A 109,031-nucleotide genomic window follows, 5' to 3' on the forward strand; every position below is an offset into this window, starting at 1 on the left:
GTGATGTCAGAAATTATTCTGCATGGAAAGATACCTTCCCCTGTGTTCTACTCCCTTCAAATTCACAATATGCAAAGTAAACTACTGAAGTGAAGGATGTACCAGAGGAAATAACCAAAAGAACAACATGTGTGGCTATTTTTTTGAGTCTTTCTCACTATGTTGACGGTTCCAAGAATTAAAAATGTGAAAAAACTCCCACCAACTCTTGTGAGAAAGGCTCCAAATGTTAAACATTTGTATGTATTATGTATTACAATATAGAAGTTTATGATATACAGTTTGACACATATCCTGAGAATTTTTATTAACTGGATTTTTTTAAGAACATTTATTATATTCTGAGATTTTCCCATAAAGCATAAGTGGAAGAATCAGGACTTTTTCCCCTATGTTTGCACTTTTTACTGCTGTAAACTGCATGTCTAATGCAATCACATAATGCTGGGAATTAGGTCTTTGGGGAAAAAACCTCACATGGATTAGCAAAAAGTGTAAGCATTGCCCACCATAATCCCCATAAATTGGTATCAGAATGAAATTTTTAACGTGGGTGATAAAAGGTTTTAATCTGCACATTTCTTTTAATAACAGCCAGTCCAGGTCTAGGCCTGTGAATGATGATGCCACATTTTGTTAAACTCCTGAGCATGAAAACTTAGATCAAGCTGACGTTGAAGCCAACAGCATCCCACAGGAGTTTCCATCAAAGATGTATTGTGCTTTATGAGGGCCATGCAACTGGCTCAAATCTCAAGCAAGAAATTGCCAGCAAGTTAAGAACAGATGTACCTAATTTTATTCTTATGGGCAAAAAAATCCTGGCCATTACATTAACTAATGAGGTATTGCACATGTGCAGGTTATAGCTGTTCATCCTCCAGTTCCCATGTTTTTAACAGCAGACCTTTATGTAGGTTTCTCATTATCTCTGTATGTGATATCACCCAAATTTACCATCATACCACAGTTGTTTCCAAAAAAATGGTAGCAGGGAAAGAGTACTACATAACCTTAATAGAATTTCACTTTTTATTTTATTTTATTGTCTCGGGAAAATACCTATCTATTTAGCTAGCTCCTAAAGTGCTTTGCAACCCTGTTGTCCTCAGAAGCAACCGTTTTAGGCACTGAATTTTATTATGTCCTACTTAATGGATGAGTTGCTGTCACTTCCACAACTGTCAGACTCAGTCCATGCTTGCTTTTACTACATTGACTGCTACTAACTAAAGTGAAGAAAACCCCTTCTGTTAGTATGTGCAAGCTTGTTCTGTAACCATTGAAAGCTGATGAGCTCAACTGTGAACTAAGCCACCAGAGTCTTGGGAAAAACAGCTATAAAGAACTCTCAGTAATGGTATTTCGGAAGATGTTTGATAATTATTTGTCAATATTATTTTCTCAGTGTTCCTTCTGTTGCTGTGATTTCACTCAGTTTTATAATCAAGGATTTAGCTGCCAGTTCTGCAGTTGTTCCAAAAGAGAACTATCATTTGATTGTGCATAAGAAAAACTTGTTAAAACCATTTATATTTGTCTTTAAATGTGAAGTATATCATCATTATATTTACACAGGTGAACTCTTTACAAACTGACAAACAATTCAGAAGGTAAGAGAACATTTTGGTAAGTGGAATTTCTGCTTTGCTCATACAATCCGGCTCAGAGTTGTGCTGGTCACATCATATGCAAAGGGTGTTGTAATCAGTGCCCCCTAAAATACTACCTACTAAAGGAAATATATTAAGAAAAACTTTTTTTTATTATATAGGCACAATTGGATGGAAAGTTAGTGATTATGTGTTTCAAAACATGGTCACTATAGTTTTACTTTTAACTGGAAAGAATTGTGTGTCATGATTCAGCTCACAGGGAAAGGATCTGAATACTTCTAATTTTCTAATCACTTGCCTGCTGTAGAGTTAGAGCCTCTGATCTGTTATTGCTAGCTTGGCAAAGAGCAAAATTGACCATTTCAATCCAGTTCCCAGGGCAAAGCTATTTAGTACTGTGTCTAAAACTAGCTGATTGCCTTAATGAAGTATCAAGGACTGATTTGCTGGGATTATAAATGCTATCTTCTCTACTTCTAAAGCCAGTCCTTTCACAGAGTAGTTAGACATGTGGGTATAGTGCCTTGTGAAAAAATAGGTATTAGCAAATCAGGTTCTTCCTGTGAGAAACTGAAAGGGAAATTTGCATTCTAATTGTACAGTAATTTTCTACCATAAGTTTGAAATCAATTAGGTATGTCAATTTTATTGGTTCTTTTTCAAAGGAAAAAAAAAAGTTGTTTCTGCATTTTGCTTCTATTTTACAGTGCAGTGACAAACCCCCCAGAAAACAGAACAGAAATGGTAGCTGTTGCTCAGCCCTCCATAATAAAATGTCATTTTCTGTTGCTTTAGACTTCTCCCTAAACTACAAAACTAGAGTGAAATGAATATGTTTGTTTATGGGAAAAAAAAAAAAGGTGATCATGACTCAAAGCAATTTTTTTTTTTTTCATCATAGCGAAAGTATTTTATTTTTAATGCAGTAGACTTCAAATCCTGGATATGTAGGACTTCCATTCACAGGACTGCCAGCTCAAACAAAAGAAGAAAGTAGTGAGAGAAGCCAACATATGAAGAGCAGCCTTTTAAACGCTGGGGATCTGGAAAGGCCTGCTGTGTCGCATTATATTTGTGTATTTCAAACTGCAACATGCAGATGTATGCACATGAATAATTTTGAGCAGAAGAGCTTTAATCCCCTTGTAGAAAATAGAATCAGTCAAATGTGTAAAGTTACGACATGTATTCATGATTTGGTGACTGAAGCTTAAGATCAGGTTCTGGGCCACTGACTTTGTTTTCAAATATCTTGAGTTTTTAGCATATGTGCATGAAAGAATAACTCTTCTGGGCTCATGCTCTCGCCATCATCGTCCACGGGCATCTGGGAAATCTGACTTTTTGTATGCTGGCTTGCTTTAATACTAGAGAGTGAGGTATGAATTATTATTTCTGAACTCCACGGATTTTTCTCCTCCAATTTTAAGATTGATAGTCTCTGTGATGATAGTGTGTGGGTTTGAAATGAAAGACAGAGTGAGAGGGTACACAGCTCAGAAGTAGTTGATTTCAATCTTGAATGCATTCACTAAATAATTCAGTAGCACTAATGGAAATCTCATCTGAGCGCGGGAGTCGGGATGCAGGGCACTCAGTTGCCAGGGCTTGGCAGCTCAATAGCTCAGGAACAACAATGGAGCAAAAGGTGAAAAAACCTTTAAACTGTTGTGGAGTTCTCCTCTCCGCTTTCCTGGAATCATGTTACATTTTCCTGGAGCTCCTGTTGTTGATGGCTGGGGAGGGCAGGGAAGGAAATTGATATTTATGGCGGAGCTGAAATAAACAAGGCAAGCTCAGCTCCAGCTGACCTTCTAACCTACTCAGCAGTGGGACCAAAAGCAGGGAAGCTCTTCTTGAGAGAAAATTGCATAAAGCCTCGTCCTCTGACTTGCTCCCTGAACTTTGGAGACAGAATTTTTAAGGCCATCTTTGGAAAAAAAAAGTGCAAACTGCTGTTAGAAGCTCCAACTATCTCCTCCTTCAGGTGGGTTGTGAAATGATTACCCAGGAGTAACAAAAAGCCCCAGTTTCAAAGAGAAAATCTGGTGTTTATGTTTTTTTCAAAGGGAAAAAACCACCTAATTAAAGGGAACTTATTACGGGGTGCTTTCTGTATTTTGGTAAAAACTGTATCTAAATTTGGGAGCTTCCTTCTGCAAAATTGTCATAAATTTTTACTGATTGAGGTGAGATTCTAATTAGGATCTAATACTTTCGGATTGTTTATGAGGCCATTTGCACGTGGCATCAATCAAAGGTCCTTTTCAGCTTGTTTTGGCCCTGACCTTCACTGTTCCTGCTGAAGAGATTTTTCAGACCTGTGTCACCCATTAGGCTGTGCATTTTTGCTTCAGGTAGCAAAGAGGATACATGAAAACAGAAACTGGACTTCTACAGCTGCCAGTCCATTCCTCACCACTGTTTTCTGATCAGAGCAGAACCTGCAGCTGTAAACAAATGTTAAGGATTTAGAAGACAAGTATCCCTGACAATCTGTGAGCAAATTCTCTTTTCTCAGTTACCTTTGTGTTCAGAGTAGAAAAGTAATAGTCAAAAAGGATTTTTTCAGTAGGGATTTTCCTATTTGTCACACGAAATGTTGACTAGTCTGCAGTTCCAGAGATCACGTAGCAAATTATATAATTGTCTGAGGAAAAAACCTCAGGAGAGACAAAACAGCAGAGAAGATCTGGAGATAAGCTTCTCCAACCTTAATATCCTTTTATTAAGGAAAACATCCCTGTGAAAGTAAATGGTCATAGCTTATTTTCCATCCATCTGTTTTCTCCATGAGGTATTGCTGTTTCCCACTGGGAACCAGTGCCACAGGCACCTTTCAGGCTGTGATTAACATATAGTTGGTGACCTTTTCCTTGGCAAAAGAAGTTATATTTGTCCTCTCAAGACTGCTGTATTCACTGTCGCATCGTCTTCTTGTCTTAACAGGTTCTATCTCAATAGCAAAAGTTCAGTCAAGGAATTCAAGTGTAATGCTCTATTAATATCAAATTTATCCAACACAGTGAGCAATTTGGGGCAAAGAATATTTTTCCTGTATCTGTACAGTGCTTATTCAAATGGAAAGCTCAGTTAAGCCTCAAGGTGCCATTGAAACAAATAATATGAACAGTAAAACACATCTACATTTTTGGCAATCAAAAACTGAGATACTTCCTTTATCAGTCACAGGTGCTTCGAAGAATGATCTGTCCCCTGAGAAGCTCTGCTAACCTTGTCAGCAGTTTTATTTTGGAGATTTTGAGTCAAATAACACACAAAACTAATTTCTGTGCATGTAAACTCAGTCTCAGGAAAATAATGTCTGAGCCATAAAAAACTAGGTACAGAGAAACTCTGGGAGTAAATTTGGTCAAAGATTAAGTCTTGACTTTGCTTCCACATTCAGAGGCTAAAAGAGGCTTCTAACATCGTGCACATCTTTGTGAAAAGCAGTTGCTTTCTGCAAAGTTTCCAGTGTTTTATGAAAATGCTAAACTTGCAGTGTTTTGGCTAAGACTCAGATTTCTGAGAAGAAAGTGAGAAATCTGTTGGCCCATTCTGATGCAATCTGTTTTGGTTTCGATCAAGGTGGATTTAGAGCCATTGTTCTCTTTCATACTTTGTTACTCAGAAAGGACTGATCATCTGAAATGTGCTGTGGTGGTTACATGGAGAATTTCTTGGGTCTGAAAAGTGTCAACCACAACCAGGTGTTTTTTGATGGAAGGTTTCTTTGTCTAGATGCTTGTTGTGCTTAGCACCGCGCTGCCAGATTTCACTGAGAAGACCTCAGGAAGGTGCAAGCTGGCTAGCAGGCATTCATTCAGCCTTGCATGCTCTGAAACACAAATGCTATTGAGTGCTCCTTTCCACTCATCCAGCTGCTAGAAAGGATATTCTCTCCATCTCAAGCCATCACTTCACACTGCAAATCAAATTTGTTGTTTTAAATTACATCACTGTCATTAAACCTGCTGGTGGTGCAAATCCTGAACAGCCATGCCAGGACTGAACACATAACTGTGTGATGAAAAGAAGATGCCAAGGTGTGGATGGAAGGGGTTAGTTTACTTTCCTAAGAGGGACTCCAGGTGAGTGCAATTGCCTGCGCTGGGACTGGCTGTACAGTGCTTTTCATTGTCACAGATGGTAGGTGTTAGATGATGCAATGTGTACGGTGCCAGACAAATTACTTTTTTAGCTCATTCCTCTGGAAACAGGAGGGGAATCTGAACTGGATTTCTGTGCAAACCTGGAGCAAGAGCTGCAAGCTGCAAACCCAGCTGAGACTCAAGCAGTGAATGGGCCCAGTCTTTCGAGTGAAGGCAGGGACTTGCTCTGGGGAGAGAAAATTACGCAGAAATTGCCTGGAGTTTGGAACAAGTCCACTTAGTTTTAAATTAAGCTGTGGATTGGGGAACACTCTTATTCAGTGGGTGTAATGAACCTAAAAGTTGGAAAAGCCTGCTCCTAAATGAATGCCCTGATACAACTCCAGCAACCGCTATGACCAGAAGTGTTGAAATGGCATGGCAAAAGTTGTTCTCATAGCACTTTTAGGCCAAGCTGAAATTAAAAGCTGGGGGCAGGGGGCTGGGGGGTTGGGGGAGAAGGGGGTAGGCTGTGGGTTTTTAATTATTTATTTATTTATTTTCTTGTTTCCCACTCCCTAGCAGTACTTCCAGCCTATCACTCCCGTGGTCAGAACGGCGAGCTGGAAGTTAGCGAGGCCGCAGTGAGAGCGCTCTAAACTCTGACAGCCAAGGGCAAAAGCTGCCGTGGGCGATTGTACCTGCAAGGGCAGCTGAAGTCCCGGGCTGCAGGGCGAGGTGCCTGTCCCTCCGCCTGGGTGATGAAGAGGAGGGCGAGGTCCCTGGGCTAACAAGCCCAGGAGGAACTCTGGGGCGACCCGCGCTGCAGCAACTCCGCACCGGGGAGGGGAGGGGAGGGGAGAGGAGGGGAGGGGAGGGGAGGGGAGGGGAGGGGAGGGGAGGGGAGGGGGAGGGGAGGGGAGGGGAGGGGAGGGGAGGGGAGGGGAGAGGAGGGGAGGGGAGGGGAGGGGAGGGGAGGGGAGGGGAGGGGAGGGGAGGGGAAGGGAGGGGAGGGGAGGGGAAGGGAGGGGAGGGGAAGGGAGGGGAGGGGAAGGGAGGGGAGGGGAAGGGAGGGGAGGGGAAGGGAGGGGAGGGGAGGCACGGCCCCGTCCCGCCCCCGACCGCCCAGCCCCTGCGGGGGCGAGGCTGCCCCGCGGGTGACCCGCCCGGCGGGCGCGCCCCCTCCGCATCACACGAGGGGGCAGCGCGGCCGCTCGCTCTGCCCGGCGCCCGCCTGCCTTCCTTCCCTCCTCTCGCCGCAGCCCGGGCTCCGCCGAGTCAAAGCGCGGATCAGGTTCCCTGCCTGCAGTATAAAAAGCTCGGCGAGAAGGCTCCGGCGGGAGAGGGAGTCGGGCGTGAGGCGGCGGCCGGGAGCCCGTCCGTGGGGGAGCGCAGGGACGCGCGGCCGCAGCAGCAGCAGCAGCAGAACCGGCCGCTGCTCACCGGGGACGCTCCAGGCTCGCCCCTTTCAGCTGCGGGAGAAGAGCTTTTTGCCTCCCGAAGTAAGTCCGAGGCGGCGGCGGGGACTGCCGGGCTCTGCCCGGGGAATGCCGGGCTCTGCCCGGGGAATGGTGCCTTCGGCGCTCGTCCCCCCGGGGCAGAGCGGGAAGCGCTTCCCCCCGACCCTGCTTGGCTCCGGGACGCTTGGCCCTGCAGGGCTCCGCGGGGCTGGGTGGGAGCGCACCTGAGCCCCGGAGACACCTGGCACAGGGGCAGGCGGGGCTGAGCTCTGCCAGCGGCCAGGAGCGGGACAGCGAGGGGAGCGCTGGTCCCTGCAGAGTTTAATGCCGCTGCGGGCTGGCAGGGACACGGGTGGCGGTGGGTGACGGGACCCAGCGGGGAAAGGAGGCAGGAGTGTTCGGGCAGGTCCGCTTGGAGAGGACAAAAGGGCAGCGGAGCGGCAAAACCCCTGCGGGTCCCAGTTATCCTGTGCCAGGAACGTCCCGGCTGAGACTCGCGAGTTTAAATTGTACCTTCAGACCCAGCGCTTCTTCGGCTGATATTTTTCCTGGGACTTTGCCTTCTTATCCCTAGTTTACTTCTGGTGAAACAAGTAAATCTAGCAAGTGCTGATAGGTCTATCTAAAACTGCCGTCGGTAGTTTGTGTCTTTTCTTTCCTCGGGGGTGGGATAGGATGGGGGAAAATCTGAGTTAACGATGGTAAAAACACATTTTCCTCTTCGTTGAACTTATATGTTCTGCAAATGTTTCATGGTCTCCAGCCTCGGTGCTTCTAACTCCTTACCCCCTTTCTTCTCTCCTTTTTCAAAGTACAACTTTTCGTAGGGGAGAGGCAGTGTTCATTCTGCGGGAGTTTATCTGCTCCTTTTACAATTTCCACTTGCCTGTCGCTCCTCTCTTCCACGCTGCCAGTGGAAGGCTTTGCCTTGGTGCTGAATGTCTGCTGTGCTTTGAGCTCGTGGTACCCTCGGGAGCTGGCTGCTGGGATGTGCACCCGAGAGAAGGGCTGGTTCTTGGAAGCGCTGGTGAAATGTTTGTGACAGGAGTTAAATCTTCCCCTGTGAGATTACCCTGTGGCTATGGATGGTGGTGTTTTAGCTGGATCCTGTTTGCTTGCAATGACTTGTATTATGGTAGAGGAACATTTTACCTGTGGCTCATCAGCTCTTTAGTTGATGTCTTACCTCGTTTTCCCTTTGAGCGCTGATTTTTTTTTTGGTTTTTTTTTTTTTTTTGGCAAAACTCAACTTTCTGAACAAGAAATAGACTGTGTGCGTAACTTACTGTATTAGGGAAGGGATGGAGAGAGAAAGAGGGAATGAAATTAAAAGTTGTTACAAAGAAATACTTGGGTTTTTAAGTGTTCTGAGCAGTGTTCTTGAGCTGATTACAAAACAAATTTAATTTTTCTATGTGTTTGTTTTGTTTCAGTTTTCTTCCTTGAAAAGGAATAAATATTAAAAAAAAAAAAGAAGTCTAAACTTTTGATCATGAGAAATAGTTCGAAGAGAAAAAGGAACTGGTGTATTTGTGACAAAATTTGTTAGTTTGCTGTAGGAAAGAAAATTTGGAAGTGCATGGAGAGGGTACTTCATTGGACTAAGAAAACCCAAAAAACCCAAACCCCTATTATTGACTCTAAAAAACAGCAAAAACAATTCCTGCTGCATAATTTAGTGACTTCTGCTAAAGAGAAGGAAAGTGGAGATTTAACATACACTTGTCTCCTGGCTAAGCTAAACTCTCCAGTGATTTTTTTCATGTATGAAGCTTTGGGTGAAAGACAGAGACTCACCGACTTTACTCCAGAGCCAGCTCTTGGGTGGGGGAAAAAGAGAAGCCAGCAACAAATCTTTCTGTTACAAATGGTAAATATTTGTTTATAGTGTAGAAGTGGCCTAAGAAAAACGTTTTTTTTGCAATTTTCCAGATGTCTATCCCCAGTTATTTGAGATGCAGTCTGTGGCTGATGCATCCTTGCCAGCAGAAGGGTTTGTCTTACTATAGGATTACAAAACATAGTGCTGCTATCCCAGTTCCATATGCCTGACACTGGGGACACTTGGGAAGCTTATCTTATTCCTGACACAGCTGTACTGATGGATGTTTTGTGTAGATTAATCTTTCTGCCACAAATGTGAATATTATTACTTAGTGAACTTCCAGCAGTTATGGCTTCGGCAAGGTACTTCCTTGACACGTCCTCTGTTTCTTCTTGCTCATTCTGGGAATGGTTGTTCCTGAATCCTTAGATAACTTAAAAATAATTCTTTACAGGAGCTCTGGAAATGCACTCATTGAACTTGTACAATTTTTTTTTTTTTCTGTGTGTGTGTTTGTGTGTATTGGGTTTTTTTTGTCAAGGAAAATACAATTTATCTAGTGTTATGGTATAACAAGTGTTTTAGTGTAAGACTAGGGCATTAGGGATGGAGCTGGCATGGCTCATTGCTTCTGCTCTGTTCAGGCCCCCTCATTACCTACATTCCCAACTGTGGCATTTTCTGTGGGAATTGGTCTTTAACAATGTATGCTTTGCTTGGATATTTACAACCTCGTGCTGATCAGTGTATCAAAAGCATTTTCATTTAGAGGATGCATTTCAGGACTTTAATTGAGGAAATCTCTTTGTTCCAAGGCTCCATAATAAACCATACAAAATGCTGTCTTTGAACGAACTAGGTCACTGTAACGCGTGCACACATAGAGTGATTCTCATCTGCTTAGGGCAGCCGACACTCGCTTGAGCCATATCCCTGGTGAGCTTGTCCCTGATTTATCCTTCTTGGACTGGCTTGTTCACAGGGAGCTTATGCTGAAAATTCACTGCTGGAGGTCATTCTCCATTCTTGGCATCTCTGGCAGCCTTAAGCTTAAATTGCAGCCTCGTTTTCTATCCAATCAATACCGCTCTTATGTCTCTGAGTTTCCATGGTGCCCCCAATCTTCTGTCTACATATTGATGTCTGACAGCAGGAATAGCATTCTGTGTCGCTATATATACTTACTAAACCTGTCAAAACTATTTAGGGTCTGTCGCACTAATTTATATCCATATCCTGATATTATTTGTATCTGTTGAGCTTTGACTGATGGAACTTGCTGCACTAAGGAATTGGCCCCAACAATGCACTCCAGGGATGGCTCAAGGGATGGATGTTTTGAGAAAAGGGAGAAAGACTCTTTTTCTGGAGTAGCTGGGGTAGTCTAGAATCCTTTGAGCACAATAGAGTCATTTTGAAGATATCCAAGTCTCAATGGCTCCAAGTTACTGCTTTGGAAATCATTCTTCATTGTGCTGCTCTGAATGCACAGAGGGTCCTCTCCAATGGAGCCGTGGAGAGGAAAATAGAAAAGTGGGCATTGTCGAGTGCTCAATGTGTATTTGAGGGGAGTTTGGGGAAATTTGAGGCAGTTGTCTGACATCAATTTCTTCAGCTGAGGCACTGTGGAAAAATGGAATTAGAGGAGCCAGCAGTTCCTTCTGTAATGTGGATGTTTTTGTTTTACTACAATAACCCACAGAGCAGAGTGGTTGCGTAAGAAATGGTATGGCGGCGTCTCTGTGGACCGACGCAGCAGCAGTGAAGCCAGATGAGAAAAGGCACGTCTTCTGAGTGTCACTGCATTTCAGGACACTGACTGCTTGGTACTCGTCTCAGCAGTATTGGGCACTAAATAAAGACCGTGTCGATTTTTTAGAAATTTAAATATGCTTTGCAAACTGTTGATTTTAGGTTGAACAGAAGTGGCCATCAGCTGAAGAACTCTTTAATCCCACTACCTTTAACATGAGCTTGATCCAGCCCATGAAATAAGAGCTGGCAGTCAGTATGGAATTTGCTTCTTAATATTCTTCTTGTTCTGAGTCGCCAGAAGAACTGGTCTTGTGATGCCAAGTTCATCAATACTTTTCAGACTCTCTTCAGGCTCCTACATTTTTTTTCTCTAGTGAAAAGTAAGGACCTTGAAGACTTAAAAGGACCTGTTGCAGGTGGTGGTATTAAAGTAGTTCAGTTTGTTTCAGCAGTGTTTCACCTTATGGTAGAAAGGGTCATCAGGACTTCCCCTAACTAGACAAGCTTGGCCAATAGGTCTCACCTTCTTTTATTCCAAGAAACAGGATCATTGTGCAATTTAAAATATTTGGCTCTACCTTCTGCAGTGGCACTGTGATGATTTTCTTACTTTTTGACTTTTTTATTTCCTTCCTTGTCTCTATGTGTGGGAGTGACTTTTGAAAAAGCTGTAGTCGTCTTGCAGACTGCTTTTTCATGTCTTCCAGGCTGAAGATTGAGAGAACACAGCTGTAGGCAGTTTGATGGGAGATGAGAAGGGGGAATGGGAATGTAATAAAGAGCGAGCTGTATTCCTGATAAAGCCAGGGGATTTTCACCCTCACCATATCCCTCCACTCCAAAAAGCCCTCTCTTGCCTTTCTGGAGTGGCACATTCTGGTTTCAGTCGGGGTGACCTTTGGAGGTGAGGAGTTGAGCTAACTATATCTGAGGCAAAATCCAGTTCCATTACATTAAAAAAAAAAAAAATTAATGTGTTATTTTGGGCCTTAGAGCACATTGCTTGGCAAGTGCCACTGATTGCATGGCAGCTGCAACAGAGGGGTAGAGACTTTTAGAGCAGAGGAGTGTTACAGGAGTTGGGTATTTTCTGATAAAAATAGTCTTTGAAAATAAATAGTGCTTAGGGCTCCTGCACACTGCCATTTAGTAAACTGCAAAGTTCCATTTTGAACTGGGCCTTTCTCCTTTGAGGCCTGCCAGCACTATTTTAGAGCTCATTAAATGTTTCACGAGAGCATTATAAAAATCTTCCTTCCTCATTAGTTTCTACACAGTTTCAGCATAGCTTGGACCTTGTAAACATCCCCCATTTAGTTGTGGATAAAACCAGTGTCAAATGGCTGTGGGGAGAGAAGAGAAAGAGGAAAAATTCTCTAATACCTCAGTCTAAATCCTTATTTTGACACTGGTCTACATGTAACTAACTAACCACATAAATGAAAGAGAATTTGCCATCTTCAAACGATATTTTGGGAGTTATTCCCTACCTGTACAAAAACTCTCCTCTCAAGAGTAAAACCAGACAGAGCAATTTGGAGGGACAAGACTGGATGGGCTCTGCTTTCCTTCTGAAGGCCTCATTTACACACAGGCTGATGCTCAGGTATTTTAGGGAGGCTGGTCCAGCTGAGTGGGGACAGGCACAGGACTATGAGGTAGAGGTAGACTGTTTCTTAGGCTGGAGTGCTTAGTTGGTCTTGATCTTCTGAGCTCATGAAGGCACAGAGAAAACTCTGCTGTTGTCTTCATTGTCTGACTTTGCTAACTGCATCTAACTCTTGCCTTTTCTGTCCCTAAGTATTAAAAAAGCAGAAGAACAGATAATTTGACTCCATGGGTACATGGAATTCCTTGTGCATTGACACAAACAGTAAATATATGTGTATCTGTGGAAGCCAGAGGCTCCCTGCACAGAAATAGCTGAACTAACTTCTCAGATTCAGTTCCAGTGGATATCAGGCACAAAACCTGTTTTGTTCTTTTTTGTTTCTTTCTCTCCTCAGAGCCGTGCAAATAGTGGCATTAGTTTTATAACCAGCTAAAGATGATATGGCTCTTGCATTTAAGGCTTCCTTGTTTCTACTGGATCACTAGAACAACAGATTCATTTATGTATGTATTTATTTTTTAGCTCTACTCCTCACACATCATGTATCTCGAAGTGCAAAGGAGCCTTAGTAGTGCAATGCAAATGTATGCACCCATCTGTAGCCAAGAACAGAAGGCTCACAGTCTGTAGCATCTTTTCCTCTGTGATAGGAGCATCCAAAATGTGCTCAATACATCGTGGAAGGATATTTGTTGTATCAAAAACTTTGTTTTTAAAGGTAACTAATTTAGGAGTTCCGTCTTTTTTTCCTTTTTTTTTTTTTTTTTTTTTTTAGCAGGTTTACAGCATGTGAGCAACGGTGGGAAGAGTGATATTGTCTCAAAGTGCCCATTTTAACATTTCTGTAATGTTTGTTTAGGCACTTTGTCAGATGGTAAGGGACAGATCTCTTAAGAAAAGTTCATTGTCTTTGAAAGTAAGATAGGAAGTGATTTAGAAATAGCCTTGGTAGAAAGATGGCAGTTCTGATGTCTGTGCAATGGCGCTACGAAGTCACAGCTTGCTTTCAGACAACCAAGCTTCTTCCATTTCAACATTTAGTTCATTTTCAGCTCACTAGAAATCATATTCTTGCTGTGTAGCAGAGATTAATATTTAACCAGACACAAGTCCTACAAACATTATTCAGGCAGTTGATGCTGCAGCAAGAGCTGCATCAGAATAAGGAATATATAATTCAGTCTATGATTTAGAAAGAGTACCCCCTCCCTTGTTTTGGCAACAAATTCTTCAAAATAAGACACAAATGTGCTATAATATTGCTAAATGGTTGTGACTCTTGTTGTGCTTCTTGCAGCAGAATCTCATTGCTTTCATTGAAAGTGCCTTTGAAGTGAAGCATCTTTTTAGTAAATTAGAGATAATAGATTGTTCTGATATTCTGCCTTAAATCTGGTGGGAAAACACTTTGTTCCTTTAGTTTGAGCAATGAAAATTACACGTTTAAAAGTAGCCTCCCCACTCCACTCAAATTCAATAGTTTGAAGTTTATTCTGTCTAGGATGGTTTCAGCTGGAAACCCAGTCTTTTACTGTAGGGATTTAGCTTGCTTTGTGGTGCTGAAAAGCCCCTGAGATGCCGTGGTTGCTTCCCAATACCTTGTGCCACCTGAGTGCCTGGTTGTTTGCTTGGATTGCTGCCTTCCCAGAGGCCAGCAAGATGTTTTCCTTTGTGCAAGAGTCACTTGCTTTTATTAGAAGCCTGTCTGGCTGCAGCTGATATGCATTAGGGACGGGTGGATGGAAAAAATCTACTAACCAACAGATAGGATTTTCAGCAGTCTTCCAAAAACGCTGCAAGCCTTGATTCAGGAACTTCATGTCATTTCACTTACTAAATCCTCGCTTTGCTAAGCTGTCCCTTCAGCCCGTGTTTCTTGTCCGATTTGCGCGTTGTCAGATGCTTTTGCTAATCTCTGTAGTTGATGTTTGCTGAAGTGATTCTTTGGCAGGAGCGTGTGAGCAGGCGTGTGTGTGTGATTGCTGTTGGCATGGCAGTTGGTATGATATGGCATTAGCATACTTGTTCTGTGCTCTGGGCCTCCTCCTCTTCTAGGCTTATTTATGTAGCAGAAGGACAAACCCACCCCCCCTGCCCAAAACCAAACCAAAAACCTCCAGAAACCAAATCAGAAACCCATGTGGGAGCTGGTTATGGTACGATGATCCTCTGGCCAGTTTGACCAGAGACCTGCAGAGTTCAGAGGAGCCTGAAGGTTGCTCTCATTTTCCTGCAAGAACTAATCCCAAATAGACCATCCACCAGCAGAGGATTTGTAAGGAGCTGTGGGGATTATGGGCTGCCTAAGTAGGGGTATCTGCATTGAATCTGGTCTTTGCTGTGCTTGCAAATACCATGGGAAACTGTATTTATGGGGTGGTGAAGAAGAAAAGACAAGCTCCTCTCCCTTCATGTTTGTTAGCTCAAGAGGCTGCCATTAAATGGGGCATGGGTTTTAATTTGTATTTTGTACTCATTAATATTGAGTGGTCATTGGGATTATAGGTGCATGTGTTTTAAGAGGTGCTGTTCTCTTCCTTCCATCACTTCTAATTTGAGCTGTAGTCTTTGTGTTGTTGGAACATCGTTATGGGCTCTGAGTTACCTCACTGAGAACAGTGAAATTAGACAAAGTAAGTGCAGGAGTGTGTGTGAAATCTTTGGTTGATTGTGCAAACTTCATTTATAAGTTTAACACAGTTAGTGGAAATAAAACTCTCTGATGGCACAGTATGTGTTCAGGTCCATGGGATGAAAGCTCTTGTGAAAAGTTTTATATCAATACATTTACAATGGGGCCTTTGACAGCTTCACTTGGTATTTTTCTGGACACATGTTTAAGCATAAACTGCTTTTGTATTAATTTTTTTTTTTTATTAAGTCAAACTAATGATTAGCTGGGTTTCTCCTCCACTTTCCAGTGTAAACTGCTTCTGTCAGTCCATGTTAATAACCATACCTCTCCAAAGCAGAGTCTGGGCTGTGTAACCCCTGGCCAAACCTCTCCCTGGATGAGAAGCTGGTGCCATGAAGGTTCTGAGTTTATCCTGGTCAGAGGTGGAGGCTGCCACTGTCTTCCCACTGGGATCAACTCTTGGTTTTGTCCCTGAAAGGAGAAATCTTCTGGTCTTAACATCTGAAATGATTTGTAAAGTTGACTGAAATCAGAAATATGGGGGAGAGGGGAACGCCTTCTCTCTCTGTTCGTAACTACCTGCAAAATTTGTTTTCATGATGGAAAAATGTTTTCATGATGGAAAAAAAATACAAAGTTCAAAAAGGGATGGGAATGGGAGGAAAAGTGTGTGAACTTCCTGTTCTTACTCATAATATTGATCCAGAAAAGTTCTTTTGAAGCTGCTTTAAAAAATACTTATAGGTGCTTTCAGTATTTTGTAACTGAGTTAACATTCACAATCACCTCTTCTTGCTTGGTGGGACAGTGTCCCACATGGTCCTGGCCTTTCTTTGGCTGCTCCTCTGTGCCCAAATCCAGCACCTCTGTACTGATCTTCCCAAAGGGTGAGAGCTTTTGAGTGTAGTACTAGGTAGAACACTCCCACCCAAGAAAAGGACGTAAAAAATACAGCTGGGCATCTTACTGCATCTACTGTGTTAATTTAATTGCTCTGTACTATATTTTAGTTTGAATTATTTATGGCTGTGTATGAAATTCCTTTAAATAAGAGCCCCTCTTTCCTGTGCTAAGCACAGCCATAGGATGAGTGGGTATGGCAGGTGTGTGTTTTTATAGAGGAAAAGAGAGAGGTGTGCATAGACTTTGCCCTGACATCATGCTTTACACACCCACCAAAATCAAGTCTCTGCTTGGAGAAACGTAAAAAAATGTAGGGATGCATAGCAAAAATGTGTTAGATAACTTTAGACTTACCAATTGTGCACCATGTACTGTAAATGACAAGTTCACATCTTTATGCATTGACACTTACAGCATGTGCAATAAGAGTCTGATTACAGTTGGGATTTTACCAACTGAGATTTCTCAAGTAATTGTGGGTGGGAATTTCTTGTCTTATTTAAACTGCAACAAACAAAAAACTCAAAGCAGGAGAAGTCTGTGAAGTGTAAGCTATCTGTCTGAGGTCGAGAAAAATTGAGGTTGAAATATTTCATCTTAGGTTTATCGAAATGGAAATTTTTGAGTTAATGAATCCATGATTTCTGTTCCAGGTCAGTGGAATTCTAGTTTGCATCTGAACACTTCCAGCACTTAATGGGTATTGAGAGATGGAAACAAGAACTTATATGAGAACTTATATGAGATAGACACTGACTACAGTAAGCTCTTCACGGTGCCCTGTAGTGTCCAGCTCGTGCCCTTCATTAGGACGTTTTTATGATTGTGATGTCTCAGAAATAAGTGCTATAGCATACAGCAGTGGGCAACGAGGAGCATTTTCTCAAGTTTCTCCTTTCCTGAGCCATTGAAAATTTTCTTCGAAGCATACCTTTGAGAATTAGAATCTAAGTGTAGTATTTGTAAACATTTTTAAACAATTGTGATAATTATGAGGTACTATAAAATTGTCTATTTACAAAATAATTGTAAACAGTATAAATAATTCATAATTGTTACTTACCATTATTACTACTATTATTGTAGAGTTGAAGAAAAATACAAGTTTTGTTTCATTTTTCTCCCCAAAACTTGTGCATGTCCTTTTCAATTGCTTCACAGGACACGGTGCTTTGAATTTTTTTTTCTTTTTTCTTTCTTTTTATTCTCCCCATATGATCATAACTTTGGTTGCAAAAAACATTTTAGCCTTTGATCAGTGCCCTTAGCAGAGAATAAGCTTGGTTTTCACTGCCTGATGCAAAGTGTGATTGGTATGAAATGAAGGGGATATTTTTTTAATCTCATTTATATCTGTCTTCTATTCCTTCAGGTTTAAAAAATATATTCTAGGCATAAATACTTTTTGGAGTAGCAGAACTTCTAAGCTGCAGCTGCTGATCCCAGGTGAGCTCTGGTTTCCATGCTCAGATTCCTGTATGGTCCCAGCTTTGCTGCCGTGCAGAGCTCAACCACTGAAGGCAGAAAGTGCTTCTGTAGCAGCTACAGAGTTGGAGAATTCTGTGAATTAGGCCTGGCTTTTCCCAAGGCATGGACCACTCTCTTCAGTCCAGTTGTAAAAGATGTGGAAGTGGATGGAAGAGCATGGGTTGAGTTCTGTGAAACCAGGCTAATGTGGATTTCTTAAAACTCTTTGCAAATAGTGTTCATCTTCCTTAGCTTTAAATGTGGACAGACCTGACAGGCGTTTTCCCCTTGGCAGATAAACCACAAGCAATCTGTTTTGGTTTTGAAGATGTATTTTCATTACTCTGAATAGCTGAGGTTTCCTGAATCTTATTTTTGAATTCATGTGTCTATAATGCCCTTATTTTCATAACCTCAACTTGTCTTTGCTTTAATCTCTCTTCTATTTAAGTAGTGCAGTAGGTCACCTTTCATAAATATTACACATTCTCTCATGTTTCTCATTTTCAATAGCCTTTTAGAGCCCCATGCCTAGCCCTAAATCAACAGAATATTTCAGTTTCTTTATTTCTAAGTGTGTTCACAATTCACGCCCTTATTCTAGCAGTCACATTTAGCTGAAATTTAACCCAGCATTCTGTAATTTTAATTTCACAGTAGTTTTTTCATATTGCAGTTCACAATTTTAGAAGTGCTGTTCCAAAGTGTCTACTCTGAAATGACTCTTGCTAAGCACAGAGATGTGACATCATCTGTCTACAGAATTGTTTTGATGTCTAGGAGTTAGGTCAGTAGTCACTAGTGTATAGTGGTAAGGAAGCAGATAATTTTTTTTCTTTTGTTGTTTTTTTTTTCCATTAGACTTCAATATGTCTGTGGTGAATTTTATCTGGTATTTGTGTTGTCCAGTTGCCTGTTGCTATCCAGTTGCCTGGATAGTTGAGAGAATGAGGACCCTCATACTGTTGGGTAACACCACATTCTATGGGCACCCTGTGTTGTGGCCTTGTGATGCTAGGCAGTACTTTGGGTGCTAAAAAATCTCCCTTCTGTATGAAAAAATTAGTATTGTTCTTATCCTGGGAGTCTCTGTTCCTTGGCTAATACTGAAAGAGTGACAAGACCTTTCCTCTTGTCCCAAAGATGACAAAGCTCTCCTAACAGTTTCAAAGTCTTTGAAAATATGAACAATTTGCATCTAGTGAAAAATGGTCAGGATGTGTTTTTAAAGCCTTTTTGTAGGTTAGTGAGGCATGATTTATCGTTGTGAGAAATGTGCTTTTTTAGGCTTCTCTGGTTTGTGGGGCTCCTATTTCAGCTGGTTTACACTTGCCTTTGACTGGCTTTTCTCAGCTCTGGAAATGCAGTTTAGTGCAGTCAAATTTCTCAAGTAGTTTCTTTTTTTTCATTTGCTTTATTTTATTTCCCCTAACTCTGTCTGGCCGTTCTGCCTCAAGTTCTTTACTTGTATAACCCTGGGCCTTGCATCTCCCTCCCCTGCTCTGAAGTGAAAACCGAAGCAGGGGAGCCATTTAACTTCTGTGCAATCTCTCTTTCTGCCCTCACTGACTTTGTGTCGGGAGAGTCTGCAGGAGCCACCAGCTCTTCTGGAGTTCCAGTCTCCCATCTGCTTAAGGAATGCCTTATTCCTTGTCACTATGCATTTGCTTCCCTGTTCTTCAGCCTTGCTCTTGGACCTCCTAATCTCCATTTTACATCTCACCTGCCAAAGTTGTTCTCTCCTATTAGTTTCACTTGAGCTGCATTTCCATTTTCTTTCTCTTAAAGATATTCTGTGAGTGAATATATTCTTAAACTACATTGGCAAAGTAATTTTGGTTTTCTTTTGTTTTTTTTTGTTTTTTTTTTTTTCTTGACTGACCAGAAGTATCATCAGTTACTGCATTTTGGCATCATTTCAGAATATCTGTGCTCATTCTTGGCATGGTTTTTGAAAGGATGGCTCTCAGAGAACAGAAAGGAGCAACTCCCAGATTCTGTGATTTTTTTTAAAACCTGGTTCTCTTAGCACTGATAATGACCTCCCAGTCCTACACCATAATCAGGTGGTAACTGTGGTGTGAAGATTTCAAATGAGTGTGAGAGAATTCTATGTTTGCATCCTGTGGAAATGTATCTGAGCTGCCGCAGTCCTCACTTTAGAAATAAGTCTAGAAGCAGCCCTAACTCCTTAATCAATTCTTTTTCATTGCTTGGGACTTACTCATTGTAGATTTTCCTTCTGCAGTCTTCAAACTAACTGCCACCATGTGAGTTGATTCCACTGACAAGAAAAAATTTATAAAAATTATCGTATTTTGACCTTTATAGAAAATGGTAATGTCATAATTTGTGCACCAACTATTTCAGATCGATCAGCCCTGGTCTGAATTGGAGGCATGTATATTATCACCCTCAAAATTTCTATTTGAAAACTCACCTACTGTATCTCCCTGCAAGGAAAGCTTGAAAAGTCCTATTTGTCCTTCTGACTTCTTCCTTAGCTGGTTTGTGTGCAATGTTGTATGTTTTTCCCTTTTAGAAGGATTCCCTCCAAGCAGTTTAGCAAAAAGCCTGATCGAAAGTGTCTGAAGGTCCACCAAAGTAACTAAATGTATATACAAAAGTAAATGTGTATGTGTATATAGGGTCATTGTGATTTAGATTGGTGGTAAAATGTAACAGTTTTTGTGCTCCCGCCTTGAGGGAGGTGGGGGGGAGGGTGGTGTGTGTTTGGGTTTTTGTTTTTTTTTTCTTTCTAATTACCACCTGTTAATTAACAAACTGTGCTTCAGGAAGCTGTTTGTGATATTAGAAATGTGAGCTAATTGTGCCCACATACATCTAATTTGCTGCCCTGATGCTTTTCAACCGTGGAAAATGGGTAACTATTTGGAAACAACTATGTTGTCAGAAGTGCAATATCCTGTGCAAACTACCCATTTTCCCCTAAGTCTGACTGTGTTCAGTTTATCTGATGCTGACTTAATCTCACAGAAAATTATGTTAATACTAACTTCGCATAGTAACACTTATGCTTCTAAAATGTCTTTCATTTAACTCCTGGAATTATTGATATTATTTGTAAAATTGATGTTTAATCTACCCTCTTTCTCCCCTTTCTGATTCCTGTCACGGAAAATCAAGCCTTAGTAAGTTGAGGTTGCAGGTACTTTATTACCTTTTAGGAGTGGAATCCCCAAGCAACTCTTTTTTGAAAGAGAGGAAGCTTTTGTTTCAGCCTTCATTTTGGAGCTATCCCACATGCTCAGCAGTGGTGGGAGGGCAGGGCTTGGGCATCTGCCACTGTGCTTGCTCCTCAGCAGGTGATGTGCAACGCTTTCCCCAGGTTGCGTTCCCGTGCACATATGGAATGGGAGAAATGGGACAGTGGTGTCTTATCACAAGCTGATGTCACAACAAGCAGTCTTGAAACATCTCTGTGCTTTTTTTTATTCTTTTTTTTTTCTATTTTGATGCATGCCAGCGTCTTTTTAGCAGAAGAAAATCAACTTATGCAAACATATGCCAAGAGCAGGAAGGGAAGGCTATTTGAGCAGGAAGTATGAAATGGGTTTGTCTTTAACAGTTGGTTTTCTTTCTTTGTGCTACTGGAACAAGATTTATAACAGTGATTAGTAATCACAAAGGTCATCCAAGCCATTTTAAATTCATATCTTTAGAGAAAAGCATCCCTGAAGGAATATATGAAGAGGAAAGGGGCGATTGTGAGCCTGAGCTAGGCAGCACCCACATGTTCTTCCTTTTTAGCAAAGTGGTTTGTGTGAGTTAGGTGCATTGCTGCTTGTCAGCCCTGTCTCTCAGCATTTCCATATAAGCCTGTTAACTGGATTGGGCTGGACTTAAGAAAGAGCTCATTCCTAATCTTGATGAGCCTCAAGTGGCTTTTATGGAGGGTGCTGTGCATGGGCACAAGGGCTTAGTGTTCCTTGTCATCATGTGAGTCACTAAATGCCTTACAGGTTTTGCTGTGGCACAGACAGCACCAGGAGTGACAGGAGCCAACTGGGGTTGCAGAACCTCCTGCTTCTAAAGGTGAGCTTTTAGAATATTTGCCTACCATGCCTCTGAGTGTGGCAAATGAAGGGGGGACAACAAGTAGCTTTTACTTAAAGTCAATCATTGTTTAGGTAGAACTTGAGGAAAAACATGCCCGGTTTGAAAGGTGCTCCCCTGTGCAAAGTCTTTGGAAATGAAATAACCTGACCTTTTTTAATAGCACACCTGTGCTTGACATCCAGCTGCTGATGCCACTGCACTGAGCTGCATGGATTTGTGGGGGAGGGAAGAATTTAAGTGTGCTGATCAGAGTTCAGTGGAAATGTTTTTGCCATATGACAGATAGAAACAAGGACTGCCAGCCTCCTGGGACTGGAGTGACCCTTCAGCTTGGTCTGGTGGGATTGTTCTCGAGGATTTGGTGACCCTGTTAACACAGCTGCAGTGTGTTCTCTGCTGCTCTGGTGCTCACCACGGCTCACCCAGGGTCCAGGACATTGTCTTATGGTGTGCTTTCCCATGTGTGTGGTTTGCAGGTTTCCAGCAGCTCTGTGGGGTCCCAGCAAATCCTACAAGTGATCCCATTCTCCTCCCTCCCTGTGTGCGTGGTGGAGCACACAGCAGGTGTGTATAACAGGCAAATCACAGCAACTGAAGTCAGGAAAAGTCAAAACGATCTGGACAAATCAGTTTCTCTGCAAAGTTTCTGAGAGCTTTTCACAGTGAAATGGAGCCCACTGTCCTTTGGGGTTAATAAAATGCACAGACACAAGATTTGGAAATGTATGGTAGCAGGAGGCAGTCTGAGAGCAGTTCTTATTTGCTGCCAAGAGTGCTGAGTGTTCCTCTTTTAACCCAGTCACTCCAGGACAGCTGAGCTGTAACTGTGGTCTCTATGGGCTCTTTGGTGCACAGACACTAACCAACGAGGTTAGTGTCTGCTTTCAGTTATGACACATTTTGGTGTGAGAATTTCCAAGTGAGAATTGGGTGTAGTGGCTACAATGTGCTTGACCCCATTTGGTGCCACTTCAGCATCTGCCTTTTTGGAGGCTGGCTTGCTTTGGAGCTGGGGAGGCTGCTGAAGAGGCAGAGACGTCTCAAAACATTTGACTTTGTGATTCCTGGAACATCCACCATAGCTGTAAAGGCAGGTGAGGATGGTGTCCATGAAAGGACCAAAGAGGGTTGATTGCAGGGTGCTCTAAACCCAAGGAGAGGACTTTGGTGTGGTGTGACAAACATAGACAGGACATGCTGGGAAGCTCCCAGGCCTAACACTGGTTAGAAAACAAGCTGCATTGCTGTGCTCTTAGACCAGGTTTTGGCCAGGTTTGGGACAGCTGTTGGGATGGTGGAGCTGGGAAAAAGGGCTCTTACTCTGTGGGGAGCACTGGATGCTGCAGGTAGTGATTAAGAAATGGTGTGAGTACAGGGACACCAAGGACTGCAGTAGAAATGCATTTTTTTTATTTTTTTTTTCATCCTTGTGGGTAGAAGAGGACTGTGAATACAGAGGAAGTGCTGTAGGATAGGAGATGTTTTTATGGAAGACCAGGGCAAGTGAAGTGAAATGATGCAGTGTGAAATGCTTTGGCAGGGTTGTGTGTAGGAAGGTTACATTTTGCTTGTGTGCAGCAAACTTGCTGTAGTTAATAGTATTTAATGCTATTATTTGTTTTCTGAGGTTTTCTTTTCCTCTCTTTTAAGCAACCTATTTACCACATAAAGGAAAACAAAATGTTATTCATGTATGTAGTGCCTTCCAGGGAACTGTGAGGAGTCCAGAGCAGTTTGAAACTGACACAGATTTATTTATTCCTGGCAGAAAAATCAGTTCCTGGGATGCTGTGGGACCCCAGGTGGGTGTGTGATTGGGCTTTCATGAAAGTCCAGCTTCTTGTGTCGTGCTGTCCATTCAAAAGATTTCAGGACATTTTTAAAAGCTGGCCATGATTTGGGCCCTTGTGTGATTGTTCTCTCCCATTCTCCTTGCTATCCTAACTATTAATTTGCAGTGCCTGAGCTTTGAGGAGAAATCCCATCACAAATTGTGTGGATTCTCTGGATCTTTTACTAGATACAGAGTTCAGGCTTTCTCTTGCTCTTCATCGGGAAAAAGGAGGGGAAAAAAAATCTATTGCTGAAAACATAGTGGGTGAAAAAGACAAGAGATTAAATAAATACACCTTATGGTCCCTTGGTTGTAAGGACAAGTGGGTGTAGTATCAGACTGCAAGGGAGATCAAAGGCAGAGCTCCTTCAAAGACTTCCTTCCCCAGGCATGAGCTGGCTGCTGTGATGGCAGAGAGACTCTTTGAGGAGGTTGATGTTGTGGTGCTCCTCAGAAGCCTGGGTGTTAAATAGCATCCCTTCCCCATTTTCCAGTCACACGGCTGCATGAGATAAAAGCCTCGTCGAACTCCAGGACCTTGGATCGGTCTTGCAAAATCCAGCCAGCCATTGTGAGTGTGGTTAATTCACACCGTCACCACAGAAGACAAAATGGATCTTTGAAACAAATGTGGTGGTGGGGGTAAACCCATCAATCATGTGAATGCTGCTTTACAGTAATTCACAACTGCAGCTTTTCTCTCCAGCAAGGGCTGGCCGAGGCCGATCAATCCCTTGGCTCTCAAATAGGTCTCAGCAGGCAGTAGCTTGCTCCTTGTGGGTTTGTATGTACATGAAAGCCCACTTTATATTAACTCTGTGGAATAGTATTTTTCCCCTCTCTCTAAACCCCTTAGCAGTACTTCAGTGTAATTATACTCATTGAATGCGGTACTGACAGCCCCACTCCTCCCCCTTTCCTGTCAGGATATTTGCCTAAAAATCGCTAGATGAAGAAAATCCAAAACAATGGTGGGATTCTGGCCTTCTGGATAGGTTTTTATTGATTTAATGTAACCCAATGGTCATACTTTCAAGTATTTTCTTTAAAGCTGAAGACTGAAAACACGCTTTAATTTTTTTTCTTTTAAAAATTAATGAAGAATTAGACTTTAGTCTATAAGGAAAATGTTAAATATTGCAAAAGTCATTACTAACTGAGCATTGGAGTAATTATTAACAGTCTGAGGCTGCTGAGGACCTCTTTCTACCTTTCTGGAAAGAGGGAAAGGCGTCAGGAAAAGGCAGGGAGCCTCTTTCCACCTGTTCCTTTCGGTGTCTATGTCTGTGTTTTAGGCTTCGGTGACACTTTTCCTGTCCTGTTTCAATGCTGAAAATAATGATGCAAGCAGCTCAGCACAGCATGTTTTAGCCCTTTCTACCTCCATCTGTACAAATGAAACTTACATAGTGGAAATATCTGGAAAGCAGTGATTAGAAAGGATTCTAGGGGGTCATAGGAGGCAGGAATTGGCAGATGAACTCTGAATGGAGTGCTGTGGAGAAAAGTCTAAAACCAAATCTCTGACATATGTCTGAGAGGGCCAGACCAGGGCGATGACAGAGGTACCAGGATAAGACATCCTCTGTTGGTGTTGACACTTTCAAAAGATGAAAAAAAAGAAAGTAAAAAAAAAAAAGAAAGGAAAGCAAAAACTCTCCATCAAAACTTTGTCTGGAGAAAGTTTGCTCTGCAGCTTAAAGAGCTTAGTCTGCCTGACAAACTCAAGAGGAACAGATAACCACATTCTAAATATCTTCTAGGGAAGAAAAATTACTAGTACTAAAGGCCTCTCTAACTTGCTGAGGAGAGCTATGATAAGAAAAATTCAATTACAAACTAATTTACTATATTACAGTGTTGATGGTGGGAGGCGGGGTGATAATTTCACAAAAGCTTTCCTTAGAAGGCAGTGGATCCCTCATCTTTCAAAGTGTAAATGGCAAATGTGGAGTTGTGGATACCAGAAGATTGGTACAAGGAGCTAACTCTGGGTTTTTGCATAAGGACATCCATTTTGTCTTGACAGAAGAGTTTTTCTCAGCTTCTCAGAGGTGAAATGTGGGTAGGTCAGGGAAGCAGAAGCTTGTGTTTTAAAAGACAGCAAATGTGTCCTTCTTTAGCAAGTAATTGAGTTCCCTTTTTAACTATAATATGCAAATACTGTAATTTAGGTGCCAATTTGCTTCCTACAAAGGCTGTGACATGTTGCAAGTCACACCTCTTGTGTTGCCCTTTATCATATCAATTTGTAACTTGGCTCCTGTAAACCTAGAGAAATAGAGTCAAACATCATGTGAAAAGCAGAGGGAACAGGGAAACGTGCATCATAGAAAATAAAAGGGCCATGTTGGGAGGTCATTTACCAGCAAAGCAGAAAGTTGCTTACTCTTTCCTTTCAAAGCATATTTTGGTTATTGGTAGTTTTTCTTGTTTTCTTTCTGTTTTTTTCTCCTGCTTACCTTGTCTTTTTGGAATGCTAGCTAAGTGCATGCTTGCCTTTCCAGTCAAGAGATATTTTCTTGACAGCAGACAGGCAGGCTGCAGCCTTTATTCCTGAAAGCCAGGTCCTTGGGCACAAAAGGTCTCCTCCAACCATGATCTTCCTCTCTTCAAGTCTCACCTGTATGAAGCTTCTTAAAAAGGGGAGTCTGTATGAAGAAAAACACACATTTTTTGAGATAGGTGGATTGTGTTTAGGTGGGGTGGAGGAGATGTCAGCTTTATAGGCTTCTTTTGCTTATGGGGGCCCCACATGATTTTCTGGTCATGTGGATAAGCCAGTTCTGTTTCCAGAATCAAAGGAAATGCTGATTTTCCTCTCATTGAGAAGAATGAAGAAGCTTAGCAGCTTTGAACTCTAGCTCAGTTTGAGCACTGGCTATAGCTATAATAAATTGCTGGCTTTATTTAAGAAGATTCTGAAACATCAGATACAAAGCAGGATTTTCACAAATGGGAAAATTTGTTTGTTCCTCTCTCTGAGAATATGGAACTGTGCCAGTCCTTAAATTGTGTAATACAACTTGAGTGGGGAGGACAGGGGGAAAGAAAGCAGAAGTTGTAAGTCTATGATGTGGAAGGTGGTTATAGACTACATCAGGTCCACCGACCTTAGAGCAGCCTCTGTTCTCTGTCCTGCTCTGTTTTACATAAGGATCATTCCCCCAGTGAGCATTAAGGCTCATTACCTTTTGTTTTGTCTCTGTGATGAATTTTGCCTGTTTTGATGATTGTGTTGATCTAGTGGAACCATCTGGTGGTTCAGTTCAAAAGGCTGAAACTTTAGGCTGGAAACTTTGGATAGCAGTGCCAGGATTGGGCCATCCTGGGTTCTGTGAAGTGGCAGGAAAGTAATTCTAGATTTCTAGAGCTGATGAGATTCTCAAGCTTTATGCAGGTGTCTCCTCCCGTTGCTACAAAAAGTGTTTTCGACAAGTTGTGTTGTTTAGGCCAAGGGATCTTAATTTTGAATCTTTAATTTTGAACTTTCTTCTGTGAGCAGTTGCTCAGGTAGCAAACTTTGTAGCACAAGAGAGGACTTTTGTTAAAACAACACACACAATAATTGTTACCAGAGCCAGATAACTACAGATGAGCAGGCAGATTGATGAGATTAGAAGGGCAGCAGTAGATACCACAAACAGAGGCATATACCTTATGAGCTCTTCTGATTAGCTCCTGTAATCCTTAAACAGACTTTACTGAGCTGTGCCTGGTTGAATTGTTCTCTCGTGAGACACTGTGTTTTGATTTGTGTTGCTGACACAGAAGAACCATCCATGCTACCTTTTGAGTAATTGTGAGCTGCCAAGGCTGGGAGTTCAAAGCCTGGAGCAGGCTGAATTGGGGAAAGGCAGCCAGGAGCTGGTGCTCTTGGTGAACAGATGGTGACCCAGAAAGCTGTCTGCTCAGCAGTAAGTACTTAATGACATGCAGGTGTCCTTCACGTTTGGAGCACTGAAGTTTTTAAATTGACTGTAGGAAGTTTCTTTGAAGACCAAATGAGGCTTCCCCACCTCTGTGGAGCCATTTGTGGCACAATTTGCTGCTTCCAGGATCTGTCTGTTTAACATAAACAGATGTGCAGCACAGAGCTGACCTGAACTGCCCTACAGCAGGAATTAAGCATGGATCAACCAGAGACATCTTCATTCAAGACAATTCAAAGCCTTAGCCTGAGGCCACCAGAGGGAAGAAGCATTTAGAGGGTAACTCCTCACTAAAATATTAGTGATATCTGTTCTTAACAGTACCACAAGTTTGTTATGCCAGAGCTGTGTGTTTGCTCTGCCTGGGTGGAATAGCATATCATATGAACTTTTGCCGTGCCATGAATAAACAGCGATTTTGTTAAGAACTAGCAAAACTTTTCCTAAGTGGTATTTCTGTTTGCAAGGCAGCTTTGAATAGGCAAAGCTACATGGAGGTGAGGAGAAGGGAAGAGGTCTGTGGGTCTGAGACCTGGTGAGGATGAGGCAAGGTGTGGATCATCACTGCTGGGTTTCTTGGTCTCCTTCCTTTGCCTTTCCTCAGCTGTGCTGAACAGTGCTCTCCCTTCTGTCCTCAGCCTATGAGTCTGTGGCATTACTTCAATGCTTCTCATGAAGGACAGGGCACGGAGGGCTAGCGGCAATTCTGCATTGTGCCTTCAGTGCTGGCATCCCTCTCTAGTGAGATTTAAAGCCTTACTAGCTTTAAAAGGTAATACCTGTGGTCTTAGCAAACCTCTGTGTGTTTGGAGGGATTGACTCCCCAATATCAGGGGATGAATGTAAAACCACCACCTCAATAGCAGGCAGTTCTGCAGGTAAAAATAGTGGGAACTGTGCCTACTTCTGTTTTTGATAGAGGTGTTTCTCCTAGCTGTGGACGAGACATTTGGAAGCAATGGAGAATGCCAGCCTTTGTTTCAGGTAATTTTTATACAGGTTGCCAATTTTGTTTTTGTTTATTCAAAAAGCTTTGTTAATATACTGGCTCCCTCTTACTGTGTTTCCCAGGCCATATATTGTATATATACTGAAGTGAGTGTTTCTGCTTGTGTGCCCGAATTTCCCTCCCTGAGGATTCCTCGGGGTATCTCGGGCTAGGGCAGGGTATGAGCCACCGTGGAGGGTAATACAGATTAACCAAAAGCTGAAGTTTAAGTATGAGCTCTGTGTCTGAGCTCACTGGCCAGCAGAGGTGCTAACGTCATTCCCAGGAAGCTTGGCTTGGCATCCAGCTCACTGAATTAACACTGAATAAAGTTTAATGATTCCTGCCTCTCGGGTGATACCTTTTCACTCCAGTGCTAAAAAAAGAGGAATTAAATTGGCAAAAGGATTGGAGGAATGAAAGAGAATCATGCCTGATTAGCTTTCGGAAGGAGGAAAAAGAATCTCACGGTTCAGAATGGTAACGGCTCTGCAAGGGGCAGCTATCTCATGGAGTTATCACTTAATCTCTAGGTAGGCTCTCTTCTGAGTCCTACTTAATGGGTAAGCTTTGGACTGGTGTTCACTGAAAAGGAGAACTGCATTCATTATTATTTCTCTGTTGGGATAAGGCTGCAAGGCAGTCTTAGGTAAGAATTTGCCTTTTACTGAGATCTGCCCTTTACAACTTTTCTCCCATAACCATCCCCAAGGGCCCTGCTGGCTTCTGCCTAATTTTTTGTATGCTTGAGGTGAATTTTGACTGGTTATTCTGGGAAGTCATCAATTATATAAATTCATATAATTTATGACACCCTTATCTAATACCTTTGCAAAAGATTCTGGGTGTAGGGAATCACTTGTTACAGCTTGTTGCCTTCCTTCTGTCCTGCTTATCTCTTTTTCAAGTGGTGCAGGAAAATTAAGCTCTTTGGAACCGCTGCATTTCAGACTTTCCTCTCTGTCCTTGTCCCTTTCTTTCTGTCACTGGCATCAGCAAGCTCCCCCAGCTCTATAAGACAGCATGCAGCAGCACATTTTCCTTTGTCTGGCATTGGGATATGTGGTGTCATTTGACTGTTTTTAATTATTATTGTTTTACTGTGCATCTGATTCAGATGCTCTGAAAAGAAAGAGCTCTTTGCAGTTGTAGCGAGGTTGCAAGAAATGGAAAAATTGGAGGAATGCACCAGAATGCTGGTGCTATGTCTGAGTGAATTAAGCTATCGCCTCTAGAGTGCTTTACTCCCTGGTGCTAAAAATTGCTTTGGTGTTTGATTGATATCACATATGAAGACAAATCAAGCTGTGTGTTGTGGAGGTGATGGGGAGGAAAGGCAGGTGTATGTTTTGGGAGAAAAATACTCTCTAAAGTAGATTTGCTGAATGGAATTTAAACACTAAAAACACAGATTTGTTTCTAATTATGGAATTTAAAGACTAAAAACACAGCTTTGTTTCTAATTATATATTTTCCTTTCCATGAGTGGTCCATTCTTCAGACTTTCACTGAGATTTCTTTTCAGGCATTTCTCCCCTTTCCCCTCAAATTTCTAGCCTTTTCCTGGTAATCCTTTCCCAAGAAATTCTGTCTTCGGAAGGGGCTGAGGAAACCACCCCTGCTCCCAAAACCAGCATCTTTCTTGGTGGAATCTGTAGTTTTTGCAAGTGAACTATGTTCCCTCACACCTCCTGTGCTTTTCTTTTTCAAATCACATAACTTCCTGCATGAGGTAACCTTTTCTGTCTCAGGCTGTCTCTCTCTCTTGCTTGCTCTGCCTCTGGCTTGCTCGCTGGGTCCCTTGCTCAGTGATGAATGAGTTTCATTCATCTTTCTTTTGGGGGCTCTGTGAAAAGCTTTAGACTTTGCCTGCTCCCATTTTTTCGCTCAGCTATTCATTTCCATGGCGATGGAGAAAGGAGGGGGGTGGCAGAGTGGGTGGCAGTAGGGCCAGAGGTCAAGAGTGGCCACTTTCTGAATTAAAGCTTTGAATTCCATTAAAGGTGACACGTTGTAACCTGGAGTAACTCTCCAAGAACTTGGCTGTCAAAGTCATCAAAGCAAAGAGAGAGGGAGGCAGGAGAAAGAGAGAGATCAGAGGAGGAGGAGGAAACCAAGAGCTTGGAGCTGCTGTCAGGATTACATCTGGTGACTTAATATAGGGTAGTTCATTTGTGTTGCCATACACTGTGCTTCAGTGAGGCCGTGCTCCAAAATCTGCATGTGGATGGGGTGTGTGAGCTAGGGAGGATTCCCCTCATCCTGTGATCAACAAATGTAATCTTCTGATTAAGTAAACAGCCCTTCTCCTCTGAGAAATGGGAGGGGGAAATTGAGTACAGATAAGAATCCTAGCTACTTTGGCATTTCACTAGGTTATTTTTTCATTTCTTTTGAAGAGGTGCCAGGAGGACTTGGCCCATAAAGATGAGGAATCATACAAACAGTCATCATACAAAAAGTTTCTGAGTGAAAATATGTGTCCCAGAAGATAGCATGTGAAGTAAGAAAGTGTATCAAGCTGTTTCCAAACACTCAAAATGTAGGTGTTTCAAAACTAATCTAGGAAATTTGCCAATCCCTATAATAAAAAAAAACAAAACAACATGAAACAAGAAAAAAACCAAACCAAAACCTGCTGAATTTTGACATTTGCAGATGTTTTTTCTCTGAAGGTTGATGATACAGGGGAGGAATTGGAAGGAGGCACCAGGACCTTACGTTGTGTGTGTTATATTCTGATTTCACATCGCTTCTTTGAATGGTCTCATCAATTGGTGATCAAGTCTGTGCTAAGATTCCCCTTTTTTCACTTCTGTGACCTGATGAGGCAGTGGTCCAAAGCAGAATTTTCTGTTAGGGATCTTGCTCCTGATACCACTGAGTTTCAGAACTTGTTATCCCTCCATCTCCAAGGTTTCCATTTCTTCTTGTACGATGACCTGTCCCTAATATGAGCCAGCATGAAAGCCTGCTAACTGGGGAGTGGAAAAAATTTGTCATGCTCAATTTCTTAAGTTTTCTGTAATAAATGAAAATGTGAATGTTTGGTGCTCAACTCCTTGAGGAACCTGCCTGGAAACCTTGCCCCATCATTATGTTTCTCAGCTTGCTAAATCTGTGTAGATCCCAGACTGAGCAATACTGTTCTTGCCAGTCCTGAGTGTGCTGCTGTCAAAAACTGTGCTGTGTGATCAGGAACCAAAGTTCATAAAAGTCTCTCTGTACTCTGAGTCATACTTGATATGAAGCCTTCAGCATCCAGGTCAAGTTGGGATATCTGGAAGGACTCAGTTCCTTCTCCTTCAGGATACTTGACACTTCTTAGAAAGGTTTTTCTTGTAATTATGGTTTCTCTGCTTATTTTGCCACTCACTAGCATCCCTGAGCTTCCCTGCAGCCCTGTAATGAAGAGCTTAACCTGCTAAAGGTAGAGGAGGATTCTGAGGTTTTTATTTTGCTAGGAAAGTGTGGTTTTTGTTGCTGGAGGCTATTAGGTTTCTTTGCTAAAAGTTGACTGTGACAGACTCTTGCTGTTGTATATTTTTATTATTATGCATACCTTCAAATACCAAAATGAATTTTGGAATCTTGTAAAATAATAATTTTAATGATACTTATTTTCCAAGTCTATATTTTCATGGAGTTTTTTTACTGACATGTGGTATATAAGGCAGTAGTAGCCAGTAATTGGCCTAGTGATGTAACACATTATTTTTTAATCTTAGGCATTTCTTCACTTGTTTAAAAAGCAATAATGAAGGACTTGTGGCAAAAGGAACACTGGGTTTTTCAGACTAATTTGCACAAACCCTGCATCTTTGCAATGGAGTAAGAATTGAGGCTGTATATAGTAACTACAGGAGGTAAAAAATGAGGCACTAGGAAAGTTATTAGAAAAGTGTGATATTCATGTGCAACTTTTGTTTGTTTGCTTTGGGTTTGGGGGCTAGGGAAGGCATAGCTTTATTTGCCAGAAATCATCTGAACTGACAAGCAAAGGCAGAATGGAGGCTTACATTACTGAATGAGTCCTATCAGTCAAAGGTAACTCTAAAGATGTTAAAATTCCTCTAATGAGGAGAGAATCAGCTGTAATATTCATTATTCTGTGCTATAGCAGAGACTGCTGAGAGGAAGAGCTCTAACTTTGGAGAAATGCTGCAGCTAATAAAGGCAGCTAAAAAAGGCAGGGAAAGAAAGGATCAAAACTGCAACAGCAACTGCTGGTTCAGAGATATGCAAACTCAGGCAGAGGGGACCCCAGAAATAGGCCAGAGTGAATGGAGAATAAAGGCATAGGAGGTATTTTTACATGAGAGGTAGAAGGAGGCAGTGCAAAGACTGAGAGTGTAGAGTTTCTTTGTTAATAAGGAAGATATTGGCCTACTTTAGCGCACTCAGACTCTGTTTGGCAGCACATGAATAGGAGGGGAGCCGCTATCGTGCTTGTAATCGTGGCACTTGATGGGAGGTTTCCCTGTATCTGCAGGATGGTGAGGTTGATGCAGCAGTATCTCAGAGAAAGATGCTGTGAGCTGCCTCAGGAGCAGCACCTGGACCAAGTGTACTGGCCAGTGAACTAGGGCTATTCTCTTTTTCCTCTTAAGAGATCTGTCTACTGTGTTAATCTGCTTTTGTTGGTGAGATGCTTGTTTGGAACAAATCTGCTCCAGCAGGATTTTTGGTTCTGTTGTTCCTCTATTCTGCTCACCTGAAACAAATAAAAAACTGAGACAATCAACAGAAAGCTTAGAAATTTGATTTGCTGCAGAGACTGGATTTATCTCTTCTGCTATCTTTGATCCTCCTTTTCCAGGTACACTTTCCTTCGTGTGACAGTCTCATAGTTTCACCCTCGAGGGTGTTGCCTTGCTCAGTTTTATTTCTTTGTATTTTCATATCTGCTTGGAATTCATTCTTCCCCTCTCTGTAGCAAACCCACTTGTTAATGTTGGCTCTGCCTTGAAAAGCTAGTGCTAGGAGAAGGCTGACTTAATTGTGTGTTATCTGAGAAATGAGAGTACACTGCCTTGCAGAAGCTGCAGTAGGACTGATTGAGTAAAGCACTAGCAGTTTTCTTTCCTGTCAAGACATTTTGAGAATCAAAATGCAGGAATACAGCATTTTGCAAGCTGTAATAATCGTGCCTTCCATTTAGAGGTGTGTCTTGCTGAAGAGTAGACATAGCAAAACATTAAATCATAGGACTTCTGCCTCCCTAGCTGGCTGGATGTTGACTGTAGAACTTATTAGCATGGATGAGGTGAAGAGCATGCACTGTGTGTTATCTTAAAAGAGAAGGAGGAAAGTGGTACTAAACTAGCTTTTTGTTTGTAGGAGCTAAGAGTAGCAACATTGCCATTTCAGCTGCTGTCTCAGTCACATGCAGACACTGACATCCTGATAAAGTTTTGTGTCTGAAGGGACAATGTTGTTGCTCCCTCAAAGAGAACTAATTGTTCTGGAAGGCAGCCTGGAGCTGCAGGGAAATTGGTGCTCTGCTGTGGTTTATACCAAATGAACACTTTAGACTGCAACACTTTCTAAGCACCCCATGTGCCTTTTTTGGTTATGGAGTCAGGAAGCCAAAGTAGCCAGGGGCTAAATTTGGTAGGAAGTGATCTGAATCAGAGTTGTCTTTGCTTTGGAGGAAAGTCCAAACCTCCAGTATATGCAGAGGAACAGTTCAGTGGTTTGTGAACAGGTCCTGATCACATGAACTGTTTAAATACAGCTTTCCTGAAACCTGTAAGGATGAATTGCTGCTAGGAAAACTGGTAGGAGTGCCTTGGAATGGTCTGCTGCCAATTGGCCCCTGAAATGGCTTGAACTCCTGGGATGGTTTTGTTCCTTCCTGCCCCCAGTCTCCAGGCTTTTTCACTAAGAGCCCTGCTTTTTATTTCTAAGGTTATTTCTGGGTCAGTGAAGATGAAGATATAATCCTTGAGCCTTGTGAGGTAGTTACCTTAATCATCCAACCTTCTTGTGGCAGAAAGCTGCTTACAACAAGCCTATGCTGTGGCAGGGAGAGAGGTGGAGTGAGAGGAAATAGGGTGGCCTGGATCACAGATCTGGAAATAGATGCTGGAAATCCCACTCTTCTGACACAGAACTCCCATCGTTAAATCCCCTGACAGCCTCTGGCTTATGTAAATGTTTGTATGAGGGGGAATTAAATTACTCCAATCTTCTAGCAGTTGAAAGTCTGACATCTCCGGGTAATTGTTCTCCACTTAAATTCTATAAGGTTTACTAGTAACAGTTATTAAATTCTGTGTTTCCATCCTTTGAAATCTTACAGGGTGCTTTTTTTAAAGTCTAACCCTTAGTAAGTTCCAGTATAATTAAGCTGTCATCATCTTGTGATTGGCTTGAGAACACAATTCCGTCTTCAGAAGGATTTATTCTTCTCCATTTTCTTCGCTGAGTTTCGGGGCACACAAACTAGTTGCCTGCTCTCAGGTGAGTTGCTGCCTCAGTTCAGTGTCCTCATCCCAGCTGGCTGGGCTGAGCTTCATATTCAGAGACTTTCTGTATCAGCCTTCCTCCTCGATTCACAGCCTGCTTGTCCCTGTGTCTCCTGGCCCATCCCATTCCTGACTGTCATTTTCTTCCAAGTCCTTTCTTGTACCATCTGTTTTAGGCCTTTGCCATCTGTGACTCAGTCCTCTACCCTGAAAGGGTTCAGAGTCTTTTCCTCAAGTGACAGAGTTGGGCCTGATTGTTTCTGTGCTCAGTGTATCTACCATACAGCTTTTGTGCCGTCCCTGTCAACTTTTGGAAACTTTCTCATAAGGTGTATATGCAATATCTGTGTGTAAGGACTTTACTCTCTGACTTCAGGAATGAATAAGACTTCGGGTGACAGGTCATGTGAAAATGCAGTGATGTACTATATTTGCTTTTTAAATATATATTCACAAGAATTAGTGACAAGGGACACAGACAAATGTAAATCCAAGCCCTTGTCCACTTCTCACTGTGTTTGTTGTGACTGAATCACAACTTTTCTCTTTTTCTGGAAAACTGAAAACCGGGAAAATGTTGACTGTGAAAAGATCAAGCAAGTCACTTCTGCTCTTCTTTGGTTTGTGCTGTTGTAGTAGGAGGGCAGATCAATGGGGTGAATCAGAAGCTGGCTCTCTGTCCTGACCCATAAGGAAATGGAGTAGAGCAGGGCAGTGATAGGAGAGGCACTGTCTTTATTCCATCCGTTCCAAGGGCAGACTGTGGTTACGGCCAGTCCTGGTCAGTCTGGTAGTGAGAGGAAGTACTGCGGGTTGCTGTGTATAAAAGCATCACAGTAACCAGCAATGCTGCTCTGGGAATCTAGGAAGAGCATCAGACTAATTTTCTCATCACTTTTGGCTGATGTGATTAGCAGTCAAGGCTAATTACCTGCAGGAATGCTCCCTGTTGCTGCCCTGAATCCATACATGAGAAAGCTGGTGTTATGATCCTTGGCAGTATAAGCTGTTCTTCCTCCTTTCTGTCATAGATGAAGATATAAATATTAATGATTTAGGACAGGGTAATACTTCATCTTTTTTCCTGAACTTTTCTTCTTTCTGTGTCGTATTGTTTCTGCTATTGCTAGAAGGAGGAATGACTGGAATGTTCTCAGAAGTAATCTCATATCCATACATCCATTATGCAAACAGATACAGGTGCTCTTCTTGGAGCAAAAGGTAAAAGTAGAAAAGAGCCAGCAGTATACCCTCTGTATCACATCACAAACTATCCAGAGGGGAAAAGCTAACATGGCAAAAGCTGGATTTTGGTGTTTCAGCCCTTGCCTCCTGTGCTGGCACACATCACTGAAGGTGCATTCAGCCTTATTGAGCTAATTGTTCAGGAGTGGGATTGAGAATCGTTAAGATTGATGATGTGCAGGGGGAATGAGGAGTGTATGGCTGAGATCCATAAAGGTCTGCTGACTGAGTGGTAGCTTGGCTGCTGAAGATCATGTGGCTACAGTAATTCAAAAAGGTAATGAGCTAAGTTAGCTTCTAATGAGCCCTACGAAGCCAGAGATTTCCAATATTCTAGCTACTCAGGCTGGAGCTGAGCTGCGGGGATATTTAGCTGTATTTAAACTTCACTGCCATCTGAGAAATTATCAGCACTTGCTGAGCACTGAGCAGAGGTATAAAAGAGATGCATTTTGTGAATCTAGGTATCTCACACACCAGTAAAGTCCCAAGTCCCTTAGGATTGAATATTGATTATTAGGATTGCCTAATTAACCCTATCAGCACAGTAAGTTGCCAGAAAAAACTAACGGAGTTTGTGAGATCCACACCTTCATTAAAAGCAGAAAGTTCACTTAATGTGGGTTTTTACTTTCTAAAGCATGCAGCCTTACAGGCATGAACACGTGATCTTGCAGTTTTAGATCTGAGAAAAGATCCAATGCTGGTCCATTGAATGTTTTGGGCTTTGTTTTGTTTTGGCTTGATTATTTTTTTTTTTAATTAAGATTATTACTATTATTATTTTTTTTCCTGAGGTGGTAAGGGACAATGAATGCATGAAATTTTCCAGTACTTTAGGCTTTGTTTGTAAATGAAACAGTTTTGGCTCTGCTTTCTCTTGGCACGTGATGAACAATAACAAATAGCATAATTTTCAGAATGCTTTGACAGTGGAAGGTTGTTCCTTGCTCCTCTGTCAGCATTACTCTTTCATTTTCCAAATTTCATCAGGAATCATGGTGCCACGAGGTCCAAGTGGAATGTAAGTCTTTCTGTTTCAGCTTGGACGGTGCTACCTTACTCATGCCTTGCTGCAGTTGTAACTTGAACTCAATCCTCGTAGGTATTTTCTCTGATAGGGACTGAAAGTCAGTCTCAGGAAAGCTTAATTAGACTGTTTCTTTCAGGCAAGATATTTTGAAAACTACACTGGACATTTTCTACCTTCTTGTTGGCAATAATTTATAAATGCAATTATATGGTATAATTATAAAGAAAAACAAACTATTTCCCCCCCTCCTTTCCCTATTGGCAGCGTTTAACTCAGAAGGAGGCTGCATGTTGCCAGAGTCCTCCCACTCCAGTCCTGTCCTCCAGGGACTCTGCATATTACTTTGGAGTGCACCAAGACCTTTTGGGACACCCACACCCTGGGAGAGAAAAGATCAGCCATTTGATAGATTTCCTGCATTAATTTTCTGGCATTGCTATGGAAAGTATCAGGGATATACTGTCACTATTTATATCTGTGGCCATCTAAAACCTTGCAAAATCTCGTTTTTTCCAACCTGAAATGGTTGTTCAGTACAGGGAAATGGAGTCACATGGAGATTTTTTGCATTCTGTTGTATCATCGTCACCAAGCATTTTTCAATATACAACATGAATAGCTACTGTTGTGGAAAAAAAGTTCAGTTTAATCAATTAATCAAAAATACAATCAGTCATGAAGTACAAAGCCCAAAGATCAGGAACGGTCTTAAGTCAAGTTTGTCTTTATAACTTATATTTTAAGAACAATGTGATTTGGGTTGATTTGTTTGGTTTTTTGGTTTTTCTTCTTTTTTTTTTTTTTTTTCCCATTTGAATGGTTGTGCTTTAGAATTTAAAGTAGGGAATGAACCTGAGTGTGACACACAGAGAATTTTACATACATTACCTTGCACGTTGGATCACCTTGCTGAAATATTTACATTGTGATTTATTCCCTCAAACTGGAGCAAGCATCTGCATCACAACTGCAGCACTGGCATAGAGACCACTGATGGTTCCAAAACAATTGATAACTGGCACTGTTTTGGAATTGTTCCATGTTTAGGTGTCTCCCATCATTACAAGAATGATTTTATGGTTTGGCATGTTGTCCAGTCATTGGTTCAAGGTGAGTATAAAACATTAATGGATCATTTTGCCTACTTATTTGAACAAGGATAGATAATTAAAAAAAAAACCAACAAAACAAACATAAAGGAGTGAAAAATTGGGCTGATGCTGTGAATTGTATTCTTTAATAACTTCCTGGTCCATAAAAGTCTGTTTTGGCATCTAGGTAGACTTTGTATTTAAGAATTGGTTTCTAGATAATGTGAACCTTATCACCTTTCTATTTTGCCATGTATGTAATTCTTATCTTCCATCTGTCACTCTTTCAGTACATTCTTAGCAATTTCACATCTGAATGCTTTCATATGTAATAATGCAGACCCTTAATTAGTGTTAAGTTTTCTACTTTGCACAGTTTGTAAGCTGAAATCACTAGATTATCAAACCTTGACCCGTGGTGCTAACTTCTTTCTAGAGATCAAACACTGTAGGCTTTGTTCTTTTGTTTTCATTTCATGTGGCTGGGGTTGAAAATTTTTAAGTTAAACCCCAGCCATTGCTCCTGGCTTCCAGTACAAGGAGAAAAAAAGAGGCAGGAAAAGGGCAAAGTGCAGTCTGATACTTTGGAAATGCAGCACAATGAAAAGGTGAAATGTTATGGGGGCAAAATTTAATTAGCTGTAAGATAACAGAAAACAAATCATGGCATTTATTTTTAGGAAGAAGCCTCCCACAGAGAACTCTGAATACCTTGCAGGGAGAAGCAGGCTAAAGGGGGCTGTTTAGAGGACAGATATTCTCATTGAGCAACGAAGCAAGAAAGTATCTTTAGAAACTGAATTTTTTATTGTTGTTGTTGTTATCATTATTAACAATACCACCCATGAAGAAAAGTGGGTTTCTCCCACAGCCACTTGTGACATAACAGAGCTGGAATCCTCAGCAAACTGGGGATATAAGCAGCTGCTTTTGCAGACTAGGTATTCCAAAGAGAATACACTGCATGTATTTTTGGTGGAAGAGGGAAAATAAGTAAAATGGTAAACTGAGATTGAAATGAGAGAATGAGGTAGAATGAAAAGGGGAAAGAATGGTGGGAAAAGCAAAGTTAGAAGAAACCAAATAAAGGACCACTCAAAAAGTGCACGGGTAGACTCTGGAAATTAGTATAAATGGAAAAGGCCTTTCTTTTTGCACTTCCTTTTTATCTGAAACAGTATTTTGCTAACTCTCAGCTTCCAGTATATTAGTCTGAATTAGCAGATGTCCTGATTCTCTGGATGGGGTCCCATTTTGTACAGCATCAAGCTACAGGATGCAAAAAGCCCTGCTGTGTCTTTTTACATGATCAGCAAGAATAATAGCTGAAGAAATACAGAAATGGGATTTGTTGTCTTTATCTAGGTCATGTGAGTATAATTAACCCATTGCAGGCAGCTCTGTACAAATAAGTATTTACATATATAGATGTGCCTATATACCTGTATATGTGTGTGCATTTGGTTGGTTATACCAAAAAATCAGTAAGACAGGGAATAATCAGCAAATGATAGATGATGGAAAGCAGGAATGGACAAAAAGATTTGCTTTATATCATAGTGCTGCATCCAGTTTGCTCTTTGTCATGGTTTAACCCCAGCTGGCAATTAAGTACCATGCAGCCAGTAGCTCACCTTTTCCTCTAGGTGGAAGGGGAGGATAATTGGAAAGAAGGTAAATCCGTGGGTTGAGATAAAAATAGCTTAACAACTGAAACAGAATAAAATACTTGTGAAAATAATAATAATAATTGTAACAAAAAGGGAGACAGTCCGAAAGAGAGAAATAAAACCTCAAGTGATGCACAAAGCAATAGTTCACCACCCACTGACTGATGCCTAGACCATCCCTGAGCAGGGATAGGCTCCTCCTGGCCAATTATTCCCAATTTGATATACTCAGCATGATATTCTGTGGTATGGGATAGCTCTTCAGTCAGCTGGAGTCAGCTGTCCTGTTTGTGTCCCCTCACAACTTCTGGTGCACCTCCAGCCTGCTGGCTGGCAGGGAATGAGAAGCTGAGAAGTCCTTGACTTTGTATAAACACTGCTTAGCAACAAGTAAAACATCAGTGTGTTATCAACGTTATTTGCTTACTAAACCCAAAACTCAGCTCTGTACCAGCTACTATGAAGAAAATTATCCTAGTTGAAAGCAGGAGATCCTTCCTTATTTTTGTCACACTCATCAGTCCACAGACTCTGTATTCATAGCTGTGAAGAGACTGGAAATAGTCCTTGAGTTTTCATCAGGAGATGCCCAGAAAGAAGTTGGTAGAAGTTGTACATAGCAGGAGTGCTGTGTGGTGGGTAACACCCAGTTGGATGTGGCAGTCATGCGTGACTGATCGCTCTTGTAGGTACCAGGACTCAGCCAGAGTTCACCTACAATTCAGTTTTGGCTTGTTTAGATGTTGTGGATCTGTGTGCAAGTATCTGGGCTCTGGGGGATGCATAATGGTCTGTGACTGTTGCTGCACTGGGGAAGGGCTGAATAAGTCAGCACTGCCCCTGTGGAAAAAAAAAAAAAGGTGTAGGAATAAGTATTCATTCACTATTTCATTCCTTATTTGGTAGCAGGATATTCCCTTATGGTAATTGGTACAGTGCTTATTTAACAATCCTCCTCTCTAGCTCAGCCAGAGGCAACTTTTGCTTGAGTAGACAGCTTAAAATCCAGCAGAGGGCAATGCTGTATTGCACCTATACAGACACTGCAAACGAGTCTACCTTGAGGACCCTTGAGTTATCTTCCCTAATGAGAAATCATGCATTTAATTCATGACAGATTATACCAGCCTTGTGGTTGGGATTTTGCAATAAAGTCCTGAGGCGTTTCTGGAACAATCCCTGCCATTGGAGGTAGGTGTGTTGCCAGTATAAGAATTGACTGATTGCGTTGCAGGTTTGAGCTGTGCAGAAATAAACCAGAAAATACTTGTCACAATGTTTCACAAAAACTATCAGGAATTAGCATCCCTCACTTTTTCTTCTTTCCTTCCCCCACCCCTCCTCAGTACCTGCCCATTAATTTCAGCTATTGCAGTTTTATTAAGGCCTTTTGCATCCATCGGTGTTTCTTGCAAATGAAAAATGAAAGATGACAAAACTCAGTAGTTAAAATAGACTGTGTTCTTGGGAGACTCATTGAAACTGAATTCCTTTTTTACAGAAATTGTAAAAACCATGCATACCATGACACTTTTCTGCTTATTAAACCTCTGGGAAGAAATTAGAAACAAAGGATCAATGAGAAGTATCATTTGGAGTTACAAATATATTCAGCTCTCTAATCCCTCATGAAGAGTATAAAGAGCAGTGGAAAGCTTACAAAGTCTGGTGCATTTCTTGACGGCTTCAGTTTCAGAGCTTCATATGATTTCATTTGAGGTGGATGGCACTCCTGTTGTTTCAGGATTCTTGTGTGGGTAATTCTGCTCTAACTGAAGAATCCAGAGCCTTCGGGAGCTCTTTGCTTTTACGAGGGTTCCTGGGCCAAGTGAGGAGCCCATGAAATTGGTCTTTCAGTCACACACTAACTCGTCTTTATTACCACTATGGCAGCTCACAGTAGTAGTACAGTGCCTGGAAAGCTGCTTTTGCAATGCTAGTCTCCAAATTCCTCCGTCAGCAGTAGCAGTAAAGAGTTTCAGTTAAGTTTATGGGAACAGAAACAAAAAGTGTTCACCAGGGATTCTGTCTTGAGTAAAGCATCTCTTTGAGAAACCTTGTGTACTCTTATTATCCTCCCAGGTTAGACAGTTCTCTGGAGTAATGTGCAGAGAGGCTCAAAGCACCAAATGGAGAAGGATTTCACTTTAGATGTCCAAAGTGTATTTGTGTTTTTTGCACACTTTGAATTTTTTTCCTGTTCCTAACTCCAAAACAAGTCATCAGTGACTTCCACATCTTGTAAACCAGTTTGTTCTAGGGGACTAGCCATGCTTATTAGGATGCAGGGCAGAGAATCCATTTTCTGCGGTTTGCATATTTGATTATAATTGCAGAGAGCAAAGGAGAGGAGAGGGTGGAGGGGATGAGGATTTGTTTCGCTGGTGCTTACCTCTAGGGTGGTAAGGATGGTATGATACTGAGGGAGGATATATTGGGAGGGAAGGAACACACAGTCTAAAGCCTTACTAGTTTGAACCATGGGCGATACACCTCTTTGCATTTAAATATTGTGTCTTGGAGGGTCTAACTTGTACAACAAGAACTTGCTGGAGAGGAGCAGACAGATGCCACCCTTGCTTGGTCTGAGGGATTCATGCTGCTACTCCTGTCCTGGACAGGCACCACACAGAGACATCCAGCCTGGGACCAGCATGTGATTGATGGTTTATACACCATTATTGTAAAGAATAGAAGATCAAGAACAAATTAAATTTTGCGGGGTTTAGGATGGTGGATTATGTGGTAGTTGTGAGTTTTGCAGTGATAAACCCTAGTTTATATAGTCTGGGAGTTATAACTAATCTCCAGGCAAACTCTTTTTCTTAATTGATCTGTGCAGTAATGATGAGCTGAAATTCAAAGTCTGGAGCCAGTCCCCTCACAAATTCGGTGTGTGTGTGTGGTGCCCTGAGTGCTGCAGACTGCCTGCTGCTTTCTAGGAGAACTGGGGTTCCTGCATCAGAGCTGTAAATCCCATGCTGTACACATCAGTGCCTTGAGCTCAGCAGCTTCAGGTGTCTATAGCAGCTATAAGTGTCTTCCTCCTCAGTAGGCACCAAACCAGCAGCCAGCTTGAGCCCCAGGAGGAGGAGCTGTCTCAGGTGCTGTCCCCAGTCTGTTCCTACCCCAGTGAGAGCTTCAAGGTGTTTTTGGGTTTTGGGTCCTGTCTGTCCCCACCAAATCTAGCCCCAAGAATAGGTGTTAAAAACTGATGAGGAAAAGATATTTATTTGTAGTAGACAACAGGCTATAGATGCAAAGAAGGGTGAAGGCAAAAAGACTGCCATGCCATTTCTCTTCAGCAAGAACTAAAGCCTCCAAGTGTTGTTTATAAAACAAGTCTCAATATCCAGCTTTTCCCAAGACTTTAAGAGTGCAAATATAGCTTGCAGCCAACGAAATTTCATTGTCTCTGCTCTGTGGCCAAGTAAAGGTTTTAATTATATATTTTTTTAAAGGACATTCGGACTGGGTCTCTGAATACCAAGTCCCAGCTGAGCATGAATTCAAATGACCGAGGCCTAAGCCCCTGATAATAAGGGTTTATTAAGGAAGCACTAACAGAGCTGAACTGGAGTGGACTGAATGGCTAAACCGAAATAATGGGATGCTTGTGGCAACCAGAAAATGATTGTTTATTGGCAAAATCCCAGGATAAACTTCTGCCAAGAGCACACGGTCTTTCCTTGCCAAGTTCTTCATATGGGGAAATACAGTACTGAATTTCTGCACGTATTAGCAGTGTGGAAGACTGGGAAGAGGAGAAGTGGGGAAGGGAAAAAAAATGTACACCCCAAAAAAATGCTGTCAACAGTGTGATCCCTGGAGCTCCACTCAGCAGCAGGCTCTAAAGAGACCACCTGGGTTTCAACTTTAGGAAAATGATCTGAAAAACATGGATTTGGCTATGGAGTTTTATCACTTGAATTTCTTCAAGTATCCCTGCATACATCATGCAGAGAGCAGAAAAATTTGGAACTTTTTTCCTAAAAATCCTGCCTCTATGATTGTTGAAGTGCTTGCAAGCAGTTCCTTTCACTCATGACAAACAGGACTGTTTTGCAACTCTGCTGGGAGGTGCATTCTCAAGAAAATTCTGTTAAATAACACTTGGGAAATATTTTATTCACTGAGAAATGCAGTTACACAGTGTAACTACACATGACTGCAGGTTAAGTTTAAGTTTATGGAATAACTGCTGTTCATACAAGGAAGAAGAGAGGCTGCTCCATATCGTAGTGCCTTGCCCTTTTCTAGCAGTCTTTTGAATATGATATTTAGTGAGGGAGTCCCGATTCACATTACCTCTCTGTGCTGGGAGAGATTTTTATTTTCAGCACAAAACTGGCATATCTGAATGCCATAAATATTGTCCTCTGAGGGACTTTATAGTGGTAGTTTCCCATATCTCCTGTGCAAGCTAAACATGTGGTATAAAATACTACAGTATTCCCTAGGGCATAATAATCCCACCTTCCAGGAAAATGCCTTGGAGGCCATCATAAAGATCAGTAATATGAAAGTTATATGTACTGCAAATATGCAGCTCTGTATTGGCTTCCAAAATGGAAAGGTTTTTAAGGGAAGTAACAAGTAACAGAAAAGTTAAACTGTTCAAAAGCCAAAAAGGCTGCACTGGAGTCTCACCTCAGGTGTGTTGCATGCTGTACAACTTCATCCTCTATCATCTGAAATTATATATGTACAGTATAGTTTGACATTTTTTACCTTGAACAGAAAAATGAAACTTATTCCAATTAGGTAAGAGACTGGACAGGGACTCTGTCTTCCTGGGCATATTTGAAAGTGGGATTTTCTGTCTAGGATGTTTTTTCTTGTTAAGGTGAAAGACTATTTTCTCTGGAAAAAAAGTTTTCTCTGTCACACACATTTTGTGGATAATTACAAGCAAGCTGATTTATGCCGATAAATCTCAGTTTCTGTTCTGCCTAGTGATGTTGATTGTACTTTCCTTTCTTCCACTGGCTTGCTTCTTTCTAGGACACAAAAAATCTCCCATGGATGGAGGCACTGCCTTGTGGTGCTGACACCATCAGTGAACAGCCTAAAGCTGCTTCACTGCAGCTGTTAAAAGGTTGTTCCTTTCTAGCACTGAAAAGGTCGTGGTGAGCATTAGCCTATCTCCAATAACTGAAAAGGAAATGGGAGTGCATCCCAACTTGTATTTGTTACTATTAAATTGTATGATGAATGTTCTTGCACAAATTCAAGGGAGGGTCCAACTCAGTTGCTAAAGTTGCAGTGGAACAAGTGAGGCAGTTCCTAAAGTTCTAGCTAAGTGGGAAGGGCTGTGAAGTACCTGACAGGAGGTTGTGCCAGGGTCAGGGTCACTCTCTTTTCCCAAGTAACAAATGATAGCATGAGTGGAAATGGCCTCAAGTTGCAGCAGGGGAGGTTTAGATTGAATATTATGAAGTATTTCTTCACTGAAGGGACTGTCAAGCACTGGAACAAGCTGCCCAGGGAAGTGGTTGAGTCATGGTCTCTGTAATGTGAAGGTGTGACACTGAGAGATGGGGATTAGTGGTGGTCTTGGCAGTCTAGATTGATGGTTGGACTTGATGATCTTAAAGGCATTTTCCAACCTAAAACATTCTATGTTTCTATGAATCAATTGGAGAACATCAGGTCTGGGCTTTTTGGCTTTATATGCTGACTGGTGTCACACTGGAGGGCATATGTGCCTTGCAGATGCTATTGCTGACTGGCAAAGATGAGATAACATTCCACACAGCTGCTGCCCTCTGCTCACTGTCTTTGAAAGGGAAGGATTTAAAAACACATTCTAGCCCTGTGTCACAAGAAGGCTGAAGCAGAGATTTCATTTCACATAGCCTTTGTTTCAGTTTATTTAATTTTTTCCTAATTCATTTTTGCACAGCTGTCCCAGTGTCCTGACGTTTGTCACTTGAAGCAAAGAGACAATTGCTCTGAAAAAAAAAAAAAGTATAAATAGAGTCCCTTGGAAAGATTAATAGAGGGCATTGGTGAGAGGCTCTGTGCTTTCAGGTTAGATAGTTTTCTGACTGTAGTGCATATTTTGGAATGTCATCTGAAGGGACAAACAGCAAAGGAGACAGTCGTAATGAATTAAAGATATAAAATGGGTTATTTTCTTTATGTGTATGGACTATTTCCCAGAGCCTGATTTGAAGTTAAAAAAAACAACAAAAAACAAACCCAGTAAAAAATCTCCAACATGACAGTCATCTCAGGCAATTCAAAACTCACATATTTGCCAAAATTTGTTTACTTTTGAGGAAAGGTAGTTATCAAAGATAAGGGGGTTCTGCTGAGCCTGGCAGCTTTCCTTTAGCAGCATGCTGAGCCACTGGGAGTTTGTGTTCCTGCTGCTCTCCTCTGCTTGAGGGAGTTTGGCTACCCTGCTCAAAACCTGGAACCATGGAGGCATGGGATGCAGGAAAGTAGAGCAAGCTGCAGCTGATACTGGCTAATAAAATTATCCCCTCTTCACATAATCATTTTTTATTATGGGTTTCTCAGTGTTCTTTTAAGGGAGGCGAGTGCTATTATCCCTGTTCCATGGATGCAGAAGTGAGGATAGTGACAGATGCTGTGATTTGCCTACTGCCATTGAGCTGAAAATGTCTTCATTGGGGCAGAGGGAGAAAATGAAAATGAAAATACAGTGGAGGCATCTGTTTGGCTTGTACAGTACAGCTGTTCATTATGCAAATTGTGTCACAGCTTAAACAGCTCTCAAACCATGATTCATTCACAATGATGGTGTGACCACTGGGACTGTGGTGACACTTTATCTGCACACGGTTTGTGTCCTCACAGTATTAATAATAATCTTTAGCTCTGGACCCAGATGCAAAAATTACTCCTTGATTGCTCCTTTTTTTTTGTTTTTCCTTCCTGACCGTTACCCATAGAACATTGTTACAACTGCAATGGACAAGAAAATGGGGCTTCATAACCTTGCTCTGTTTCAATAAATGAATTTATATGGGTAAAGAAAACTTTTCCTTGAATAGACAGGAACTGTGAGAGACTTTTCTGCTTCCTGCTCAGCAAGTGGATGGGAATATGCCACTCCTTACTCTAACATTTTTCATAAGGTGCGCAAATTAATCTCTGGTAGATCGAAACACATTAGATAGCCAAGGAGGTGTCAGCAATATTCTTCATAGCACAAGGATCTCTGTAATAGTATTTATTTGCCCTTTTCTGGTCTTGTAGTGTCATGGTAGTGGAGTAGTTGAGATCTGGCCACATATCAGAAACTCTGAAAAACCATGAAAAAATTGTGTTCTAACAGTCTCAGGCAACCAGAAAACCATTAGGTAAAGAAAACCACTGGTAGTTGGAGGTGTGAGAAGAGGCAGGCAGGAAGAGTAACTATTTTCCCTCTGCTATCATCAAGTAATTATGTATTTTGCACCTTCGGGGAGCAGAGTAGAAAGGGAATAGAGAGGACTTACCAGTCGTTGTGGTACTCTTGACCACAACACAAGGAGAGAAACAGGGATGCAGAGAGTTCAGTCAGAAATTTGGTCTCTGTCACTGAAACAAAAACCTTTGGAGGAAATGGAGGTCAGTCTCCCTGGTGATCAGATCCTGGGGTGTCTAATCTTTAGTCCTGGGGAAATGAAAGTCTAAGAAACCCACTGTGATTTTGTCGATACTGAGAGAGCAGCTGTGATTGTTGTGGGAAGAGCAAGGAGGGGAAAAAATTGCAGTAACAAGTGGCTTAAAATGTCTTTTTTAGATCTGGAAATATAGAAGAATGAACTGAAATATGAGTTGGTTTGGTTTGGGTTTTTCTTTTGTTTCTCCAGCCTCTCAGCTGGAGCAGTAGGAGTGGAAGGTCAATAGAAGAGGCAGTTGCAGAACTGTATTAGTTACCAGCTCAGAGCCCAGACTTGCTCAAACCCACAAAGAGCAAAAGAGAGGAAGAAAATGTGTGTATTGTGGATGAGAACAAAATAAGAGTCTGGGGAATGAGAGGAAACTGATTTCAACAGCAATGTTCACTTCAAAAATCTTATTTCTAAGACAATTTTTGAAGTCCACGGCTAAGAAAATGATCTCTGTGTACTCACTGGGGACCAACAGACAAAATAGCAACCACCCCTTTTACATTAAAGAAATGTAATGCTTTTTTTGAAAGCACAGCATGTTTTTTCATCCCTTTACAGACATAGCTGGTTTCTTAACATCCTTTTATGATACTAAATGGGGTTTTTTTTGTTGCTAGGTTGTTGGATATTTTTCCTTTCTTAATTATTATTGTTTAGAAATACTAGATGTGTTCCCTAGGCTTTCTGAAAAATAAAATCACTTTTTAAATGTTCATGTTGGAGGTCTGGAAGGAATGAAGCATCTTATTTTTAATCTCCTTGAAAGTTTTGACTGTTTCCACTTCAGTTTTTTAATTCTTTGTCCTTTTAACCATCAGTGCTGCCTGTTGTGTTTGTTTAGCACTATGCTTCCACTTTCTACACTTTACCTTTGAGAAAGAAACTATTTGCTACCATTATGTCATGTTCACAACTTGTATGAATGCTAATTTTGACCTCTGAAAATGACACCTTTTATAATTGATACATCCTTCTTTGATCAGATAAAAAATTATAGTGACCTGGTTTGGCAAAATTTTGCCTGAAACTTGCAATAAAGGAATTGCACAGTTCTTGGTGCTCCCTGAGAGAGAGAGCTGGCTAATGTGAAGGCCCAAGTAGAGGTTCAGATTTCTAGTTTGGATATTATGTTATATTATTATACAGAAGTGTCTGTAGAGTCTGCCTGTGAGAAGCAGTAGGATCCTCTGTATGGCTTGAGTAAAATTATTCTTTTAATGGAAGGGAATGCAGTTGTATACTAGTGAGCTTATAAAAACACATGTAAATTTATTTTAATTCATAAGAATGTTTTCAAAGTCTTGCTATCCTATGGAATTCTATTTTCTATTCTATAGAAAATTCTATATTCTATGGAATTTCTATTTATATCCTATTTTCTTAAGTCTTAGACCAATCTAAAGTATGCTCAGCATTTAAAGGCAAAATTCAAGTGGCTAGGGGTATCTATTATCAACTTGAACTATTCATTTTTGTCTGGGGAACTAGAAATATAAAATATCCACAGTATGTGTATTTTGCTTAGCCTGATGTGAGAGACAAATATGCAATCAGCTAAGCAAATATCAAAGACTAGGGGAGCTGTTATCCACAACTGAACTAATTACTTGAGTTTATTTACTTGAACAGCACTAAATGGGACATGTTAATAGGTCCTTGTTTTTTGCTGTGGTTTTTTGTATTTTTTTTTTTTTTTATTATGGGTCAATCTTTTTCTTCAGGCATGTAACTCTTGGTTCCCTACTTCTTAGGGCATTGGCATAATTCACTGACCTCACTGCTCATTTTTCTGGCCCTTACTAATGTCCATGTTGAAAGGAGAACATAGAATTGGTTCCATGTTGAAAAATGTTGTCCCCAAGCTGCACACTGCAATTTCTGAAATGAAGTGTTTGACTTGGGCTTATCAGAAGGGTCATGCTATGATTGTTTTCCTTTTTAGTTAACTGTTTAATTCTTGCTTGTTCTTGTGGTACCCTGTGCTGTAGCTGAGCATAAATGCTAAATTTAAAAATACAGGAAGTTTGCCAAAAATAATTTCAGCCTTCTAGAGTTTTCTCACTTCTCCCTGGCTGATCTGTAGCCACAAATAGATAGTTACACTCAATTTTATGTTTGCCCCTATACTGCAGAAAAAATTGCTGCTAACCTAACTCCTTCCAGCACTGGCTCACCTTGAAGCCATTGCCTCTTCCCTGCCAGCTGCTGCTTGCCAGCTTTTCCCCTTCTGCATGGAGGGAGAGCATTTCTGGAGCTGCTTCCATGTGTGGTGGCCCTTCTTTCTACCCCCAAATGGAAGCAAGGTAGGGGAAGGAAAAAAGAAAAGCTGAAGAGTGGCTGCTAGTTGAAACTCCCTGATTCTTTTATCATTTTGCCAGACAGGACAGGACCAGTCAGCTGCACTGGGTTATGTGTTTCAAAATGGGAACCTGAGGGTTTTTGCTGGGATGCTCTGCTCCTAAGCTGAAGTGCAGGGAGCTTATTTTGTTTCCTACATGTCTTTGAACTGTCTTGGTAGCACACAGATACACAGAGTACTGGTATCCAGTTATTGATGGAGCTGCCAAAATTTTATTAACTATGGGCCAAGAGGAAACAAAGCCCTCTCAGGAAAGTCACAGAAGTATGAATATGAGCACACAGGTTTTGCTTTGGGCAGAAATGCAGTGGCTGCAGGTCTCTGAATTAACATGGGAGAGTTTTTGATACACTGACCACTCAGCCCTACCCACCCAAGCATAAAATATAATTTCATTAGTTAGTTTGTCCAGAGAAGAAAACTTGGTGTTTCATCATTATTCTAGTAAGTTTTCTTTAACAAAATCATTCTGAATGATCACTATTACTATAAATGAGATTAAGACATGATTTCTCAGCCAGAGAGAGACCATTTGGTTGAACAGTTATTAAAGGTTCTTTCTTTAAATCTTGGCTCAGTCTTGGGCTTAGACCACTAAGGCTATAGTAATAGTTTTAAATGAGCACATAATTTCTTTGGTCCATGAAGGTGTGATAGAATTATGGAGACTCAAGATTTTGTGCTCTGAGAAGAATTTGGTGAGCTTTGCCCTTGAGAAAGTATTCAGAGAAGTGTATGTGATGTCTGTGTCTACTTTGCGTACTCAGGAAAGGAAAAGTAAGGTGAATAAAGATTTTGCATTGGATAAGGGAATGACACTACAGTGGCAGGGTAGACAAGACAAAGAACTAAATTAGATTGTAAACCACAGTAGTCAGGATGGAAAACAGTTAAGGAGAAACATATTTGGGTGAGAAAAGAGAGAAATATCAGGTGTGGGTGGCCTGGGAAGTTAATCAGAGTAGCTGGAAAGAAGTGTAGGACTTGCAAAAGAAAATTATTGGGTTAGCCCCCACACGCTCTGTAGTGGCAGTCATGACTGGCAGACAGAACTTGAAGGTCCAGAAAAGGTCCAGAAGATAGAGAAACCACAGCAAAGGAAATATAGCTGGAAGTGAATGATATGCTGTAAATAAATAAAGGAATAAATAAATAGAAGCTGTTGGTTGGTGTACTTGTTTTGTTCAGCCCAGAGAAGAAACTGAGGGGGTCCTCACTGTGGCCTTCAATGAGGGGAAGTGGAGGGGCAGGTACCGCTTTTCTTCTCTCTTGTGAGCAGGGACAGGACTCAGCAAAACAGCCTGGAGTTGGTTGGAAGAGGTTTAGGTTGGATAATCAGGAAGTTTTTCCCACAGAGGGTGGTTGGGCACTGGAACAGGCTCCCCAGGGAAATGGTGTCAGCCAGCACCAAGCCTGGCAGAGCTCAAGAAGTGTTCAGACAAGGTTCTCAGCCACATGGTGCCATTCTTGGGGTGTCCTGTTCAGGGCCAGGAGGTGGACTTGATGATCCTGATGAGTCTTTTCCAATTCAGCTTATTCTACGAGTCTACAATGCATAAGACAATTTTGGGTCATATGAATCTTACCTTGGAAGAGTCTGGAAAAACATCTACTAGCTTTGTGTCATCCCAAAGCTGGATGTGGATAACTTCAGTTAGAAGCCCCTGTGTAATTATGCAAGGGTAAAACAGAAGGAGATCTTTCATAACAGAAGGGTTTATCTTTCACAACTTAAATTAGAAGGTAAAAGGTGCTACTAGTAATGAGGGTTAAATATTTGCTGATGCGATTTCTTCACTACCTAATATAGAACTACAAAATATTAATCTATTTTAGAATTTGATTCAGTATGACCTTATATCTCATCTTAAAGTTTATCCCTAAAAATAACCATTTATATCAAGTGTTAGCAAGCTCATTTGCTTTATGTTACATAAACATAGATCTGATTAAAGTTTCAAATTTTAAAAGTTGACTTCTGTGAAATTAAGCAAAAGGGTGGTGTGTATTGGACTGGACTGGTGCAAGATTTTTAATGAAGGACTGATTCAAATTTATTCGTATTCAAGTAGAAAAAAATTGAAAATTGTTTCCACAAGAAAAAGTGGGGGGAAAAAAGCTAGAAAGTAGAGAAAAACTCCATATCTAACTGGGGATCAAGACACTGAAGTGCTATTATGAGCTTGCAGAAATTTAAAGAAATGGTAGTGATCATCCTATAAAGTAGTGTCTAGAAAGTCCAGACATGGAAGATTGCTGAGACTCACCAGAAACTTAAGCTGGCTTAAATATTGCAAAGGAAACGAAGAGGAAATCTAGCTTTTTATTTCCCTAGTAGTGCAAATAAAGACAACAAAGGAAATGTGTATGAGTGAAGGAAGAAGGAACATGCTACAGCTGGAAGATGATGGTTCATAAAGGTCATGCTCCAGAAGCATGTTAGCATTTGCCTCAGTTTTCTATATGGGAGATCAGGTGGGATGTAGGGGCATGCACTGGGTGGTGAATGAGATAAAGACCTGGAGAAGCAAAACATTCTTCGAGTGTTTCTGAGGGTAAAACTTCCAAGAGTCAGCTGCTCTTAATTTCTCTCTTACAGAGGAAACTTGTGTTTCCATCTCTGACTACTGTAAAAATGGCATGTGACATTTCAGATTCACCAAGACCATTAAACCATGGATCAAATTTTATTTCCTGCTGTTGTAAAACTGGAGTTTAGCAAATAAAATATTTACATTTAAGAAGAGGGAAAGAAGCAAATCCAGGTAGCTGCAGACATATTCATCTGCTCTCAATGGACTGCAAAGTAGAGCACATTTTGAATAATTTAAGAACTGGAGTTAAATATTAAGTTTCATTAAACACAGCATGTGTTTACTGAAAGGAGACTGATATCCCAAACTAGCTCATTTAAAAACTGATTTTGTAGATGTAACTAATCTGGCACTAATCAAACTGTAATTTATTAAAGTATTTGTTGTGGGACTTGATGAGAAATTATTCATTCAAGCAAGAAAATAGAAGGATTAATGCAAAAATTAGTTCTAATGTGGACAAAGAGTTTAAAGAGGACTCAAAATGAGCAGTGCTTTGAAGAAAAATAATGGGTTGCAGGAACTTTTTAAGTCTGCACCTGGGATGCATTTTTATTCATGGTCATGGGATGAAAATAATAGTGTGTGAAGCTGGGAGTCATAGCTCAAAATATTGTTTACTGCAAAAAAGGAACTGTACCTTTTTTAAAATATAGTTATGTTAAGCCAAAGATTTATTGTTAGTATAACTTAAATCTTAATGATCTAATCCAAGGATTGTTATTAGTGTGGATGTAATTATTGCAGAAAAAGATTATATCTATGCAGGTGTTATAATAATGTTAACAACAATGCCACTACCACCACCCCCACAGTTAAAGTTTTTATTCATACACTTAGATTCCACTGATTTGTCTTGCTGTTATACTGACCCTTCCCCAGCTGCTCTTAGTTCTCAGGTTGATTTCATTGTGTGGGTGGTGGAGATGGTTATGGTGACCTTAAATCATCTGGGCTTCTTGTCCGGGAGGATGTTCATGTTGCTGGTTTCTTTTTCCTTGCTCTAGGATCAACCTGGATTTGTTTTTTGTTTTTGGTTTGTTTTTTTTTAATGTTTGCCTTTCTTTTTCTTCATTGTTCTGCAATCTTGTTATATCCAAACTTCCTAAAGAGGACACCTTTTAGATATTTTGCAAACTGCTTTCTTTTTCTTGCCCCTATATCCAGTTTTGTCCAGGTCCATGTCTGAATTTCTTTATCTGACTTTGGGACAGTTGTTTATAGCAAGTGTTTGTGTCTCTGTTGCCCCATCTCATGTTCTCTCTGTCTGTGTACTCTGCATTGTATCTCAAGGCCTTTGCTAACATACCAGCCCTGTGTTTCTTTGTAAGATAATTATTATAATAGAGTCATAAAACCTGTGTGACTCCATACAATGACAAAGGAAAGTAAATCAAATCAGCCACAGCTGGTTGGTCAATTAGAAAAAATGCTGTTGCAGCTAAAGCAAATATGACAAAGCTGTGGACAGGCCCAAGGAATGCTCAGAAAGGGCAAACCTCGACAAGTCTCAGTCCAGAGCCCTGGCACACTCACTGCAAAGCCCGTGGCCCATCATTAGCAGTGGCAATACCTTTAATATTGCTTGACATGCAGCTTAACAGTATCATCAACACAGCTGGTGTTTGGCACATTATACTGGAAGAGTTGGAGGATATGGGCAGGTTGTTATAATAATGTGAGAAGAGCTGATTGTTCAGAGTGGCAGGATGCACTCATATGGACTAATAATGAAATACTTGCTTTGATAGTTTGGGGCCTTGCCAGTTGCTTTGGAAAGAACAGATGAAAGGAAGGGCTTGTGCATAAAAGTTATTAACAGCAAGAGAAAAGCCACCTGTAAAAGGCATATGTGATCCTGGGATGTGTTGCATATGCCAGCTTCAATCAGGCTAGGAAAAATAAACACTTGCTCACCGATAGAGCTTCGTCCAAAATTGTCTGCTTTGTTCTGAATGATTGTGTTTGGGAAAGACTTGTTCAGATTTGGGAGTACCTGGGTGTGAGTTATTTGTGTGAGTGTAGATAGAGTCACTCGGGCAAACTTGACTTGCACTAACAGAGATCCAGAGGTCTAAGAAGAACAGCATGGAAATGCCTGTGCTGCCTTGGGCTTCCCACTTGAGTGGGATTGTAAAATCAGGTTTTATGGGTAGTGTGGGATTTAGAGGCTCAAGCTCTGCTCAAGAGGTCCCTTAAACTGCAGCCATGGAGTGATTTCTGCCTGATTCTCTTTCTGAGGCTCAGCATGTAATTGAAACCATGGATAGATGGTTGATGAAATCATTAATCCTCTGTTTGCCTGCTATCTTTTAATTTTCCTTTCATTTTTTATTCCCAACCAGAGATTGACTGTGAAATCAACTGTAAGACTGAAATAATTCCTATGCCTTATTTTTGCTGCGAGAAGCTGCTTGCTATGGTGCATCTCAACTGGTCTTTGATTCTCCCTTCATTATTCACTTCATGCTTTCTTAACACTCTCTGGTTTAGTGTTTAACTAACATTAAACACTTCTCTTTTCTCTCCTGTTTTGGTGCTCTTTATGTGATTACTTGCCTTCTTTTCCTCATGTTGTTCCAACTTCCCATTTAAACTATTCTAAACTCTCTCACTCTTTACCTTTTCTCTCTTCTGAAGTTTCCTGTAGCAGCCCACACCTCAAAAATCTCTTTTCTTTCTTTCACTTTTATCGTTGTCTTTCTGTGGTTGTAAACACCACTGCCATTTGTTTAAATGCTGCCACCTTGCTCTGTTTAGAGGCTGTCACACAGAATTTTAGAGATGCTTTCCTCTCAGGGCACATGAGTTACTTGTCACGGTTGCTGTAGCCAGGAGGCTCATTACAGAAAATCAAAATATCAGGAGGAGTCCATTTTGTATACAGTGTAACACTTTGTATTTGCTATCAGCAGTTCTGGCAGTTCTTTGAATCAGAGGTTGAGCAGACAATGTTATCAAAGAATTTAATATAAAGGAAGAGCTGTCACCTTGGAATTTTGAAAAAGTAAATAAAAAAGACAGTTATTTTCAGTAGAATATATTGTTTGCAGAAACAAGTCTGGTCTGGCGAGTTTTTATCTTAATCTATCTTTTAACTTCCAACTAAAATATTTGCAAGAAAAACTGAAGATTGGACTCATATATGTGCTGGTAGATGACATTTTCTGGCCTTTTGAAAAAAAGTCCTTACTATTTTGTGGGTACTACATATGGGCTGTTGGTAATTTTGTGAGCTCTCCCACCTTTGCTGTTTATCATGTGCCAAAGAGTTAAATGGTTTTCTGTGGTCGTACTGGTTACATCACACTGGAGGTGTTGGTGTGGTGTGAGGCAAGGTCCCCATTTCTGCAGCATGGCTTTTCACTTGTAGGTGTAGGAAAGGCACTCGAGGAAGCAGCCTGGGTCTCTGCAGGGAGACAAGATATCTATATCTCTGCAGGTTTTGTGTTTGCATGAGACATTTGGCAAGTGTTTTGGCTGTAGGGGAGTCTTGAGTCTTAGGAAAACATGCTATATTAAGGCTCTGTGGGGTTTTGTTTATAGGGCTTCTGGAATGTTTCAGACTCCGAAACCTAACTCTTTTCCCCATCTGTTTTGCTGAAAAGAACGTCAATCAGATTTAAATATGAGTCCCTTTCAACTTAATATTAGGCAGCTTCCCTAGTAACAGTTACCCATGACTCTCAGTGACTGGGGAGCCTTTGGGATATGTGTGACCGCATCCCAAGTCCCTGGGGTGGGTAGAGAGGATGTAGGAGGCAGCCCCAAAACTGTGACCGTCTCTTGTGTTTGGTGGCGACCTGCAGAGTAAAACCACTAGTACTGCCTTTGCTTCAGCTGCTGACACCCTACAGACAGTGCCTTGGGACATGAAAGTGTTTGTATCTCCTGCTACTTGTGCTTCCATGAGATCAGTTAACTCCTTCAGCAAAGCATTCTGGAAAGTTGATTGGAAGAGATGAAGTGAGAAGACAAATTATAGTGAAAATGGGGTGTTGGGGCTGTGCAGTGTTATTGGTAGGGAAACTCCCCCAAAGGAAAGGGACAAGGGACTGAATATGGAGTTTGATTTTTAAATAGTATGGCAACTGTGTTTGAATCTTAGAATGGTTTGTATTGGAAGGGCCCTTGAGGATCATTTAATTCCAACCCCCTGCCATGGGCAGGGTCATCTTTTTGCTAGACCCGTTGCTCAGCACTCCATCCAACCTAGTCTTGATGAACACTTCCAGAGATGAGGCTTCCACAACTGTTTTGGGTTACCTGTTCCAGTGCCTCACCAGGGTCACAGTATTTTTTGCTCATATCTAATCTCAATATCCTACTCTCAATTTGAATTCATTCCTTTTTGTTCTATGACTACATGCTCTTGTAAAAAGTCTCTCTTTGTCTTTCTTGGGAGCTCCCTTCAGGTACTGGAAGGCTGCAGTTAGATCACTCCAAGCCATCTCTTGCTCAGGCTGCACAAACATGATTCTCTCAGCCTTTCCTCATAAAAGAGGTGCTCATTTGATTATGGAAAAGCAATTTGAAGTATGGTGAGCTAAAAGGCAGGTTTAGTTTTTAATTGCATATTTAATGTATTTATTTATTTATCTATTTTGTTTATTTTATTAATTTTCTGTGAAACATGAGAATTTCTGAGTGGAAACGTAGCAGAAGAAATGGAAAAAGGAACCCAAGCTCTTTGGCAACTCACATGCTCTACTCTGGGCTCTGTTTGAGTTCACTGGAAACAATGGTGGTCCTTTCTTTTTTGCGGGAAATACTTTCTTTTGAAGTCGATGAGACTGGTGCTAATGACAGCTCTTTTGGACATTTGAATGCCAGGCCTCTTGCAGTCTTCAAATGAACTTTATTTCAACACACCTATTAAGTTGTCTCATCTGACTTCTAGAATGATATTAAAGCCAGATACTTTAAAGTTTCCATCTTTGGGATTCCTCTCCTGTTTTCCATGTCAGTTACAATTATGTTGCATTTGAGCAAGAGGTTGCCAGCAGAGAATACTGAGGAGTGCCAAATTAAATTTCAAATACATTTTGTTCTTTGTTCATGTTGAGAAATATTTCTCCTCCACGCTTGCTGTGCTCAGCAAATGAGATCAGGCTGCCATAAAACTCTCTGTAAATATCAGTCTAGCTGAATTTTAGGGACCATCTTAGTGGCACCTCCTCTGAAGGCTGGTGTAACATCAGCGACATGGGTCCTGGTTTGAAGAAATAGAAACACAAAACAGAAGAAAAAGTTAGAGAAACCTTCCTTTGATCCAAGCAATCTCTAGTCCACTATCTTGGTACCTGGTTTCCTACTGGAGAGATGTCTCTAGGAAAGGGGGATGTTGCTTATTTTTAACATATATTTTGAAGGCCCTGTGTTCTGATAAACAGTGTGAAAATGAGACAATGCAAACTATAGAAATGGGGAAGGGAAAGCTCAGAATGAGTTTTGGTGGCTGGTTAGCAACTTCAATCCCAAGCAAATGGGATTTAATATCTTTTTGTATTGGAATATTTGCTTTCCAAATCCCGATTTTGGGTTCATTAGCATGCTGTGGATAGCCTCTAGCAGTGTGTGCAAGCCCTATCTCTGTGCCTACTTTGCATTTCAAACAATTAGCTTAATTCATATTATGAAGAGACACTAATCGGAGGGGAAGAAGTGCATAGCAACATGCCAGTGACAATTAAGATAATCCATCACATATTACCTATATAAGTTTTTGTGAAAGAAGCTCTTTTCAGATGTCAGTTAAGCCTAATAAGAACTTCAACCCTTGCAAGGTGGACAGTAGAGTATTCCCTACTTCATATGAATTGGTAAACTGAAGTATTAAGTGTAAGTTATGCTTATTTTTACACAGCCAGTGGTCAGAAAAGAAGAGGGGAGTTCCAGACCTGTCAGGATCCTTGATTCTCTAGCAGGTTTCAACAAGCAGTAGTTACAGAACTTCCAATGGCAAAACTCCTCCAATAACATCAATGATGTAGACCGGGGATTTGGTACACAGGCTGGAAAATAGTTAAAAATCTCTGTATTTTCTCCAGAGTAGAGATAATTGCCCATTCTGGCAATAGCTAATTATGTTTGACCTACTTGTGTCTTGTGGTCTTGAAGCAGAGCTTCCCAAAACTGCTGTAGTTGGAGTCCCACTTTTTACTGTCTCACTAACCATTTTTTTTCCTCTCTGTCACCGATCTGCAGAATGCAGCAGCAACAACAGCAACGTCGAATGCTCACAGCTGCCCTCCTGGCACTCGTTTTCCTTCTGGCAGCCGTGAGTACCACTGAGGCTGGCAAGAAAGAGAAACCAGGTAAGGTCCAGTCTAATTCAGAGTTAATCCCCAGGATAGATAGCATGTGTGTGTGACAATGTCAAATGCTTCTGGTTTTGTTACGAAATCAGGTCATTTGTTAACCTTTTGACATCATGGGTGGGAGTTTTGGCTGTGACATGTTGTTCTGTGTTAAACAGGGAAACAGAAAGGGGTTTCTGTGTCAAGAGGGAGCTTGACAGCCCCAGAGACTGGAGTCCTTGGTTTATCACACAGTGGATATTGCAAAGCAGCTTAAAATGTGCTCTGTGAATAGTTTCATGCTTGACTTAGGGGGGAACCAAACATGAGTGATGAAAGCAGTTATGTCACTTGTTCAGTGTTATATATGACAGTGCCACACTGATGCTGTGCGCTGTGGAAATCCTCTGACAGAGAATTGTGCTAACTCGCTGTTGCACAGGCAGCCAGACATCCAGCAGTACTTGCTGTTTGTCAGTGATGAACCCAGACCTCATTATAGGGGAAACCGGCCTGGGGTGGAAAATTCAAATCTGTCAAACTCAGTTTTGACATTTTTTAAAGAATGTATTTTTTGGTGTTTTCCTTAAGGTCTTATTCTTTTCAGGCAACTTATACACCAGAGAAAATGAACCGTGAGTGTGTCAGAATTAGTGTTCCCAGTAAAAATAAAGGAACTTTTTAACCATTTTGGCTCTGTGGAAATACGAAAAAATACTTGCATAAACACTCAAGACCTAGAAGAAAAATAACTTTATATAAGTATTTTTACAGTTACTTGTGATGTTGTAGGGGCCTAAGTAATTAATTTTGTGAATCCTTGGGTTTGATAACATTGCTGTCTTTTCTCTTGACTTGGGTTTAAGGATCTAAATGAAATAATGATCCGTCCTTACTTTTTTCCTGAGCAACAAACCCACCTGAGTTAACAGCACTTTGAATACACTTCTCCATGTGGCTCCTTTGCCTTTGAAGTTTTATTCATATTCTGATATAAAGCGTGACATGGTATAGCAAATCAAAAGCTTGCATCCCACAGTGCATCCCACAGCTGTTTCCTGGAGGTGCTCAAATCCTCTGGTACACAATGTCACCATACACATTTCTCATTGTTTAGTGTAGGGTGCTTCAGCTGGAACTGAGGATATTTGCATGCCACCAGCCGCTGGAGACAGAGTGTCCTTTTTGAGTGAGAGCCCTCCTGCATGTTTTGGTCAATGATCCCTGTGGGTTTTTAGATTTTTGAAGATGAGAGTCCACTTGAGAATATCCAAATGAACCAGTAAACATCACAGTGGGACTTAGTTTGAATGATCATCCTGTTTTGGACTCAAAGGGGCTGACCTGTCACTGCAGAATTGTGAAGAGGATGTCAGACTTTTTGCTTTTAAGGCAATTGCATTACAAATATCTTCCTTACCCTTCCAGGTGCTGTGACTTTGGTTAAGTTTAGGCAACTTCTCTGTAGGCTCTGGGTCCTGACCACTTCTCTTGCTTGGCTCTTTGTCTTCATCCAGAGAAAAAGGCGAAGAAGTCTGACTGTGGGGAATGGCAGTGGAGTGTCTGCGTGCCCACCAGCGGTGACTGCGGCCTGGGGACACGTGAGGGCACTCGCACTGGGGCTGAGTGCAAACAAACCACCAAGACTCAGAAGTGTAAGATTCCCTGCAACTGGAAGAAGCAATTTGGAGGTCAGCATCGCTCTCTTAAGGGATTTACTTTGGTTTCTGTTTTGAGTGTGGAGCAGGAAGCCTGTATTTTCTGCTTGGTTCTGCAGATGTCTTGGTGAGGGCGTTAGTTCTGTATTTCAGGTTCATCAGAGCCAGAACATGGAAGGCATCAGACGGCAGCTTCCTCAGAGCTCCTCTGCAGAGAGTCCCTACAACCTACTTATTATAAACTCTGCCTTCCTGAACGCTGAAATCTGCTCTCTGTGGTGTTCAGCCCTCTTTAGGGCAGTAGTGCAAGTTCACAGCTGTGAACCTGTGCGATGATTTCACAGGCTTCACAATGTGTGATGTGGAGTGTGGGGGGCTGGCTACCTGTGTGTGCACTGAAAGAGTGAGTGAACACCAGTGTATTTCATTTTTAGTGCTCAGTTCAGAACGTTTGTATGTAACAGTTCGGGAAGATATGTCAAATCTCTCCTGGACATCATGTCTGTCTAAAACTCAAATTTGATTAGTCTTGCAAACTTGGCATTTTTCTATTAAACAGCTTGCATGCTTTTGAAATTATTGTGACCTTACCAACACGATCAGTACTGCAGTTTCAGACTTGAGAAATTTATGGGTGCACATACATTCTAGAAACTGTTCAAGCTTTATTTGATAACCTCTGGCATCACACAAACGGAGAAACAACCATACAGAATGTAAATGACATTTCAAACTGCTGTTTCTTTCTTTCTTTCTTTCTTTTTTTTTTTTTTTGTTGTTGCTGTTTATATTCATAGCTGAATGTATTTCTCTTTATATGCCAGAAAATGCAATATCCATGCAAAAGCAAGAAGATTATATTTTAGAGCACTGGGGAGGGGGGAAGAGACTGCAATTACCACTGCAAATAATCAGTTGCACATCTTTTTGTCTGTAAGCACCAACTGCCTGTGGTACCCTATTAGACTCACAACATTTTTGTTTTCTCATGCAGTCATTGTGTTTTAAATTCTGCCTTTTTTTCCTTGCTGCAGCGGAGTGCAAATACCAGTTCCAGGCCTGGGGAGAATGTGACTTGAACACGGCCTTGAAGACTCGGACCGGGAACCTAAAGAGAGCCCTTCATAATGCTGACTGCCAGAAGACTGTCACAATCTCAAAGCCCTGTGGGAAGCTTACCAAACCCAAACCTCAAGGTAAATTCCCTTTGCTGAAAGCTGCATGATAGTTCATTTAAATCACTGGGTTTGTGGTGATGTTCTGCGTGCTTCAGTGGGAGCTCAGTTGTACAGGATATTGCACTTTCATGGCCTTTCCTCAGCTCTGCACTGCTCCTGTCTGTCAGTGCTCAGGCAGGGAATATTCCTGAGCTGCATAGTCAAGGCTGTCTCACACTTGAAAAGTAAACTGAAGATTAGAGCTCCAATTTTAACTTTAGACCTCCTACACTGTTACCAGTTTGCTTACTAAGACTTCCAGAGTATTCGTAAGTCACTTCTTGATGGGAACGGAATAATAATAATAGCATGAAAAAATATCCGTTGATAAAGACATCTTTTGTATAGGTTTTGGTATGGTATTGAATAATGACTAGTTGAAAAAAGGACTATGTTTCTTCTGGACAAATAGCATTGAAAGGATATTCTTCTCACTGAACGCTGAAGTATGAAAATATTGCGCACCCTTGGGGCTGTTTATTCTTTATTCAAACATATCAGGAAGAATAGTAAAGAATGTATGTCTTACTTGTGTGACTGATAGTATAATTCCTGGTACACAGAAAGACAAATGCCCTGCATTTTTGTTTCCAGGTGGCCCTTAGAAAAACTTATTTTCTTTCTAACCATTCAAGCCTTTTAATGTACTCTTTTATCAGAGTAGCAGGTGTTAGGTGTATAGGATGATTTATAGTGGGAGCTAAAACTGTGAGATCCTGTTTGAGATATGAAAGTAATGCGTTTTAAGTAGATTATAAAAGCTATGCTACCTGACATTTGTTTACTTAAAACCAGCAGGGTTTGACACATTCCAGGCTCTGCATACTTGGATAACAATACAAATAAACGTGATTAGGTGTGACAGGTGCACCTGGGACAAGCAATTTTCATATTGTAGTCTGTGGTGCTGCACCACTGATTGGAGGAGTACCTACAAGTGGCCTGCTCTGCTTGAGCGACCAGAGAAGTTGCAAGCACTGTGTGTGTGCATGCATCCACCCATCCATGTGACTGGTTTTCCTTGCACACTATCCATGGAGTTATCAGACCAGTCTAGAACCTGTGCAGACAGAGACAGGCTGTGGAGCAGCCAAGTTACAACTAGATTGTCAGAGAGCACCTGAGTTGGTTGAGCTGGCGACAGTAAACACCATTTAGGGATCGGAGTGATTGGATGGGAATGCAGGAAGGGCTTTGAGATGTGTGATTTTATTGTTTAGCAGTTTGGGGGGTGGGACCTTTTTCATGTTTTCGGGGTTTGGGTTGTTTCAATGAGTTTTGTTGTTTTGTTTTGTTTTTTCTGTGGGGGTTTTTGTTGTTTTCTTTTTTTCACTAAGTTTCCATGCCTAAGTAGCCTTTGGGAATTTACAGAATGAGACTTCCTATTGTGCTGCCAGAAGGCCTCTGCCCCTCGAGCCTCTGCCTTGTCCTGCTTCCACTGAGTCATAGATCTATATTCTATCAGTGGCTGTCAGAGCAGGGGGAGAGGGGGACAAGGCAGAGCATTGGTGCAGCATTGTTTTGTGAGAGCAGCGCTCTTGGGTGGTACAGGCTCATTTTCAAGTTGTAGTTTCAAAGGCAGAGCTTGAGAAATTGCTGGATTGGAGTCAACTGATTCTAGAGGCTAGGAGTGAGTTATAGCTGAGACTGAAAATTGGATTGGGACTGACTGCAGCAACCAGTTACAGGGTTTGACTTAATTACGAAACCTGACTTTATTCGATTTGAAGGAACGCAAAAAGAGAAATAGGTACCGAAGTAGGTTTTTAATCATCATAACTGTGGGCAGTTCTGCTCCCCTGATCTGCGTAGGAAATCTCACGGCATCTTCCTGCATGCCACCTGCTCACTCATCTGCTGTTGGCATTAGTGGGAGCAGCAGGCATGGGAGGCACACACACACAGCCTGCCTGGGCTCACAGCTAGGTCCATATTGCAGATCTGTGGGTATAGCTACACGGGAGCTGCACTGGGCAGTGTGTTGGCACCAGGAGGAGCAACTAGAGGAGGGAATTAGGTCAAGCAGACTTAGTACTGTGTGAAAAGTTTTTCCCCACTGATCTTTATTTCTGAGTTAAAAGTAGGAGTGCTGGCATGTTGGCTGGAATGAGAGTATTTGTTTTCTTCCTGAGGTGAAGGAAATTACAGGCTGGAGGTAAGTCCAAACCCACAACTAAGATAAAGGAAAAGATTTCAACGTCATTCAACCTGTAGCTGGAATCTTAATGAATTTCCTTCTTTGGAAATGAGAACTGGTTTATGGCCTGAGCACTTCAAATGGTCTACAGTTACATGTTAGGCTCCTTTTTCACCCCTAACTTTGCATCAGTGCCTCAGGACTGTAACAAAAAAAGCCCATGGTGCATTATTTGGAAGCAGGAGGTTATTTTCTGAAGTGTGAGTGGTCTGTACTGATATTCAGCTACATCTGTGAATGCTGATCTAGGGCTGTCCATTCCTACTGGGGCTGCCTGGCTGAGCAGGGCAGGAGCTTTCTGGCATTTCTGGCAGCAGAGCAGTCAGTCAGGGCTTAGCAGCTCAGGAATCTGTTTTACTGTCAGTAGTTGCCTTTCTGGCTGGTCTTTGCTTCAAGAGGTGCACCAGTGAACACATCTCTGACAACAGAGCTGAGAGTACCAAAAGCAGATGTGAACTGACTGAGAATATGATTTTATTTACTGAAAAAAATACCAGTATATTCAGAAAAAAAGTGTTGTTTTCGTGATTTTCCTGACTAACCCCCTTTCCAGTGAGGTGAAATTTTTATTCTGTTAGGTTGTGTTTGTAACCTCACCATTATATCAGTTTTCCTTTTGATTTCATACTGTAAATGAGGTCAGTGAAAGCCCCTATTTAGCTTCTCCAATCAATGATACTTTTATATATCTTCTTTTACTTTTTTTGTCACTTGCCACCTTTTAAAGCTTCCCACTCAAGTATTTCTTTGTATAAGAATTTATCCACAATAAGAATACTCATTTCTGGACTTACCTGAATTCCTTCTTTTGCAAAAGAGTTTTTATTATGGAGAGGCTGGATTGTAAACAGTATTCAAAGCATGCCCTCGACAGATCTGCATTGAAAGAAGAAAATATCATTGTAATACTACCTTTATTGTTCATTAGACCCACTAAATTAGCTAAATATAATTTTAATTTTGATCATTGCTTACATGGGGAGTATCTGAGACCTTCAAAATTCTCCCTAATTTAAAAAAAAAAAAATTAATGGTGATTATTTAGGAACCCCAGAAATTGTGTGGGTAAGACAGGCTATCTTGTCTAGGCCTGACCAATGAAGTGTTGTGCATCAAATTTCACCTGACACATTTCCTTCATGAGTCATGGTGTCTGAAGTTCCTCCTCAGCTTCTCTATTCTTTGAGAAGAATGCCAATTGACTGATTGTAAATGTAGATCCTGCTCTGCTGTTGCTTATCCACCTTTCCAGCCCATCAACATATTTGCTGATGAATTTGTTTTGCTGATAGGATGAGTCTCCCTCCTCTCACTCAATGATTTCAAAAATGATTGAGGTTCATTCTTGGATCTAGTCTTACCAGAAAGGAAAATCATACCTGAAAAGAAAAAAAGTCACAGGGTTTATAATTTTACAGATTTGTTGATAAAATATAGTTTGGTTTTCCAAGACTCCTATTATCTCTGACAAAACTTGTGCTAAGTTAAAGCAGGAGATGCTCATAAACCATGGGAATCAATGCCTTCTTCATAAACTGGTAACCTAAGTGTTCTTACAGATTTCTTTTATTGTTAGTAAACATTCATAGAAAAGCCTAAAACCTTTTTTAAGCACTCTCCATTATTTTGGAAACTAAAAAAATTAATATTTTCTTCTTAGCAACTGGTCTGTGTCAGTACTTTTTACTTCTGAGCAGCTGTCTTATGGATTACAACTATGTGTAAGGATGAACCAGGAATTTTAATTTTACCTGGCTTCCTGACAAGTTCATTTCTCCATAGCTTTGCTCACATGTTCTCAGACTGGAAGACAGTAGCTTGGTCCTGGGCTGCTGGGTTAAAGTGTAGGATGAAAACCACCTTTCCTTCTGGAATACTGTGCATTTGGACAGACAGATTGTCAGCAATGTAACAGTGTTTGTTGTGTATTTAGTCCACAAATGAGGTCGTGAGAAAGCCTGTCACAAAGTCTGGCAAGGATGAAAGGATAATTTTTATCACAAAATCCCAGTGGAGACAGGCACCTCTTCTCTAGCACACACAGCTGCATATTCTAATCAGTGTCTGCAAGGCTGGTGATGTTGAAGCTCTCCCTAAACTGTCCTGACAGATGTGACAGAGCCGGGCACTTGTGGCGAGTGGCTGCTCTAATGGCCAGCCTGTGCTGAGGAGCACAAAATGCTTCTGACATCCTCCATCTGGCCTACTCCACACCCACCCAAACTTGATTGATGCTTGTTCAGGTTCCAGCCAGCCAGAAAGCAGAAGAATTGGAGTATTGTCAGGATTCAGGAAACATTGTTCTTTAACTGCTAAGAGAAGAGGAATTTATTTTTGTTGAGCTGGGTTGCCGCACGGGTTTTATTTCTTCTTGCGCTCTTTCCGTCACTCTCATTCTTCCTCTCTCTCTCCCTCCATAACTGTTGTACTTTCAGATATCTATTCTTCTGATTAAGATTAAATTAAATAGAATAAGCAGTTTGCCAGCCCTTTCTGCAATGTACCCTTCATTTTTTTGATTTATGCTTCTTTCTGATAACTTTTTCACCTGCCTGTATTTAGTTCTTTTTAATAAATCACCCTTCCCAACTCTATCAATTTACAGTATATCACATCCATGAGTTACTTTGTCATGGCTCAGCTCAGTCCTTTCCACACAGGAAAAATATGTGCTAATGTTGGCAAACATTAACACTGCTCACACCACTGTTGTATTTTGTAATTGGGGTGCAAACCAAAGATCACATCCTCCAACATGCAGTGTTTGGAAAGATTTCCCACATGAAGGCTGAGTTGTTAATGGTTGTAATCTCTTCTGTGTAATTCAGATCAGGTTTAGCATTTGAGGGCATAGCAAGGTGTCAGTACAGTTCCCTGTGTTTGGCACGGTGTGCATGCTACTGCATGGAGGAAAGGACTGCATTCTGCATCATTAATAATTTCATATATTTTGAAGAGTTTTACCTCAGAGCTGAGTGACCTATAACTAACCTGCACTACCCTGTTCCTTTTATCTATATATCTTTACAGGCAGCAATTAGCTAATCCTGCTAATCACACCTTGGTGCTCAGGAAGTCTAATTAAAAGAAAAGTAGTAACTGAAAGTCAGAAAAGCTGAAGGATTTCCCAGATTGACAAAGTATTAGTGGCAGGTCCAGGCATGTAGCTGGTAGCTGCTGCTCCCTTTTATCATGCAAATAAAATTATCAGGATGTGACAATTGACTTCAAGGTGAGTGTCTGAACTGCAGTTTTTAATCAGGGTCTTTGGTTTTAGTTGGTAATCTCAGTGAACTCCCATCAGTGTTAAACACCATTTTATCTTTGGTCTTCTTAGGAAGCTTCTTGTCAAATCATAGAGATGGACTTGTGTTAATGAGCAGGTGTATCCCTGTCTTTGCTTTGGTGGCAGGAGCAGAAAACAACCAGTGGTTTTTAAGCACTCCACTGGCAGATTCCTACCTGTAGGGAGAAGATCTTGCAGATCTGCCAGAACAGACTGACCAGCTTTGGCAGGGTGGCTTGACTGCTGGCTGTTGCAAGGAGCTGACAGTGGTGTGTGGGTGACCTGCTCTCCTGAGCTGTTTGTTCCTCTGATAAACTGGGTGCTGCACTGATTCAACTGGACCACTTCACTTGGTGTGTCGGACAAGTTGCTTTTTCTGGTGTGCCCTCCCTCGACTTTGCCTTTGTGCAACAGCACAAAGCAGCTGGAGGAGACACAGAATGAGAGGAAGTGACTTGTTAGGGCTGCAATTTTCTTTTGTTTGAAAGATGCTGGTGTCTCCTGTTTTGTCTTTGCAGTCATCTGTATCTCCCTCTGTAGGTTTTAGAATTCCCCAGCTTTAATGTAACTCATTAGTCATGCAGGCATGCAGCTAGTGTAATAATTAGTATTACAGGAGGCAGAATAATAGAATCTGCTCAAACTAATTAGTTATAAAAATGAGGGATTTTCTCATATTAGGAAACAGCTGTGATAGTTAAAGAAAAACGTGAAAGGCAAAATTGGGAGGTCTTTCTCTTTTTCTAAAGGGTGAGGCAGATTTATTGAAGAATGGCCCCTGGCACTGACTGTGAGCCTGTAGTGAAATACAGTGATCTGAGCTCTGTGGGACAGGACACTGGAAGTGTGTGCCCGGTGGGAACAGCATAGCTAGCTGTTATTATTGTTGCTATCATCATGATTATTTGTATTGCATGAGTGCCCAGAGGCCCCAGCTGAAAAAGGGTGCCATTGTACTAAGCACTGCATAAACTTTGTGAGAAGCAGTTTTGCCATGAATAATTTATGCCTTATGGTGCTGGGAAATGTGAAAACCCAAAGAAGAAACAGTGGTCCAGAGGGGCGAGACTGGGCACTAAATGCTTGGTTGTGTTGCCCAGTGCTGGTCTGAGGACAAGGCTTGTGTTTCAAGGTGAAGTAAAACTCACTGGAAGCTTTAGGCTCTGAGACATGGCTCTGTCATTTGGCTCCTTGCTGCCATGACAGGAGGAAATATGAAGTTTCTCAGTTTCAGTGGGAATCAGAATAAGCTATATAAGAAAAACAAAACACAATGCTGCTTGTAGTGTGGACCAGCCTCAAGTGATTATAAGCTGCCAGTGCAGCCCATAACTAATAAAGTTTGATGTCTTTTAATGGTTGCTTCTCTGCTTCCATTTCCTTATGTTTCTTGGAGGCTTTGTGCTGTAGTTTCCCTTGAGACTTTTGTGCCTTTGAAAAATTTTACTGTTTGGATAAATAATTTGAATGCCCTGTCAGATCATAGCATAATATCAATCTGATTGACACAACCCTAATTCCAGGGTGAAGGAAATGCATGTAGGAAAGGGAGAGAATATTTTATTTTTTTAAAACTAAATATTTTTCAATTTTCAGTTGTTCTGCAGCTTTTGTAGGTGTTTTTGGAAAGAAAAACACTGGGATGTTTCATGGAAACCTAAACATCTGTGTTTTTCTGACCCTCTGGTTTGTATTGACAAATTCTCATTTAACACTGTTGTACCTGCAGGAGCTTCTTTTAGGGTTTAATTTAGACCTTTGTGGGCGAAAGTTTAAATCTGTGTGTGTCAATTCTGTTATGTGCTCATTGCCTCACTTTCCTGGCTCCTGAGTTTAGCCCAGCCTCCTTGGCATCATTAGTGCCCTTGAGCCATGAAAATGCCTTAAGCTATGAGATTTGCTATGATAAAAGGTATGCCACCAGCAAATGTTTATCCTCATTACTGTTCTCAGCAGTGACACAGAGAAGAAAGCCCTGTTTCTTCTCTTCTCTCCTTTTGCTATTTCACTTCCTTTCCTTTCAGGCTTTCTTATTTTTTTTTTTCTTCTTTATCCCTCCATCTCATCTTCCACATTGCCATCTCTCTATCTTCCCTTCTATCTGTGCTTACTCCAAAACTTTTGCAGGCGTCTCTGCAGAGTGGGGAGCACTGATCAAAGCCAACCCTCGTATCCTGTACCCCGAGGGTAGGGCTCATCTGGGCCAGATGCAGAAAGCATGGCTGAGAAGAGCATGTGCCTGGTTTTCAACAGCTTACTGAATAAAATAGGTTCTCTATTCACGTTATACCACAATAAATAACATTTATATTATATATATATTTATATACTTACATATAACACAGATCTCACTTTGACATGTATGAACTTTTTGCTGTATAGGCATTATGCTAAAGTCCCAATGGATTATTAAAGCTTTGTCTCCAGCAGAGGTGTGTATGCAGCAAGTGTAAACCCTGAATGTATCAGTCTGTGCCTGCACCTGTCTTGCTGGCATTGAGAGGGACCTTGTGTACAGCATAGACAGAGAGGGGGCTGAAGAGCCAGCTGGGACTGTGTCCCTCATGTGCTGAGCACAGAACATGATGAAGAACAGTGAGAAAGTCCCTACCCTCCAGAAGCAGCAGTGCAAATGTGCCTGAGGTCAATGAGAAGCCAACTGGAAGAACATTGAACAGCTTCTAAAAGTGTTAGCAAGATTCCTTTAGCAGACTCCAGATGCAAAACAGCCTTGGCTTGAAAAGTTTGTCCATTGCAGTCTTCTGAATACTCACTGTTAAGATCTAACATCTTAAGGGCTAAGACAGATGTAAAGAAAATGAGATGAAAATTTCATGTTCTTTGCCTTCTGGCTATTAGGCCATCTAGCAAAATCAGAAATTGCGTGTGTCTTTGTGGTCTTTTGAGTGCCTGTGCATAGGCAGTTTGAAACTTTTTCTCCCAAATATTTGAAGGGAGAAAATCATCAAAGAGAAACCTTTCTGATGAAAATCCTTGGTTTCAGCAAATTATCTCTTAAATAAAAGCTCCCTGTAATTCCTTACTAGTTTAAGTTGAGATGTTAAAGGAAAAGGTTTAAAGGTCTTACATCAGTATGTCAGATTCGGGAAATGGCTTCTGATTGTCTAAGATCATTTCAGAGTTTTGTGGCTTATTTTAGAACAAATTGGATTATTTTTTCCTTACATTTATTTCTTCTTGCAATTCCGATGAGAAAGAAAAATTGACGCATTTTCTGTGAGTGGTGACTTGGTTCTATTCCTTTGTCAGATTATGTCAGTGGTTGTTAAAAGCATAAATCTGGCTCTTCCCCATTCCTAACACACTTTGCAGCATGACTTTCTGACTTAAATGGGGCAGCTGCAGCCTTTAGGTCTAAATCAAGTCAGTCTTGTGTTCAACTGGGAACAAATCAAAATCTATCCAAAAAAAAAAACTTCAGCAAAATGAGAAGCAGGACAAAACCTTCTGGAGAGGAGTGAGCACAAGTGTTAGGAAATTGAGGAGCACAGATAGCTAGAGAAAGCTGGCAAGGCTACATCAATTGTGATCTATTAATGAAGTAAAAGTTACATCAGGGTCATTGATTAATTGGAGAGGTGCCTTCTGCTGCTGTTCAGCTGGTGGATTATTGTTTTTTTCCCCCCCAGTCCAGAAGAACTGTGCTTCTCAAAGAAGTTTTTCAGAAGAATTCATTAGGGAGCAAAGTTGCTAACATAATATAGCTTTTCCTTCTTAAACCTTTTGGGATACATAAATGCTGTATGTAGTACAGGAAAAAGGAAGAAAAGGATTTAGATAGCCATGAAAAGTTTTCTTTCTCTACAAGAAAAAGAAATACTATGTTTAAAGGGTTTTCAGAAATCCAGGTATTAGTTTTTAAAGTCATGAAAATCACAAGATAATACAGTTTCTGTTCCTAGACAGGAGTGTGAATCTCTTTAAGGTGAGATTTTTTTTACCAAGGTATAAAATCATTGATTATACCAACGTTAAGACTTCTCCATTCCCCAGGGACTGACATTTCATCCCCAAAATTCAGAAGCTCCCTGCACCCCAAGGCACCATTGCCCTTTACCACTGTAGCAACCTGGTGCCTTGGAAAATTTGCTCCAGTTGAGACATGGAGAGACCTTTCTAAAACATGCCTTCTTCTGAGCTTACTAAGACTGCATGAGTGCTAGGCCCTGGGAAAATTGTATCCTGAGCATCTGATCTGGAAGTTTTTTACTCTGACCTTCCATCAGTACAGCTTTGGCTATTTTGAATAATTTATACTGGTTTTGGGGACACTGCTTGACTTTTATGCACAAGAGTTCAGCAGTGCCAGGAGTGAATTGTTGCCTTCTTTTCAACAAATGAAAATAAAGACCTGCAAATCTTGGCTTACAAAGCTTGACTTCCATTAAAATGTAATTACCTCCCTTTTGTGCCTTATACATTAAGAGTGGCTTCAAATGGTGTGTGGCTCCTGTTCAACTGAATTACTTTCATTTGCTGCTTGCATAGTAAGAATGAGGTTCTGGAATAAAGATGACTGTTTAAAGAGGACTGCTGCAATTCCAAATTGCATAGAGAAAGTTCTGCTAATCAAATTAACTTGTTTACTCACTAAGACCCTGACTGGAATTTTTGTTACTGGTCATCTTAGCCCACAGAAAGTGAGTCCAGTGCTAATCCATGACCAGTTTTTAATCCTGTGGGTAATTCTAAGTCTTGCGACAATTTGTAGGGTTATTCTGGTGATGAAGGATGAGATAATCCAGTGCCTGTGCATTGACACAGTTTGCTCCTGCAGGGCTGTTTGTTTTTTATCTTGCTGGAAGTGTGTTGGCTCTGAGGGAGCAGAGTGGCTGTGTGATGCCTGCGTGTTGCACACTGCAGGCACTACCAGGCATTTGGAATTTGCTCCTTGTGTGCGCCCTGGTCCAGGATACTTAGCCTGGCTGAGGGTCCCTGAACTGACCAAAGGCTGCTTTTCTGAAATCCAGGATTTTCATCCTGCTTTTTGCTTTGGTCTTGCCTCTCTAGACCCTGAATTCTACTGTGGATAGCTCAGAAACATACCTCCAACTGGTGTCTGGCACAAATAGGCCACCTAACTTGAAAGCTAAAAGGGCAGTGAGTAGATTCAGATTCAAATTCTGTGTGGGCTGGTGTGAGTTTCACAGCTGAGTTTCACTTTGAGTTAAGTGGTTTTACCATAGTGTCTCTCTGTATTTTTGGTAGCACTTGTCTGCAGCACACACATTCCCTGAAGGCAAAGGACAGCTGGTGCACAGATCTGTGCCTCTGCCGGTGGGAATGCTGCTCTCGGCAGGGTGGGTGAGGTGGAGGAGGCTGCTGTAGGCTCAAAGCTCCTCCAAATGGCAGGGTTTTGCTCAGGGTAGTCCTTGCTCACTGGGCAGCTTTTCCTGCTTCCCTCTGGCTCAGTGGTGAGTGCTGCTGGGGTCATGCTGCTTTGCAGTGCTGGTGAGATGTGGAAGCAGCTTAGTGGCTTCCCCATCATAAAGGCTGTCTCAGTGGGCTCTGCTTAGTGGGTGACTATAATTTCTGATGGGACCACATTAAGATGCCTGGTAGGAAATGGCTGAACCAAAGGTGTTAGCATCCAGTCTGTGCTAACCTGAATTGAATTTTGATCATTTTCACAGAGGGAATAGGAAACTGAATGGGACTGTTGGACTCAGTCTACTTAGGGGAATCTTTCCCTAACTTAAGTGGCAAATGGCTGCAGCTGATGCTGGAGTATGGGACTGATAAGCTGGCAGATAACTGGCATTATACTCTCAATTTGTCAGCCCTTTGAGCATGGTGATCCTTTCAGTCATGCCTGGTTACCCTGGGGAGGGTAGCACTGGCAGGGTGATCAGGGTGATGTGGTTCCCAGCGTGGCTGTGACCCAGCAGCATGTCCTAAAAGTGGAAATCGTAGCCTAGGGTGAACAGAAGTGAGGAAAATAATAGCCTGAATGACACAAATGCAAAGAGTATGTTGAGAAATGAAAAAACATGAGCGAAGTATGTCTTAAAGCAACTTTATACATTGTTAGCCATGGATATACCATAGCCTGATCATAATCAAAACAGGTAGAGTGTGTCGCTAGAGGACACGAAATGTTTCACACGAACGCCTCTCAGTATCAAAACAGAAGAAGGTACCATTATTCTCTGACTCCAGTATTTATAGATTCTTGACAATGACCAGGGATTAATAATTAAGTTGCCACCTTGCTGAGCACACTGGTCACGCGAAGCATCCATCAAAAGACGTTTCTTAGAAGGAATGTGATAAATAACTTATGTTTACAGAACTTTCATGGGAAAGTAACTGGAACTATGAAAACATTATCAGAAGGCTTTAATTTTCAGGGTAACAATAGTGTAGCTGTGAGCAGACTTGTCCATGAGCATATGAACATCAACATTTTCATGGGTCAGCACATGGGTATTGCTGTCTGTGGTGGGAATTTTAAAAGAGCCTAAGGGCTGGGAGATATTTGGGCAGTTTCCTTTTTTCTTTTCTTTTTCTTTTTATAATACTCCCACAATTGTGTGTATGCTTTCCATTTCATGGAGCAAATGTGCTCTGCATCAATCCAGATTACCTGTCTGAAAGATGAAGCTGTGATGGTGTGAGTACTTTTAATGAGGGAGGAATTCCATCTGGCACATGACAGCTTTACTCTGCTGAGGCCCAAAACAGAGTCACTTGTCTTTGTAGGTAGATGGGTTTGGCAGTTTGGATGGCGTGCAAATCACCACGAGGGAGACAAAGTGGAGGAGGACTTGAGCAAGGAAGAGATGCAAACCCACGGGCATTTAGTGCAAATGGATAACCAGTGGGCTGTATGGTACTTCAGGTCAAGTGAGGATGGGAACCTGGTGCACTCACAGGACTCCAGCCCAAAGTCTTCTCCTGGTGCTGACCTCATTCCTACCATGAGCTGCACAAACTCTCCAGCAGAGTCCTGGTAGCAGTTTCCCTGCATTTATATGTCTTTTTCACTCTTATTGAATCTGTTTGAAGTCTGCGTTGTGCCCTGCTTCTTGTGCTGGGTCTAAATAAATTTCACAGGTTCCAGTGCTGGTCTGATTGATAAAATGACCCTGTTTCTTTCAAAGTGTGAGGGAGAGTGCAATCAATATAAAATCCAGGAGGGTCATTCTTATAGAGAGGCAAAATTAGAGGAGGTGGAGGATGTGGGTAAAAGAGGTTGAGGGTGGATACAGGAAGTTTGCTGGGGGGGAAAAGCTGTGGCTGAAAGCAAATTAGGTACTAACTCAATGAAATACTGCTTTTTTGAAATGTCAGATTTTGTGAACAGCTCCAGACTACAGACATTCAGATGCACTTGCAAGCACACACACACTTGCAAAGGCAGGGGGGAAACTTATTTTTCAAATGAAAACAAATTATTACTTCTTTTTAATTATTATCCCTTTGAGAGTTAAGCAAAGTTTTTAAGGGAAGGAGATTTTAGAGGAGATTATATGACTAAACAAGTTTAGTTGTTTTGGGCTTTTTTGCTTTGACTAAAGGATTATTTGAAATAATTTTCATCTTGTTATAACAGGTGAAGAAAAAATGTTGGTTTGAAATGCTAGGAAAGAGGAAAAACAATCATCAGAGAATTGTGGTAGCCTAAATTTGCCTTCTTCTGGAGGTACCTGGCCCTATCCATACATGAAAGATGTTGGTGTAGTTGCCTTAGCTTCAGTAGAAATAAGCTGTTTTTACCACAACTGGTGATTCTGTGCCTGACTGTGTAAATGAGTCAGAGGGAAAAGAACCATATTCACAGATAACAGTCCCACTTTAAGTGCTTGTTTTCTCATTCAAGGTGATAGTTGTTATGTAACCAGAGGTGGTGCTCATGGCAACAAGAATGGCAGAGTTCAAGGAGTGCTTGGACAGCCCTCTCAGGCAACATGGTGTGATTTTTTTGGGTGGTCCTGTTCAGGGCCAGTAGCTGCACTCAGTGATCCTCCTGGATCCCTTCTAACTCAGTGTATTCTGTGAATCTATGGTAGTTTTTCTTGGTTTGGTTAATGAAACCTGGGTTAAGGCAAACCTGGGTCTGCTTGCTTGCTGCTTTGGTTCCAGGAAAGGTGTTTCACAGAAGCTCTGTTTCCATCTCTCTGTGGTACCTGTTGTGCTGTTTTGTGCTGGTATCAATGAGGATTTACTCATGTTCCCCATGAGAGCTGTTATTTTCCCTGTTACAAGGTGACATGTGACACAAGAGTACCTAATCCTCTTAATTTCGAAGGTCCCTCTGTGAATTTCCTTTACCTGTCGAACACCACACTGCTCTGGAGTACAGTGAAAGTTAGTGCAGGTGCTAGTGCAACACTTGTACCTTCCCATCATTCCCTTATTTACCCCAAATGAGGTAGAGAAGCAGGTGCTTTGCCCATCCCAGCAGTGTCAGCTGGCTGGACAGGCCGTGCTCCATGACCCCAGCTGAGCCTCCCGAGAGCACATAGGTGTCTGTCCCAGGGGAACGGGGCAGGGCTGGCACTGGAGGAGCTGGAGAAACAAGAGAGCTTTCTCCCCATGCTCTGGAGCTGCTGGCACATTCAGAGAAAGCCAAAGACTCACAATGAGACAGAGAGGAAGCAGGGCAAGGGTATATGTGTGGGTAGTGTGTGCAACGCTTTCTTCCAGCTCTCCACTGAGCCGTGACCCGGTTTCTCCAGGAGATGCCTGCTGTTTCCCTATTTTCCAAGCAAGTTCCTGAGACAATGCTTTGCATGCCAAACAGGGTCAGCCCCTCAGATAGGGAGGGTTCTGAATGGAACATGCAACTCCCTCTCTGTCTTCTCTACTGCCTTGGCCCTTCCTGTTATTTTTCTTCTTTTCCTTCTCTTTTCCCCTTCTTTGTTCCAAATGAGGAAACAATACTTATGTGCATGGAGAGAAAAAAAAAAAAAAAAGGGGAGCTTCCACAGGTGTTAAGTGACATTTATTGCAGTGCTTGCTAGACACTGTTTTTTTTTTATCGTTTTTGTTATATCTTGACAGAATCCAAGAAGAAGAAAAAGGAAGGCAAGAAACAAGAGAAGATGCTGGATTAATGGAATCACCTCGAGCAGCGTGAGAAAGGGACATCAGCAAACATGATCAGTTAACAGTTTCATTTATACCTAGGCATTTTATCCTAAAATTATTTATAGCTTAATGGTACCATAGAAGGAAAAAAAGCAAACGCAGAAAAAAAAATCCTTTTTTTTATTACTTTAGTATTTTTAATGTATAACCCTAACAACAATTTTTAGAGGCCTGCAATAAAGGACTCCAGACTCATTTAGAAAATTATGTCTATTTTATATTGAACAATGTAGAGGATTTTAAAATATTTTTTTTTCTCAAGTCTTGCCATAGGTCTCAATCTGGTAATTAGTCCATGCAAGCAGAACCTGAGCCTGTGTGGAGCTCTGCTGAAGCCAGTGGTACCCCGTGTGAACATAGAACTCTGGCTGGATGCATTTATACTTAAGATTGGGACCTTATATCTGAAAAACTGAGGCCTGTTCCTTAATATTTGATTACATCTGCGTAACTGTATGAAACTGTTTGCTTAAGGAAAGGATGGGAGCATTTTGTTGAGTATTTACAAGTATGGGATTTTCTTGGATGTGTGCTTAATGTTCATTCCAAAATGTTACCATCTACAGATAAAAACCAGTAATGCTCCTTTCCTTAACCATATTTTTAATGTTGGCAGTAAATCTAAAATCTTTCAACAATTGGACATAAAAGAGTCCTAATTCTTCATGATTCTTCTAGCAATGATTTTTTTTAAAGTGGAACGATGACAAAACTTTCCACTTTTCAGCATATCAATGTTGGTGGATGGTAGTTTCCTCCATTTCACCTATAAAAGATGAAAAATGCTGTATTTTATTTGTTCATTTTGACAGAAGGGGGAAAATCCTTTTCATATAAGATCTAGTTGAAATTGTTGTGATTCTGCTTGACCCATCTCCCTTTCACATCAGTGGCAATATTCCAGTTGATCTTAATTATAGCTGGGTAAAAAATAGTATGACTGGTGGGAAATAAAAGGAGAAATCTGTTTGGAAGCCACCAGGGGTAGTTCATCTTTTTGACCAAAAAAGGGACAATTTGTGGGACCTGAAACCAATAGGAATGAAATTATTTTTAGTTTATCTTTTAGTAAAATAGAAGGGAAATATAAAACCAGTTTCTTTTACTTTCTTCCATTTTTATATAAGTTAAAAGACCTTGGAAAAAGCTCAGTCAACATATAATTAGTTGTGATTTTTTTTTTTTTTTAATATAGTCTACAGAGGAAAAAACAAAGAAAAAATACAACCAGCTGTTTTTCTATTTGTTCAATTTTACTTAATTTAAATGATTCTGAATCCTGAGAGAAAAAGTAGAAAAAATGTCTGGTCTGTCTCAAGGTAAAGGGTTGTTTAACGAGCTGACAACAAGCAGACCAAAATTTTTAGAGGAAACATAAGGGATTTCAATGCCCAAATTAAGTTCAAAATCATTGCTTCAGAATTCTAAATCTTAAAATTCAGCAGCAAGAAATAAGCTTTGCCATTTGTGTAGGCTGCAGGCTTGCCTGCTGGTCGAGAGGAATAGTCTCCCTTGTACTCCTGCATGGCACCCACTGACTTCAGTGAAGCTGCTGCAGGCTGTGTTCTTCTGAGTAAATCACATTTCTCTCTTGGGATTAGCTTGTAGACAAGCAGAGTCTTTTTTTCTATACTAACATCACTCCCCTTTTCTATGCAAAAAAAAACAACTTGTAACAATTGTAGAGCTTGCCCTCTTCTTTCTCCCATGGAGGGTATGGCTGATCTGGACTCACGGTGAGGCAAGTCCTTCTGTTCCCAAACACAAACACTCCTGAAGCCTGCTAACCAAGGCTGCACATAGTTTAAGGTAGACTAGCCTCACAATTATTTCCCAGACTCCTTGGGTGTGTTTTGCAGTCTGTGTTGATGTCCTTGTTATTTTGACTGTGCTGTTAGACATACTTGAGTCCGTGGTATAGTTAAAAATGTCCCCCACACATGGTGGATGTGCAATGACCAAATCTGAAATCATAAAGGCTCATATTTAGGTGGTTCTGGGTGCTATTTGGTTTCTTCATTGTCTAATCAGGTCTACCTGTGCTTGTGCCTCAGACTTAAACTAATGGTTTGGTAGGTCTGATTGAAAGCAAAGGGAGAAGGAAACTTTTTTTCAATCACCAAAGGTTTGTCTGTCTAAATGCTGCATCAGTTCACTTAAAGTGGCTCAGCTTTGAGTGCAAACACTGTTGCACCATTGTCTCACACTGGTTAATCTAGTCCATGTTTCATAGGGAGCTGGCAGGAATTGGGAATGATGTTGAGACCAACACTTCGATTGTCCTTTAGCAAACCTTAGATGTGACTTCTTATTTCCGCCTCTGTGAGTATAAAAACAAATCCCCCTGTGTTTCCTCTGACACCTTATGGTCTTTTTGTTTAATTGCCCATCTGGCTTGTTAAAGGAACATTCCTAATAGTTTTTGAAGGAAGCCAGTAATGTTCCTGTGGTGGCATAGGGCCTTCATGGAGAGAGTTTACAGAAAACAAGGAAACAAAACGAAAAAATACCAGAAGAAAATGCAGCAAAGGGTGTGAAATAGGAGAACATTTCTTACGTGCGACTCAGCCACATATGTTCGGATCTATTTTGGCATCTTATTGCTGACAGCAATTGGAGTAATAGTGTATAAATTTAAAACAAAGAAAATTTCCAATAATCCAGAAGAAAACATTCATTGGAAAGTCTAGCTATGCAGGAGGTGATAAAGTAATTTATGGCAGAACACAGAGGAGGAAGATTGAATAGGTCAGCCAGGTCAGGTCTAAAAGGAGGCTCCCAACAAATAAAAGGAGCCCTTGTTTCACTAGAGACATTATCAAGAAAGCAAAAGGCAAGATTCTGAACAAAACCTCTTCCCACCCATCTTGATCAGTTTCTACTTCAGTCATTCTGAAACTTCTCCTTGTTTGCTTTCTAATCTTCTCCCCTCCCTGCTTTGGGAGGGCAAGCTTGTCTGACAGTGCTGTGGGAGCAGCTACTTCAGATGAAAAACGTGTTTACCCTCTTGGTGCTATCCTATTACAATGAAAAATGACTTAGCATAGATGTGTTGCTTACCTAGTTTAACAAATTTTTTTCATGAATGTCCCTCTCGAGGAGTGGTTTACATCTTCATTTGCTACAGCTGTAATGGAGTATGGGGAGGTGATAAAAATCCATGAGATGACAGCCTTTTTCTGAGCACTCAAATCTCCTAGAAAAGAGATGAGTGAGTTGCTGAACATCAGCTGTGGGTGAATCTGCACCCAGACTGTGGATTCCAGTGAGCTTAAACCTGAATATATTTGGGTATATTTAGGTATATATCTCTTCCCTTTCTCTAATTAAGCTGAGGCGATGCTTCTTTCAGTTCTATCTTGATTTAAAGAAGTATTTGAGGATTGGGACATTTTCTGACTTAGACATGTCTTCTGACAGAAATGCGTGTAGTAAATGACAGTCATTGCTTGTCAGCCTGGCCTATTTAACAGTCTGTTAAGTGCAGCAAAACTTCTGGGAAAGGCTCCAGGAAGGGAAAATGTTTGTTGTACATGCAGGTAGATACTAAACTGTAATTTACTGATTTTCTTCTTCTAATTCCATAATGACATTCTGGGCTGAACTGTTTTTCAAAGGAGAAAAGGTAGAAGAAATGGAAGAATAACAATTATAAAATATATATACAGGCAGCTTTGTAGGGTTGGTCAAGAAGAGACAGATAGGAAATCAGGAGCATTTTTTACCAATTTCTATTGCATGCTCCTTATGTGCAGAGGGCAGAACTACTGGTTGGCACATTTGTTTTTATGCTTTCCCTGATTTGTGCCTTAATGAAAACAAATAAAATGTAAAGTGTTGCAGAGTAGTAAGGTCCCACTCCAGCCTCAAAAGCAAATGTTCAAGTGGAGGCAGTCAAAAGGAGACAATAATATATAGGCTAATGTCAGTGTTGAGGGTGGGACAACAACTTGATTTTCCCTCAGTCTAAGCACTGCAGTGACATTAACTATGTAAACTGACCACTTTTCTAAAGCAATATATTGGTGAGGTGTACACCATTTTGATACCACACAGCAGTCTTCCATGTCTCCCAAATCCTACTGAGGAGGGGAAGCAGTATGTTAGTGGGGGTTGGTATCTTGTATCCAATCCATTTTAATTCTCTAGGACAGCACTTCTCTGAAGTTGAGATTGAGTTCTTTCTTTTGCAGAGACAGGTTATACCTGCCTTCCCACTCTTATCCATAATTTTGATAGCATTTGTAGGTTTTCTGTCAATTCTTCTGAGGCACTCTACTTCTCAGTTAAAGTTCTGTGGATTTTGCTGATTTTTCCTCATCCTTGAGACTATATTTCCATTTCTTCCTGGATTGTTGAAAAACAGCCCCGGGAAGCCCATACCATCAATTTCCTCCAACTGTATACTTCTGAAATTAAAAGACACAGTAGCAACTTGTTAATCACTGTATGACAATGAACAAGGAAATATGATAATGAGCAAAAAAGACTCCCTGGATTTGCTGGGAGGGTGGATTCCTGGTAAAACTTTCATCATAACTTGACCTTGTCAAAGCTTCCCAGGGAATAGAAATGATCACATGTTCATCTCTGAAATCAGAGACATTGATGCAGGAGTGTCTGCCAACAAACAAACAAAAAATAAAAAAAATCCAGAAAACAGAAAAACACCTTAACTAGATAAATAGTGGCAAAAGCTGTATCCTTTACCACTGTCCCCTTTTATCATCAAATTATCATGGTGCACAGAGTTTCATGGATAGTTAAAGACTTGCCTGCCTGAGCAGGTGTAGAGCATGGAGAGAGCCTTTTCTACCCCTGGGTGTTTGCATTTGAAGAAGATGTAGGTAGTCTTATTCATAGGAGCATCAAACTTTACTTTTGGACAAGAACTAAACAATGCTGAAATCTAATGCTTTTCCTAATGGCCCCTTTCTGCTACTCTTCACAAATGGCTGTCTGTCTTGTGGCCTCATCACTCTGAACTGAGCAAAATTCTGGGAAAACATGAGAATTCCACTATATTTGACTATTATTATCTCATTGCTGGGCTTGTACAATCCTTTAGCCCTTTCTGTAGTTTGCCATTTAAATATGGAGTGCTTGGAGTCCCAGATGGCTAAAGAACTCTGTAAGTATCTCCTAGCCTTTAAATCACTTGGCTTTGAGTGAATTGTGTATGAAAAAACCCTGTACTTACAGATTTGACTCCTTTCTTAAAAAACCCCCATCATAACAAGCAAAACCCACACCAAAACTGAAAACATGTCCAATGAGTGGATTTATTGGTGAGATAAAAACAGAGGCTCACAAGTATTCTCATTTCTGAAGTCATTGAAAGTTAAAATGTAAAATAAAGTTAAAATGTTAAAATTTAATCCTGAATTCAGTGACAGAAAGCTAGGAAAATGGGTGGCCTCTGCAGGGCTGTCTTACCTACAGCAAATTTCATTCAATTAATTTTGCAGATTGACCTCTCTCACTCTAATCTACCTGGCAACAAGACATTATTTAACTTTTCTCATTAGATCATTCATTGCACTCCCCATATTACAATTACTGAGTTCATCTGGACTTTTACAGCTGAAGGAAATGGCTGTGATAGTGTTGTGGTTGCTGAGGCGGCCTGAGGCAGAGACAGGCTGCAGCTTGGAGCTAGAATCCACCTAATGCAGCTGTCAGCATCAGACACAGCAGCTCTTTAAATACACACACGTGCACACTGCATATATATATATGTATTTATATATATACACATTCATACATGGGGGAGCAAAACTCTAGAAAGGTGCATGCATAACTCTGAATGCGAATCACAACCGGTGCTGCCAAGTTTTCAGGCTGTGGTTGAAATGAAGGAGCTTTTTGTCCTGTGCTGTTATTTAAGTGAGGATACACGAGTAGGATGAAGAGCTAAATTTCTTCCCACTTGCCAGCACTTCAGTTTAAGGATAGCTGTGTCCAAGGGAAATGCAAAACACATGCCAATGAAATGGCCAAAAGGACTTACTATCACAGTGGTGTTCTCTTCTGTCACACCAAGTACACACAAAGACTTTGTTCAAAGTTTCAAAGTTAAGGTGTGAACATAGAAACATAGGCAGGAAAAGTCTTTTTCTCTGCCAATAAAAAGTGAGGAAAATGGGTAAAATAAGATGGTAAAAATAAGAGAGAAACCATATTAATTCTTGTAGTTTGAGTGGTAAACTGAAAGGAGAAATGAAAGTCAAAATAACAAAGCCTGAATATCATGTTCAGTGGATTTCTAATTCTGTATATATCTATTAAACCAGTGCTATATGATATCTTCCTATGGGTTACTTTCTTTTCCTGTTCCTTTTCCTCTTTTTTTTCCAGTTTGTATATTGATTTTGTAAGCTAGCAGTGTGTTACCTTTTCAATTTTTTAAAACTTGTATGAAAGCCATATATCCATATTGTAGAATGAAAGCATTAATCCTGTAACATCCCTTAATGTTTCTCTTAGCTCTGTGGGATTTTGGGGGGGCTCTAGCGAATGTATATGTTTACCAGTTGTATCAGCATAATTTACTTGCTCTTAGTGGCGATAAAGAATTAAATAAACTAATACACAGACATGTGGTGTCCTCATTTGGTTGTGGGAACTGTTTCTGGAGTTTCTTAAATTAATTCTTAGTACTTAATGGTATCTCTTTATTGTTCTAATTTTCATCAGCTATAGGTGTTGCTTGTCACACAAACAGATTTGTAAATTTAGAAAAAGTTTTAGTCTGTAGAAAGATGTCTTCCAGGAAGTGAATCTAGCAGGAATTTTGGTTTGTGCCCACTATAGCCTGTCTGTTCCAATTTCCTGGCACTTTTCAGTTCTTTTAAGCAGCTTGGTTCAGTATACAGTTATTTCAACCTGTGTGATATTGACACAATGATGGATTACAGATGAAGACTTTGATTTTTTTAAAAAAATTAAACTATCAGGTAAGCAGTAGTAAGCCCTTATTCCCAGCCCTGTCATGCTCATGCTGTTTTACTTTAACAATGACTTTGTTATGTGTGTGTGTGTGTGTGTTTGGTGAGAGGTGATTAAGACTCAAGAGAGAGCAAAGAAGCTACGTTCCAATTTCTCTGGGTTTTTTTCATGTCCAACTACTAGTTAAAACCTTAGAATAAGTAATTAATTACTCCATGAAAACCATTCCATCAGTCACTGTCAAAAGAGGGAGATGCTTCACATTTTTTACAAGATGAGGAGATTGATATAGGCTTCTAAAATTGTTTGGAAGAAAATTGAGTATTGTAAGGTATGAAAACTGACAGTACATTCTTCAAACCACTAATGGACTCAGAAACCTAAACCCTATCCTTGGAAAGGAGACCAAATGCTCACTATTGTTTAATTACAAAAGAAAAATGCTAATTTCTTTTTAATATGCTGCTTAGCAGTTAGTTACAATTTTAGCTTGCAAAATTAGTTACAAATTTACAAATACAAAGTTGCAAAAGTTAGTTACAAATTTTGCTCTCTTTAGTGAGAGAGTTTTAAGATGCTCTTGTACTTCCATGTGAGATACCTGATCCTGTCAGTAAATGTGAGCTGTTTGAGGAGTGTGTCAAGTCAAGGTTAGCTTCCCTAAGCCCCAACATGCAGGAGACACACTTCTGGATTTATCATGTCCTTCCCACCTCTGTCCTCAGATGCTGACTGAGCTATAAACATGGAAAAGAGCTTTTACACCCATTCTTTTTGGGTGGGTTGCTTTCCTGGAACAGGGTCTTAGGAGGCCATCTCTGCCATTACATGGCCTCTTTTTTGTTATGTATGAAGTACATGAATGGAGAGGACTTCATGCAGAAGAGAGCCAAGTTCTGCTGCCACTTTCTGCCCCAGACTTTTGGGAATTGTGGTTTCTTCAGGTGGGTCTGGATGGAAGGAGGACTCCAGAATTGAGTGGGGTGAGATGTCTGCAGGCAAGTATCTACTACCAGCACAAAGCCATTTTGAGAACTTTAAGACCCCAGAGTTCTGGTGCACTCTACAGCTGAAGTTCAAAGCCTGTTTTGCACTTCATCATCCCTCTGGCCTTGCACAGGATAGACTTGTAATTAATACTCAAATTTGTGATGGTCACCCTTTCACAGACACAGAGACACCATCACTTCATTCCTTGCCTTGTAGATGATGCAGCAACACCTGATTTTCACTGAAAACAGAGGTTTTGCAAAATGAACTCTACATGTTCAGGATCAAACCTTCTCACAAAGTAGTAATCCAGGTTTTTGTTCATTATTTTATGGTGATAGGGGAAGTTGCCTACATGAGATTCCTTCTGTTTTTCTGAGTTAGACGGTACTAATTGTCCTCAGTGAAACCCAAATGGAGGAAAAAAACCCCCGTAATCTTGTAGTAAAACACAATTCTGTTATAAAATCTTCACTGGGAGCATTTCTGAAGAAAGATTATTCCACTTTTGGTGAAATGAAATTTGACATTAAATATATGCATACACACAGAGAGTATCTTTTACAAAAAAAATCTCTCCATCCTTACTGGGTACTCTGAGTTACAGAAGGCTTTGTTGCTACACAAGCATCATTGAAATTATTGTCTCTGTTGGCAAAGAATGTTTTTTGTTTGTGTTTATTCAGTTGCTGCTTTCTTAGTTAACACTTTTCATTTGCTGGTTTTCACCATTTCTACCACAGGAGCAAAAAATGAAATCATATCTGAAAAGGTCAGTAACAATTGTTTTGTTCTGCTCAGTACTTAAAGCCTTGCAAGACCAAAGCACACAAAAAAATCTGCCTTAAAAACATTTTTTTCAATTAATTAACAGCTGTTTAGGAGATTTTATTACTGGAGTATTACTGGTGTTTCTGGAGGCAGAGTAAGAGAAAAGTGTTTTATGCTGGCAGTGGGGGAAAAGCAAAGATCTTTCCATAATGATAATTGCATACTCTTGCAATTTTTTATACAGGTCTTTTCCACACTGTTATACAATTTTGAAAACCCTATTGTTCATAATTAAAGTGTTCTGCACCTATATAATTATGTGGGGGCTTTCTGGCTGAAAGCTTTTTTATTACATTGATTTTTTAATTTTTTATTACATGGAGTCACTGCTGTGAATAGTCTTTAAACTTCTGTGGGGCTAGAAGTTCTAGAAGAAGTTCTGTGGAGAAGTGATTTTGAAAAGTGGGAATAGAATCCCTTGATGTAAAGATCAACATAACAAAAACTGGGTACGTGTATTAGAAATAGACACAAGAAAGGACACAGACTGGGGCATACTGAAGAATCCTGTCCCAAATATAGATTTGCCTGGCTGGTTGCTGAAAATGGCTGCAAGGTAAGCCAAGTATATCTGACATATAAAAATATATAGGTCATATATATATACACACACACACACACACACACATATTTTAGTATATCTGACAAGATATACTAGAAAAGATTTATGCTCAATTCAGGACCTGATTTTGAATATATTCCAAATGTGAACTGGCCCATTTTCAGCATGGAAAAATGTTTTGAGACTCATGATATAATGTGCAAAGATTCTAAAATATGTAATATCTCAGTCCTGTAACAATTTGGATGAGTGCTGTGCACTTAGTCCCACTGACTCATCAGAACACTTCCCAGTGCCAAAAGGGGTGGCAAGACCAGGTCTCCATTTATCCTTAGCTGGGAATGAAGTGCCATATTTGTTCTCTTTGCTGCTGTCCTCCTTTGCTGACAGGGGTCCATCACACCCCCTGTATAACTGAGTGTCTCAGAGACAAAACATACCCTCCCTCAGATAAACACTGTTTTGTAAGTAGCTGAATTTGAGCTGGGCCTGGGTTATCACAACTGCTACTTGCTGTCTTATCAGGAAAGCTCCCTAAATAAGCTACTGCTCTCTGCTCACATGCAAAGAAAAAAGACCAGTCAATTTTCTTTCAGTGCAGGGTGCCCTGCAGCCTTTCACATCAGGGTCACAATAAAGTGGTGCAGCAGAGTAAGAAAAAGGCAGTGGAGAAGGCAGCCACCTTCCTACTTTGCAGCATTTATGCTACATGTCTCTAGAGACTTCATCAAGGGAGATGAAAAACAGTCTGATCTTAAATCCAGAAATATACTTGCTGTTGTTACTAGCAGCAATTACAAAAGGATGTAACAGCCATTATTGTGATTTATGCTGTAGTTTGGTAATGCACTCTCAGTTAACACCTTTGATTCAGAGGCTTTCATGCAGTTTCTCAGTGCTAAGCATCCACCACCCCTGTGTGTGGGGTCGAAGGTTAATCTTGGAGGCTGTCCTTAAACTCCCTCTGTAGTCAATGGAGCATGACAAGTCCATTCAGAAGGTGATTCAAACTAGAGGGCTAATTTAGCAAATCTGAAAGATGTCAGAAAGGGCCTCTTTCCTTGCTAGATGCTGAGGGAGCTTAGGGAAATTAAGTGTATGAGGCTGACTGGAGTTTTGCTTGGTAGCTTGCTCTTCCAATAAGGTTGCAAGCTGCTAAACTGGAGGCCAGCACTTCAGAAGTGTTTAGGAATTAAAAAAACTAAAGTGTCTTTACAGCTCTGAATACAGGGACCCAAATATGTAAAAGGCAAGTGGACTAGAGCCATGTATTGTGGCAGTGAGTGAATATATCTGAAGTCCCAGTGCAAAACTGCCCTGCCAGAAGGAAGGAGTGCCCACACAGCGCAGCTGAGAGGGAGCAGAGAGCAGGAGAGTGCAGGAGCTCACTGCCTCCTCCTTGGCCCTGACGTTGGGATTGAGGAGAGGGCAGACAAAGTCTCTGCTTTTGTTCACTTTGGCCCAGCTGAGGGAGGGAGGGAGGGAGGCCGAGCCCAAGGCCCCTGCCGAGCTGCAGGCCCTTTGTGGCACACAGCAGGTGTGAGGGAAGCTCCTGTCCTCGGGTGGACGCGGATGCCCCCGCTCCTTTCACGGCCGCGCTGGGAACCGGGGCGAAGCCGCCTTTCTCAACAGCAGGCCAATTAATTCCTGGAAACAAACGAGCACAGGAAGGGGCCGTGGAGGGAGAATGGGGATGGTTTGGGAATAGCTCTGCAGGAGCGCTCCTTATCTCGCTTTTCCCGCTGATAGATTTAGGGCTTCATCCCACAAGGCGACCAGCATCTCCTGAGAGACCTCAGGCTGGCACCCTAACTACTTTTCTCTGTAGAAAGCTCATCTGGACACCTTTTAAATTCTTCAGTCGAAAGGGGCTGCATAACCTGAGATGCAGTTATCCCGCAGGCCCCTGCTGTGCCCACCGCAGCTCCCCGCTCGCTCTCTGTTTGAGGTGGCTGAGCTGTCGCCAGCCCCAGGCTCTTCCCCTGCTCCCACACCAGCAGCTGCACCGACAGGAGCCCTCAGCCAAGTGCCTGGCGTGTGGGAGACTCTGCCAGGACAAAATCACGGCTTCAGCTCTCTGTGCCGGTGCCAGCTGGGAGGCGTGAGCGCCAAGGAGAGCAGGCCCGGGGCTGCAGCTGCCTGGCTGTGCTATTGATCCAGAGGGTCAGCCAGTGGCACAGAGCTTCGGAAAAACAGCATTAAGCACCCAGAAGCAAAGAATCACTGAGGTTAGGAAAGACATTTATATCATCAAATCCAACCATTTAATCTGGAAACGCCACATCCATGACTTAGAGCAGAAGGTGCTGCTGAATTTGCCTCATGCTTTTAATACTTAGAGTAGGTTTATAGAAAAGAGAGGGGGTGGTTTTTTACACAGACAGATAGTGATAGGTCAAGTGGGAATGATTTTAAACTAAAATAAGCTGCCTTTATACAAGCAGGGACGCTCTGTACATATCCATGGAAAAAGAAACAACTGTGTGCATAAGAATCTGAATTTTTGTATTGCCAGCCAGCCTGTAATTTAGGAACTACTAAACTGACATTCCTAGAAGTCACTATTTTCTATTAAAAAAAAAGTCTTTGACGTTAAACCTCAGCCATGCTGTAGGAACAGAGTTGGACAATTTATAGACGTGATTGGTCATTTTCAGTCATTCCACCCTAGTGACAAAAAGAGATAGCCACTATTCACACCAGAAAGTCAGCTTGAACTATCTGAGGAAAGGACAAAATGAGAGGTTATGAATAAACACAGAATAAGAAAGGTAACAGGTTTACAACGAAGTGTGCAAATAATATGAGCCACAAGTAAACTGAACTTTTAAGCTTTGTTTATAGTTTGGAGGAGGTTTTGCCTGGCAAGTTGGAGAGATGACAGGATAAATTTTCTTCCCACGTGTATCTAGTGCTTGCAGTGCACACCCTGGCTTCTTGCCAGGGAAAGAGAAGTTTGTCTTCATAATCTGCCAGGTAGGCTTGCAAAACAGCAAAGATCACAAAATCAGACAGACTACTGCTCAAAACAGTCAACAGCTCTGCATGGAGAGCTTTCAAAGGGCAGGAGGATGGATTGCAGGTGCCTTTTGTCTTGGAATGAGAAGCTGACATAAACTCTCTTGCTCAGCATCATTCATCACTGTAAACACCCAGCAAGATGTGAACATGCCATGCTCATATCTTGCCAAGAACTTAGGGACTTCAGCTCACCTCTCTGGTGAGAGACCTCTGCTTAACCTCTGCTGTCTCTCAAAGCACCTTATGCCTCTTCAAGCTACTTGCTTTCTAATCTTCATCTCATCAGAAGAGCTGGCTTCAAAAAACATATTTAACAGTCATGAGATGGAGCTAAAGGCTTTTCTCTACTCATTAGTTTTCTATGTGTGATTTCTTTTAATTAGAACCTTCCATACTCCTTTTTTAATTGCTTGAATGTTGGAAATATTTAGAAGGAAACCTTGAGGTTTTTTCCTATGCAACTGAAAAAAACCATAGTGATAGCTCTTCATTCACTGCTTTATAAAAAAGCTGGTCTGGAAGAGTCCTGAGCCCTGCTTCAGATAGATATCTTTCCTCTTGGACCTCTGGGCAATACCTCTGGGTTTAACCTAATCCTGAATATTCTTTACCCAACCACAGCATCCCAGGGGCAGGACACTCTCCAAGAGGCATCATGTTTACAAGCAGCATTTGGAACAGATTTTGTCTCCATTTCTCCCCAAGAGTGGGCTGTAAAGAAATGAGGTGGGATGGTGAAGAGAAACACAGTTGTTTCTGTGTTTATTTATTTAAAGAAATAAAGCCTGCTTTATTTCTTTATCCACTGTTTGAGTTAATGATGCCCTGCAGAGCTCATTTTCTATCTGTCCCAGATAGTGAATGTATTGGAGAATACTGTTTTACATACTGTTTATTCCAGTCATAATTTTTAAATATACATATATAGATTTCAATATATAGCCTATATCTAAGTATATTTTTACATGGTTTATGTGTGCATTTTTTGAGTTCTCTATTGAAAACTCAGTGTACACTTTAACTGTGGAACTGTTTCTATTCAGGTAGCCATCACAGTTAAAAATCTAAACAGGTCCAAATAGCGATTAGACAAATTAATAGAAAAAATACCCCAAAACTTTCTGGACTGATAAATACAAAGACTGCTGTCTTGTAATTTAAGAAATCTCCAAGAGGTGGCTGTTAAGTTGGCAGAACACATTAATTAGGAGTTAAGAGGTTGCCTTCCTTGCCCTGAATTTGTTCTTTCCCCTGATGCTGCTGCTCCCTGTCTGTATTGATAACTCATGAGGCTGGGATGATGCTTGACCTCTAAAACTGCCTCACAGCACCAGCCCCAACAGGCAAAACAAGGCAAAAACCAGCAGATAAACCAAAAGTGTGGTGGGATAATAACCAAAAAAAGAGAAAGGGATGAGACCACAAAACTTTCTGGCCGTGTAGAGGGAGCACACAGAGTTTGCTGGACTTCACCACCTGTTTGCCCTCGTGTTTTTTGTAATGTTTCCAGTGTTTAACTGCAGGACTGAGGACATACTGCAGCATTTATCAAACAACATTTCTTTCTGTTTCCCTGCCACAACAATCTGGTGTCAGTGAGCACAGTGAAACAGAACTCAAGGAGAGCAGAGAGCCCCGAGGGACCAGCACTCAGAGGTATTCCCAGGGAGCCTGGCAGCACGTCCTGCTGCTTCGCACCATGAAGATGGGGGTTGCTGCCCTCCTTTCATGTCTCCTGTCCTCCTCTACTCTGGAACCCTGTCACAGAATTGAGCAAAGCCTGAAATGTCATGTATCAGTGCTATATCTGTGCTTTTAAGCTGTCATATTTGTCCTATATTCACTAATATTTTTTAAATGAGCAAATAATTATCACGCTTTTTTTTTTCTTTTTTTCTTTTGGTTCCACTCTTCTATAAGTCTGTTATTCCTGAGCAGCTCCTACATGCTGTTCTACATGGGTGCTTTCATTACTGGAAATTAATTGCAAGCATTTTCCTGCTGGGATTTGTTGTGTGACTTCTTGCACTTGCAGTATGACATGAACTAAGCCTCTATCCCTAAGTGAGTCTGTGAAACTATTAGAATTGCCTTGCTGGCAGAAATTACAACATTTTCAAAAAAATGACACAGATGAGCTATTTGTTCTGACTTTTTTTTTTGTCAGGAAACTGCACTTCTGGGTTCTTTCCAGGGAGCTAACAGAGAAAGGGCATCTGTGCATTCAGAGGGAACCCACTTATAATCTGAATTACTATTAATGGAAGACATTTTACACTTGATTTAATGAGAGGTTTTGGTTTTATCTGAGGCTCCATGTCTTTTTGCTTTGGGCTAAATTTCCACTGAGCTACATGGAAGCCTGACAATCACAGGAATTGAACCATCATGCCCTCATTTTCAACAGTCACAAAATTCTTTATTTGAAGCTGAAAAATTTCAGTAACAGGTGAACACCCCTGCACAGTTAATTATTTTTCATACTCTGAAACAGAAGCAGCAGGAAGGTTGTCTTTCCACCATGGGAATGTGCTTATCTATTTTTATTTTCCTGTAGTGTAGTTGCAATTTGAACATGTTTATAAGGTGCTAGTGTGTACCTTGAATGCAAACCAGCCATTGCTGATGGGCTGGAATGTCCTGTGACCCCGTGAGCAGATAATAAAATTGTACTACTGCCTCCATACTTTGCTGAAGAGAACATAAGCTTTCCAGGAAAATGAAAAAATCAAGGCAATTCAGGAGACTAGTAATAGCTTGAAGCTTTTCACTTCAGTTATGGCTAAAAATATGCAGTTAGCCTATGATGCAAGTGAACTCAATCAAAAGACACATCATTAGCTTATAATGAAATGATTTGATCTTGACTTATTTCCATCTTGAATACATCATTACTGATTTTTTTTCATTACTCCCATTCTTGACATTGTCATGCAATTTTCAAGACAGAGTGAACTCCGTGAATTTATCCCCTCTTACTGCTGTAGCTGTGAAAACACATTTCCAGCTTTTAGCTGTCTCTGCTGTTTGAGCTGGCCTCCTTTTGCAAACACAGTGCCACCAAGACAGCCTGCTGTGGTTTCCCAGGCATCCAGCAGGAAGCCCAAAGGCTGACTGGCTCTCCCAGCACAGCCATCTTCTCCTCCACAGGAGAAAAAAGCTAGAAAAGATCATCTACTAGGTGGACTAGAGAAGATGTTTTGGTGCCAAACAGACTGTGCCTGTTGTGCAGGCACCAGACCTTTATTTTGATTCTCCAAAGGGTCCCTGCCACATGGGGCAGGGCTTTGCAGGGTCACTGCTCAGGGCAACTTTTAGCTGGGACAACTTCATGGCTGCTTTTATCCTTTCTGGCCCTCCCTAATCTGGCTGAGATCTTCTGCTTGGCCACCCTCAGAAATTTCCTGCTGTACTTGCCATCAGGTAATGTGATGACTTACATCCCATTTTTGCATCTGTCACAGTAATATCCCTTGCCATCTTTACTGGAAAGTCAAGTGAAGATTGAGGGAAAAAACAGGGCTGCAAGTCATTGTGTTGAGCTGATAAAACCTTGGGCAGCTGAGGGCAAATCTATTTTATGGACTAAGTAAAAAGGCCCCACACTATCATCCTAGGCATTTTGCTTTACTCAGTGTCCTTTTTCCATCCCAATGTCATTGGATTTGTCATTTATACCAGGGGAATAACGAGAAAGCTTTCTCTGTATATATTTCTCCCTAAGCTCCATCGTCTGTGAGTGGTTAGGCTGGAGACCAGACAGATTGCCCTGGGACACTAATTAATGCGGAGCATTTAGTGACATTACATCACATTAAAACCAATTACACTTCCATTACACTTGTCTACTTTACCCCTTCCTGTATATGTGCCTGTTGAATCCAGTCCATATTTAATTTGGGAATGGATTAGCTAATGAGGTGGTAGAATCAGTTACTGGCCTGGCAGCAAGGCAGTGAAAGCCATCCAGAAAACACTTTCTGATCTGGAAGTTTTCTCTGAAGGGCAGCAAAGTAAAAAGAAGCTGGAGCAGGGCCTCTTCATTAATCCAACTTCCTCTAGGAATGGTCTGACCATAGTTCCCTCATGTGGTGAATTTTCTTCTTTTTTTTTTTTTTTTTTTTTTCCTTCTATTTGATGGTAGTGTGGGGTGACTGACAGAACAGTTACTGAGAAAAAACATTTGAGCAATAACTGTCTGAGGACAGAGGAAAGAATAACTGAAGACAGAATAACTGTCTGAGGACATTGCAAAACTGATGCCAAAAAAAACTGCTTTAGCTAAATAGACAGTGTTCAGGTATCAAAGTGATGCTCCAGAAATATTCTGTCAGTGGAATTATTCTGGAATGATTCTAATTCTTTATCTAATGCTTTGTTCTTGCAATTTTTACACGGGGCAGATGCAGAGGTTGCAGCATCCATAGTCAAGCAAACATTCTGTGCATAAAGCAGGTCTGTGTCCCACTTGCTAGTGTCACACAGCAACAACTAAAAGTGAGGCTCAGAGTTTTCAACAGGGAGAGGAACTGAGAATCTCTTAGGGGAGAAGGGGATACTCAGTGCTACCAGGGAGGGAACAGGAATGAGCCTGGGTCCAGGTGGAACAAAGAAGAGAAAAGGGGAAAAAAAAGAGAAAAAGGGTGGTGTGGGTACTGTTACATCAGCAGAAATTTTTTGCTGCTTAGTGTTAGTCTGGTACACTTCTTTGGCCAGGCTGTTGTTGGTGCCTGGCTTTTTGAACAGTGACAACCATTAGGTACAGCTGTATCTAAAATGCACAGTCAAGAGCATTTCTAAAATTGACAGCTGATTTTAATACCTTGTAGCTTTCAACCATGAAGGGAAGAACAAACAAAACCTTTTGTGCTAATAATGTTTACACGAGTCCCAAAGCTGGCTATTTTCTTTTCTACAGTCAAGATAAAAGTAAACCAAACTGGACTGTCCAAAGAAGGGAACAATGAAAGAGCTTTTTATCCAGGCTCTTCCCTCCTGCTCTCCACCCTCTATTCTCTGCAACAAAAACCTGATTGGATCCTGAAAGACGGGGAATGCAGCATCACAGATTACAAGGACATGCAGCACATCCACTTGCTTTATCAGGTGACAGAACGACCTTCTAGTCCCAGCTCCAGCCAGCCCTCTCAGAGCCCTGTTAGCAACAACCTGGCTGAGCGTGGCAGCTTGACAGGGCTGGGCTGATGCCTTTTGTGTGGCCATTGCTTCTCATCCCCACTGCTGTCACTCTGCTGCTCTGAGTGGCAGGGGGCAAGGGCTGCGCTTTTAAGCAGAGGAGCTCTCTGAGGTGAAGTTGTGTGCAGCCTCACAGATGAGCATTTAAAGAAGTGGTAGTCACAAAATGAAGAGATTGAAATTATAATCCCCACGCCAGCCATGAATCCAAAACGTGCCAGGAAATAGTGCAAAGAGGAAGATGAGACACTGTAGTGCAGAGTTTGGTCTCATCTATTTTTCATTACATGGAGTCTTATTTTTCTTTATGGCTGGGCACAGCTTGCCAAAGGATGAGTATCTTCTGTTTCTGAGGTAGTGCTTTTAGCTTTTCAGCTCTAACATCATTCTGAATTTTCGTTTTATTTCTAAACAAGGTAGATGGGAAGGAGTGTGTGTGGTACTCCCCAGTAAACTAGGATTTTATTTGTTTCATACTTGGAAAATGTCATACGGATAGCTGAGGCAATTTTAATCATAATATCTTATAGACTGGCCAAAGCATCGTGCAGTTCTTCAGCTATACTAGTGCATGTATTAATTTACTCTGTTTATAATAGGGAGGCTGCTGGTACTTGAGGTAACTTAGAGGTTACCTGACAGATGTTACAGTCCATGCAGGTGTGAGTATGCACTAAACAGTAGGTCACTGAATTACAGTGCAGTAGCAGCCAAAAAAAGTAATAATAAAGGGATTTGGCAGTAGGCATAGAAAGGAAAATGTGAATTTTGGATGCTGCAAAGGTTTCTAAGATGCTGGGGAAACAGCAGCCACAGCTACTAGCAGCAATCTAAATACAAGTCTGCGTGAGCGATGAAAGAGAAGACAGCACAGAAGCTTCTGCTATTATTAATCATTGTAGAGATGGAGCAGGGAAGGCAGGGAATTCAGGGGCTGGTTTGTCAGATTTGAATGCATGGGAGAACTTGGACCTGTGACAGTTTGGGAAGGCACCCTGCCACAGTGTGCCTTACATTTTGCCCTTCCAAGGTCAGATTTAAAAGTGTACACTGTGAAGGAACTTGCTAGGAAGCCAATGAGATTTAAAAGCAGTCCAAAAACATTCAAGCTGCCTTCAATCCTGTCTCAGAATGGCCAGTGTGCCCAGCCCATCACCAAGCAACTTGGGGGTATACAGAGCTTTTTAATGCAAGGCATTTTAGCACAGTCCAAAGATGCTGTCATGACACATGCCAGCAGTGATTCACTGCCTCTCAGCTGCCATGTGATTCCCTCCCCCCATACATTCTCTCTAATTATTGCTTCCTTTTTTTAAAAAAAATAAATCATTGTGTTCTTATCTTTCCCATATAAAACCATCAACTTGTCAAAAAAGAGAGTACCTGGTAAAATTTTCCCTTTTTTTTAAGCTCGTCTGGCTTCTTTCAAACTGAGCTATGCAAAGCTCTAGTGCAGCCTGACAAGTTCGAACTGCTGAGATTTCACAGACACTGGGGGGATGATGGTGGGAGGGAGCAGGGGAATTGTTCCTGTGAGGGTTTTGCTGCAAGCTGCTGCATTCTGCAGGGGTTGTCACAGACACTTTGCAACTGAGGTAGGGCAGGCAGCTAAAATGGAGCAGGGGAAGTCACATTCAACAGGAAAGCAGTATAGGCATAGAAAAATATGATGGTAAGTTGCATACTTCAGTGTAAGAAACACTGCTGATTTAAACAGCCAAAAAAGAGAAAACTTATTTTTGTAATGAGACTTGCCCCTGGAAAGGGAGCAGGGGGTCCTTGAGTCATTATTTGGAGCGTTTTATTTTGAGCAGAGGACTTACTTTACTGACTGAAACTGGATTGAAGGATTACTGTGCTACAAGCAGGCCATCTGTCCATAACTGTATTAGACATGATAATGTTCTTTTCTTCACCACTATTAATACCATGGCTCCAGTTGGCCTGCTCCTCTGCATCGTCTGCCTGGATCTGCCTGGTAAACAGGCGCTACAAGAGACTGCTCTATTCCTAAGATAAAAACATTTCACCAAGTCTAAAGGCCCCCATTGCAGGGTGAGTGAAGGAAAGGGAGCTGCTCTCTTTTGCCATGCAAGCAAGATGCAAACCCCTGGTATCTGGAAAGTTTTGTTGGTCAGTGCTCAGCAGCAGAACTGGATCTCTTTACACCAGTGATGCTGCTCAGACTTTCATTACTTCAGGAAAGCACTAGATCAGGTCAGTACCTTCTTACTTTTACCTTGTCATATAACTTAGGCAATTCTAAACTGAAGAAATTTGGAGAGACATTCCAGATTTGTTACTTTCTTGTGCAAGTCTCCAGCCCCCTGCGAGGTGCAATTACAACTGTTGGCATATTTAGGATGAAAGATAGTGTTTTATGGGTTATGCAACCAAGGTGGGAAGCAGAGACATGATGAAAAGAGAGATCTGCAGAAAGCAATCTGCTTTTGTAACAGCAAACTTTCAGCTTATTTGCCTCTTTGGTTGTGACACCTTTTATTTTGCTGAAGGAAGCAAGTAATAAGCAGCATTTAATCATCAGAATACCCAGGGATACAAATGCACTGTAATTACGCTGAGACTTTCTTCTGCCACTATCTGGATCAGCAATTGAGTTTACAGCTGGAATAATGTCTCTTCTTTTATCTTTTCTCAGTTGGTACCTTTCTAGATGGCAGATAGGAGCAAAGCTTATTTTCAGTATTTGTCAAGATCTATTTCTTAAACAGAAGCTGCTGTAGGAGCTCCTCTTTCTCCTAAGTTATAGCAGATTCACTCAGGAGCAGGAAATCACTCAGGAGACATCTTTCTACAGAGATTTTTTGCAGTTTTCTGGCAAACATTTCCCCAGTCTTCATGTCACTGGATGAGCAGCCATCAGGGAAATTTGTTATGTCTCTTCATCAGCTACAGTTTCTTTTCCCCCAGTTAGTGTCCAGATGAGCACAGCCTTCCCTTTCTTCCACATTCTCTAAGCTCATCCCCAGCTCCTGAGCTCTGGTTTTCTTTTGCCAGGACCTCAAAGCTGGCAGGGCAGAAATTGTGGAAGAAACAGCTCTTCCAGCAGCTTCTCAGAGCAAGGGAAGTTTTTCCCTTCTGCCTGGTCATTGTATTGAGACACTCTCATCACTTTAGCTCTTAAACTGTGAGATGCCCCACAGTGCAGGTTGTCTTAATCCAGAGGAAGTGAGGTTATAAAAGAGCGGTGCATGCAGTGTCATTATTAAAAAAAAAAAAAAAAAAAAAAAAAAAGAACTATCCTATGGCGTAATGGTATAATTTTGCCAATATTCTCTAACTCAATAAACAAGAAATAGAGCATTGATTTATAGCTAGTTGAAAAAAGAACCACAATTCTCACTAATAACATTTCTCTTTTCTGATTTGACAATAGCTGATGGCAGCTTTTATAGACCAGTCTGTGCTGAACACACACCTGCAAGGAAATGGACCTGTGAATTAATGGATTATAGACACCTAGGAATAATTTGTACAAATTGACGGCAAAGGCCAAATCAAGCACACAAAGCCTGCTCTGACAGCAGCTAGTGAGGTACAGGTCTGGAGGAGGTGGGTGACTTCCCTGTGCACTTCAGTCTGAGTCCCCAAGGTGCCCTGCTCTTCCAGCTGGGCCTAGAGTGAAAACAAATTTAAACCAACCTTTTGCCACAGATACTTTTGGTAGTGAGTTCTCACTTGTGTGTGTAATTACCACCTGAATAAATGCTCTTCACTGCAAGGAAGGATTGCACAGCTTAGCACCACACTGTGGGATGAGAGGAGGAAAAATGAGTGGATACCATGTGTGGGGAAAGTTAATATTAGTGTATTCCTGGTGCCAAAAGAGGATTTCTCAGCTTCTCCTTGAATGAGAATTTCAAGGAGAAACATCATCCTGAGGAGAGATACTTCTTGCTGGGTTTGCTCTTTGTGGTAAAATGTTTTTGTAGTTCTATTTCTGATGGAGGATGTGTACAGCTCAAGCGTAGTGAAGGCTTTACATTGAAGGCCAAATTTTAACACAAGAGGCTAAATTAATGTGATCACTTCATTCTTCTTCTCTATCCAGATGCTCACTGAACCTTTTGACACAACTTGAGTGGAGATGTTTCACAAAAGGTATTTCAAGTTTGTCTCCAGTAAGCAACTAAACCAGTTCTAAGTAGAAAAAAAAAAAAAAAAAAAAAAATTATTTTCCCTGCAAATTGTTGTCAGGTGATTTATAACACTAGTATGTGTGAGCCTAAATAAGCTTGATTAACAGCAGAGATTGAACTGTTTTTCTGCATGCATCAGATTATTTGAATAGAGAAACAATCTCAAGGACTGTAGCTATTCCATTTCTGTGGATTAACTGTTTAATTAGTTAGTTCAAGGAGGGCTGATTATGCCATCGCTCTGTCCATGCAAGTGCAGAGTGGACATTGATGGACCCAGGAAAACATCTGGTATTGGGTCACCAGAGGAGCAGACAGTCCTCAGTGGTCCTGCAGGGTCACAGGCTAACATGTAGTGTGAGGAAAACTGATTTTCAGGTCATAAGGGTTGTTAAAGGATGCATGGGAAGATCTTGGTAAAGTCATCTAAGTGTGTCTTCTGATGGACTTTGGCCCAGAAGAAGCTTGCTCTGTCAGGATCAACATATTCTTTGAAAAATAAAAAATCCTGGTCACTCACCAAGTTCTCGTTCAGGCTTGAGGGACTTGGTTTTTAAAATTTAATACCTGTTTTCCGGAGAAAAAAGTACGAGTTTGAGAAAAAATGTATGAGTTTGTTTCTGGAGGCATGTAAGTTTGCAGTTCTATCATAAGGAACTGCCCTCTTGTGGCTCTCAAATATTCCTTTCCCTTGCTGTGACCAAACTGCAACAAAGACATGATGTGACTGCACACCGAAGCTTTCTTGTCCTTAGGGAAAAATGTATGAAAGGTAGGGTCAAACAAAATGGAGATATCTTATAATCTATTGCAATCCCCCGTGCTAAGTGAAAATAGCCTGCTTGATACCTTTTCTAGAGCAGAAAAGAAGAATGAATCAGGAAAACTCCAAGAAATGCTCAGGCAATCAGGAAATGCTCTAAGAAAACATTAGGCTATGCACAGCATAAGAGGTTGTTTGTTTTCTTTTTCATCTGAGGGCAGATTGAGTCCGGTCCCTGAAAATTTACATTTTCTCCAGTAGGACCTCATCAGCTGTCACTCACCTGCATTCTCCTGGTAGTGAAAAACTGATTCCTTACTTGTATGTAGAAACCTACGGCTAAAATAGTAGATGCTGCAAATTTTTGTTTTCAGTTTATACTTCTGAAGTACCAAAAGGTACATTGTGCATTGAGGAGGATCAATAAAATTGATATAGACAAATGAAAATGGCAAATACTGTCCACTCTGCTGGTTCTCATCCACATTTTATTAGCCAGTTTAGTGTTTTGCTGTCACTAATTCTTTCTAAGCACATCTTTTTCTGTTTTCATTTTGCACTCATCCTGAGTACATGTGCTGCAACAAGCAAGAACTCTTCAGCAGATGTTTCTGCTTTGGGGACTCTGGCATTCCATACTTGGATGTTTGTTGAGAACTAGAAATCCTGACTGGGATGTTTCATTTTTCTCACATGAGCTATGGGAGCGCCGCAGAATTACATCTAATCACTACTTATTCCTGTAGCTTTTATTAACATTAATTTCTCAACTTTGGGGACAGAACATACCCTTAGCAAATTTGCAGATGATGCTAAGCTGGGGGAATGCTTAACATGCTGAACAGCAAAGTTCCAATCCAAATAAACTTGCCTGAGACAAACTCTTCTCAACGGTGGCAGGTGGTATAAACAGGGAGAAAAGTCACATGTTGCAGCTTGGCAGGTTCAGGTTGAACATTGGGGAAAACTCCTTCACTGTGGGGCTGGTGCAGCACTGGAACAGCCTACCCAGAGTGGTCAGGGACTCTCTGTCCTTGGAAGTTCCTGGGACTCAGCCAGGCAAAGCAACAGGTGATCTGATCTAGTGCTGGCAGCAGCCCTGCATCCTGTGTGGGACAGGACCAGAGGCATCCAGAGATCTCTTCCAGCCAGCACTCCAATGCTTGTATGACTTTGAGGGATGCAGTGAGCCAATCTAAAAGAATCCTCTTGCAGTCAAGCTTTAATTGAACAGCCTGCAGTTATGAAGTGTTACTGAGAAGTGAGCTGTGTCTTCATGTACAATGGGAAATCTTATTTTCCCAACTCGTGCTACATGTGCTACAAAGCTTTACCAGAGCACGTGAGTCCCTGATGAGGGCAACTTTTCTTATTTGGCTTTTGCCCCAGTTCTGGAAGGCTTGTAGGACATGCCAACATGTAAGTATAGGTTTTGTTTTAAACCATTGCATCTATTTGTTTCTTGGTTAAACTTCAGAAGTATGTGCATAATTCTGTAATGAATCAGAGGATTTGCAAGTCCTTAGCTGGCTCCTGGTGTGGTGCTTGTTCTGCTCCTGAGGTACCTCAGCTGTGGCTGACTCTGAAGAATTAGGTCAGACAAACTGAATGTACATTTTACATTGAGCACATCTGTGTCCCTTATTCAGGTTACTGCTTCACAAAATAGCACATCTGCATTCCAAATGAAACTTCCATGAAAATACAAGCTGCTCCTACCTTATGAGTCCAGTTCTTCCCAGAAAGAAAATCCCCCAACATCTGCAGAAGTGATAACTATTTCAGCTGGGAGTGTTTGCTGTTCCTTGCGAAATACACCCAAAACAGCTGAGGAGCGTTTTAAAAAGTAAAGAGAGCTTGCAAGTACTCCATGAAATGCTTTAACTCTTCACCAGATTCCTGTCTTGTTCCTCTAATGCCAAGAATGTTATCACTCTGGTTGATGCATTATTCATAGGACTCATTAATTTGCTGTCACACGGCCAAAGTTATTTTTTCACGGTATCTTGTTTCAGTATGAGTGAGAAGTGTAGAACCTAAATTCAAAGCATGTCCCAGGCCTGTGGAAACCTTTTCTAAGGATCTTTTTTGAGTAACCCTGTACAAAACTTGAGGGAGCAGCATTATATATTGAGATATTCTCATTTGACTGCAGTGTTTGGATAATATGTGCATTTGTAAGAATGTGTGCTATGCGAGTTTAAACATCCTGAAACTCAGATGCCCAGTTTAATGTGCTTTTCCAGAATTGTTCCATGTTTCTCTACTTGTTCTCATAATTTTTATTTTCATGTAGTTTTATGATACTCTTATTCCCCAGAGAGAATGATTGTACCCAGTGTAGAACAAGCCCTTGTTATATTCAAACCTTGTTATCTGACCACTACTTTCTGATAAGTTGGTTGCAGGGTGTCATTTGCAGCTAAGAGCAGGTAGGTTAGTGAATCTTCTACTTGGCAAAGGCCTCTTATCAGCAGAGAGATAAGAGCTATAGTGAATATTACAATGCGTGTAATCAAAAGGGAACTTATGAGGTGCTGCTAATAGCTTGTATATTTTCCTCTTTTCAAAAATATCATTACTATGAGGCTTCTTGATTTGAACTTTGTCTTCTAAATATGGATATTTAGAAGAATATCAATGTATTATTAACAGAAATACGTCTGGCAAATCCTTTAGCCAGCATCTTGTCCAGTATTGTGTCTTTAGTTTTCACCATTGACATTTGTTTAGGGTAACTGAGTTGGCATTATTTAATACAAATTACTTCATCCAGGAAAATAACAGCATTCAAGTACTGTGACTTTTTGTTTGATCTTCACTCATGCTTTAATTTCCATATAATTTATATATTATAGGAAGCCAGAGACAGAATTAGTGTCAAGAAAAGCCGGAAAGAAAAAATTGCTCCAACATGCAAGATTCTCCTAGAGTCAGCTCATTCAGCCATTATACTAAATACATTTGTACAAGGTTCTTTTAGTCACATCATTTTATCCTGAAGCTGTGATTTAGTCAAATGAAAAAATGGAAAATACGATGTTCTCCAGTGGACTTGTGCACCGAACATTTACCGGTGTCTTTTCTGAAGCTGTTACATTGTCCTGTTTTCAGCCCCCTGGACAATGTAGGGAGCTCACAGGCTGCTCTGTACCTCTGCCAGCTGTTCTCTGTGTGGTGATAGCACTTATTCATGCCTCCTCTACTCCCAAAACCCAAGGGGCCCATTGGCACATACAGGAGTGGTGTGTCTCATCAGCTCCCCCTCTGAATGACTCCTGGCTGGACCCTCCAGAAAGGCTGAGGTCAACATTTGAAGTGGATGCAGTTACCACTTCTTTATGAACAGCCCATGGGCCTTGAAAAGAAATTGTGCTTTAAACAGCAGGTAAGGATTAAAAATAAAAAATAAAAAAATGGGCAGGGGGTTTCTTGAGTATTGCTGTTAATCTCTCTGCTCCTGGTCTTTTTATACAGGTATCATTGAATTAGTATAAAGGCATGTGCATATAAAATTAGGAGACTACCGTGTGGAATACATTTTCTCTTTAAACAATTACTTATTATTGGCAGGAATACTTAATGCTGGAGATACCATTTGGTGTGTGGCCAAGGATAAAGACCCATAAGGATTATGCATGGTTTAAAAAGAGAGGCTAGAAGTGGATCTTCAGCTCCAGATTGTAGACACTTGCACCAGGAACATGAAAGAGATTTTTGTGTGAGCTGGGCGCATGAGTACCCATCCTAATCAGAGCAGAATCGGTGTTTCATTTAACATTTTTATAAATATCTAACCAGATGAAATGCTCTTAAGGTACCTAAAGTCTTTGCACTGGCAGGTATAATACAAGACACAAAGGAGCCCTGCGCTCTCCAGCACATAAATGAAAGTTGGGAAGGATACCATAGGATAACGGAAGCAGCGGTGTGTGGACAAATGAGTAATGATTAGATAGATTAATGAATAACCTAAGTGACTGAAGAATAGTCTTCACTGTAGCTGAGGAGGGTACAAAGCCAGCATGTTATCTATATGCCTAATGAGCCATTAAAAAAATTGCTCCAAATTGTTGGACTTGTTATAGGTGAGGCTTTAATTGATAGTTATAGTGATCCAAAATCTGAGCTCATTAGCTAACAGCTGTATAAGAGTAACCCTTCTGGGCAATGACAGAGCTCAGAGGGTCCCCTCATAAAAGTCCTTAGCTTTTGTTCAGTGATGCCTTGATGGACATCTTGACTTGCTAGGCTGTTCTGGCTTGTGTAGGAATAAGCCTAAGTAGTTGTAAGGTTTCTTTGGGTTCAGTGAGTTACAGAGTTGTCTTTGTCGCCTTTTGTAAATGCCCTGGGTGTAGACTCCCTTCAGAGAAGCAAGCTCCAGGGATGTAATTACATCCTCCATGTCCGTGGACACACAAGAGACGTTTCCCAGAGCACAATACCTGAAGGTGCTCTGTTGCAAAGTTGGTTTTCTCAGAAACTCTGAGAGGAATCTTTTGTACTGGCAAGGTTTTCATTTCCAACTGTGCAAGAAACTCATGGATCTAGCTAAAACCTCAAAACATCTGAATTTTAACCCTTGCACTGTGTTCTTTGGACTTAGGCCAGATGCTTCAAGATCTCTGTAATTCCTTTTACATATCTTCTATACAGCCCATTTTCCTCCTCCCTGAGTATTGCCCTGTATATAATTAAATTCCTTGTCAGCTGAAACTGGTGAGTTGGCTTCTGTGAGATTTTGTTCAGACACCCCTAACCTTTTTAAAGAGGCATCTGAAAGGCTTCTTACCTGTTGGATCCCAAAGTATATTACTACCTAATTTTTCAGATGTCTAAGCCTCCTTGCCATTATCTCCTGAACTGTTCATTGCCTATCTTGCTTGGTGTGACAGTGACATTCTGGTATTTGCATTGCTTAGTCCCAAGTTCAGAGAGTAAATGGAAAAGCCAGCAGACTCACAAGGAGAAGGCACAGAGAAAGCACCAGGTACAATTCAGCCTTTTCCCTGGTCCTAATCTATATATGCCCTTCGAAGAATACTCTATTATATCTCCAGTTTAAAGAAGCTTCCAGTATTACACTCATTTCATCAAAGCAATAGTGATTTGCAGTAGATGACTGGCCTAGTTATGTTCAGATTTTTAGAAACAGCCCAGCAGACAAGTGCAATGAATATAAAGGATTATCAAATAAGCCCTGTATTTGGTTTATTCTATTTCATATCTCACTGGTGTCAAAAATGCTTGTATGGTTCTCTTTGAGGGAATAATTCTTCCATTTCAATTTTGGTTTCTTCATCCTACCTGCTGGGTTATTAATTTATTATTTTTTTTTCCATAGAATTTCCTTGCAGCAAAAGACCATAACCTCTTGGGTAAATGGGTAGAAACTGCAATCTGGCCATTTTCAAGGGGAGATCAAATTACACAGTTTGCTGTATAAAGCACAAACAAATTTTAGTCTGGTTGGCGCTTATCTATTTTTGCAAGTACATCACTTTGGAAAGAGACTTGCTCAGCTAATCTATGGCTGTCATGGAAATGTAATTTTTCCTTCCTCTGGACCAATAACAGGCACCTGGCAAGCTTGCTTGTGCACCCATGCATTCAAGTCTAGCAGTTTCCATGGAAACCCATCAAACTGTCGCACCAGTTTTCTAACATGCTGCCACTTCACAAACACGGGACAAGTTGTTTTGCACAAAATTCCTCTATAATGCTCTTCTGTTTTCTCTCTGGAGACAATTCAGCAAGACTAAATGTTTATATGTTTAGATGGCAAGAATTGCTTTTTATTTTTTGCAATTTTGTTCATAATAAATAAATAAACAAACAAACAAATAAATAAATAAATAAAACATTATTTATATATTATTTATATATATTATTTATATATTATTTATATGCATATATAATTGTTATTTTGTTGCAGGTAAACCAGCTCATCTATGTGAGAACATTCAGGCTAAGGCTTTCAGAAACACTTAAAAATATTTTTTAGGCTATTTTAGGTGAGAAAAAGGAGAAGTTTCTTTTAAAATGTAAGTATATTTTTACTTAGATTTCATTAATACGCCACCTATGTCTCTGGTGCCCTTCTGGGAAGATATTTGAATTCCTAACTCAATAAACCAGACACAGCTGCTTCTTTAGTGAGACTTTCACATGTTAGCCATGCTAACTTTCAAGTTAGTTTGATAAATTTTTTAAAGGAGCTAAAGAACACGAACTCTGTGACAACAGGAGATGGGAGTCAGAGTTATGAGAGGTCTTGTTCACTCTAGGACTTAAGGCCCATCTAGTGACTAAAAAAATCCACAGCTTCTTTGGTTATGAATAATTCAGATTTCAAGCTGTATCCTAAGATACCCAACAAACAGGTTTTCCGAGGAGCTTCAGAATCTCAGAGGTACTGACTTGTCTGGTACTCTCTCATCTCTTTCCAAACATCTAGGTTTCAGATATGGTCCAACACACATATTCCTCACAGGTTTTCTGTTTGAGTAAAACTTGTGGCATGTACCCTCCCACTATGCAACTCAACATCTTTTTATTATTCAGCTGGTTGAAAGTAAATAAATATCCTGACATGACCATTTTTTTGACTCATGAACTGCTCATTTAAAAAAATTATTCCTGAATCTTAGAAGCCACCAGTGCCTATAATGAGGAATATGTTCTGAGAATTTTTTAAAATATCAAATATTTTTCTGCATTTGTTTCTTCCTTATGCAGTCCTGTTTCATTAGCATCAGCAGTTGGCCCTCTGTCTAAACTGGAGAAGCATCAAACATGATGATTTTATCCTGTGGTACAGCAAAAAATAGTTAATGGTACGTGTGAGCTGAAGCTCAAAGAAGAAGTTCAAAAACAGGACAATTAATGGTGGGAGCCATAGAACTAATGCACAGCAAAATTTGCAAGAAGGCCTTATCCACTGAATTTTTATGATAGAGATCAGATGGAATTGCTTGCTGAAGGGGCATAAACTGGATAAATGCCTATTTATCTAGAAATATCTTTTATCTGAGGAAATGGAATAGTGGATACCGTAAAAGATTGAATACACTTAATATTGGCTTGCTTAATGGAAAACTGCCTATGCTATTAGCTTTAATTTAATGCTAATTTGCCCATTTAATAACAATTGATATTAAACAGTTTCCTATTTAATGTTAATTGAAAATCACTGGTCTCTTGTTCCAGACAATATTTAACGTCGCTTATTTCCACTAGTGACAAAAAAATGCATTTTTATTGTGGCCTGAAAACTTTCCAGGAAATATAAAGAACAGAAGAAGCATAGATCAGTCAGTAGAACTGTACACTTTAATTTAATTGTACTATTATTTTTAAAATGACCATCAAAGCCCTAGAAACATAATTAAATGTCACAAAAAATGAAGGATACACTGAGATGAAACTGCAATTGCTGCAAACTGAGTCATATTGTGTTTTCTTCTTTTACTTTTTTTCCCTTATTTTTTCTTTCTGGTTGAGCATGGGCATAAAATGATTGTGGTAAGGAAAGGAATTCTGGTTTGACTGACACCTTTTCTGGATTAAATCATGTACTCACCTTCTGATTTTCCAGGGCAGCTGCCACTGGCCTGCCAACAAAAACTGGTGGAATAACACCTCAAATTCACATTTACTATTTTGCTATCTGTATGAATATACACTGAAAAGATGCATTATGGATTCCAGACTGTCTGTGAACTCTAAAAAGATTCTCAGCAGCCTACAGCCTCTTCCTATAGGTATCTATGAGCTTTTTTTAGATGGAGAATGTAACTCTTTTTGAAAATTATATTCTATTTCTACTGCAGGTGTGTTTGTGTCACATGGACCATATGTGTAGACTGTTTATAAAATATCTGTGTCGATTCCCTCATGCATGCACATGCCCAGAGTAAAAGGAATATGTAACACCTGAGGCTGGGATCAAAAGATGAAGTATTTTCACATGCTATGGTAAGTACATTTGCATTATAATTTATAAGTGGTCTGTCAGTCTAGCTGTCTAATCTGCTACTGATGTCAGGGTCTTTGTACCTACCTCAGTCTTGCTGTATTTCTTTGCTATCATTTTCTTTTCCAGGATCTGACTCTAGTTTGACACAAGTAATCAGAGTTATGTTTTCTGTGTGTTATCTTACTGGTTTATTTCAGAAAGTACAATGAGCCAATTATAGTATTGCCTGTTTCCTACATGCTGGGGAAAAGCTCTAATTGCTTTCTGTCAGTTGACCCAGGCATGGATATTTCCTAAGTAATTTCTTTTCTCCAGCAGAATAATCTCCCACTGAGAATTCTCCCTCCTTATTTTAGAAATATATATTTTGGTGGGTTATAATTAATAACAGTGATGTTATTAATCTCCACAGCATTTTCTAACCTTACAAACAAACAAATGAAAAAAAAAATAAAAAGGGAAAAAAAACCCTGTAATTTATCATGCTAACGAATTAAATTATGGCCCACTCCTTCCCTGAGGGGAAATAGGTTTCCTGTACGATTCTCAATCCTTTCCCACAAGGAATAGAGCCTGTAAGAGCCTTTTAAAAGCAAAGCTTATTGCAGAGGAGTGGGAGGCAATACAGATTACTTTACTGTGTGCCTCATTGCTCTTACACATAGAAAGTGAAGAATGGATTCAGAGAAATGCTAATGGTAATAGGTCCATTTTGGACAGAAGCTGGCAGCATCACTGGCAGATCCCCCTGTTTTCTGATTCGGGCTGACATGCAAACATCCCTTCACCTGGATCAGCACGAGGCATTGAGTACATCGAGCTATTGCTCTCCCACTGCTTGCATTGATGATTCATCTTCTGCAGTAAAATTTGACAAGCAGAAAATTTTGAAAAGGTCAAGTCTGGGGTCTCCTGAGATTATTTTTGACCTTAGTTTTGACAGCAAATGAAGGAAATCAGTAGCTGTGCACATTTTGCAAGTCCATTAAGCAAGTGAGGCCTGGCAAGTTGCTGTTATTAGTAGGATTAGTGATAGCAACCTTTCCATAGCTAATGGAAGCCAGAGTTGACATTAGAGTCTGGCAAATACAGAAAGGCTTGTGCCACTGCAGGGACAAAATAAACACACACAGCAATTGACTGTGGACACAAAGGGGCTTTCCAAACTTGAAATCCCACTGCTTTGAAACCATGAGACCATATCCTGGTAGGATCTTTGATCTCTGAGATACCAGCATTTCAGAAGGAGGCACTAAGGCTTTAAATAGGTTTGTTGTATGTTCCTCTTCATGGTGACCTGAAATGTCTGAATTGCTGGTCTGACAACTGTGGTGTCTTATCCTGCTGGAAGAGCAAAGTAATCCTCACTTCAAATATGACTTTGCAGGGTCAGATTGGAAGGTTTAAGGGAATATCCCATACCAATCTTTGCCATCTCCAAAGGCAACAGTAGAGAAACAAATACTCCTCCAGGGAGTAAATCTGTGGGTTCGCTCACTTGTACCAGCAATAAATTACAGCTGTGGTACTCCTACTAACACTAACAAGTGTGGTCTAAGAGGAGTCAGTCTCAGTGATGAAGTTACTTTTACAGTAAATCTGTCAGAATCCATTTTCCATGTGCACCAGAAGAAGAAAGTCCAGTTAATTGAAGCTTAGATAAAATGTAAGAACTGTGTGTTAGGGAATGATCATGCCCAGGAGACTATCCATAGCTTAATTAAATTTATAGATGTGGCTCCTTTAGCCCTTACAGGATAGTTACAGAAAGAAAAGGAGGGATGAATGTAGCAGGAATACTGTGAACTTGGTATTGATGAAGGAGCCCTTCTTCTCTGGGCAAGGGGGAAGTTCAACAGAGAATTTATGAAGTGGCTTTTGACAACTTAGAAACACTAATGTAGACTTCGGCCAGATTAATATAAACAATATTTATTCATGTAACCATACAGATTTTTAATAGTGTCTTGATTTGCTTTCATAACTTTTTTTGGTTTGACTAAATCTTGCTTTCAGGAAATAGAGGAGGGTCTGCTTTAAGATCATTCCTCGCTTTCAGGTTTTGATTTATTCCATTTAGAAAGGAAGATAGATCATTTGCAATGAAAAAGAGAATGATGCAGGAAAAGCCAGAGCTGGATCAAGAGCTTGTACAGGCCCATAAGCTGGTCCACTTTTTTTTTGCCAGAGATCTTCTAGCCACATTCCCTTGCTGTCAGCAGTTCTGCCTGTGTGTCCCAGCTCTACCCACTCACCTGATCAGTCAGCAGCTCTGGTTCCTCCTGCCTGCAAACCTGGCTCCAGCACAGCACTCCCAGGACAGGGAAATACCTCATCTACCTCTTGGCACGGCTCTTCAGCCCAGTTCTGTGGCTATCTAGCAGCAATGCATTTCCTTGCTGCTTCAATAGTAGCAAAAAGTAGTGAGGAAAGACAAGAAACTTCAGCCAAAGAGAACAGATTTCACTTCCAAAAGGAAAAAAAAAATGGTGTTTGAAAAAAGTAATCTCAAGGCAA

At 41.0% G+C, this 109,031-nt stretch overlaps 1 protein-coding gene and 1 long non-coding RNA gene across 2 annotated transcripts in view; both read left to right on the plus strand.

Moving 5' to 3' along the window:
* The first annotated feature begins 6,982 nt into the window (after nucleotides 1-6,982).
* On the plus strand, nucleotides 6,983-76,163 carry LOC131573546 (pleiotrophin). The gene is made up of 5 exons (XM_058827607.1): nucleotides 6,983-7,212; nucleotides 58,502-58,611; nucleotides 60,111-60,284; nucleotides 61,286-61,447; nucleotides 75,979-76,163. The coding sequence occupies exons 2-5, from the start codon at nucleotides 58,503-58,505 to the stop codon at nucleotides 76,029-76,031; spliced, it is 498 nt and encodes a 165-aa protein (XP_058683590.1). The 5' UTR covers nucleotides 6,983-7,212; nucleotide 58,502; the 3' UTR covers nucleotides 76,032-76,163.
* Nucleotides 76,164-104,543: 28,380 nt separating this feature from the next.
* Nucleotides 104,544-109,031, plus strand: part of LOC131573416 (uncharacterized) — an 8,870-nt gene continuing 4,382 nt past the window's right edge. The window contains exons 1-3 of the long non-coding RNA XR_009276192.1: nucleotides 104,544-104,580; nucleotides 105,275-105,372; nucleotides 106,369-106,513. This is a non-coding gene — a long non-coding RNA (uncharacterized LOC131573416). The remainder of the gene's footprint in view (nucleotides 104,581-105,274; nucleotides 105,373-106,368; nucleotides 106,514-109,031) is intronic.

This window comes from Poecile atricapillus, chromosome Z, assembly GCF_030490865.1.
Source record: "Poecile atricapillus isolate bPoeAtr1 chromosome Z, bPoeAtr1.hap1, whole genome shotgun sequence".
In the NCBI taxonomy this organism is placed as follows: domain Eukaryota; kingdom Metazoa; phylum Chordata; class Aves; order Passeriformes; family Paridae; genus Poecile; species Poecile atricapillus.

What these genes read in the sequence shown, in the direction of transcription:
- LOC131573546 (XM_058827607.1), top strand. Translation starts at nt 58,503, where the DNA reads ATGCAGCAGCAACAACAGCAACGTCGAATGCTCACAGCTGCCCTCCTG. An exon ending in TGGCAAGAAAGAGAAACCAG is followed by an intron (nt 58,612 to 60,110) that starts GTAAGGTCCAGT and finishes GTCTTCATCCAG; the next exon opens with AGAAAAAGGCGAAGAAGTCT. An exon ending in TACCAAACCCAAACCTCAAG is followed by an intron (nt 61,448 to 75,978) that starts GTAAATTCCCTT and finishes ATATCTTGACAG; the next exon opens with AATCCAAGAAGAAGAAAAAG.